General features: G+C 47.5%; 2 protein-coding genes and 1 pseudogene across 2 annotated transcripts; 1 reads left to right on the forward strand and 2 right to left on the reverse strand.

The window, feature by feature from the left end:
• Positions 1 to 11,668: 11,668 nt before the first annotated feature.
• LOC125515743 (basic proline-rich protein-like) lies at positions 11,669 to 17,950 on the forward strand. The gene is made up of 2 exons (XM_048681248.1): positions 11,669 to 12,014; positions 16,196 to 17,950. Exon 2 carries the CDS (start codon positions 17,057 to 17,059, stop codon positions 17,756 to 17,758), a length of 702 nt encoding a protein of 233 aa, XP_048537205.1. The 5' UTR covers positions 11,669 to 12,014; positions 16,196 to 17,056; the 3' UTR covers positions 17,759 to 17,950.
• Positions 12,161 to 105,197, reverse strand: LOC125516606 (receptor-like protein 3). The gene is given in 2 exon segments (XM_048681986.1): positions 12,161 to 14,596; positions 103,744 to 105,197. Coding segments are annotated over 2 exon segments (3,513 nt in total). The 3' UTR covers positions 12,161 to 12,537.
• An 815-nt stretch (positions 105,198 to 106,012) lies between these two features.
• On the reverse strand, positions 106,013 to 107,695 carry LOC125516607 (annotated as a pseudogene).
• Between the last annotated feature and the right edge of the window lie 36,484 nt (positions 107,696 to 144,179).

Consider the following 144,179-nt stretch of genomic DNA (forward strand, 5'->3'; position numbering starts at 1 on the left):
GGATCGACGATCGAGCGTGTTGGTTTGCCAGCTGCACGCGAGGGCGACGCCGCTCTCGCTTGAACGCGATGTAGTTTTACCTCCGTATATATATCGCGGTTTACTTGTGATGTCTTAGTAATTAGTACCACATCGCCAGCTTGCGGTCTCACCCCACAGCATAAAAGGTGGCGGTCGGGAGCCAGTTCCACCGTGCGGCAAGCACGGTATAAAGCAACAGCTTATTCAGCTAAAATACCATTGAGAAAACCTAGACAAGGTAAATACTATCTCTATGATTCTAAAACACTGGCGCACTTGATGAATTATCCAAACTTAACCCATGGAAGCCCGTCGTCCTTGCAGGGGCGGCCTTTTTTATTTGGGTTTGATTTTTTCTCCCACGGCCTTGTCAACAGTCTTTTGGATCAAAGTAAAATGTACACTGGATGGTTTATCATGGTTTTTTATATACATGATCAGAAACATTCAATATTTTTTAATGCATGATCAGCATTTTTTCTATTCACATTCAACATTATTCCGAATGCTTGATTCATATTTTTCAAATACTTGTTCAACTTTTTTTCAAAAAAAGAGTATTTTTATAATATATATAGAATATTTTAAAGTATAAAAATAAAGCAAAAAACTAAAACAGTAAACCGAAAAAGAGGTTGTGGCCAGCCGCGCCCATAGGTCGGCCCATCTTGGTCGACCCTTCAGCGACGCCGAAGGATGACACAGTTTAACCCATGGAAGCCCGTCGTCCTTGCAGGGGCGGCCTTTTTTATTTGGGTTTGATTTTTTCTCCCACGGCCTTGTCAACAGTCTTTTGGATCAAAGTAAAATGTACACTGGATGGTTTATCATGGTTTTTTATATACATGATCAGAAACATTCAATATTTTTTAATGCATGATCAGCATTTTTTCTATTCACATTCAACATTATTCCGAATGCTTGATTCATATTTTTCAAATACTTGTTCAACTTTTTTTCAAAAAAAGAGTATTTTTATAATATATATAGAATATTTTAAAGTATAAAAATAAAGCAAAAAACTAAAACAGTAAACCGAAAAAGAGGTTGTGGCCAGCCGCGCCCATAGGTCGGCCCATCTTGGTCGACCCTTCAGCGAGTCCGAAGATGGACTCGTGAGAGCAACTAAATACTATCTCTATGATTCTAAAACACTGGCGCACTTGATGAATTATCCAAACTTAACCCATGGAAGCCCGTCGTCCTTGCAGGGGCGGCCTTTTTTATTTGGGTTTGATTTTTTCTCCCACGGCCTTGTCAACAGTCTTTTGGATCAAAGTAAAATGTACACTGGATGGTTTATCATGGTTTTTTATATACATGATCAGAAACATTCAATATTTTTTAATGCATGATCAGCATTTTTTCTATTCACATTCAACATTATTCCGAATGCTTGATTCATATTTTTCAAATACTTGTTCAACTTTTTTTCAAAAAAAGAGTATTTTTATAATATATATAGAATATTTTAAAGTATAAAAATAAAGCAAAAAACTAAAACAGTAAACCGAAAAAGAGGTTGTGGCCAGCCGCGCCCATAGGTCGGCCCATCTTGGTCGACCCTTCAGCGAGTCCGAAGATGGACTCGTGAGAGCAACTAAATACTATCTCTATGATTCTAAAACACTGGCGCACTTGATGAATTATCCAAACTTAACCCATGGAAGCCCGTCGTCCTTGCAGGGGCGGCCTTTTTTATTTGGGTTTGATTTTTTCTCCCACGGCCTTGTCAACAGTCTTTTGGATCAAAGTAAAATGTACACTGGATGGTTTATCATGGTTTTTTATATACATGATCAGAAACATTCAATATTTTTTAATGCATGATCAGCATTTTTTCTATTCACATTCAACATTATTCCGAATGCTTGATTCATATTTTTCAAATACTTGTTCAACTTTTTTTCAAAAAAAGAGTATTTTTATAATATATATAGAATATTTTAAAGTATAAAAATAAAGCAAAAAACTAAAACAGTAAACCGAAAAAGAGGTTGTGGCCAGCCGCGCCCATAGGTCGGCCCATCTTGGTCGACCCTTCAGCGAGTCCGAAGATGGACTCGTGAGAGCAACTAAATACTATCTCTATGATTCTAAAACACTGGCGCACTTGATGAATTATCCAAACTTAACCCATGGAAGCCCGTCGTCCTTGCAGGGGCGGCCTTTTTTATTTGGGTTTGATTTTTTCTCCCACGGCCTTGTCAACAGTCTTTTGGATCAAAGTAAAATGTACACTGGATGGTTTATCATGGTTTTTTATATACATGATCAGAAACATTCAATATTTTTTAATGCATGATCAGCATTTTTTCTATTCACATTCAACATTATTCCGAATGCTTGATTCATATTTTTCAAATACTTGTTCAACTTTTTTTCAAAAAAAGAGTATTTTTATAATATATATAGAATATTTTAAAGTATAAAAATAAAGCAAAAAACTAAAACAGTAAACCGAAAAAGAGGTTGTGGCCAGCCGCGCCCATAGGTCGGCCCATCTTGGTCGACCCTTCAGCGAGTCCGAAGATGGACTCGTGAGAGCAACTAAATACTATCTCTATGATTCTAAAACACTGGCGCACTTGATGAATTATCCAAACTTAACCCATGGAAGCCCGTCGTCCTTGCAGGGGCGGCCTTTTTTATTTGGGTTTGATTTTTTCTCCCACGGCCTTGTCAACAGTCTTTTGGATCAAAGTAAAATGTACACTGGATGGTTTATCATGGTTTTTTATATACATGATCAGAAACATTCAATATTTTTTAATGCATGATCAGCATTTTTTCTATTCACATTCAACATTATTCCGAATGCTTGATTCATATTTTTCAAATACTTGTTCAACTTTTTTTCAAAAAAAGAGTATTTTTATAATATATATAGAATATTTTAAAGTATAAAAATAAAGCAAAAAACTAAAACAGTAAACCGAAAAAGAGGTTGTGGCCAGCCGCGCCCATAGGTCGGCCCATCTTGGTCGACCCTTCAGCGAGTCCGAAGATGGACTCGTGAGAGCAACTAAATACTATCTCTATGATTCTAAAAACACTGGCGCACTTGATGAATTATCCAAACTTAACCCATGGAAGCCCGTCGTCCTTGCAGGGGCGGCCTTTTTTATTTGGGTTTGATTTTTTCTCCCACGGCCTTGTCAACAGTCTTTTGGATCAAAGTAAAATGTACACTGGATGGTTTATCATGGTTTTTTATATACATGATCAGAAACATTCAATATTTTTTAATGCATGATCAGCATTTTTTCTATTCACATTCAACATTATTCCGAATGCTTGATTCATATTTTTCAAATACTTGTTCAACTTTTTTTCAAAAAAAGAGTATTTTTATAATATATATAGAATATTTTAAAGTATAAAAATAAAGCAAAAAACTAAAACAGTAAACCGAAAAAGAGGTTGTGGCCAGCCGCGCCCATAGGTCGGCCCATCTTGGTCGACCCTTCAGCGAGTCCGAAGATGGACTCGTGAGAGCAACTAGTTGGTGAGCGCTCTTTCAGGAGCCTTCCAACGATCACTTGGGGGTGGGTTGAGGCGCGCTCTCAGTCGCCGCCATGTGTCGTGCTCTGAGAACTTCCTTCGGATTTATTTTTTTGGCTTTTTAACATGGTTTTCTTGTTTTTTCTGACTTTTTGGTTTTCACCGGTTTTACTTAGCTTTTGGACAAAAAAATTCCCCTGAAAAACACAATTTTTTCGCGTGAGGCGCGATTTTGCTTTTGCGAGAGGCACAGTCATGCCTCTTGGACGAAAAAAAACATGTTTTCTGTTTTTTCCTTTCGCGAGAGGCACGGTTGTGCTTTTTGCGTGAGGCATGGCCGTGCCTCTCGGAAACCGAAAAAAATGCGTTTTCTGTTTTTTCACGAGAGGCATGATTTTGCTTCCGCGAGAGGCACGGTTGTGCTTTCACGAGAGGCACGGCTGTGCCTCTTGGAAATGAAAAAAAAAGTGTGTTTTTGTTTTTTCCTTCCGCAAGAGGCACGTTTTTCCTTCCACGAGAGGCACGGCCGCATAGTTGTGCTTCCGCGAGAGGCACAGCCGCCGTGCCTCTCAAAAACGAAAAAGCAAACGTGTTTTTTATTTTTCTTTCCTTCCGCGAGAGGCATGGTTTTGCTTCCGCAAGAGGCACGGCCGTGCCTCTTTCGGAAAGGAAAAAACATGCTGCCGGTTCGGTTTTTCTGTCCGGTTTTTTACCAGTTTTTGGTGGAAAAAAAGTTCTTCAAGACCTATCAACATGGGATCTAATTTTTAAAATCTCGACGCGAGGTATCCAATGATGAAAATGGTTCAAGATTTCAACGAACCGTTTAATAGATAAAACATTTTGAATAAACAGATGTACGAACAAAGGGAAACTCTCAAGTTGCGACAAGTGACGCGACCCTGTGCAAGCGGGATCTACATGCACCGGGCTACTCTTTTTTTATAAGTTCGAAAAATGTTCAGGGTTTCTAAAAAAGTTTCAAATTCACGAGCTTGAAAAGATGATTTTGGATTTCAAAAGACGTTAATAAAATTGAAAATTGATGTAGGATTTTTAAAATGTTTTGAACTTCAATTTTTTTAAATAATTTCATTTAAAAATTATTCATGAATCTGAAAAATGTTCCTAAATTTCAAACGGTGTTCTCAAATTCGAAAAAAGTAAAAAAATACAATAAATTCAAAAATTGCTCTCTTATTTCAAAAAATTCCCATGTGTTTAAAAAATGTCCACCATTTCAAAGATGTTCATGAATTTAAAAATGTTTTCCCAAATTTCATAAAATGTTCATAAATTTGTAAAACGAATGTTGTTCATTCAAAAATCATGAGTTTGAAAATATTCACAAAAACGAAAATTAGATAGAAAAATAAGAAAATTGAAAGGCGAAAGAAAACCAGAAGAAAAAGAAAGACGGAAAATTGAAAAACTCCGGTTTTGGGAAGGTTCCAATATAGCGTCTCTAGCCGTCCGGGATGTGCGTGTTAGCTGTCTATCCAGCACGCTACTTTTTCTTTAGTCTAAACACACTTTATTTATTCATCATAAGCAAAATATATTAAAATACAAGTCTGAAGGATTGAGGAGCCACATATGACGTTCCAAAGAGAAGCCTAAGGTCAACTCCACCGCGCGACCCTATCCTATCCGACCCCGTCTGTTTGGGGTAAAAGAGACAAAAAAGCGGCCCAGCGCGCGGGAACAAACGGACTTTTGTCCGCTTTGTGTCCGCTTTCGACCCATCCGCGGCCCAAGTTTGCGCCGCTTTTGGAGTGAAACGGACACCACGCGGACGCGCGGGTCGTCTGCGCGTGTCCTCCCCTGGCCCGCCCGTCGGTGGCACAAGACGGGCATTTTTCTATCCGTCCCCCTCCCTCCGGTCGCACCCCCTCCACTCTTCCCCACTCTTTCCCTCGCTGCCGCCGCCACCGCCACTGCCATTGCAGCCGTGCAGTTCGGACGCGAGCTCGCCCAACCCCTTCCCCTCGGCGTCGCCGAGCTACCCAACCACGGTCACCTGGTTTGCGCACCCGCCGGCCGGTTTTGGGGTGGATCCGGTCGATCTTGAGCTCGGCCAGCTGTGGGAGGCCGGGCCGCGCCATGGACTGGCCGGGCACCTCGCCGGAAGGCCCTGGCAGGGCCGCAAGGCCACATGCAGGCAGTGGCTCCTCCTCTAGCCCCTCGGATCTGCACCGTCGGTGGTCCGCCGGCAGATACACGAATGGCGGTCGGCCGGGCTCGGTGCTTGCTCAAAAGCTCGCCGGCGCACCGTTGCCACTCATTAAGTGCGACCACTGCCCAAGGATGGTCGTGCGCTGCGTGTCTACAACGCCGGAACATCCCGGATGGGTGTTCATCAAGTGCTTAAACGATGGGGTATGCGCTTTTTTTAGCTTCGGTTTGTGCTTTAGATTTGACTAGTTGTGCTAACTTCAAATTTTGTTGTGTAGAATGGATGCAAGTTTTGATATTGGGAAGAAGAGTACATCGATATATTGATAGAGCGAAATTTAGTACATGTTCGTGCACTTTTAGCTAGCATAGAGGCTGTAAATTAGACAAGTGCACTTGTTGCTAGATTAGAGGCTAGACACGAGACTAGGTGTGAGGAGGAAGCAACATCGACTTCCGGCTTGAAGAAGAAAGGAGGATGCCAGATCGAGCCTTCTGGCTTGAAGAAGAAAAGAGGATGCCAGATCGAGCCTTCTGGCTTAAAGAAGAAAGGAGGATGCCAGATCGACCCTCTTCCACAGATCAACAACGAGTGCATCAAGAAGGCCATAACCCAACTCAAGGGGCAGTTATAGAAGTTGGTTATCTTCTAAAATGTATTCTTGTTGTTTTTATTTTTTTTGGCCTTGCTTTACTAGTCAAAATGTGATGATGCATTTTTCATGTACCAAAAATGAATGATGAAATAAAGTTAAAGACTTGCAAAGAAATAATACGCGGACAGGATGCGGCCGGAATGTGCCCGCGTGGTGAGCGCACGGCCACCGTATCCCAGGACACGGCTGGACACGACCCCAAATCCTTACTCAAACGGACAGAATCTGGACAAAACAGACGTCCGTTTGGGATCGCACGGTGAAGTTGGCTTAAAACGTGCTTATAGCAAGACAATGAGCCTCTACGTTCATCTCACGTCCTTGAAGAGTTTTTTGTTGTTGAGGCAAACGTCCCTCGAAGATTTTTTTTTTTTTTTGAGACAACGTCCCTCGAAGATGAAGCGTCCAGTCTCGTAATATCAGCAGCCCGGCCCACTTCCAAGTTCCAACACAGTCCATCTACTATCGTTCTTTGCTCAAAAAAAAATCTACTATTGTTCAAGAACCCAAAGAAACTCCACACTGGCGGCGGCCGGTGCGCCGGCGAGGAGGGCAGTGCCGTCCGGCTCCGGCAGCCGGGAGGCCAGCCAGCGGAGAGTAAGCACGTCCGGCACGTGCTCTGCCCTGGCAGAGTGGCAGTTCCCCGCGAAAATAAGAACGCCCGGCACGTGCTCTGCAAACTCGCGGCGACGGGCGCGCTGGCTCGAATTAGGTGAGGTACGACGCGCGCGTGTCCATCGTTTGGCAGCTGCACGCGACGGCGACGCCGCCGGCCGCTCTCGCCGGAATTGAGTGATCGCACGCGATCGCCGTTTTACCGTGACGCTGTGATCGATGTCTGTTGTGTACTAGTACTCCCTCTGTAAACTAATATAAAAACGTTTAGATCACTAGTTTAGTATTCTAAACGTTTTTATATTAGTTTACGGAGGGAGTATATGTTTAGTACCACATCACTAACTTTGACCAGCACCCCGCAGTATAAGAGGTGGCGGTCATGCTAAAAAAAAAAGAGGTGGCGGTCGGGAGCCAGTTCCACCGTGCGGCAAGCACGGTTTAAAGCAATAGCTTATTCAGCTATAAAAATCTATTGAGAAAACCCCGACAAGGTACTTACTCTCTCCATGATTCTAAACACCGGCCCAATTGATGGATTATGGAAACTAACCATGGAAGCCCGTCGTCCTTGCAGGGGCGGCCTTTTTTATTTTTATACATCTCTTTTTTTATATACATCTCTAACAGAAAATTGGTCGTTTTTTGTAATTGCGAGCAATATTCTCCTGCCTTGTCAGCGGGGTGAGAAAGTGGCAGCCGTATGATGCATCCAAGGGCTGCCACGTGTCACGCGCTAGGCACACACACGGGAGCATATATTTTTTTTTCTACGCAAGCGGTTCTCTATGTGTTTTCGAATCTTGCATGAAGTTTTCTAGCTTCTCTTAAAAAATGTTTTTTTCTCTTATAAGCACACCGTGTGAAAATGCACACATTTTTACTTCACGGTGAAACACAATTGTGCTTCCAGTTCTCATGAAAATAAAAAATACAATTGTACTTTGGTGAGGCGCAACTTTCGGAAAAGTAAATGACACAGTTGTGCTATGTATCTCAAAAAGTGAAAAGTACAGTTATACTTCGCGGAGAAGCACATATGTGCTTTTGTAAAAGTGAAAAGGTATAAACTATGCTTTTGGCTTTTTTTTCTCGTCTGTTTGATTCTTTTAATTTCTATTTTTTCTAAAAGAATTCATCTAAACCTATTAAAATGGGATATAGTTTCAAAAAATCTCAGCGAGAAACATAACGGTGAAAACTGTTTGTGATTTAGACGCACATTCAACATTCAAGAGATAAAACATTTAAAACAATGAATCTATGAAAAAAAAACACAAAACCTTCAAGTTGCGACGAGTGTCATGCATGCAGTATATCACTTGTCACCACTAGAAGAGGTGTGACTGAAGTAATTCCAGGCTTCCCTTGGTTCAAGCTTGTTGGAGCATGTAGGAGCCGAATCAAGCAAAACCTGACCCATTGCCATCTACCTACCTTCCTTCTTAAGGAGTTTTGTTTAAAGGCTAAGGACTCCTCGTCGCCTTCATAAGGGCAATAAGACGGAGCATGTAAAAGAAAATTGGGCACCATGTTTTATCAGTCTCGAGTCTCATGGCCGTTTTGCCAATCACTGACATGAACAAAAACGAATTTCATTGCGAGAAATTAGAATTTGATGAGGGGGAAAGGGGGTGGAGAGTTGTACAATGCACTCTAACAAACCGAGCTCTTCTCTCCCTTCATAACTACTACCGATTCAATAGTCACGTACCTGTTACTCTTGTTACAATACCAAAGTAGTCGTACAATAGAATGCCCTTCCCTTCAGTATTTTTCTTTTCTTCATTTGATGAGAGTAGAAAGAAATGGTCTGCTTGATTAGATATGGGGCTTCACGCTCTATCAACTATCAATTACTTCACGCTCAACTTTACTTGACAAAAGCAAACAAGACAGCTCTGGTGCCTGCGGAGAACTCCTTCTAGAAGGCATGCTGACTTGCCCGTGAAAAGCCGGTTACAAAAAAAATAACGACATGTAATGAAAAAGTATGAAAACAACTCAAGCCTACATCGTACTACATCTAGGTTACCCCTTCCTACGAATGTTTGTTCAATAGGTGGGTCAACTATACCAAAGTAGAAGGGCCAATATGTAAGCTACTAGATGCCTTGTTTGAACTATTGATTTTACTGAATCAAGTGAAACTGTGTTGCGTAACATATAGGTCGCCAAGGCCTAGAAGTACAAGTGGTCGCCCTAACGAACACTCTCAAACTCACTACTTGAGTGACAAAAGTCACTTGGAATCTTTAATAGGGATTGCCAAAGAACCCCTATGGTGCCCTGGGAAGAGGAAGAAGGAGATAGAGCAAATGTCTCCTCTTTTTGTCCGCTCTTTTCGGCATGTAGGGAACCGATTGGGCTTATAGTTTAATTAGTTGAAACGTACCGCTCATAATGGTGATATTGTAGGTTTTGAGCCCTACTAAGCCTATCCGACCTTCTTAATCAATGACTCCCGTAGTCATCTGAACCACTCTCGGATAGCCCTAAATTTGTCAGATCTTGGGTAGGGGTCTCGAACTAAGCATCTAGATACAATGGTAATAAAGACACAAAATTTTACCCACGTTGGGCTCTCCGAAGAGATAACACCACATGTCTTTGCTCGTGTTTATTGATTTGTATTGGAGTGCAAAGTTCAAATGATCTACCATGAGATTATTGTGCATCTTTGTACGGGCCCTGACCCTCGGTTTATATAGGTATTGGGGGTCCTGCGGTTACATTATCCTAGTCAGTTACGTATGAGGAAATCGAGTCTACGAAGAATCTGACATCTAGGGGTACACAACAAATTTTCATGAGCCTTCCGTCGATATGCCATGGGCTGTCTAGCGTGGACCACTCCTGAACCGACACGGGGGTCCTCGGCCCGACCCATCAGGTCGGGAGATGACGTGGTGAGAAACCCCCTAGTAGGGACACCATCAGGATGCAAAAGAAGATTCATCGATTTCGACAAGCAAAACCTAACATGCTACCAAAACATCGTCACTATCATTTGACCTACCACATTCTCACATATCTACTCGTACCACATGCTCATAGATCTAAGATCGAACGAGTAAGGAGGAGGGAGTGATTGAACTGTCAACAATCAATGGAGCAACATGGAGGCGCAGAACAAATCAGAGAAGATGAGGAAGAATAATCGATGCAGCCATCTACCGCCAAATGAAAAAGATGCGCCGCTTACCTACACGTCGGTGAAGAATCTGCCCAGGACATAGATCTCGAAGGCGGGGAATGGTGGCGGTGGTTTCATGGTGAGCCGAAGGGGGCTAAATAGGGCGACTATTTGGCAGGAGGTGACTCAATTCCTCCCGCCGTTTTTTCCGGGGCACATGCGAGCTCGCGTCATCTTGTAGCTCGCATGGGCTCGACGACACATCCCCTCCCCTGCATGTTGCGAGCCTGATTGAGAGGAAATGACTGATTTGGCAGTTTCTAGCAGGCCTGTCTAGAAGTTGCTTTAAGGTTTGCGCGGCCAGAATTTTGATGCATCACAGGCAAAAAAATGGACCCAAATTGTATCCAGTGAGGCCTGGCCGAGTCTAAGGCAGGCTACCTACAAAATGGACACATCTATTTATCACCTAAAGCGAGATGGAAAGAACACTCGCCCATGCAACACCTTGTGCATGGGCCAGGCGGGCCACAACGACTTTGTAAATTCCACTGGTCATTTACTTGAAGAACACACATGCGTCGCGCTTGTTGGTGTTGTCACCCTCGACAGCGGTGGTGTGAAATCTAATCCCGGCGGCACGTCAACGCAAGCGCCTTACCCTTTTTAGTTTTTCTGTGTTAATTAATATGGATAGAAGGGAGTATTTTTTTTTCTAGTTCTATGCGAAACTATTAATCGTGTACCAAACAAAATGTTAGTCGTATATTTAAAAAATGTTAAACATATTAAAAAAAATGTTTTGACATATACGAAATATACAATGTGTATAAAAAGAGTAGTCATCAAACACAAATGTTTGATAAAAATGTTAACTATGTATTTAAAAAATGTTTATAAAATATTTATAAATTTTTAAACGTGTATAAAAACGTATCTGATGTATAAGAAAAATGAGAACGTGTATTATTATTTCTAAATCAGAACATAATATGAAAAAAATAACTAATTATGTATTTTCAAAATATTAACATGTATAAAAATGTTTATGATGTATTGAAAAAAATGTAAAATGTGTATGAAAAAATGTAGTCATCAAATACATATACTTGAAAAAAATGTAATCATATTTGAGAAATTTAAGATTGTACAAAAATGTAAAATGTCTATTAGAAAAATTAGACATCGAAATATATATTTGAAAAAAAACTTGCATTTAAAAAAATGTTAAAGGTGCATTACAAAAATGTTTCTGATGCATAAGAAAAATGTGCATCATGTAAAAAAAAGAGTAAACATCTGTTGAAAAAAGTAAAAAAGAAGAACAACCTGAAGAAAACTGATGAAGAACAAAGAAACCAAAAACCAAAAGAAAAAAACAGATGAAAACCTACAAAAGAACACAGAGAGGGAAAAAAAGTACAAAAAAATACCACGCGAAGCTTCTAAAACAGGCCCGAACGGCTGAACCGGTCCCTGAAACCCTTACCTGGCTGGCTGATATGCGATAGCCAGGGGAAAACCTGCAGCGAGACGGAAGCTACTCTCGCGCTGAGCGAGAAATAGCTCTCGCCGTCTCGCGACCTAACACTCTGAAACCCAGGTAGGTACTAGTAGCTTGCTCAAGAAAAAAAGAAGAGGCACCCAAGCAGCTTGGCAATGCGGCGGCCGGCGGGTCGACGGGCTCGGTAAATCCGTGCTGCGGAGCCGGGTGGCCGGAGGCCAGGCATGTAGTAAATCAGCTCGGGACCCAGGGGCACGCCCCGTCGCCTTGCTCTGGCTCCGCAGTTCCCCGCGAGGGCGTGGCAACGGCCCGGACCGGAACCCCGGAATCATGGAGCTCGCAACGCGCACCGTCGGGCGGATGCCGTCGGGAGGACATCAGTCCGGTGACGCGCCGTGCGGAGGTACATCTCCAAGAAAAACACCTGCCACGGACGGTTTCTTTTTTTCGAGATGCGCTGCTTACCAAACCTGTTCGGTGTAGTACTATCGTGCTTGTTCTAAGAAGATTTTGTGATGAGTTTTTGACATGCTGTTCTGTGATAGCAGTGACTCGTCGTATGCACCATACTACAATCAGTTCATCTCGTTTAGTGTGGTAGTATACTGATTTCGCATGAAGCAAAGTAAACTGTGAAAAATTGAAGTTTCAGTACAGAATTCGTTTTCCTGAAAGAAGAAGGAAATACAGGGAACATCAACAATATGGGATGGGTTACTAGTACAGAAAGCTTCAGCCAACAATCTTACATTGTTATATACTTGTGAATCTCCACGAGATGGAATCACGCTTCACACTAGAATACTTTTGTAACTTTAGTTATGACTCGAACCTTCTGGAAGCTTGATCGATGGACATTTTGCTGAACTGGATAGCAGCCTAATCTCAAAGAAGTAGAGATATACTGATATGGAAACTGGATGGTCCTAGCCAAAAAACCTTGATAATACTAGCTGATCATACAACACCCCTACACCAAAGAACGTGCTGAAGGCAATCGCGAAGGCGGCCTTGTAGTCAGTTTGTTTGGTTGCCATAGCGGTGGGTGGACGTGTTGAAGCTGGACCACATTTGTGAGTGAGCATAGAGCCACAGAGCTTTGGATTCCCATCGAAGCTAGAATTTTGGAATGTGTTAAACTGACCTCCGGATGGGATAGGACCTTCTAGGTCATTGTAAGAAATGTTGAATGCTGAAAGGAAGTTCAGTCTGTTCAATGCATCTGGGATTGCACCAATGAGATTGTTGCTAGAGAAGTCTAGTACCTGCAGGTTTGTGAGATTGCATACAGATATTGGGATCTGTCCTGTTAGGGCATTGAAGCTCAAATTGAGGGAAAGAAGGGATTTCAGCTGGCCGATCTCCGAAGGGATCTCACCAGTTAATTTATTGTTGCTTAGATCCAGCACTTTGGCGAAAGCAATGGGTATGCGGTACTGAAGTGATGGACCCCTATAAACTGGTAGTTCGAAGATCCTTGGGTCTAAACGGGCTTTAGTCTTCTCTGACTGCAACATTTGCATATCCATCAGGCTTCTTGGAATTTCTCCAGTGAGGCTGTTGTTTGATATGTCTAGATAGAAGAGGTGCTTTAGGCCTTCGATCCAGGCTGGTGTTGATCCGGTGAGTTGATTTCCTGATAGTATCAACATCTCTAGTTTTGCTAGCTTGGATATCCAAAGAGGTATTTTACCTAGGAACGAGCAATCATTTAAGGAAAGAACCTGGAGATTCTCAAAACCATCAATGAAGCCATCCTCTGGCATTAATTCGCCCCTGAAGCTGCTTCCCATAAGTAGGGTGGTAAGGTTGGTGCACCTCTGAAGAATGTGAAGTGCATTTGTGATGTTTGTGAAAGAGTTCATAGCAAGTGAAAGGAAGGTGAGGTGCTTCAGATCACCTATTCTTGGTGAGAGCTGCCCATGTAAGTTGTTGCCAGATAGCCGCAATGCAGCCAGATTGCTGCAGGTATACAAACTTTCTGGAACTCTGCCATTAAAGTTGTTGTACAGAATATCTAGAGTTTTCAGCCTAGGCAGGGTGGAGAAGTTGACCTTGCTAAGTTCTCCACTGAGGTTGTTGCTCTTGAAGTTAATTGTTATCAGATTTGTGCAGTTACTCAGGGCTGACGGCAGCTCCCCTGACATGTTGTTGTAGTCCAAATGCAACTCTTCTAGGCTCTCGAGCTCACCTATGGAATCCGGAATCTTGCCGCTGAAATTATTCCTTCCAAGGTCTAGCGTAACCAGATTGCTGAGCTTGATTATCTGAGCACCGTCGAGCACTCCATCCAGAACATTGCTAGGAAGTGAGAGGTATTCCAGTAAGGAAGCATCAAAGAGTTCATTTGGGAGAGTCCCGCGGAGGTTGTTGTGTCCAGCCTTGAGCACTCTGAGCATGGAGCAGTTACCAAGTCCAGGAGGGATGACACCTGTAAATTGGTTGTAACAGAGCTCAACTACAGCTAACAATGACGAGCTGCTGCAGAAATTATCCGGTATTTGCCCAGTGAAGCTGTTATTGCTAGCGTTGAGCACAACCAGATCGTCCATCACCTCCCAGGTGGTGGATGATGGAAACCGTCCTGTGAACAAGTTGCTTGAGATGTTCAGTACCTGAAGAGGTCGTGATGGGGTTGAAGATGGCAGCTCTTGCATGTCTCCTCTGAGGCGGTTGAAGCTGACATCAAGGACGATGATGCTACCGGACGACACCAGTTCCAGTGGCAGGCCACCCGACAGCGAATTGTGGGACAGGTTGAGGCGCAGAAGGCCAGCAAGGTTACCGAGGGACGGTGTTATGCGCCCCTCAAGGCCCTTCAAAGCCAATGAGACATCTGTGACTGCCCCATCCTCGCCACAGGTGACCCCTTCCCATTCGCAGCAGTCTGCGCCGTTCTGCTTCCAGGACGCGGTGAGGCCACCGTCCGACGACAGACCACTGAGGAACTGCAGGAGGGACCCCTTCTCTTTCTCTGTGCAAGAACTGATGGGAGAGGCCAAGGAGATCAGCAGCACAAGGGCAAAGAAAGTTAATTTTCTGCTGTACTTCATGTATGGAAAATGGAGTGGCTGCATGGTTTTTGTGCTGAAATAAGCGTGGAAGCCAGATGCTTAAGTTGTGCTGTAGTTGGGTAAGACATGAATGGTGGTCTAATCATAAAAGAGAAATGAGGGGAAAGAAATAAAATTGGGGTCAACGAAATCAGACACCAGCCCACCAGCAGCTTCTTAGTTCACACTGACGTTTCAATGTTTGGCTATTGGCCGCCTGCTATACTCTAATGGCAAGTCAATCGCCCATTTTTCCTGAAAACTGACCGTGCAAAACATATCTTTTCTGGTCATCCTTGACCCAATCCTTATTGAATTTTAACAGCATATCGCAATTAAACCTGAACAGACATGTTCCGTTACCACCTTCACTAAATAAATCTTACTAATACTGATAAATGTTATCACTTCTTAATGCATCCTTTGCTTAACAGGAAAATACGTGAATCCAAGTAAAGGAAGCAGTTTTTTTGGGGGAAAAAAAGTTGAGAAAGAATTCAACAACAGTTGCTGAAGCAGATCTAATCATCAAAGAGCATGAGGGGAAATAACGAAGCAGATCTTGCTCCCATTTGGCCTGTTCCTTGTAGTTTTAGTCGCCACAAAGAAATTTGGATCAATAAAACTGGATTCTACACAACTGCCCCCAGCCCAACAGGTAGCTTCCTAGTTCACACTGATGTCTGTTTCACTATTGGTTGCCTGCTATAATCCACTAGTAACAAGTCGCCCAATCTTCCTGAATACCTTCCTTAGAAAAAATTGATTTGTAGATTGTGTAGTCATCCTTGACTTGGTCCTTGCTGAAGTTTCAAAACATGCCTTAGTTTACTTGACCTGACATCACTTTGCTTATCGGCTCCACTAAACAAATCTAACCACTCCCTGCTAGCACTTGACCACAAAAAATTACTTCTTGATGCAAGGCACATCCTTTACCTTTTGGTGAACAGGAAAATATGTGTTTTAAAAGAGATTCATCGAAGTCTGGTTCATCACTTGTCTCTGATGATGCTTGGGACAGAACCATGTATTAATTATATAGTTTAGTACTCCATCCGTTCCGAATTATAAGATGGTCTAACTTTTTTCTGAATCAGATCGGATGTATATAGACACGTTTTAGTGTGTTTGTTCACCCATTTCAGTTTGTATGTAGTCCATATTGAAATATCCAAAAATGTCTTATAATTCGGAACAGAGGTGATACTTCAGTTCAACAGTTTTAGGCTTTTAGCTTTTCGATGATGATGTGCTGATGCTTGCAGTAGGTGTGGATGAAGTACTACCTTTAAGATGCTACACTCTATTGGATTTCCCCGAAGGGACCACGCTGCATCATTGATCAGTGTACATGTGGTTAATGATTTCCCTCTTCTGATTGAGAAAAATTAAACAACTAATTGCCGGTGCTCTACATAATTAAGGCTTTCAGAAACTACAGAGTTGGCATTGCGTTCTTCTGGTTCTCTTTTTTCTACTTAGTATCTAGTATGTACCACTGACCTCTTTTTTCTGCTGTCTGGTGCAGAATCAGTATCAGTACATGTTATTTACCAGGTACAGTGCCTGAAGTTGTATTTATTTGGGATCAAGCGTGTATTTCAACACGTTGATGCGTTGTGTGTCTTTGGCGTAGTCTCCGCAACATGGGGCCGTCGACAGCCGGCTCACTCATCACCAGGGGAGCCCAAAAGAAGGAAAATCATCTTGTTTTTCTGCATAGTACCAGCTCGCATTTCACACTTGGCCACTTGCAGTACACAAAACGGTGGCTGAGACATGACTATCTTGCCCACAGGTGATCCCTTCCCAGTCTCAGCAACCCGTGCCATCCTGCTATTATGCGGCGAGGCCACTATCATGTGAGAGCCCTGCTAGGGACTGAAGAAGGGCTCCCATGCTCAATAGTCAGTGCAGCAACTGGTCGGAGACGCCAAGGAGATCAGCAACACAACTACACAAGAGCAAAGCCAATGGAAGGTATGTGCAATTTCGTGTTGCATGTCTTGTATGAACATTTGAAGTAACCATGTGGTTTCTGATGAAACTAGCATGGATTGATGGTCTTATGAAGAAAACAAATGAGATGAACAAAGAAGTGCCTCTTGCTTCTGGTTATATGTTTTGCCCCTTAGCAGTTTGCAGTAACAACAAAGAGATTGGGTCAAGGATTTTGTTTGCTATTGTCTTTTATTCTACCGTCTAGGCGTCTCCACATGTGCATTATCACGGACCTTTGACTGGGATTTCTGGTTACTACCGTGGATTCTTTCTGGGAGACTGGGACCTGGTAGTGTGTGACAATGTGAGGAATGGTAGTGCCAGGCTGATTGGCCACTTGATTATTATGCTTATGAGACAGGATTTATACTAAAAGTTTGGGTGGGGGATGGCTCTGGCAACTGGCGACGGCTCGGGCGGTGCCCCTGGCGACGCGGGAGATGCAGCTGCCCCGCCGCCGCCCCCTCCTCCCGTCCCCTCCCTCGAGCTCCGCCCCCCCGCCGGCGTCCGCCGCCCCTGTCCCTCCGCCGACCCCCCCCCCTCTGGCTCTCCACGGGTGGTGTGGGCTGACATAGCCGAGGCCGACGACGTCGCTGCTGGCCGCCCCGTCGTGTGCCAGGACCGTGTCCCCCCAAGGCCCCGTCGCGGCTGCTGCCCGACCACGCCGGTGGCCCTACTCCTAGGGGTGGGAGCTCGGCCGCCCGTGGGTCGGGCCGGCGCCGGCGTCTCCCTCCTGCCGCCTCTCTGGCACGGGGGATGCAAGGTCTGGCCTTGGGTTTCGGGATGCCCTCCCGGCGGCGCCGCGCTGGCAGCTGGGGTGTTGCCGGCCGCGCGGACCGTGGCCCTGCTCGCGCCTCCTGGAAACCCTCGACTCCGGCCATGCCCTCCTCTGCTCCGGCCTGTTCGGCTCCGGCGATCCCGCCCGAGCTCGCTCCGGCCCTCTCCCGACGTGCTCCCTTCCGGCCCTTCTTCCCATCCCGCGGTTCCTCCGGGCCCCTCCCTCCGGGTCGCGTCCCCGCCCCGCCTTCCCCTCGCCGTCCCCGTACGCCCCCGCCGGCGGCCACCGCGGCGGCGCTCGGGGAAACCCTAGCTCCCCGCTTGGCTACCCCGGGGCGCTCTTACCGGGCTGCGGTGCTCTTGGGCCGGCCTATGGGCCTGGCTGCTGGCCCCCACCCCAGGGCGGTCGACGCGGCTGCGGCCCAAGGAACGCGGGCCTCTGCGGCTGGGGTGGGCCGGCTCGACGGGCCGGTTCAGTCCCGCTCGGCCCAGGTTCGTCCCCTGTCGGCCTCGGGCCCAAGCAGGCGGTCGATATGGCCCCCAGTAGGGTTCCCTCGTCCCCCGCTTCCCCCCCCACCCGCGCCGCCAGCCTCCTGTCTCGCCCTGGTTCTAGCGACAGCAGCTCTCCTCCCGGCCGGCCCGGCACTCCCCGTCGCGCGACTCCCGCCGCTCTCCCCCCCGCCCCTCGCGCCACTCGCCAGCCCGCGACGACCGCCGCTCGCGCTCCCCGGCGCGCCACTCCTCTCCTCGGGCGGCGTCGCGGGACCGTGGTCGGTCGCCCGGCCGGTGAGTCAAGGCCGTCCTCGCGGCGGCGGTCCCCCTCGCCTGCCCGTCGCCGGGACCGGTCCCCCTCCCCGCCCCGCCCGCTGCCCGTCGCCAACTCCAACAGCGTCCCGGCCACCCATCGCTACCAGCCTCCCCACTCCCAGGCTGCGTTTCCGCCGTCTAACGGCGGTAATGGCAATCGGGGCCGCCAGGGTCCCAAGAAGAAGAAGAAGGGCCCTCCGCGCCCTCATGCTGCCGCCTCCACCGCCGTCTCGGTTCCCCCTCCGGACACCAACGCCTCTTCCGACGGCCCGCCGTGCTTCAACTGCGGCTTGACTGGCCACTTCCAGGTGGCTTGTCCCAACCCCCCGATGTGCTACCTGTGCAAGGATGCCGGGCACCCCGTGATTCTCTGTCCGGATCGCCCGGTGACGGAGGTGATCATGATGTACGGCCACGGCATCGAGGACATGGCCTTCTTCCACATCGAGGTTCCAGAGATCCCCCCCCTCGCTGCTGGCGATTGTGACGGTCGTGGGTGAGGCCGTCGCCACCCCGGAGCTGATTGAGGCAGAGCTCAACCACTTGTGCAGGTGCGCGTGGGATTGGCAGGTGACCCCCACCGCTTCCAACGCCTTCTCGGTGATCTTCCCCGACGCTATGAGTATGGGATTCTGTACCCGCAGCAACAACATCACCCTGGCCCTCAACGACATTGTGGTAAACATCTCTGAGCCGCGGTGGGATCCAAGGCGGTCGCTGTCCTGGACACTGCTTGGCTCCTCATCGTTGGCCTGCCAGATGTGGCCCGACCTGAGCGAGTCATCCACAGTATGTCCAAGATCCTAGGCAAGGTGGTGGTGGTCGACGAGCTCTCCTTACGCAAGGAGGAGGAGGTTCGGGTCAAGGTGAAGTGCCTGGACTCCTCCAAGCTCCACGTCACGATCCGGGTCTTCTTCAACGACGACGGCTACGACCTCAAGATCTGCCCCGAGCCTCCGAACCACGTCGGCCGCCCTCGCTTCTCTGATGACAGTCTCCTGGGGGGTGGCCCAGCTGATGCCGACGACTCCCACCGCAGACGCTCGCGCCACTCCCGCCTGGTCGACCCAGGAGATGACGAGGACGGCTCGGAGCACTCCCGCTCCCCCTCCTGGGAGCCCTCCAACCTACCAGCGGGTCGAGGTGGTTCCGGGACGGGGTGCACTCGAGTGTCGGCCGCTGACCTCGCGGTGGCCCTCCGCTTGGCCACCCCGCCGGTCATACCCTCCCAGTCTCCGTCGGAGTCGGCCAGTGACATCTCCAGTGTGGGCCTACTCGTCGCCCCGCCATTGTCGCCTCGCTCCCCCTGCGCCGTCTCCACCCTTCGCTCCTCGCCGTTGGGGCCGGACCCCCCATCCCCCGCCGGCTCGGCCTCCCCGGTCTCCACAGGTGGAGGCGGGTGTGAGGTTCCCGTCGCACCTGCCCCGTCTCCCCCACCCGCGGGGGTCGAGGCCGGGGCCACCCTGGAGCTCGCCGGCACGCTCCCCCCGTCGGTGTCCTCCGACGTCTGCCTCTCCTCGTCGACCTCCCCGTCCGCCTCGGTGGCTGTGGACGTCTCCTCGCCGACCTCCGCGCACCCCCCTCCGACGGTGGCGTACGCCAGGCGGCCCTGCTCCACCTCGACGCCGGTGACGTCCTCCCGCCACAGCGCCCGCCTCGATGCGGCCCGGCCGGTCGACTCTCCGGCTCCATCCATCGCTGAGCGCGCGGAGCTCCGCACGGCAGTCTGGAACCTCGAGTCAGGTGCGGACCCCGACCTCCCCAGTTCTTCCTGTTGCTCATTTTTCGCTCTTGAGGCTGCTCCGCTTGGCCACCTCGCCAAGGTGGCCAATGACTCGGCCATTGTTTTCAGGGGGGAGGTCGGTCCCCCCTTAGAACAGATCGCGGCCATTAGGGCCCGGGAGATTCTAGATGGCAAGCTGGCTGAGACCCGCGCCCGCCTGCTTCGGCCTCCCGAGAGGTCGACCACCACCCCCGCGGTCCAGGCCCCTCCGGTGGCCGACGGGATAATCCGTGGTCGCACCCGTTCGCGCACTGCAGCCCTCCGCGCCCAAAGCGCTTCTCGTGTCCTGGGGTCAAGCAGCCCCCTGATGGGGGCTTAGATGCGGGCCCTTTTCTGGAACATCCACGGCTTCGACCATGATGGTCGTCGCTGCCAACTCATTGAGTACATTCGTGATGAACGCATTGACATCATTGCCATCCAAGAAACCTTGCGTACTGAGTTCGCCCTTCAGGAGCTTGAACGCCTTAGTTCCCACCTCTTCGCTTGGCACTGGCTCCCTTCTAGTGGGACCTCAGGCCACTCTGGCGGCATCCTCTTAGGGGTAAAGGATGCCACCTTTGAGGTGGGTGGCATGGACCGGGGCGAATTCTTCGTTAGTATGGAGATCTTCGAGCGCGCCCTGAATTTCAAATGGGAGGTCATTATTGTATATGGACCGCCGGACCACCGCCGCTCCCCGGCCTTCCTAGCAGCGCTGCAACTGAAGATCTCTAACTCCCTCCTCCCAGTTCTCGTGGGCGGAGACTTTAATCTCATCCGATCCCCGGATGAGAAGAATAATGATCGGATTAACTTCCCTCGGATGCAATTATTCAACGATTGGATTGCGGAGCTGGGGCTCCGCGAACTTGATCGGACGGGTGCCAAGTTCACCTGGACGAACCGGAAGATTGTCCCGACATAATCCGTCCTGGATCGTGTCCTAGTTTCCCCTGAATGGGAAGTACGCTGCCCCCTGGCGTTGCTCCGAGCTGTCACCCGGATCGGGTCTGACCATGTCCCCCTCCTCCTCTCCACCACCGACGAGCGGCCCCCCACCCTGCCGCGATTCCGGTTCGAGCCCTTCTGGCTCAATCAGGCTGGCTTCCGGGAGGCTGTCGTCGCTCGCTGGATTTTTGCCCGCTCTGCTCCCCATCGCTCCATGTCCTCTGTCGACTCGTGGCACTTCTGCGCCAAGCTAGCTCGCCAATTCATGAAGGGTTGGGGGGCCAACCTTGGCCGGGACCTTAGAGAGCGCAAAAGGCCCTCCTGTTGGCTATCCAAGCCCTGGACACCCGCGCCGACTCGACCGGGATCTCCCCTGATGAGTGGATGCTGCGGTACGACCTGGAAGACCAACTCTCCACCATTTACACAGATGAGGAGGCCTACTGGCACCTGCGTGGTACCCAGAGGTGGGTACTTCGGGGAGATGCCAACACCGCCTATTTTCAGGCGGTGGCGAACGGCCGGCGCCGTCGCAATTCCATCCATTGCCTATGGGATGGAGACACACCGATCGTTCTCCCCTCGGCCATCCGTACCCACGTAGACGACTTTTATAAAGCTCTATTTACCCCCACCCCACGGGGTGCGGCTAGTCTCGCCCCCGACATTTGGTCGGGTGCGCAATTGGTCTCGGCAGAGGCCAATGCGGCATTAGTTGCCCCTTTTGACGAGGACGAGGTCCTCGCAGCCATTAAGGGGATGAACCCCTCCTCGGCCCCGGGTCCAGATGGCCTGCCCGTGACGTTCTTTAAGACGTTCTGGCCTACCATCAAGACGGAGGTCATGGCTCTGTTCGAAGAATTTTATTCGGGCTCCATGGACCTTGGGCGCCTCAATTATGGGATTGTGACCCTCATCCCCAAGGTCCCGGGCGCCTCGGACATCCGCCAGTTCCGCCCAATCACAGTGATTAATGTGATTTTCCGGATATTGTCCAAAGGGTACGCCAATAGGGTGACCCTCCTCGCTGACACGATTACCCATCCGAACCAATCCGCCTTCATACAAGGTCGATTTATTCTCGATGGAGTGTTAGTATTCCACGAGGTCCTCCACGAGGTCCGTCTAAAACGCCATCGCACGGTCTTCCTAAAGCTAGACTTTCACAAAGCCTATGACATGGTACACTTGCCATTCCTGCGTGAAGTGTTGCTTCGCAAGGGCTTCGACGACCGTTGGGTGACCCGCGTCATGCAGCTTGTCTCTTGTGGCCGGACCGCGGTGAACATCAACGGTGACATTGGCCCCTACTTCCCCACCCTTTGTGGGGTCCTTCAGGGTGAACCCTTCTCACCGTTCTTATTCAACATGGTGGTCGATGCCCTGGCATCCATCTTGGATATGGCCAAGGCTGCTGGTCATATCCGCGGCGTAGTCCCTCACCTAGTCGGAGGGGGAGGGGTCTCCCTCCTTCAATATGCGGATGATACCATTATAATGGTAGAGGGATCCGCTCTAGATATTACTAACTTGAAGTTCCTCCTCCTATGCTTCCAACAAATGTTGGGCCTAACCATCAACTTCGATAAGAGCAAAGTGATGGTCCTTGGGTACCCTTTGGAGGAAGCACAGGCTATTGCTGACCGACTAAACTGTCGGCTGGGTTCTTTCCCCATGACCTATCTGGGGATCCCCATTAGTGACTCGCGCCTCACCGTGGCTGATCTTCGCCCCACGGTGACCCGTATGCAACATCGCGTTGAGCCCCGGAAAGGGCGCTGGCTGTCAAAGGCTGCTCGCGTGATCCTTATCAACTCTTCGCTTGCTAGCCTCCTTTGGTTCCTCATGAGATTTTATAGCCTCCATGAAACCCTGCACCAGGAGATCGCCAAATACGAATCCAGATTCTTCTGGGCTGGGGAGGGGGATAAGCAGAAGTACCACATGGTCAGCTGGCCAGATATATGCAAACCCAAGGACCAGGGCGGTCTTGGGATTTTGTCCTCCCGGCGCATGAACATTGCCCTCCTGACCCGTTGGCTCTGGTGCATTGCCAATGGGGATGGAGGTCTCTGGCTTACTATCATCCAGAACAAGTACCTGCGTGGACAGCCTCTCGCATTCTGTCAGCGCTCAGGCGACTCTCAGTTTTGGCAGGCTGTCGTCCAGCTGCTGCCTGTTTTGCGCATTGGCACATCCATCTCGGTGGGTACTGGGTCCTCGACCCTGTTCTGGCTTGATAGGTGGCTTGGCGACACCCCCCTAGCCGCGCGCTTTCCAGTTCTCTTCGACATCGTTGTTGACCCTCGGGTCTCTGTCGAGACGGCCCTTCTTGAATTAGGGCGCCTCGCTTTCCGCCGCCCCTTTGGCCCCCTTGAGGTTGCAGCTTGGGATGCCCTCCTCCAGGACATCGCCCTCCTTCCTATAGACGTTGCCGACTCTCCGGACGCCATCTCTTGGCGACTGGAACCCTCTGGCTGCTTCTCCACCAAATCCCTCTACGCGGCGATTGCCCCATCGATGGCCCCCGAGCCCTTTAGTTTGATTTGGGACATCCGCCTGCCCTTGAAGATCAGGATCTTCCTGTGGCAATGGATCTGCGGCCGCCTCCCGTCCGGCGTTGAGGTCCTTAAGCGTCATGGACCTGGAGATGGGATGTGCCCCATGTGCGACACGGTAGAGGATGCCAACCACATCTTCTTCTCGTGCTACACGGCACAGTTCCTTTGGTCCTGTTTCCGCGAAACGGTTGGGGGCCAGTGGTGCAACACCAACTTCCCTGACCTGCTTGCGGAAATTCAGGCCTCACCCCCTCGCTATAGGCATATTAGATGGCTTTGCGTGGGGGTCCTTGTCTGGACGCTGTGGACTGTTCGCAATAAGCTTGTCATACAGAAAGTGCCTCTTCGGCGTGCTACTGATGCCATTTTTAAAATGTGTGGTTACTTGCAGCTCTGGCGGCAGCTTAGCCGCCCACAGGACCGGGACGTCATCAGCACCCTCCTCGCCGACCTTCGATCGATGGCCTTCCGCTTGGCGCCCCCGCTCCCTCCGCCACCCCCAGAGCCCGACTAGATGCTGTGTCTCTCCCGGCGCGTGTGCCTTTTTGTTTTTTTAGGGCTTGTTGAGCTGTGCCCTCAGCATTAACCCTTTCACTTCTTATCTGTCTGGACCTTGCGCGCGCGCGCGCGTGTGTGTGTGTTTGTGTGCTTGGACCTTGTTGGATGTGGGCTTGGGCATTTGCTTTATAATATAAAGCGGGGCGAAAGCCTTTTTCGGTATTATGCTTATTTGGACATGGTCTGTCAAACAGAATCCAGTTGCGATTGAGTTCCGTTGAATAGTTTTACATCCAATTTTGGTGCTCTTTAGTACGTACTAATCTGAATTGGTTAGTACAAATATTAAAGTTTGACACGTACTCCATTGGATTAATAATTTAGAGTACATGTTTAACCAATATTTTCACTTCAATACAAATAATCTGAATGCAGTTTGACCCAACTGTATTGTGTTGCTCGAGCCGGGGACGTTGAGCCTGTCGGTGTCAAAACCGGCGGATCTCGGGTAGGGGGTCCCGAACTGTGCGTCTAAGGTCGATGGTAACAGGAGATAGGGGACACAATGTTTACTCAGGTTTGGGCCCTCTCTATGGAGGCAATACCCTACTTCCTGCTTGATTGATCTTGATGAATATGAGTATTACAAGAGTTGATCTACCACGAGATCGTAATGGCCAAACCCTAAAAGTCTAGCCTGTCTGACTATGATTATGATTGTCTCTCTATCCGGACTAAGCCTTCCGGTTTATATAGACACCGGAGGGGACTAGGGTTGTACAAGGTCGGTTACAGAGAAAGGAATCTTCATATTGGATCGCCAAGCTTGCCTTCCACACCAAGGAGAGTCCCATCCTGTCAGGGGTTGGGTGCGACATATGCCAATGGATGGCTTATCATGGTGGGGGCGAGTAGAACATCGCCGGTGCCTGGAAGCGGGATGAGGCGTAGACACGAACGCCAGCGTACTTTACCCAGGTTTGGGGCTCTCCTTGGAGATAACACCCCTAGTCCTGCTCTGCGGGGTCTCCGCATGATCACTAAGGCGAAGTGAGTACAAAGGTGCTCCTCGAGCTGTATCTGTGGGCAGGAGAAGGCAGGGCTAGCTCTCTCCTCTCTCTAAGGTCTGGTCTAGTTCTACTGAATTGGAACCCTTTGCATGGGTGTCCTGGGGGGTTTATATAAGCCTACCCCCCAGGGGTACAATGGTAAACTGTATGGACATAGGGCCCAACTGTCAGTCTCTTCGCCTGTGGGCCCCCAGCCATCTGGTCTGGTACGGAGCCGATAGGCCGCACCGCCGTTGGCGGGTCCTGCCGGCTGCTGATTACTGTAGTCGTGCCTCTAACGACGCAGGCTTGGTCATGGGATCGTGGCTACAGGCCCGTCGCCTGGCAGGCGATTACTGTAGCCACTCCCCGTCTCGTCTGGCTAATGGCGCGTGGGACCCATGGGAGGGGCAGGCCGACTTCCACGGGCCGGCTCCCTACGGGTCCGACTGGGGGCACCCTTGCCGTCTTCCGGACTCTCACTAACTGGCAGGGCCGTCTTCCGTGGATCGTACTGTCAGACTGTCATGGGTACAGGACTCCGCCCACTGTGGCTGACGTCAGGGATGGCATGGCAACAATGCTGCGCCAGACGGAGATCTCTGCTGATACAATGCACTGTGCCCTGGCCATCCCCCGGAAAAGGGGAGGGAGTGGGCTTCACTGTTGCCACTCCTTGTCCCATCCCCCTAATGAGGGCATGGGCTTTGCTGATGTCGTGGGCCGACTCCCGGTGGCCGGCTTCTCTGGAAGCCGCCAGTCGGAGTCGGTCGGTCTTGATCTCTTCTCTAGGACTCGGACGCATATAGGCTATCAGCTGTTGCTCCAGCCACCCTCGTGAAGTCGGCTCTCCGTCTGTGGCCTTGAGGGGCGCAGTCAGCCCCGATGTCTTGAAAGGTTATGGGCCTCGGGTTAGCCTACTCGTGGCCCATTACTCCGACAGTAGTCCCCGAAGCTGATGAGGCGCCGTGGACATCCAGCCGAGGAGCCTCGGTAGCTTCATTCTCCGAGTACTTGAGGTGGGGACTCCACTTGACTCTGCACGGCCGACTGGTAGGAGTCGGAGTCGCCTAACTTTGACTCGTCCAAAAAATATCTTTGAATCCCCTGGCGGGAACTCAGTGGCGTACATGCTAAGCTTCCTGGCCGCCACCCAGTTCGTGCCCGCCATGCGGCAACTAGTGGCCGGGCCAGCCTACGTACCCATCCGCGAGATGGGACATGCCTGCAGGCGGGGGCCCGCCACTACCACGCCTCGGCACGCGAGCGGATCTGCTGCGGCCGTGGGGGACGGTTGAGGTTTTCACGGATTTATCGCACGCAGTAACTTTGCGTGATAGACGTGGGGGCGTGGGGTAGTGGGTGCAGTAAATCCCACAACCGCCCCCTCGGCTTCGCAGCCCCCTGGACTATAAGTAGGGGGAGGAGGGGAAACGACGGAGCACGCGCGTCCCGCCTCCCCACTGCTTCCTCTCCTTCTTCTCTCTCTCAGCACCTCGAGCCTCGTCGAACGTTGCGGCGGTCCGCTCACGATGAGCTCTTTCTCCGCCGTCACGCCCCCGACGGCGCACTCCGGTACCTAGGATGGTTCGGAGGTCCACGAGGATCACATTGACTTCCTCCGCAAGACGCGTCGATTGCCCGGCGAGGACCTCGTGAGGGTCCGCCTCGCGCGGAGGGGAGTGATTTCGCCGGCGCCGCAGGAGGGCGAGTGGGTCGTCTTCCGCTCGCACTGCCTGTGCGGCCTGGGCCTGCCGGCGAGCAACTTCTTCCGCTCCTTCCTCGAGTTCTACGGACTCCAGCCGCACCACCTCACCCCCAACACGGTGGTGCTGCTGTCCGCCTTTGTCACCCTGTGCGAAGGCTTCATCGGCGTTCTCCCCACCATCGAGCTTTGGGGGGAGTTCTTCTTCTCCAAGCTCGGCACTCAAGCCGCGGGCGTGCCGACTCAGTGCGGCGCGTTCATCGCCGTGCGGAGGTCGGGGGCCGACAACCCATTTCCCTCCATCAGGCTAATCAAGTCGGTGAAGATGTGGCAGCGATCGTACTTCTACGTGAAGAACGTCTCCGCGGAGGGTGATTGGGTCAACCTGCCAGCCTACGTAGTCGGCCCGCCGGCTGGGAGACAGCCCAACTAGTCGCACCGGGCCCGGACGCTGACACCTGTAGGAGCCGGCGCTGTTGCGCGGCTTCGAGTGCTGGCGCAGTCGGAGGGCCTGACCATGCCGGACTGGCCTCCTTCCTGGCGCGCCGAGTGCTGCCCCTCCAGAGTCGCCCCCACATGATCTGCCAGATGAGCGGGCACCGAGACCCGACCCGAATGTGCACCAAGGAGATGCCTCACGAGGAGGTAGCCTACATGGTGAACTACCTTGCGAGCTGCGACCTCAACGAAGAGTGGCAGTTCGGCAAGGAGCCGTATTCGTGTGCCGCCCCTCCGCCTCTAGTGAGTTGTTTTCCTTCTCTCTTTTTCTTCGATTCTCCTGACATATTTACTGCCGAGTCCGTCTTGCTCGTTCTGACCAGTCGGCTTTGGTCAGAATCCCCTCCTCCAGCCAGCATCCGGCACCGCGGGGCCGGACCACGAGTTTCTCCCCTACCGGGCGGAGAGCGATGTGGACGACCCCAACTTGGGGGCGGCGGCCCTGGAGGACGACGCCGAGGGAGGAGGCGGCGCGTCAGGTGGTCCGAGACTTGGGGCCAGTCTCGAGGACTGGCCTGATGATGACGAGGAGGTCGCCCCGCGCCATCAGCCAGGAGCCGGCCAGCCACGCGCGGGCTCATTAGCCCCGCCGGACGCTCAAGGCGGCGGCAAGAAGCGCAGGGCCGGGACGAGCCTGTTCGGCAGCCGGCCGAAGAAGCCCAAGGGCTCAACCGCGGCGACCAAGCGGGACGAAGCGGCCGCAAAGGCCAACCGCTTTCGCAAGGTGGTGAAGACGCCGCAGCTGATTTCGGCGTAAGTACTACCTCCCTTCGTACCTTCATGTTTCTTTATTGAGTCTGTCTGAAATCCCTTTACTTTATTTTCTCGGCTTTAGGGCCCCTCTCTCGCTTGAGAAATCGGCCGCCGGCTCCGTCGTAAAGTCGACGGAGACCTCCTCCACCACTCGGCGGATTGATCCCGCCGCCGACCCCCGGGAGGCGACAGAGCAGAACGCGCGGGAGGCGCGTGAGGAGCGGGAAGCCGCCCGCTTGAAGAAGGCGGAAGCCGACAAAGCGGAGGCCGCCGCTCTGAAGAAGCTGGCGGAGGCCGAGGCCGCCGATGCGGAGAAGAAGCGCGCAGAGGAAGCCGCACACCGCCAATCGGCGGTGTTCGTCGTCCCCTTGAACTCCGTGCCGCCGCCACCGGAGTTCACGGCGCAGACTGGGGAAGTCGGTGACGAGAACCCGGTCGTGGAGAGGGACACCGACGTCACCGCTACGCCGGAGGTCATTGTGCCGCCACCGCCACCCTCCGGAGGCGCGCCAGGCGGACAACCGGCGGACCCGTCAGTGCCGCCAACTGGAGGCGCGGCGGCGACGGGCCTGGCCCTCAAGGTCAGTACGCCGACGCGCTGCCGTCTCCGCGAAGGCGGCCTCAGCACCGCGTCCACTGGAGATCGGCGCTGCGAGCTCCTCGATCCCGGACACCGAGGTGTCGAGCGCCGCGCCCACCGGGTGGGTGCGGGGAGGCGAGACGGGCCCGTTGAACCGGGCGCTCTTGGACGTCCAAGCCAAGCTCCGGGCCGAGGGTGATGCCATCATGGAGTGAACCAAGGCATATCTGGCGTCACGAACGGCCATCCGGGTACGCATCCCTTCTTTTTGCTTTGCTTCCTTGTTTTTCTTTGTGGGGGCGCGCCAGCGCACCCACTGGGTGTAGTCCCCGAGTTTCGGGCCGGCTGCTGAGCAGGCGGCTCGGAACTCTAATCGGTGAGTTCCAAGTACCAACATTTTTCCTGAAATTTTGATGCAGGATTACCACAATCTTTGTGTGACCTCCTTCAACGCCAATGTTGAGGAGCTGGCCAAGCGAACCGCCGACTTGTCGGACAGCCGGGGTAAGTCCTCTTCTTTCTTTGCGGGGGCGCGCTGGCGCACCCGCGGGTTGTAGTCACCGAGATTTGGGCCGACTGCTGAACAGTCAGGCCTGATCTCCCTGGCGACCTTTCTTCTTTGTTGACGACCGGCACCCCTCCCCCTCCTTCTTCAGAAGCCAACACCGCCCTTCAGCAGCAGCTGGGCGAAGTCAACACCGTGCTGCGCGTCAAGGAGGAGTGCGGCCGGCTGACGGAGGAGCGTGACCGGCTGGCTACGCAGCTGGCAGAGTAGAAGGAGCTGCTCCAGAGGGCCCAGAAGGAGGCGGAGGACAAGGAGACCGCCCTTCTCGCTGAATTTGCATCCGAGCGCTCCTCCTGGACCGACAAGGAGGCGACGCTGGTCTCCGGCTTCCACGCAATCGAGGATCTTGTCGATGGTGAGCTTCCCCTCGTTTCCTTTTCTAGGCTGCCGACTGCTAGTCGAGTCGGCCTTAAGATTTTTAACCTTGTTTCTTCGTTCTTCCTTAGCAGACTTCTTCCCTGGCCATTCGGACGCCGCCAATCAAGCCATCGAGGCTGATCGTGAAGCGCGGAGGGCGGACGGTGCATAGATCGCCGCCAACGCCCCCGAACTCTTGGCGAGCAGATCCTTAGCATCGAGGCCCGCCTTCGGCCAGCCCACCGGATGCTACGCCGGCTTGAACGTGTCGGCGCCCAGGCGATTGCCGCCCTATGGCCGGATATGCAGGCACCGCGCACCCCCAGTCGGACTGCCGACTGGCTGGAGGTCGCAGCCGGCCGTCTTGAGGCCTGGAAGGGTTCTTTGGCCCGGGCTGGAGCACACCGGGCTTTAGAATTCGCCAAGGCATGGTATCCTGGGCTGAGCTTAGCAGTTAGCCATGTTCCGGCTGGAGGCCCAAGCGGAGCTGGCTGCGGTGGAAGACGATCTTGTCAAGCACGCAGCGTCGATCGCCGAGTACACCGACACCAGCGTCTCCATCCCAGAGCGGGCCGAGAACGGCGAGGAGGCGCCGCCGCAGTGGTTCGGGCTGAACCCGGACGACGGCGAGGACTCGGCGGAGGTGATCGACTCCAGTGGCGAAGAGGAAGGCGAGAAGGAGGAAGAAGACGAGGAGGAGGCTCCAGAAGTCGAGGCAGACGGCCAGCCCCAGCTCGACCGTGCCTCTAGCAACGAGCCGCGCCCATCTGAGCCAGCTGTTGCCAGAGGTGATCAAGCGGAGACCAGCCAGCCGGCCGCTCCGGCAACTGGCACCGCCAACCCCTCCAGTCCTCCGAGTCCGCCCGCGGCTTCCTAGGCTGCCACTTTATCTTTATTTTACCTGCCTAGCATTCTCAATGAACTTGTTATTTTGCACAATTCCACCCACTGGGTGTATCTTGAACCTCTGTTTGATGATTCAGCCAAGGGCCTTTTATGTAAATATTTATCCGCATTCTATCTCTTCTTGCTTATTGCTCTTTGACTTTTTCCTTTGCTGCTTTCCCTTGGTTGTCGTCTTGCCAGTCGGACAGCCGCTCTGCGGACTGCCGCTAGATCAAAAACTTGGCTTCTTTGGGAAAGCAAGTACTTAGCCTTTTAGAGTTTTTAGCAAGTTAATTTAGGAAACGGCAAGCCGGCTGCTAAAGAGTCGGTTGTAAAAGGCTAAAAACCGGCTTTTAACTATGAGCGAGGTTTGAGTCCTTAGCCATTTTTCATATGGGCACCCATTCTACCTTACTCCTGTTCGCCGGTCAGTCGCTCTGCGATCTGCGGCTTCTAACAGGAGACAGCTTAAGTGCCACACATTACTTGTCCGGCTGCAGGAAGTCGTTTCATAGCACAAGTCGGCAAGTCCCCGGGCCGACTAGTCGAACCCGGTGCCAAGTGGCATAACGAAGAATAACATATTCATGGGCATAACTCTTTATCATATAGACAAAAGAAGGCAGTCCCCGAGCTCTTCCCGAGGGGCCCGAGGTCTTCGTACTTTAATACAAAGGGTAGCGTGATACATACTGCATTAACTGTAAAATCTTCGTAGGAGGTTTGCATTCCATGGCCGCTCCGTCTCTTTGCCAAAGTCGTCCCTCTTGCGTGCTCGGGGCTTCTGAGCATCGATCATATAGTAGGAGTCGTTGCCCAACACTTTGCTGATGATGAAAGGGCCTTCCCAAGGTGCTGAGAGCTTGTGCTGGCCGGCTGTTCGCTGAATCAGCCGGAACACAAGGTCTCCTTCTTGGAAAGATCGCAGCCTGACCTTCCGGTTGTAGTATCGGCGTAGGCTCTGCTGGTAGATGCTGGATCGGCTGAGTGCCAACAGCCGGCCCTCTTCCAGCAGATCGACGCCGTCTTGACGTGCCTCTTCTGCCTCCTCTTCGGTGTACATGGTGACTCGAGGGGAGTCGAACTCTATGTCTGTTGGGATGGCGGCTTCAACACTGTAGACGAGGAAGAAGGGTGTGAAACCGGTTGACTTGTTTGGAGTCATGCGCAGGCTCCAGAGGACGGCTGGCAACTCATCAAGCCAGTAGCCTGCCGAGCGCTCCAGAGGCTCGACCAGCCGAGGCTTGATGCCGGACAGGATTAGGCCGTTTGCTCGCTCTACCTGGCCGTTGGACTGCGGATGGGCAACATACGCTAAGTCCAGTCGGATGCCCTGCGTCGCGCAGAAACTGGCCAAGGCACCCTTGGCAAAATTTGTGTCGTTGTCAGTGATGATGCTGTGCGGTATGCCGTACCGAGTTGTGATGTCGGAGATGAAGGTCACAATGGTCGGACCATTTAAACTCTTGATTGGTTTTGCTTCTATCCACTTGGTGAACTTGTCCACTGCGACTAGTAAGTGAGTCAAACCGCCTCGTGCCGTCTTGAATGGTCCGACCATGTCCAGGCCCCAAACGGCAAAGGGCCAGGCAATAGGAATAGTTTTGAGTGCCGGAGTCGGCTGATGAGGCTTAGAGCGGAATTTCTGGCACCCCTTGCATTTTTGGACCAAAGACTTGGCGTCTTCAAGAGCAGTCGGCCAGAAGAAACCATGGCAGAAAGCTTTGGCGACGAGTGCTCTCGAAGCCGCATGGTGGCCACACTCGCCTTGATGGATGTCTTTGAGGATTGCTTGGCCTTGCTCTGGCTCCACACAACGCTGGTGGACACCAGTGACACTACGCCTTACGAGCTCTCTATTGACGATGGTGTACGCTGCCGCCCGACGTTGTACTTGCCGAGCCGAGATCTCATCGGCTGGTAGCTCTTTGTTCATCATGAATTTGAGGATGGGCTGGGCCCATGAAGGTGTTGCGATTTCTGCAACAGCAAAGCTGCGACTTGGACAAGGGCGGCTGGGCCGGGAGGTGGCGGGCTGGAGTCGGCAGCCGCTTGTGGTGTTGACGAAGTCCCCGGGCTGATTGGTGCAGTCCCCGGGCCGGGTGCGACTGCCACGATTCCCGTGCCGCCTGCCGGAATACTCGTGTTGTCTACGGGGGCTCTTGAGTCGGACCCGACTACTTCAGAAGGAGCCGGCACGAAGATGGAGTCTGACTCCAGTGACGGCTTGACGGATGGTTTGAGGAGGCGCTGGAGGGCGACGCCGGATGGTATCGCCTGACGGGTGGAGCCGATTTGCGCCAGGGCGTCTGCTTGGTCGTTGTCGTTTCTTGGTACATGGATAAACTCGCACCCCTCAAAATATCTGCTGAGTTGCTGTATGAGGAAACGGTAGCTTTCCATGTTTGCGTCCTTGGCGTCCCAATCGCCTGACGACCGTTGGACCACCAAGTCGGAGTCACCATAGCACAGGATCCAGCGAATGCCAAGCTCTTTGGCTAGCCGGAGCCCGTGAATGAGTGCCTCGTACTCGTCGACGTTGTTGGAGGCAGCAAAATGGATTTGCAACAAATACTTGAGCTTGTCGCCCTTGGGAGAGGTGAGGACGATGTCGGCTCCCAAGACGATGCGCATCTTGGAACCGTCGAAATGCATTCGCCAATGGGTGGAGTCGGGCGCTAGCGGTAGATACTGGGTTTCGGCCCAGTCGACGAGGAAGTCGGCCGGCGCTTGTGACTTGATGGCAGTGCGAGGTTGGTAGTAGATGGTGTAAGGGACCAAATCTATGGCCCACTTGGCCACTCGACCCAAAGCGTTTCGGCTGCCGATGATCTCGGCTAGAGGAGCCGTGCAGACCACTGTGATTGGATGTTCTTGGAAGTAAGGCTTCAATTTCTTGGCGGCAAAGTGCACACCATAGCACATCTTCTGGTAGTGAGGGTAGTTTTGCTTGGAGGTCGACATTACTTCACTCAAATAATATACCGGTCTCTGGACTAGTAGCGCCCTGCCTTCCTCCTTGCGTTCTACCACAATGACTGTGCTGACCACTCGGTTGGTGGCAGCGATGTAAAGGAGCATGGGCTCCTTAGGAGTCGGAGCCGTCAGGACAGGTGGAGTAGTCAGCATCTTCTTTAGTTGAAAAAATGCTTCGTCCGCCTTGTGGCTCCACTCGAAAAAAGTGGTCTTCTTCATGAGTTGGTACAGGGGAAGAGCCTTCTCGCCCAGCCGACTGATTAATCGGCTGACGAACGCCAAACAACCGGTGAACTTTTGTACGTCCAGCAGTCGGCTGGGTACCTCCATCCTTTCAATTGCCTTGATCTTCACAGGGTTGCATTCTATGCCGCGTTCGGAGACCAGGAAACCAAGGAGCTGGCCGGCTGGTACTCCGAAGACGCACTTCTCCGGGTTGAGTTTGATCTGAAATCAGCGCAAGTTCTCGAAGGTCTCCTTGAGGTCTTCCAGCAGTGTCCCACGCTTCTCCGTTTTTACCACCACATCATCCACGTAAACATGAGCGTTTCTGCCGAGCTGCTTGAGGAGACACTTCTGCATGCATCATTGGAAGGTGGCGCCGACGTTGCTCAAGCCGAACGTCATGGTCAAGTAGCAAAAAGCTCCAAACGACATGATGAAGGCTGTCTTCAGCCTGTCGGCCGGGTTCAACTTGATCTGGTGATACCCTGAATATGCATCCAAGAAACTCAACAGCTCGCATCCGGCTATGGAGTCTATCACTTGGTCGATCCTTGGCAAAGCGAACGGGTCCTTGGGGCATGCTTTGTTGAGGCTAGTGTAGTCAATACACATTTGCCATTGCTTGTTCTTCTTCAGTACCAGGACCGGGTTGGCCAGCCATTCTGGAAGAATACTTCCATGATGAAGCCGGCCGCAAGCAGTGTAACACCCCGGATGTAATTTACCTTATCTGTACTCCAACTCTTGCCGTTTCCGGCCTAAGTTATTTTATTTTTCCTCGGTGTCGGGTTTTTGTCTCCGTGTGTTGTTGCCTTTGTCATGCATCTCATATCATGTCATCATGTGCATTGCATTTGCATACGTGTTCGTCTCATGCATCCGAACATTTTCCCCGTTGTCCGTTTTGCATTCCGGCGCTCTTATCTCCTCCGGTGCCCCTTTCTACCTCTTTTCGTGTGTGGAGGTTAAACATTTCTGGATTGGACCGATACTTGTCAAGCGGCCTTGGTTTACTACCGGTAGACCGCCTGTCAAGTTTCGTACCATTTGGACTTCATTTGATACTCCAACGGTTAACCGAGGGACCGAAAAGGCCTCGTTTGTGTTGCAGCCCAAACCCTTCCAATTTGGCCCAAAACCCATCAAAAACCCTTCCATCATCTAGAGCGTTCGATCACGATCGCGTGGCCACAAACCGTGCTGAATTTGGAGCCTCCTAGCTCCTCCTACCTATAAAAAGGTCTCTCCCTCAAAAATTCCCGGATCCCCTCCTTCCAAAACCCTAAAAATCGCCCCGCCGCCACCGGACACGTCCAGCCGCCGCCGGACGAATCCCGCCGCCGCGCCCGCGCTAATCAGCGCACGACACATGGCAACCATCGCCGCCGCGGCCCGCGGGAGCCCGCAACAGGCCCCCGCGGCCCAGATCCGCTCCACCGCCGCCCACCTTCATCCTCCCCGCGCCCGACGCCGACTCCGCCCGCGCGCCGCCGCCTGCAACCCTCGCCGCCGTTCGCCGCCTCCGGCCAGTCGTCGCGTGCCGCCCCTCGCCGTCCCTCGTCGCGGCCGCGCCGCTCCGGCACCGCCTCGCCTCAGCGTCCGCACCCGGAGGCTGCCCGCGCCTCCCTGTCGCCTCGTCCGGCCTCCGCCTCCCACGCGCCGGTGAGCGCCGCCAAGTCCGGCCGCCGTCGCCCCCATTTCCGGCGACGAACTCCGGCGACTCCCTCCTGCTACAGTACCCACTACAGTGGATCCAGATCTGGTCAACTCCCCTCGGTTGACTTCTTCCCCGAACCCTAATTTTTTTGCAAATTTTGGCATGCTATAACTCCGCATCCGTAGCTCCGATTTGTGCGTGTAGCATATCAAAATGTCCGTCTCGACGGGTACATCATTTTATCTCATTGCATCATATTCATTTGAGCTCATCTTGATACCCGAAATGCTGTTGGAAGAGGGCTATGTGAGGAATTTGTCAGATCTATTTCATCAAATGGCATTTTGTCATTTTTGCCATGTTTAATGTGTGCATGCTATGCTCCTGAGCTCTACATGTGTTTTGTTATATGACATGCCATATTTACAGTGGTGCTTGCCATGTATTTTTGTAATATTTGTAGTGACTAGCACAAGCTTGCAAAATAGCGTAATCGGTAATGCTGATTTCAGGGACTTAGAATTTCACTAAGTTCGTGTCCTGATTTTGTCGTTATGCCATATGTTCATGTTGTTTCCTAGTGATCCGTGCCTCTTTTGAGGATGATCAGTAAGGATGTTTTGTTAAAACTGTGATGCTCTATCCATCCATGTCTTTTTTTGCATTTATGGAGCACCCTAGCTTGAGTCAATCGAGCTCTACTTTTGCTATAAAGTGAATCTTGGCAGATTGTTAACATGTTTAGCGATTTTGCCGAGGATGTTGCTATTGATCCGTGCATACTATGATGTTGTTCTTGCCATGTATAGCTTCTATGCTATGTATTCTTGATAGGTGTATGCTTAGTTTGTCATGCCATGCTCTGTAGTGAGTGCATCAAGCTCATAAACATGCCTACTCGTTAACTGATTTGCATGCTCCAGTTTTTCACTAAGTCTGAAATCTGTTTATATTTTTGCCATGTTCACATGCTTGCAATTGTATTTTCTGACCCCTTTTGGCTCAAGGTCACTAAGGGACTTTTGTTAAGTGCTTTGATTAGCTTCATGCCATGCCTTGCTTTGCCATGTTAAGTTCCTGTAGCTTGTAGTTTTCATGCTCTAAAGTGTGCTTCCTGATGATAAATTCCAGACTCGTGTTAATTTCAGTAAGTCTGAAACCTGTTATCATTTTCTCTTTTGCCATGCTTGTTTGAACCTGTTAATGGATGAATTAGCCGTATCTCAGTGTTCATCTTTTGTCAATCTTCATGAATGGATCCCTGCCATGTATTTTGTTGTCATATTTGAGTGCTGTAGCATATTTATCTTGATGCATTTAGATGGTCACTTGCTGATTATCGCAGACCAGTGTCATATTTGTTTTGCTTGCCATTTTCAAACCGTGCATCTGATTCCGGTGATCTTTATATCGATTTCAACCGAAATCACCTCACCTTTCCAGTGGCACTCTTGGATTTCCATGTTGAGACCAGGTTCAATCATTCCTTGTCAAATCTTGCATATGCATCACATACCGCATCCCGCATATCATATCATGTTTGCATCATGTTGTTTGAGCATTGCACGTGGTTGATTGTGTTCCGTTTGCTTGTTGTTCTTGTTTGGGTAGAGCCGGGAGACGAGTTCGTGAACAAGGAGCCCGTTGAGTTCGCTTACGAGGATCAAGTCAACTCTGACAACTTTGCAGGCAAGATGACCATACCCTCGAAATCACTTCTATCTTTGCTTGCTAGATGTTCGCTCTTTTGCTATGCCTATGCTACGATGCCTACCACTTGCTTATCATGCCTCCCAAATTGCCATGTCAAGCCTATAACCCACCATGTCCTAGAAAACCGTTGATTGGCTATGTTACCGCTTTGCTCAGCCCCTCTTATAGCGTTGCTAGTTGCAGGTGAAGATTTGGAGATCGTTCCTTGTGGGAACATTGTTTATTGTTGGGATATCACCATATTATCTTGTTTATCTTAATGCATCTATATACTTGGTAAAGGGTGGAAGACTCGGCCTTTTTCCTAGTGTTTTGTTCCACTCTTGCCGCCCTAGTTTTCCGTCATATCGGTGTTATGTTCCCGGATTTTGCGTTCCTTACGCGGTTGGGTTATAATGGGAACCCCTTGACAGTTTGCCTTGACTAAAACTCCTCTAGCAATGCCCAACCTTGGTTTTACCATTTGCCACCTAGCCTCTTTTTCCCTTGGGTTTCTGGAGCCCGAGGGTCATCTTTATTTAAACCCCCCCGGGCCGGTGCTCCTTGAGTGTTGGTCCACCTCGTCAGCCGCCGGTGGCCACCAGGGGAAACTCTGGGCTGGCCTACCAGAAGTTTGGACAATCTGAGTGTGCCCTGAGAACGAGATATGTGCAGCTCCTATCGGGATTTGTCGGCACATTCGGGCGGTGTTGCTGGTTTTGTTTTACCATTGTCGAGGATGTCTTGTAACCGGGATGCCGAGTCTGATCGGAATGTCTCGGGAGAAGGAATACCCTTCGTTGACCATGAGAGCTTGCGATGGGCTAAGTTGGGACTCCCCTGCAGGGATTTGAACTTTCGAAAGCCGTGCCCGTGGTTATGGGCAGATGGGAATTTGTTAATGTTCGGTTGTAGATAACATGAAACTTAACTTAATTAAAATGAATCAACCGCGTGTGTAACCGTGATGGTCTCTTCTCGGCGGAGTCCGGAAAGTGAACACGGTGTTGGAGTAATGCTTGACGTAGGTTGTTCTAGGATCACTTCTTGATTATAGTTGTTCGACCGTGCTTTTGCCTTCTCTTCTAGCTCTGTTTTGCGAACAGATTAGCCACCATATATGTTAGTCGCTTGCTGCAGCTCCACATCATACCTTGCCTTACCTAAAAGCTTAAATAGTCTTGATCGCGAGGGTGCGAGATTGCTGAGTCCCCGTGACTCACAGTTTACTTTCAAACCAGATGCAGGGACCGATGATACCGTTCCAGACAATGCGCTTGAGCTCAAGTGGGAGTTCGATGAAGACTCTCGCTGATACTATGTGTCTTTCCCAGATGATTAGTAGTGGTGCCCAGTTGGGGCGATCGGGGACTTTGTCGCATGTGGGGGTTGATCTTTATTTTGGTACCGTAGTCGGACCATGAGTGTATTGGATGATTGTAATGTTATTCATGTATTTGTGTGATGTGGCGAGTGTAAGCCAACTATGTACCTTTTCCCCTTTTATCTATTTACATGGGTTGTTGTGAAGATTACCTTACTTGCGACATTGCTTTCAATGCGGTTATGCCTCTAAGTCGTGCTTCTACACGTAGGAGATATAGCCGCATCGAGGGCGTTACAAGCAGCCGGGTTATTTCTTCTCCAACAACTCTCCTCTTCTCTTCCGACAAGCGGCGCAAAGGCTGCCTGACTGGCTTGGCATCAGATCGGACGTGTAATTTGTGCTCGGCGAATTCCGTCGGGACACCTGGCATGTCTTTGGGGGACCATGCGAATATGTCTCGATTCTCATGAAGGAAATCGACGAGCTCACCTTCCTATTTGCTGTCGCGGTTGGAGCCTACGACAGCGTACCTCTCTGGGTGCTCTGGGTCCAAGGGTATCTTCTTTGTTTCCTTGGCCGGCTTGAACGATCCCTCAGCTTCCGACTCTCTGGGATCAGGCGACATCTCTGGCTGTTTGCTTGCCATCGCCACGACCCGATCTAGCAGTCGCTTCTCAGCTGCGATCACAAGGGACTCGGACAGCCGACTTCTCTCTGATGCGCAGGCGGACGACTTCTTGTAGTCGCCAGTTATGGTCAGGATCCCCTTGGAACTCGGCACCTTCATCTTGAGGTAGGCATAGTGGGGGACGGCCATGAACTTGGCCAGGGCTGGCCGGCCAAGCAGCGCATGGTATGGGCTCTCTAGGTCCACCACCTCAAACCAAATTGACTCTCCGCGGAAATGATCCTTGTCTCCGAAGAGGACTTCGATCAAGATCTTGCCTATTGGAGAACAGGAAAGGCCAGGAACTATGCCATGGAACACCGTCCGGCTGGACTGTAGTTGCCTCTGCCTGATCCCTAACTTCTCCATGGTGTCTTTGTACAGGATGTTGATGCTGCTGCCGCCATCTATCAGGACTCTGGAGAAGCGAGCAGCTCATTTGTCTGTGGCAAAGGTGGCATCCAAAACCAAGGCATAGGAGCCGGGTTTGGGCATTACTTCGGGGTGGTCAGCTCTGCTCCAGCTGATGGGCTTCTCAGACCAGTGCATAAACTCTGGGGTGTCAGACGCTACTGCATTCACCTCCTGCTGCTGGAGCCGCCTGCTGCGTCGATCGTCGGCCACACTAGTGAACACGACATAAGCTCCCTGCTCTTCTGGGTACTCGTCTTGTACCGCGCCAACTGGTCTGACCGCCGGTTGCTGGGGCGGAGGAGGCGGCTGCCCCGCAGGTGGGGGAGGCAAAAGTCCATCTCCCTTGGCTATCCTGGTGAGCCAGTGGCATTTCCGAGTGGTGTGGTTGGACGGTTTTGCACCATTGTGGAACTTGCAGGGTCCTTCCAAGGTCTGCTCTTATGAGAAAACCGGCTGCCACTTGGGCTTGCCGCCCTTCTGGCGTTTAGGCGGGAGCTGCCCTTCCGGCTGCTGGTTCTCAACTGCAGCCACCTGCCAACTGGCGGAAGTCGGTGGTGGGGCATTGCGCTTGTGGTCGCTCTGCTGTTGACGCCGACTGGTGTCTCCGGCCGGAGTTCGAGGACCCTGAGGAGCCACCTTGCCGGTCGCGCTGACTTGAATCTCCGTCTTCATGGAGGAGTCGGCCATGGCGTACTTGTCCTCTATGATCAACAGCTCATCGAGGGTTGCCGGCTCGTCACAGAGAAGCTTGTGCTTGAGGAGGGTTCCCTCTCGGCATCCTGCGGTGAAGTATTCAATGGCCTGCACCTCGTGCACGCCTTTGCAGGAGTTGCGAAGCTCGGCCCAGCGCATGAGGTAGTCGCGGGTTGACTCGCTGGGGCACTGTACACATAAGGAGAGTTGGCGAGGCTTGGGAGGCCACTTGTACGTGCTGGTGAAGTTGCGGACGAAGGCATCAGTGAAGTCGACCCAGCTGTTGATGCTGCGGGGCCTTAAGCTATTTAGCCAAGTCCGGGCCGTTCCTTGGAGCATGAGCGGAACGTACTTCACGACAACACGCTTGTTGTTGTTTGCTATGCTGACGGCCGTGGAGTAGTCGACCAGCCAGTCTTCCGGCTTCACGGAGCCGGTGTATTTGGGTGTATCTCTAGGGAGCATGAACCCTTTGGGGGAGGGCTCGTCTCGGATGCGGGGGCCGAAACACGGCGGACCCAACTCATCTTCTTCTTCAAGCGCCAGGGATCGGTGGAGACGGTCGATCCGGTGGCGGCCGTCATTCTCTCCAACTCCCTCTCGGCGGCCAAGGCGGTCGCCGAGCGTCGGGTGATCAACAGGCGGCGGGGAGACTCGCCTTTCCCTCCGAGGGGGAGGAGGCGGACAGTCGTCCCGTCATTCCACTGTTCTTGGGCGGCCGTCTCGGTCGCGCTCTATGGTGATGCGAGTCCGACTGCGGCTGGCAGCCGGCTCCTTGTCCTTTCTTCCGCGGACGCCGCCAGTTAGTGTCCGAGACTCCGCGCATTGGTCTCGGTGCGGAAGCAGGTCGACATTCTGCCAGCGCGGCGCATTAGTGTGGCAGCCGGCCTCGTTCTGCTCCGCAGCCGCGTCAAGGAGTCGCTGGACACGCTCCGTCATCAAGCGACGTTCTTCGCCCTCGAACTTGTCCAGCTCGTCCGCCGCCGCCTGGGCGGCTCGAATGTTCTCCGCAGGTGTGGCATAGACGGGGCGATTCGCCCCGAACAGATCGGCAATAGCCGCGCCATGCTGCTGGACTGTGCCAAGGCTTTTGACAGGCGTCTCATGTTGGCCAGCTTTTTGGCGCCCACGTCTTTCGGGAATGGGCGCCGCCAGGTCTCGTAGCACCGCGTTGAGCGGGTCATAATCACCCCGACCGGAGTGCTCGTCATGATCAATGACAAGCACTTCCGTGACGGTGCTTCCGCCGCTCTCCGCGCGAGGAAGCGGTTCGTCGTAGACCACCACGTTGGTGGGGAACGTGTCAAGCGACGCGGTGTCGGAGTCGACCAGCATCAGATCGGTGGAGCCTACTGACTCCAAGTCCCCAGCTGGCTCGCTGGCGACGTGGAGTTGATCAAGGAGGCCCGCAAGGAGGCTCTTGGGGCCGCCCGTGCCTGCGTCGGATGCAGGCTCGTCGGAGAGGCGGTCCTCGCCGACAAGATCGGCGAGGCAACTGGCCGCGCAGGCGATTTCAGCGCCATGCAGCGCGTCGGCGCAGACTCCGTCTGGCGAGCCGGGCTGGCTGCGCTCGCCAGGGAGAAAAAGGGTTCCCGTCTAGAACAGGTCTCCGGACGACGGTGCACCAGGCCCCATGGTGGGCGCCAAATGTCGGGGGTTGGGTGCGACATATGCCAATGGATGGCTTATCATGGTGGGGGCGAGTAGAACGTCGCCGGTGCCTGGAAGCGGGATGAGGCGTAGACACGAACGCCGGCGTACTTTACCCAGGTTCGGGGCTCTCCTTGGAGATAACACCCCTAGTCCTGCTCTGCGGGGTCTCCGCATGATCACTAAGGCAAAGTGAGTACAAAGGTGCTCCTCGAGCTATATCTGTGGGCAGGAGAAGGCAGGACTAGCTCTCTCCTCTCTCTAAGGTCTGGTCTAGTTCTAATGAATTGGAACCCTTTGCATGGGTGTCCTGAGGGGTTTATATAAGCCTACCCGCCAGGGGTACAATGGTAAATTGTATGGACATAGGGCCCAGCTGTCAGTCTCTTCGCCTGTGGCCCCCCGAGCCGACTGGTCTGGTACGGAGCCGATAGGCCGCACCCGCCGTTGGCGGGTCCTATTGGCTGCTGATTACTGTAGCCGTGCCTCTAACGACGCAGGCTTGGTCATGGGGTCGTGGCTACAGGCCTGCCGTCTGGCAGGCGATTACTGTAGCCACTCCCCGTCTCGTCTGGTTAATGGCGCGTGGGACCCATGGGAGGGGCAGGCCGACTTCCACGGGCCGGCTCCCTACGGGTCCGACTGGGGGCACCCTTGCCGTCTTCCAGACTCTCACTGACTGGTAGGGCCGTCTTCCGTGGATCATACTGTCAGACCGTCGTGGGTACAGGACTCCGCCCACTATGGCTGACGTCAGGGATGGCATGGCAATAGTGCTGCGCCAGACGGAGATCTCCGCTGGTACAATGCACTGTGCCCTGGCCATCCCCCGGAAAAGGGGAGGGAGTGGGCTTCACTGTTGCCACTCCCTATCCCATCCCGCGTGATGAGGGCATGGGCTTTGCTGATGTCGTGGGCCGACTCCCGGTGGCTGGCTTCTCTGGAAGCCGCCAGTCGGAGTCGGTCGGTCTTGATCTCTTCTCTAGGACTCGAATGCATATAGGCTGCCAGCTGTTCCTCCAGCCGCCCTCCTGAAGTCGGCTCTTCGTCTATGGCCTTGAGGGGTGCAATCAGCCCCGATGTCTTGAAAGGTTATGGGCCTCGGGTTAGCCTACCCGTGGCCCATTACTCCGACACATCCAGACACAGGAGAGAGTCTTCGGTCTTGTTTCTTCACAGCCCATTAGTCCGGCCCATGTCCAACAGGCCGGACGCCCGAGGACCCCTTACTCCAGGACTCCCTCAGTAGCCTCTGAACTAGGCTTCAATGACGAGGTGTCCGACGCACAGATTGTCTTCGACATTGCAAGGCGGGTTCCCCTTTCCGAATACTCCAGGATAGTCTTCGGACGAAACGATAGTGTCCAGACCTGCAACACAAGTACCATAACCATAGAAAGTATAGTATTTCACGAGTCCAATCTACCGATAATTTTTATAACGTGACATCACGCTCGCCCGGTTTTTTATTTCGAACCATTTCCTATCCTGCCGTTCCAACCGTTCTATTGGAAAGATTCCTTAGGAATAGGCAGGAATCTAGGTCCAGGAGGAGGCGTTCAGTACCCGGTGCCTTTATAAAGGAACCAAGGGCCGTCTTTTTACGCCAAACCTCTCTTCAGCCTTTCCAACCTCGAGTTCTAGCACCCAAGGTTCGACTTCATTGCTCCAAGCTTCCCCATCATGTCCGGACCCAGCCCTCAAGGTTGATAGGTGGCTTCCTCCATTACAGAGGAGGATATTGCAAAGCTTCGGTCAGCTAGATACCTGACCGCGGAGATCCCCCATAGGCTTCCTGCTCAAGGACATGTTATTTCGACCCACAGATCTGTCAAGAGGGTCGTATTCATCTCTCACTTCCTCCGAGGGTAGGGTTCGCTCTCCACCCCTTCGTCCGGGGGCTAATGTTTTATTACGGACTAGATTTTCACGTCCTCCGAGGGTAGGGTTCGCTCTCCACCCCTTCGTCTCAGCGTTTATCATCACGTGTGAGGCCTTCCTCCGAATCTCCCCACACTTCGACTTATGGCTCAATACCTTTAGCGTGAAGCTGAAGGTAGTCGACGGGGAACAGGTGGAGTGTGGCGATGCTGTGGTAAGCAAGCTTACCAACACTCTTTGGCCAAAAGGCTCTTTCACCGAAACTTCCAACCAATGGCAGCGAGAGTGGTTTTACATCACAGAACCCCATAGTACCAAGTGGGAAGCTACACCCGCGTTCCGTTCCGGCCCTCCGTTACAACTTGCGTCATGTATTAATAAGGGGCTGGACTGGGGATCAGTTAATGAAGTGCAGACTCTACAGAGCCGTATATGAACCCTCCTTGATAAGGACATCGACCTTATCGATGTGATTCAAGTAATGCTAGTCCACCGAACTCTGCCATGCCAGCGTAGGCCTCTCCGCCTGTGGGAGTTTAATCCGGAAGGACCACAAACCCTCCAACACTTCTTCGGCATTATGCACAAAGGGATGTGGAAGTTGTTTTTCAGGAAACGAAAACATTGGTCGGACACCACTAAGGACGCCGGCCTCGACTGCAACCGTGCAGATACCCCGGTAAGCACTTGACTTCCGAACACTTTGTAGTTAATTATGCCGTAATACGTTACTGAGCAAACTATCTTCTTCCAGGGCTGGATAAATAAAGCGGAACTAATTAGGTGTTCGGCCCTCCTTCCCGAAGGCTCGGCGGATCCCGTATTAACAAGGATGCTGGCCCCGGCACCATACCAGATGCCTGTGAAGGAGAGCAAAGCAGAGAGTGGGAGGACCAAAGATGGCCTCCACCCCGAAGGTATGCCATACATTGTGTCCGTGGGAATCAAGACTCCGTCGTCCTAAGACAAAAATGAAGGGGAAGTAACGTCTCTTCCCCCCATGGAAAGAAAAGGGCCGCCTTCGAAGATTGGGAGGAAAAGGCTCCTAAGCGAGGCAAGATGCCTCTGACGGGTGGCTCGGGCTTGGAGGATGACATCATAGTGCAGTCCCATGACGAGGACAAGCCTCAGGCCAAATCATAAGTGAACAAGGGTGTTTTAAACATGTCCCGTTCCTTTCTTGTAATGTCTAGAATATATGTTTTTTTTGCAGTTCGGCACACAGTCTTCTTCAACAGTCCTTGACGGTGTCCTGGACTAGGGGGTACTCACCACGTCATTTCCTGATCTGTTAGATTGGGCCGAAGACCCCCATGGCCGTATACTCATGGGCCAGTTCGGACAGCTGCCGCATACAAGGAAGATTCCACAAGACTTGGCGATCAAGACAAGGACTCCTCCCCACCGGCGTATTCGGCTAGGACTCTTGTTATCCTAGGCCTCTGGTGCATTATATAAACCGAGGCCAGGCTAGTCGATAGATATATACAACAACCACAACATACAATCATACCATAGGCTAGCTTCTAGGGTTTAGCCTCTCTGATCTCGCGGTAGATTTACTCTTGTACTACCCATATCATCAATATTAATCAAGCAGGATGTAGGGTTTTACCTCCATCAAGAGGGCCCGAACCTGGGTAAAACATTGTGTCCCCTGCCTCCTGTTACCATCCGGCCTAGACACACAATTCGGGACCCCCTACCCGAGATCCGCCGGTTTTGACACCGACATTGTTGCTTTCATTGAGAGTTCCGCTGTGTGTTCGACAAAAGGTTGATGGCTCGCTTGCAGATCAACTGCGACTTCGGCATCTTCGTCACCAGCTCGACTGGCCACCTTGGTTTGACCAAGGACTGCGCCCTACCTCCGATCGTCATGTTCGGATGAGGGCCTTTATAAACATCAACTCCGATCTCTATCAAGATCATGGAGGAATCATCCAGGGAGCCCGGGGGCTCAACGTCAACATTGCCCTTGGGCGACCGTGCTGTTTTTCTGGACAGCAAACTTGTGTCCGCCGCCACCGCCTCCTCAAGTGTCTTTTTAACGATCACTTTGGTGGAATTGTGCGGAATTGAGTCTACAACAACCCTGGAAAATTTCGTCGAGTTCCGATGGAGGAATCTCTGGCAATCCACGATATACCAGAGCTCTGTCAAATCTGGACGGGAATCTGGATGAGTTTAGGGCGTGGTGTCCAGCTTCTAGCTCGGACGTCCTTTGGAAGATCCAACCGTTGATCGGCTACAGAATTCCTATATCTACCACCTCTCAAAATTTTAGCTCGATCCGACCGTCCAAACTCCGGGAACCTTCCTATTAGTGCATCACTTTTCGGATCTGTTTTCTGCGCGAAAATGAATCCGACCCGAGTTCGTCTTTTTTATAAACGGGATTTCGGACATCCCTTTTGAAGGAAGTTTTGTATGGGGTATTGTGTTTTGTTTCCGAACACATCTCACTAACTTTAAGATCTTTTGAACATGATCTTCAACATCATGCTGGTGTCAAACCACTCTGTCAATATTGCTCCACGGCTGCCGGCCTGCGCTAGACACGTCGTCACTTTGTTGAGCCGAGCTCAACTTCTTCGGATCATCATCTCGGCAAGCCGAACAAGAGTCCGGCATCGCGAAGGATAAATCATCACCAACATCGCCGCCCCACGGATTACACGAAGCGGGCATACCGGCATCGCCGCACGGTCGCTTCATCAAGCTGGCATCGACCACGTCACGACCTGCATCGGCAGGGCCGCACTATTGCTTCTTCAAGCTGGTGTCCATCACACCGACCTACTTCGACTCATCGGCTGACATCGAGGCTCCGTCACCTCGGCTAGACCGAGGACTTGGTTATTTCTTCATCAACATACTCCGGTGATCGGCGTCACCAGCCGACCAGCTTCGTCACGCTAGCTGGACCGAGGGCTTCGCCTCGGCAAGCCAACCTTTGCCAGCATCACCGGGCCATTGCTTTATCGTCGGCGTGTGCGGATCGATTCCCGATTTTGGGAGTCACTTTTCTTCGGAATGCTACAACAAATAAACCAGGTGCTATTAATCCTAACAATTTTTGCTTGTTGGGTTTATTTTTCTTAAGTTATTATTACTCTGGTTTGTTCCATCATCTGTACACAGGTCTATCAAATGGCGGCCACATTAAAAACGGTCGCGTGGTGGTCCGGTCAGTTTCCGTACATTGTTCGGCGAACACCGCATCCGGATCCCGGACCGCCCTACAAATTCAGGCTTTGTCACGCCTTCACTGCGTCACGCCGACGCCCTGCATCGACATTGACTTCGGCGCCAGGCCATATTTCTTTTATTACTCACTTTGCATAAATTATTTATTATGCAACATTTTTTTATTATTATCATTACTATTATCTCCGGTTTGCACTATTTCTTGTGCACATGAAAATGATCCGGGTTGGGCAGTATCGTCAACTCGGCGTACTGACATACCACGTCACCTCGGCTGGACAGGGGGCTTCGTCAACACTTCATTACCCCATGCCGGGGACTTCGGCATCACTCTGTCGGCCTGCATTGGCCGTGCTATGTCACCACTTCGGCGTGCCGAGCTCTTTGCTCCGCCACCTCGGGACCGGCTTGGGGATGGAACCTTGTCCAGCATCAAGCTCAGACCACGTCGTCAATACCGAACACATTAAACAGCTAAGTTGCCTTCATGCTCCAAGTTTTAAATTTTTTACTTGTGTTCGGTTCGACCAAGCATTATACTTTTTTGGAAAAAAGTTGCTTGTAAAAAATCTCCTTGTCAAAACTTTGTTTGTGACACACAAATTCAAGGACCCAATTCACTTGGGGGCTTCCTTTATGAAGCTTTTCCTCTTGCATATGATTATACTTGTACGACTTCGTTCCTTGTTCGTGTATTATGCCACAATATGCACCGTATTCACTTAAGAAATTTGCAAGCTGGGTTGCCTCGCTCCTGTGTTTACCCCTACGTTCCCGATTGTTCGGCTAGGGAGTAAAGGGGGCACCTTTGCGATTGTCACGATCAGGTCATCCGAGCCGGACCTCGGACTGGGTGAAGTCGAAAGCTAGCGCTCTTATAGTTTTCAATGATGGTCGGCACACAACGGAACTCATGAGTACAAAAAGTCTATTGCACAAGTCTCATAATAACAATGAGCACCGAAGAAAGGTATCGGTGGGGGTACTATTTTCTTCGAAGATGCTTCTTACACTTCGCAGTAATATAGCATAAGTTCCCTGAGCGCGCTTTGTCTGTTACAGCCTTATGGCCTGATTGCCTGGTTATTGGAAACACCGTCGATATTCTCGACAGATGGAGTACATAACACTTTTCGGTCCTTGACCAAAGAGGGAGAAGCCGACGGTCGGTTAAGACGCGTTTAAAGTTCGGTTGAACATAGATATGATATAAGTACTTCGGTACATGCAATCATTCTTTTACCCAAGTCACTTGGGGGCTCTTAAATTTATTTGAGCTGTTTTATAATAAGTGTTCTTCTTCTTAGTGCGTTGCAAAGTTTTATTATTATTATTACTATTATTATTTATCACTCCTTTTTTCGACACGAGTGTGTGGTCACTAGCCGGGGAGCCTAATTTCTCTCTCAAAGCCGCTAGAGTTTAGTTTGCTAAGCTGGCCTAACGAGAAGTACTCCGCCTTCGGGATAGGAGGTTGAAGCCGTAGGCTGACCCGCTTGAAGTCTTGAGATAGGATGTGTCATGTTAAAGCACGACAGGAGCACTTTTTTTTCTAAGGCCACTTTTCAGATTGGCACCGAACACTTGATCTTGTTCGGACATCAAGTTTTTACTGACGTTTTTTGGTTTTCCAAGCTTGTGGCACTTTTAAACTATTTGTGTGTTTTCAGCACAAGTCTCGCAGTGCAACGCCGGACACCTTTAGAGATTCGGCAAAAACATTCTCGGATATTGCTATATATGCATCGGTTTCGAATTGTGTCTTCGGTCAATAGTTGGGTTGCCCGGCTCCTGCGCTTGCCTCCTACGTTCCGCTTTGTTCGGCTAGGTGTGCAAAGGGAGAACCACTGCGATTGTGCTTCCAGCTCACATGGTTAAGCACCTCAGTGGAGAAAGCCGAAAACTGACTGTCACAATAAGCGTAAACTGGTCAGCGATCCGATGACGGTGTTAAATGACGGGCCATTCCTAACAATGGACGAAGTGTTTACGGCTTGACCTCGACTATGCCGAACACTACCGGGGGCTATTAACTGGCCTCCCAAACTAAATCCTCGATATTTTGCTCTTACATTGGAGCTGAGGTTTCATGATCATACTTAGCATGACAACCCAAAGAAAGAAACCGATAGAGGGACTATTTTCTTTGGAAGACATTTCTTCTGTTAAATAGTAATATAACATATCTCTCTGCGTACTTTTGTTTATAAAACCGTATGGCCAGATTGCCTTATTTGTTGTAAATCTTTGCCCTTATAAAGGCTTTATAAAGTAGGACAAACACTCCTCGGCTATTGACCGAGGAGGTGGAAGCCGATGGTCGGTCACACTACAAGAAATATGTCAACTTGTGACCTTGACTATTGGTCACTGAATGGTCATTATTTTCCATTTGTAACCTTTTTATGACCAAAAACAGATGGTCAAAAGCTGACGGTCGTAAACTGAAATTAACGACCTCCTCTGTGAGAAGGTTGTAGACGTTTACGGCCAAAATATGCCTACTATTTTGTTTTGGTCACTAGCAGCCTCTCCAGGCCACGTAGGCATCCGACGTGGCAATCTGATGTGGCACAAGAATCAGCCCGGTCCAGTTCGGTGTTTTACATGGGCCGAGCCCATTAATTCAGCCTTTTTATATTTTTCTGTCAATTTTTTATCAGCTTCAATGAGCCAAGCCCATTATTGCAGCCTTTTTAATCATTGGGCCGTGGTCTTTTTAATCCATCATCTTTCTAGTTTCGGGGGCCATGGCCTTTTTAATCCATTAATTTTCTAGTTTCAGCCATATATGGAGCTAGGCCCACTAGTCAGACAAGCACCACATATCATAATCTCATACATAATGCTAAAAAATATTCATAATCTCATACATCAGTCCCACACGTCAGATATTTCAACATTGCTCAGATTATTTTGGTAAGTGGATCCCACTAATCAGGTTTCCATTTCACAAATTTTTAAATCACTATTTCAAACAAAACAAAACAAACATAATTTATCAAATCTGTTACAATGTCACAATCTCTACAGCCTATTACAGTCAAACACAAACAAATCACTGGCATCATGGCTTTGCACTTGGCTTCATGGCTTTGCACTTCAAATTTGTCCTGGTGCTCCTGTAAAAGAGTGAACACAAATACTTCCAGCATTAGTGTACTGCTACTGGTCAGAATCAAACAAATGCAATGGCAACATAAATGTAAGCATGAAAGTACTAGAAAGGGCAAATAAAACAACAAACTTGCATAGTGAAATGTTTGCTTTTACAAATCTTATAGAATAATTTGTATAAATTATACATTTAATATAGGCTGCATGAAGATGGGTAGAAAAAGAAGGTACTTCAACCACTTTGCACAACAAGATCACAAGCAAGAAACAATGAGGAGACATTACAAAGTTTGTGGTGGAGAACATGTGTAGCTTCAGCAGCACCATGCATGTCCACAAGCAATATGTTCCTAATAGATATCAGCTCATCTCAATTTAATTTCTTAAGTTTCTAATATTTGACGATAAAAAGAGACCAATAAATCATGTTTTTTCTTGACTAGGCCACAATTAGAACCCACAAGAAATATTTATAATTTCAGGCAATGGTGTTTATGGAGACTTTCACTTGTCACTATATTGTTGAATGGGAATCAAAAGCATCCATTTTAGTAAACACAAGTTTAAGTTGTTGCATGATCATGGACAAGTTTAAGTAAACACAAGTTTAATTTGCTGCATAATCATGGACAAGTCACACAAAATTTCAGTAAACTGTAGATGCTCAAAATTTCAGTGAACTTTGCATAATTTTGCATAAATATTACTACTGCTGGTCAGTGATTGTTTCTTAAAAGTGAAAAAGAAATAGAATTTCATGGCAAACTGCTTGTAGTTTACACTATGCAAAAAAATGGCATTCAACATCCAATTCAAATTCAATGAAGTTTAACTGAATGTGCAGTTTCACCATAGACCAGTTTATACAACCCCAAGGTCAGAAGTTTACCTTAAATACAACCCCAAATGAACCAGTTCCAACAGTGACCTACCAGCATAAGAGTTGACAATAAGATTTCTCATTTCGAAATATGCAAGGAGTACAAATTAAGTTTAATTTGCAAGGAAGCAAATTCAGTTCAGTTTGCTTGCCTGCAACCAAACTGTACAATTTCGGCGTACTACTTCTTGCAAGCAAACATACTGTACATGAGAGCAAGCAAGAATTTAAGTTGCAAGGAGTAGAGCAAAGATTCTGTAAGCAACTAGAACAACAGGAAGGTACTGAGCACATACAACTGGCTCTAGTATACCGCCATGCATGAGCACTTGTTAATATTTATATTCATCACAGCAACATATAACCACCTACTGAAATCCTAGGTCACAAACCCGATATATCGCATTGACACTGCGTGTGCCATGATTTGGCTAAAAAGTGCAAACAACACGAAACACATACTGTAGCACAACTAAGAACAGTACATGCCATCGCAATAATGTAACCAGTCAAGGGCTACTCTAAGCAAGCATAGTTGCACATGCAAATTCAACTGTCTAGTTAAATGCTCTACAAGTCTTCTAAATTGCTCAACAGATAAAAACAACACAAAATACTTCATGAAAGCACGAAATCATTACATTGTACTAGTACTGAAACAGAAACAGGAACAAATCGAGCATCGGCTCACACGTAGATTGGGAATACAGCAATACAGTATCAAAAATAAACTACTAGAATAGATAGAAATTCCTTGCAGATGAGTAATTCCATAATACAGTTTCTTTTTTGAAGAGTTGCATATCACAATAAAAACAGATACTATGTTTAATTTCCCTAGGCCAGAACAGTATAGTAAAGAAAACAGAACATACAAGGCATGGATCTATCTAGCAAACCATTTTAAGAACAAATCACATCAAGACATGGACAATAAAGGCAATCATTTTAGAAGGCTTGGACTGCATATACACGTTGATCATGGAACTAACAGTACAAACTAGTCAGATCTAGATGATATCAAACCGAAGCAAATCAGCCACATCAAAGAAAGGAGAAAGTGATACAGCTAAAGAAAAAGATGGATGGAGGCAAGATAGAGAAGCAGCACCCAACCTCATACTGCTCGGTCCACAGGCTGGTCCCGGTGGCCTGCTGGTAGCGGTCGAAGATCCCCTTGATGCTGCAAGTAGCACATGAAGAAGAAGAACAAAATGAAGCTGCCTTAGAGAGGTAATCAAGCAAGCAAACAGAAGCAACAGTGTAGTACAGAATGTATCACTATAGCAGGGGCATAATTTTTGTACTAGTTAAAATTGAACATGGTTTGTACTTCTAACATAAATCTTTACTCTTGTAAATTCAAAGCTATGTTTGATCCCAGACGACATGAGCTGATGATTATAATGTATGACACCCTACTGAAGCAACAAACAACTCCTGACTTATTACTACAAAGAAAATAGTTCTTCCCAAGCCTCCATTTTAACAATGTATAAATCTGCATAGGCATATACTGTTATGTCACTGCCTCCTAAGTATATAGTGACAGAGCCAATTTATTCAGCATACAAAGTTTAATAGATGCTGGACTGGATATGCCTTGTCACCAAATATTAAAACAGTCTGTATTACTCTAACTTTTCAGTGCAGGAATAGTTATGATGGGTTTTCAGTACTTTGGGTAGCTCCACTGACGGTCACAGGTCTGCGTGGTGCCCTTGCTGCAGAAAGCTCCTCTACTACTAAAGGATAGATGGGGTCGCGGTTACCTTCACGAGCCGATCACTACCTATTTTGCAGTACAAGATTGCATTTGTGTTGCTACAAGTAATAATACTATCAATTTGTCAAAACTGGTGGATGGTAAGAATATAACCTCTGCCGGTTGAAATTTGATCAAGATACTATACTCATGATCGTTGCATGTGTTTCCAATATTTAGTTCCACACGTACTACTCTACATAAGATTGATCTCTTGTGTTTGGAACATTAATTACTTAACTTTGAGTTTAAGACTAAATCGGTAAGAGGAGATGCATACTGAAGCTGTCATTCCTAGAAAAAGAAAGAACGGTACTACTGATGCTTGCATTCGACATGAACACAAGGTAAGATGCAACACGTTAATCAACTTACATTAACTACTGGTAATTCATAGTGAAGTTGTTTCTGAACACCACTAGTGTAATTAGCTAGCTAGGTGTGTGCAGGGAGGGAGGGAAGCTAGCTAGGTAGCTAAGGATTTGAGTGACATTCAGAGAAATCAAGGGATCGATCAGTCTAGTAGTAGTAACTGGGTGGGGATTGCAGCCTTAACAGACATACCAGAATTCGGCCATGTCGCTGGATGGGATCTGCTTGGAGAGTGATTCGTAGAAGATCCTCAGGGGCTCCCTCTGTGAATTCAGGAAAGCAAAATTCATTGCAAAAAGGGTTCCCAAATCAGATGCTTGAACTGGAAGCATACAAGTATGATACTATGATGAAAAGAAGAATTCGAGAGATAGGGAATTAGTAGAGTACCTCCTCTGGGGTTTCAAACTTCTGGCCAGTGAGGGAGAAGACCTTGGCGGCCTTGGCCTTGCCCCGGCCGCTAGCTGTAGTAGCAGCTTTCTTGGCGGTGCTTGTGGCGGTGGCTGTGGCGGCGGCAAGCTTGGCCCTGGAGGCGGCCAGCGATATGGATCTCCCAGCTCCTCCGCCTCCTCCTCCTTTACCCTGCACGCACGGCAAGCCAAGCAAATCAAAAGAGAAGAGAGCGGATGAGATCAGATCAGACAGACATGGCAGGCATTGACGGCGCCGAAGCTGTGCGCGATGATGAGAGGGAGGGAGCTTGGCGTCGCTGGCCTGACCCCGCAGCCAGCGCCGCGTGCTGCTCGATGAGGGCACCAACCTCGCCGCTGCCGTCGCGCGCAAGGGCGCCGACTTCTACGTCCTCGCCGGGATCAAGTGTGGCGCGATGGGGGACGGGGAGGAGATGGCGGCAGCGAGGAGATGGGGACGAGGGAGGAGTGCGACAGTGGTGGGTGGGGGTGGCGGCGGTGCCTCGATCCGTGTGAGAAGCTCCATCAATGGTGGGTGGTGGCGGCGATGTGTGGGTGGGAGGGCGCGGTCGATGTGTGGGACGTGCACGCCGGATCTTGTCCAAGGGGAGGATGGAGCAGAGGGGAGGCCATCGGAGGAGGAGGGATCTGGATCGGGGAGAGGGGCGGCGGGGAAGGGGTCTGGATCAGGGAGAGGGGCGGCGAAGGAGGAAACTGGATCAGGGAGAGGGAGACGGCAGCGCTTGACCTAGGGTTTCTCGGGAAGGAGGGGCTCGAGGGAGGAAGGGAGAGACGCTGGATCAGTAGGAGGCGAACGGCTCAGATCAAATACAGTGGGGTGATCCATGTGCTGCGTCCTGATTGGTTCGAAAATGAGCTATTAAAAATTACTCTTCTTAGTGTTAAAAACAAGGGAGGTTTGTGAGGCAGCTACCAAAAATATTTTGCAAAATGGCATCACTAAAATTTTCACTTAAGTTAGACCACCTTTCATGGATGATCATCAATTTGATTGCATTTCCAATCTTTCTAGGTATTTTGAACTACAGGTATCTTATAGTTTGCTATTTATTTTCTAAAAAAATCATTTTTAGATACAAAAGTAGTTATTTCATCATAGACAAACCAATAGTTTTGCATTATTAATCACCTAACTAAGAAGGGTCATGCAGGCAAATTTGATCACATTTTAAAATCGGCATAGGAAATACACAAAAAATGAAAAACCTTCGCATTGTGTGATTATATGTCTACAAGGGTGCATATTGGAATGGCAAACAATGTTGCCTAAGGAAGTTTTCATTTTCTTTGGACGAAAAAACTATATTCCATTTTTCGAGTGCCCAAAAGGAGGTTTTTTTTTGTGAAGGACCTGCCAAATAATTGTTGCAAAATTGGACCAAATCAATTTTCTAAAATACTAGGACATACTTAATGCACAATTGACAAAATGGTTGGGTGTAAAAAGTTTTGATCCACCTCTCGTGAAAAAGACAAATTTCCGCCGATTCAGCTGGAAGCGGGTCAAATTTGAACTGCAGCTGCCTCATAGTTTGCTATTTATTTTTTACAAAAATCATTTATAGGTACAAAAGTATCTATTTAATTATAGAAAACCAAAAAAAATCCAAAATTCAACCATTAGCTAGGAACGGTCATTCCCGCCGTTTTGACCGCATTTTGAAACGGGCATAAAAAATTCAAAAAAAAACATAAAATTATGAAACCTTCGCATTGTGTCATTATATGTGGCCAAGTTTCCAAGAAAAATAACAAACTTGTAATACGGAAATTATTTTTAAAAAGTGTTCTAAAAAACGAGCTATCATGTGTGGAGATCAGTGGCTTTCAAACTAAATGATCAATCTTATGGCCACATTCATGGCATAGTTTGTTCAAATGATCTCATATTGTGCACAAGGGTGCATATTGGAATGGCAAACAATGTTGCCTAAGGGACTTTTTATTTTCTTTACACGGAAAATTCATTTTCCATTTTCCGAGTGCCCGAATTGAGTTCTTTTTGTGAAGGACCTACCATATATTTGTTGCAAAATTGGACCAAATCAATTTTCTAAAATATTAGGCCATATTTGATTCACAATTGACCAAATGGTTGAGTGTCAAAAGCCTTGATCCACCTCTGGTGAAAAAGACAAATTCCCGCCGATTCAGTAGGAAGCGGGTCAAATTTGAACTGCAGCTGCCTCATAGTTTGCTCTTTATTTTTTCAAAAAATCATTTCTAGATACATAAGTATCTATTTAATCAGAGAAATATCAAAAGTTTTCCAAGATTTAACCACTAGCTAGGAACGGTCAAACCCGCCGTTTTGACCGCATTTTGAAATGGGCATAAAAAAATAAAAAAAATTGGGAAACCTTCGCATTGTGTCATTATATGTGACCAAGTTTCCAGGAAAAATAATAAACTTGTAATACAGTAATTATTTTCAAAAAGTGTTCTCAGAAATGAGCTATCATGCGTGAAGATTCAGGGCTTTCAAGCCAAATGATCAAACTTATGGCCACATTCATGGCATAGTTTGTTCAAATGATCTCATATTGTGCACAAGGGTGCATCTTGGAATTCAAAACAATGTTGGCTAAGGGAGTTTTCATTTGCTTTGCACGGAAAATTCATTTTCCATTTTTTGAATGCCCAAAATGACTTTTTTTGTGAAGGAGCTACCATATATTTGTTGCAAAATTAGACCAAATAATTTTTATAAAATATTAGGCCATATTCAATGCATAATTGACAAAATGGTTTGGTGTCAAAAGTTTTGATCCACCACTTGTGAAAAAGACAAATTTCTGCCGATTCAGCAGGAAGCGGGTCAATTTTGAACTGCATCTACCTTATTGTTTGCTCTTTATTTTTTTCCAAAAATCATTTATAGTTACATAAGTATCTATTTAATCATAAATACATGGTTTGGTGGCGATACGTCGAGGTTTGGATGTGGCCCAGGGCCCCAACTCCAAGGCGTGTAAACTCGCATGACCGCCACGTGGTCACCGCGTGACCTTGGCGTTGACATGTGTTCTGGGAGGCCTAGGCATGTCTAGTGGGTTGTGCACTCCCCAGTAGGTGCTAGGAAGAAAATTACAACAGAAAATCTCACGAGGAGACTGACCTATGCTCAAAGATGAATTAGCAGCCAAGTGTTTGATTAGTGGTACGGGAAATGCACATGGCCAATGGGCGTGAGTTTTGGCTGAGGATGACCATCTACTAAGGAGAATGTCTTCACAAATTTTTAGCTCAAAAGGAGGATCCTAGGTGGTACTTGCTTTGCAAAGTACCACGCTGGACAAAAATATGAATGTTGAAGCTGGGCTCGAAATAATGAATGGATTGAGCTGAAATTTGGTGGAGGATGGTTATTTGGGCATAGGAAAGCATTGTAGAAAATTGATACCATTTGGACATGCCAAAGTAGTACTTCCTTCACAATGCTCTTCTATGGACATAAACTTGGGAAAACTAGTGAGAGAGACTGGATGAATGAAATGAGCTCCAAATTGGTGTAGGTAAGTTACTTAGGTATGGTCATGTGCTGGTAAATTTTCAGATCATTTGGGTAAGCATAGCTAGTACTTACTTCACAAAGCTTCTCTCGAGGTAGAAACTTTGGAAATTTCCTGAGAAAGATTTACTAGGAAAATTGAGCTGAATATTATCATGTGGCAATGGTTTGGGTATGGAAGAGCGCCCAAAAAGTTTGAGGGTAATAGGAGGGGTCTAGATAACACTTGCTTTGCAACGTGCCAATCTGGCCATAAAATATAAATTAAACCTGGGCTCACATAGATGATTTGACTGAGCTGCAATTTGGAGGAGGGTGATAATTTGGGCATATGAAGGAACTGTATAAATTTCATGTCATTTCGATATATAAAAAAGGTACTTCCTCCACAATGCTTCTAGGTGGACAAAAACTTTGGAAATTTGCCGAGGAAGATTTTCTAGGCAAATGGAGCTGAATTTTGTCATGCGGTAATGATTTGGATAGGAAAGAGTGCCCAAAAATTCCGAGGGCAATCAAGAATATATAAATAGCACTTCCTTCATAAAGTGTTGTTGCGAACATAATAGGAAAATGAATATTGTTGAATTAGTTTTGAACTAGGCAAGGAAGGATTTTTACATATTTGATGAAGATATGACCCAAAGAATTTATGAGATTTTTTTGGGAATTTTGGGAATGACAGAAATATAGGTTGCTTCACAACCTAGGGCAAAAATTGGCACATGGACATGACACATAGGCAAAACTAATGAGGTGGCGCCAAGTCATACCAATCCACCACAATTTACAAGGTTATGACCATCTATATTGGTCATGATCAGCTAGAAATAAGGCAGCGGACTAGTGCTGTCTGCTTTATGACCATTTCGTGTAAGGAAATTACGACCTTTCTGGCCAAAATGGTCGCAATGGTTTAGGGTTTGGAGCCCCCCGAATAGCTTTTGACCAATTGGTCTCAAATGGTCATAGATTTATGACCAATTCTTCCAGGGTCACTGACAGAAGGTCACTAGTTGCCATATTTCTTGTAGTGTCAACAAAGTTTTGTAAAATGCAGATCCGAACATTAATGACGTAAAGTACTTGGATACATAGAATCATTACACATAATTTGTGATTTTACTATGGATATCAATCATTAATTCGGCCACCCGTGCCCGCATTAAGGCTCAGGGGCTACTGGACTTTGGGCTTATTTACAAATATTAAAGGGGCACATCGATCCCCTGATCTGGTGTTGCCACCCGACCAGTGTCTCGGGGGCTACTGCATTGCCTGTCCAATGCAAAAAAAATAAGTGTAATACAGTTTCCGAGGAGATTTTGATCCTCAGGTTGGTCGGCCGCACCCAACCTGAGTCTCGAGGACTGAGCATGCTGCTTTTTGTGTCCCGAAGTATTCTGCCGAGCTAGGACTTGATCCTCAGACCGATTTTGCAAATCAAGCTAAGTCTCAGCGGCTACTGGGATCAGCGGTATTATGTCATCCTTCATGTGCATCTCGGGTTTTAGACCGATACCCACCTTGAGGGCTACTGGCTATATATCTCGACAGAGAATAAATTGCACCAATCAAAAATATTGACAAAAATCGGCCCACATTCGGGGTGGTGCACCACCTCGGAAGCAGTCCGGCATAAAGCTCGGACGCTAGTGGCTGGCTCCATAGAGGGCATTTCCGGCATTAAGCTCGGCTAAACTCCTTCAAACATCTTTGAACCAAGGTGATTTACGACACCTCGGATACAGTCCGGCGTTGGAGCTCGGATACAGTCCGGCGTTGGAGCTCGGATACATAGTCCGGCATTGGAGCTCGGATACATTCCGGCGTTAGAGCTGGGAAGCGGCCCGGCGTTGGTGCTCGGCTGCAAAAGATACCTCGAATGCAGTCCGACGTTGGAGCTCGGACGCAAGAGGACACTGCCTCCCGGGAACAACTTCAAACCCGAGGTGTGTCATAAAAATAACAAGGCATTGATAAAGGCCGGAAACTTAAAGGGGCTCCTCGGATACCCGACGTGTAAACCTGTCAAATGCATTTCGGCGATCCTCATGATCGAAGATGAGAAGATTTGTTGAACCAGTTTTCAAGACCGACGACCGAAGATGAAGAACGGTTCGGAAGAATTGAGGAGCGTCCCTAACTTGAAGACCGGTCCAGGGGGCTACTGACGGTGTCCTGGACTAGGGGGTACTCACCACGTCATCTCCCGATCTGTTAGATTGGGCCGAAGACCCCCATGGTCGTATACTCATGGGCCAGTTCGGACAACTGCCGCATACAAGGAAGATTCCACAAGACTTGGCGATCAAGACAAGGACTCCTCCCCACCGGCGTATTCGGCTAGGACTCTTGTTATCCTAGGCCTCTGGTGCATTATATAAACCGAGGCTAGGCTAGTCAATAGATATATACAACAACCACAACATACAATCATACCATAGGCTAGCTTCTAGGGTTTAGCCTCTCTGATCTCGTGGTAGATCTACTCTTGTACTACCCATATCATCAATATTAATCAAGCAGGACGTAGGGTTTTACCTCCATCAAGAGTGCCCGAACCTGGGTAAAACATTATGTCCCCTGCCTCCTGTTACCATCCGGCCTAGACGCACAGTTCGGGACCCCCTACCCGAGATCCGCCGGTTTTGACACCGACAGTCCTCTTCCTTCGGGGACCTTCTCCCGGAGATGATGGAAAGCGAGACGCCTCCACCGGTCTCCTCACCCAATAGGGCGGACGACTTCGAGGTGTCATCGCGGAGGGTCTCCCCCGATCAACAAGTGGTGCAAGGGATGACGAAGACACTACCCGAAGGTGATACTTCGGTGGCCCAGGGTCCGGGGACCAACAATGGAGGTCCCGAGCAGTCCGGTCTACAGCCGGATACGAATACATGGATTCCTTCAAAGGGAGGCCGTACTCCTTCAGCAGCTTCCGGAGACCCAGATGCGCCGGATATATTGACGAACATGCTACGGCAGGCGTCCGTCTCAGAGGAAAATCGTACCTTAATGGGCACAGTAGTTGAGAAGGTCCTGTCTGTGAAAAGCGGATTGAATGAGGCCTTCGCGAGCCTGCTAAGAGGCTTCGAGGTTTGTGCCGTATTATGTTCGATTGTGTTTTATTCACAAAATACACCTGTGTATAGATAGTAGCCCCTGAGACTCTGATTGGCTTCCCGAGGAAGGCGATCAGAGGATCAAAAGAGATGCCTAGGAAATAATCTGATTAATTGGAACATAGGCTGTGACCTCCCCGGTAACTACCCGGACTACAGAAGTTGCAGATTTGCAACATAAGATTGATGAGGCAGATAATGATATCGCGCTTATCAACAGGCGACTTGACGAGGCACAAGGTATGTTTTTGGGGGAGTCATACTATGCACGTGTTTACGATATAAGCATGATGCGAAGAATTGTGTAATAAGATGTATATATCTGCAGATGGTATCCTTCGTGTTGAGCTAGCCCGGGCCAAGGAGCAGGCTCGGATTAGTAATGCAGCTGCCGAAAAGGCATCTGCCGAGTTAAAGGCCGAATAGGCTGCTCGGCACCAATACGAGGAGAAAGTATCCTTGATGACGCTTGAACTAAAGGAGGTTGCTAGCCGCTGTAGATTTCTCGAGAGGGATAATAAAGCCAAAACGGCTAATCTTGACAAGGCCTTACAAGAGGCAAGAGAAGCCCAGTCCGAATCTAGAGTGGCCCGGGAGGAGATGCGGCAAGCTGGGGAGATCACGGCTGGTAAGCCCTTTTTATTACAAACTAAGTTCGGCGATCCGAATTATGCCCCGCTTAATCAAGTGTGGAGTTCTCCAGATGCTTTATTAGATTTGCTAAAGAGTGCTTCCGATGCGGCGCAGTTTTACCAAGTGCGAGAGGGGTATGCAACAGAGAAGCTTTTCTGGTCGGAATTTGGTGCGTCAAAGCGCCCACTGTTGCTAAACGAACAGATGACCCAATGGGCAGAACTGCACCGGATATCCGGTGCTGCCATGAAAGACGTCGTAGTCCGGCTGTGGCTGACCGAGCTAATTCCGGATAGTTATTTTGGTTTGGTGTGGCGGGTTGCTGACACGGTGCTGCGTATCGACGCCGTTAAGCGATCAACGTCCATTGAAGGTGCATGGATGGCCTTTGCCCGTGTGAAAACATACTGGACGAAGATGAAGACCGTCGATGTTGCAGCGAAGAGTCCACCCAAGGGCAAGTACCATCACGCACCAGGGCATTATTTTGAAGATGTCTTAGAGGCTGCCCGGTTGATAGAGGGTCAGTGCTCGAAAGATGTGATATTCGAGTGAGATGTATTGACATTGTATGAAATAATAAAGTTTATTTTGCTTAAAAGCTTTGAATCCTCCTGTGCGACCGTTTTTTACATAATCTGAAAGATTTCCAGTCGTCGGCTTCAGCCCCCTCATAGGAAATACGGGGGTGTTCGGAAAAGCAATTGATTACTCTTAACCCAACGTCTTGATCTAAAAAGGAGGTGTCAATGCGGCGAACAAGGCAATCGGACTATAGGGCGTTAACACTTTCACTTAGCCATAGGATTTTATGGTGGATCTATGATATAAACCCTGTTATGTACGTGGTTATCCCAATGTGGTGCGTTACATGTATGACCCAAAAGAAGTGTTGGGGATCGTAGCAGAAATTCAAAATTTTCTACGCATCACCAAGATCAATCTATGGAGTAATCTAGCAACAAGGGGAAGGAGAGTGCATCTACATACCCTTGTAGATCGCTAAGCGGAAGCGTTGCAAGAACGCGGATGAAGGAGTCGTACTCGCAGCGATTCAGATCGCGGTTGATTCCGATCTAAGCGCCGAACAACGGCGCCTCCGCGTTCAACACATGTGCAGCCCGGTGACGTCTCCCACGCCTTGATCCAGCAAGGGGAGAAGGAGAGGTTGGGGAAGACTCCGTCCAGCAGCAGCACGACGGCGTGGTGGTGGTGGAGGAGCGCGGGACTCCAGCAGGGCTTCGCCAAGCACTATGAGAGACAAGGAGGGAGAGAGGTAGGGCTGCGCCAAGAGAGAGATCAAATCGTATGTTGGGCATCCCCCATACCTCAAGTATATATAGGGGGAGGGGAGGGGGCTGCGCCCCCTCTACGGTTCCCACCCAAGGGGTGCGGCAGCCCCAGATCCCATCTAGGGTGGCGGCCACAAGGGGGAGAGGGGGAGGCACACCTGGGGTGGGCCTTAGGGCCCATCTGCCCTAGGGTTTGCCCCTTCCCCTCTTGGAGGCGGCTTGGGCCTTAGTGGGAGGCGCCCCAGCCCACCTAGGGGCTGGTCCCTTCCCACTATTGGCCCATGTAGGCCTCCGGGGCTGGTGGCCCCTCCCGGTGGACCCCCGGGACCCTCCCGGTGGTCTCGGTACATTACCGATAGCACCCGAAACTTTTCCGGTGACCAAAACAGGACTTCCCATATATAAATCTTTACCTCCGGACCATTCCGGAACTCCTCGTGACGTCCGGGATCTCATCCGGGACTCCGAACAACATTCAGTAACCGCGTACATACTTTCCCTATAACCCTAGCGTCATCAAACCTTAAGTGTGTAGACCCTACGGGCTCGGGAGTCATGCAGACATGGCCGAGAAAACTCTCTGGTCAATAACCAACAGCGGGATCTGGATACCCATGTTGGTTCCCACATGCTCCACGATGATCTCATCGGATGAACCACGATGTCAAGGATTCAATCAATCCCGTATACAATTCCCTTTGTCTATCGGTACGATACTTGCCCGAGATTCGATCGTCGGTATCCCGATACCTTGTTCAATCTCGTTACCGGCAAGTCTCTTTACTCGTTTCGTAACACATCATCCCGTGATCAAATCCTTGGTCACATTGTGCACATTATGATGATGTCCTACCGAGTGGGCCCAGAGATACCTCTCCGTTACACGGAGTGACAAATCCCAGTCTCGATTCGTGCCAACCCAACAGACGTTTTCGGAGATACCCGTAGTGCACCTTTATAGCCACCCAGTTACATTGTAACGTTTGGTACACCCAAAGCACTCCTACGGTATCCGGGAGTTGCACAATCTCATGGTCTAAAGAAATGATACTTGACATTAGAAAAGCTTTAGCATACGAACTACACGATCTTGTGCTAGGCTTAGGATTGGGTCTTGTCCATCACATCATTCTCCTAATGATGTGATCCCATTATCAACAACATCCAATGTCCATGGTCAGGAAACCGTAACCATCTGTTGATCAACGAGCTAGTCAACTAGAGGCTTACTAGGGACATGGTGTTGTCTATGTATCCACACATGTATCTGAGTTTCCTATCAATACAATTCTAGCATGGATAATAAACGATTATCATGAACAATGAAATATATAATAATAACTAATTTATTATTGCCTCTAGGGCATATTTCCAACAGTCTCCCACTTGCACTAGAGTCAATAATCTAGTTCACATCGCCATGTGATTAACACTCACAGGTCACATCGCCATGTGACCAACATCCAAAGAGTTTACTAGACTCAATAATCTAGTTCACATCACTATGTGATTAACACTCAATGAGTTCTGGGTTTGATCATGTTATGCTTGTGAGAGAGGTTGTAGTCAACAGGTCTGCAATATTCAGATCCCTATGTATTTCGCAAAACTTTATGTCATATCATAGAGGCTGCTACCACGTTCCACTTGGAGCTATTCCAAATTGTTGCTCCATTATACGTATCCGGTATCTCTACTTAGAGCTATCCAGATAGGTGTTAAGCTTGCATCGACGTAACTCTTTACGTCGAACTCTTTATCACCTCCATAAGCGAGAAACGTTTCCTTATTCCTCTAAGGATAGTTTTGACCGCTATCTGGTGATCCACTCCTAGATCACCGTTGCACCCTCGTGCCAGACATGTGGCAAGGCACACATCAGGTGCGGTACTCAGCATGGCATACCGTACAGAGCCTATGACAAAAGCATAGTGGACGACCTTCATCCTTCCTCTTTCTTCTGTCGTGGTCAAGCTTTGAGTCTTACTCAACTTCACACCTTACAACTCAGGTAAGAATCCCTTCTTTGACTGATCTATTTTGAACTCCTTAAAAATCATGTCAAGGTGTGCATTCTTTGAAAGTATCATCAGGCGTCTTGATCTATCTCTATAGATCTTGATGCCCAATATGTAAGCAGCTTTATCCAGGTCTTCCTTTGAAAATCACTCTTCAAACAACCGTTTATGCTTTCCAGAAATTCTACATTATTTCGGATCAACAAAATGTCATCCACATATACTTATCAGAAATGTTGTAGTGCTCCCACTCACTTTCTTGTAAATACAAGTTTCTAGCAAACATTGTATAAACCTAAAAGCTTTGATCACTCCATCAAAGCATATATTCCGACTCCGAGATGCTTGCTCTAGTCCATAGAAGGATTGCTCGAGCCAGCATACCTTTTAGCATCCTTAGGATCGACAAAACCTTTTATTGTATCACATACAACCTTTTCTTATGAAAACTAGTAAGAAAACTTGTTTTGACATCCATCTGTCAGATTTTATAATCGAAAAATACAGCTAATGCTAACATGATTCCGACGGACTTAAACATCGCTACGGGTGAGAAAATCTCATCGTAGTCAACTCCTTGAACTTGTGAAAAGACTCTTTGCCACAAGTCGAGCTTCATAGACGGTAACATTACCGTCCACGTCCATCTTCTTCTTAAAGATCCATTTATCTCAATGACTTGCCGATCATTGGGCAAGTCCACCAAAGTCCATACTTTGTTCTAATACATGGATCCTATCTCGGATTTCATGGCTTCTAACCATTTGTCGGAATACGAGCCCACCATCGCTTCTCCATAGCTCGCAGGTTCATTGTTGTCTAACAACATGATATCTAAGACAGGATTACCGTACCACTTAGGAGTAGTACATATCCTTGTCGACCTACGAGGTTCAATAGCAACTTGATCCAAAGCTTCATGATCACTATCATTAACTTCCTCTTCAACAGACGTAGGCGCCACAGAAAACATCTTTGTGTTGCATCACTCTCTGGTTGAAGTAAAGGTTTGACAACCTCATCAAGTTCTATATTCCTCCCACTCAATTCTTTCGAGAGAAACTCCCTTTCTTAGTGAAAAACAATTTGCCCTCGGATCTGAGGTAGAAGGTATACCCAACTGTTACCTTTGGGTATCCTATGAAGATGTATTTGTCCATTTTTGGGTTCGAGCCTTTCCGGCTGAAGCCTTAAGTATCGCAGCCCCAAACATTAAGAAACAACAACTTTGGTTTCTTGCCAAACCAATGTTCATACGACATCGTCTCAACGGACTTATATGGTGTCCTATCTAAAGTGAATGCAGCTGTCTCTAATGCATAACCTCAAAATAATAGCGGTAGATCGGTAAGAGACATCATAGATCGCACCATATCTCATAAGGTTCGATTATGACGTCCGGACACACCATTACGTTGTGGTGTTCCAGGTGGCTTCAACTGCGAAACAATTCCACAATGTCTTAAGTGATTGCCAAACTCCTTTGATCAGATCGTAGGAACATGATCTTCTTGTTATGATGATTCTTAACTTCACTCTGAAATCGCTTGAACTTTTCAAATGTTTCAGACTTGTGCTTCATTAAGTAAATATACCTATATCTACTCAAATCGTCAGTGAAGATGAGAAAATAGCGATATCCACCGCACGCTTCAATTCTCATTGGATCACACGCATCAGCATGTACGATTTCCAACAAGTCACTTACCCGTTTTATTTTACCTGAAAACGGGGTCTTAGTCATCCTGCCCATGAGGCATGGCTCGCATGTGTCAAGCGATTCAAAATCAAGTGACTCCAAACATCCATCGACATGGAGTTTCTTCATGCATCTTACGCCAATATGACCTAAGCAGCAGTGCCACAAGAAAGTGGTACTATCATTATTAACTCTACATCTTTTGGCGTGAACATGTGTATTACCACGACCGAGATTCAATGAACCATTCACATAGGGTGCATGACCATGAAAGGTATTATTCATGTAAACATAATAACCATTATTCTCTATCTTAAATGAATAACCGTATTGCAATGAACATGATCTAATCATATTCATGCTCAACGTAGACACCTGATAACATTTATCTAGGTTCAATACTAATCCCGAAGGCAGATGGAGCGTGCGATGGTGATCTCATCAACTTTGGAAACACTTCCAACACACATCGTCACCTCGCCCTCAGCTAGTCTCCGTTTAGTCCGTAGCTTTTGCTTCAAGTCACCAATAATAGTAACTGAACTGGTATCCAATACCCAGGTGCTACCAGGAGTACTAGTGAGGTACACATTAATAACACGTATATACTTTGTTGAAGTTGCCAGCCTTCTTATCTAGCATGTATTTGGGGTAGTTCTGCTACCAGTGACCGTTCCCCTTACAATAGAAGCACTTAGTCTCAGGTTTGGGTTCAACCTTGGGTTCCTTCACTTGAGCGGCAACTGGTTTGCCATCCATGAAATTTCCCTTCTAGCCCTTGCCCTTCTTGAAACCAGTGGTCTTGTTAAACCATCAACACATGATGCTCCTTCTTGATTTCTACCTTTTGCGGTCTTAAGCACCGCGAACAGCTCCGGGATCAACTCCATCCCTTGCATGTCATAGTTCATCACGAAGATCTAGTAGCTTAGTGATAGTGGCTAGAGAACTCTATCAATCACTATCTTATCTAGAAGTTTAACTCCCACTTGATTTAAGTGATTGTAGCACCCAGACATTCTGAGCACATGCTCACTAGCTGAGCTATTCTCCTCCATCTTGTTGGCAAAAGAACTTGTCAGAGGTCTCATACCTCTCAACACGGGCATGAGCCTGAAATCCCAATTTCAGCTCTTGGAACATCTCATATGTCTTATGGCGTTCAAAACGTCATTGGAATCCCGATTCTAAGCCGTAAAGTATGGTGCACTAAACTATCAAGTAGTCATCAGGATGTGCCTGTCAGGTGTTCACAACATCCACAGACGACGTTGTAGGGGTTTGCACATCGAGCAGTGCATCAAAGACGTAAGCCTTCTGTGTAGCAGTGAGGACACTCCTCGGACTACGGACCCAGTCCGCATCATTGCTTACAATATCTTTCAACTTGGTCTTTCTCTAGGAACGTATTGAAACAGGGAGCTACAACGTGAGCTATTTATCTACAACATATTTGCAAAGACAATTTAGACTATGTTCATGATAATTAAGTTCATCTAATCAAATTATTTAATGAACTCACACTCAGATAGACATCCCTCTAGTCATCTAAGTGAAACATGATCCGAGTCAACTAGGCCGTGTCCGATCATCACGTGAGACAGACTAGTCAACATCAGTGAACATCTTCATGTTGATCGTATCTTCTATACGACTCATGCTCGACCTTTCGGTCTTCCGTGTTCCGAGGCCATGTCTGTACATGCTAGGCTCGTCAAGTCAACCTAAGTGTATTGTGTGTGTAAATCTGGCTTACACCCGTTGTATTAGAACGTTAGAATCTATCACACCCGATCATCACCTGGTGCTTCGAAACAACGAACCTTCACAACGGTGCACAGTTAGGGGGAACACTTTCTTGAAATTATTGTGAGGGATCATCTTATTTAAGCTACCGTCGTTCTAAGCAAATAAGATGTAAAACATGATAAACATCACATGCAATCAAATAGTGACATGATATGGCCAATATCATTTTGCTCCTTATGATCTCCATCTTTGGGGCTCCATGATCATCGTTGTCACCGGCATGACACCATGATCTCCATCATCATGATCGCCATCATCGTGTCTTCTCGAAGTTGTCTTGTCATCTATTACTTCTACTACTATGGCTAACGCTTTAGCAATAAAGTAAAGTAATTACATGACGTTTAAGTTAACACGCAGGTCATAAATAAATTAAGACAACTCCTATGGCTCATGCCGGTTGTCGTAATCATCGACATGCAAGTCGTGATTCCTATTACAAGAACATGATCAATCTCATACATCACATATATCATTCATCACATCCTTTTGGCCATATCACATCACACGGCACATGCTGCAAAAACAAGTTAGACGTCCTCTAATTCTTGTTGCAAGTTTTTACGTGGCTGCTATAGGTTTCTAGCAAGAACGTTTCTTACCTACGCCAAAACCACAACGTGATATGCCAATTTCTATTTACCCTTCATAAGGACCCTTTTCATCGAATCCGATCCGACTAAAGTGGGAGAGACAGACACCCGCTAGCCACCTTATGCAACTAGTGCATGTCAGTCGGTGGAACCAGTCTCACGTAAGCGTACGTGTAAGGTCGGTCCGGGCCGCTTCATCCCACGATGCCGCCGAATCAAGATAAGACTAGTAACGGCAAGTAAATTGAAAAAATGGACGCCCACAACAACTTGTGTTCTACTCGTGCATAGAAACTACGCATAGACCTAGCTCATGATGCCACTGTTGGGGATCGTAGCAGAAATTCAAAATTTTCTACGCATCACCAAGATCAATCTATGGAGTAATCTAGCAACGAGGGGAAGGAGAGTGCATCTACATACCCTTGTAGATCACTAAGCGGAAGCATTGCAAGAACGCGGATGAAGGAGTCGTACTCGCAGCGATTCAGATCGCGGTTGATTCCGATCTAAGCGCCGAACAACGGCGCCTCCGTGTTCAACACACGTGCAGCCCGGTGACGTCTCCCACGCCTTGATCCAGCAAGGGGAGAAGGAAAGGTTGGGGAAGACTCCGTCCAACAGCAGAACGATGGCGTGGTGGTGGTGGAGGAGCGCGGGACTCCAGCAGGGCTTCGCCAAGCACTACGAGAGACGAGGAGGGAGAGAGGTAGGGCTGCGCCAAGAGAGAGATCAAATCGTATGTTGGGCAGCCCCCATACCTCAAGTATATATAGGGGGAGGGGAGGGAAGGGGGCTGTGCCCCCTCTAGGGTTCCCACCCCAAGGGGTGCGGCAGCCCCAGATCCCATCTAGGGTGGCGGCCACAAGGGGGAGAGGGGGAGATGCACCTAGGGTGGGCCTTAGGGCCCATCTGCCCTAGGGTTTGCCCCCTTCCCCTCTTGGAGGCGCCTTGGGCCTTGGTGGGAGGCGCCCCAGCCCACCTAGGGGCTGGTCCCTTCCCACTATTGGCCCATGTAGGCCTCCGGGGCTGGTGGCCCCTCCCGGTGGACCCCCGGGACCCTCCCGGTGGTCTTGGTACGTTACCGATAGCACCCGAAACTTTTCCGGTGACCAAAACGAGACTTACCATATATAAATCTTTACCTTCGGACCATTCCAGAACTCCTCATGACGTCCGAGATCTCATCTGGGACTCTGAACAACATTTGGTAACCGCGTACATACTTTCCCTATAACCCTATAGCGTCATCGAACCTTAAGTGTGTAGACCCTACGGGCTCGGGAGTCATACAGACATGGCCGAGACAACTCTCCGGTCAATAACCAACATCGGGATCTGGATACCCATGTTGGTTCCCACATGCTCCACGATGATCTCATCGGATGAACCACGATGTCAAGGATTCAATCAATCCCGTATACAATTCCCTTTGTCTATCGGTACGATACTTGCCCGAGATTCGACGTCGGTATCCCGATACCTTGTTCAATCTCGTTACCGGCAAGTCTCTTTACTCGTTCCGTAACACATCATCCCATGATCAACTCCTTGGTCACATTGTGCACATCATGATGATGTCCTACCGAGTGGGCCCAGAGATACCTCTCCGTTACACGGAGTGACAAATCCCAGTCTCGATTCGTGCCAACCCAACAGACGCTTTCGGAGATACCCGTAGTGCACCTTTATAGCCACCTAGTTACATTGTGACGTTTGGTACACCCAAAGCACTCCTACGGTATCCGGGAGTTGCACAATCTCATGGTCTAAGGAAATGATACTTGACATTAGAAAAGCTTTAGCATACGAACTACACGATCTCGTGCTAGGCTTAGGATTGGGTCTTGTCCATCACATCATTCTCCTAATGATGTGATCCCGTTATCAACGACATCCAATGTCCATGGTCAGGAAACCGTAACCATCTATTGATCAACGAGCTAGTCAACTAGAGGCTTACTAGGGACATGGTGTTGTCTATGTATCCACACATGTATCTGAGTTTCCTATCAATACAATTCTAGCATGGATAATAAACGATTATCATGAACAATGAAATATAATAATAACTAATTTATTATTTCCTCTAGGGCATATTTCCAACAAGAAGGCCCTTCATGTAATACGAGGGAATCGCAAAAGACCCCGTTAAGTCGTCGAGCAGTTGACCAGCTCTCGCCGCATCATGACAGTCAGCTTTCAGCTTTCTCTACTGAGGTGTTTGACCAGATGAATCGGAAACACAATCGCAGTAGTTCTCCCTTTACTACCCTAGCTGATAGAGCGGAACGTAAGGTAGCAAGCACAGGAGCCGGGCAACTCAACTATTGACCCAAGACATGATTCGGAGCTGATGCATATAGGGCCGAGCTCGCGGCGCCGAAGTATGCTATGAAGCTGTTCGGATTTTGTTGGCAACTCATTTTGTTCCTATGTCAAGCCCCTGGCAAGATATGCCGGGGTGGGTGGGTGAAACAACCAAAAGGAGCAAAATTCGGTTCTTTATAGAAAAGTGAATACCGGATATGGAGTATATTCACTAGAACCTAAGTGACATGCCAATCATCATTTTATAGATAATAACGCCACAACCCCGGCTATTTGACATGCCAGGGGTTGGCGGCTGAGGAAACGGGCGCTTTACAGGCTCGAAAAATAGAGAGTGTGGTCTAAAAAAAGTTATTTTGGATCTCCTGTCGCACATCTGCGCCGCCCTTCCTCGGTGGATGGGCTCCTTAACAGGAGTAGCCTTGGGGTGAATTTATGAACTTGACTCTGATACAGTCCATGAGATGACCAGCCTTTGCCCTACCTGTGGCAAAGGATGATGGAAAAAGAAAGAGTAATTTAGAAAAGGGAAAAAGGAAGTAGTTTAAGGGAGTACTTGTAGACCCGTCCGTGTTGTGCTTCCGCCGATGCCCAGGCTATTTGAAGTGCATAGTTATGTATGCGCGGTACAGATTTCGCAAGTATATGAGGCGGACGGCGGAAGCCGAACTACTAGTCCTGCTCCAAACTTGGTCGATCCTGTTGAATGGAGACCGGTGGCTTAATGGCCAACAAGGTATGCGGTTTAATGAGACCGCTTTGTACTTCGGCTGAGGTCGCCGTAGTGTGATCCTTAGTCCGGAGGGAGTGTTTCTCCTGCTCCCCTGTAGAGTTGTGGGTCACGTATATCATGTTCACTGTTTTCTCTTCGGGGGGAAATTGCTTCTGACCCCCGGTATTGAAGGAAATATGCCCTAGAGGCAATAATAAAGTTATTAGTTATTTCCTACTTTCATGATAAATGTTTATTATTCATGCTAGAATTGTATTAACCGGAAACATAATACATGTGTGAATACATAGACAAACATAGTGTCACTACTATGCATCTACTTGACTAGCTCGTTAATCAAAGATGCTTAAGTTTCCTAACCATAGACATGAGTTATCACTTGATTAACAGGAACACATCATTAGGAGAATGATGTGAATGACTTGACCCATTCCGTTAGCTTAGCACTTAATCGTTTAGTATGTTGCTATTGCTTTCTCCATGACTTATACATGTTCCTATGACTATGAGATTATGCAACTCCCATTTACCGGAGGAACACTTTGTGTGCTACCAAACGTCACAACATAACTGGGTGATTATAAAGGTGCTCTATAGGTGTCTCCGAAGGTACTTGTTGAGTTGGCGTATTTCGAGATTAGGATTTATCACTCCGATCGTCGAAGAGGTATCTCTGGGCCCACTTGGTAATACACATCACTATAAGCCTTGCAAGCATTGTAAATAATGAGTTAGTTGCGGGATGATGTATTACGGAACGAGTAAAGAGACTTACCGGTAACGAGATTGAACTAGGTATTGAGATACCGACGATCGAATCTCGGGCAAAGTAACATACCGATGACAAAGGGAACAATGTATGTTGTTATGCGGTTTGACCGATAAAGATCTTCGTAGAATATATAGGAGCCAATATGAGCATCTAGGTTCTGCTATTGGTTATTGACCGGAGACGTGTCTCGGTCATGTCTACATAGTTCTTGAACCCGTAGGGTCCGCACGCTTAACGTTCGGTGACGATTTGTATTATGAGTTTATGTGTTTTGATGTACCGAAGGTAGCTCGGAGTCCCGGATGAGATCTGGGACATGACGAGGAGTCTCGAAATGGTCGAGACGTAAAGATCGATATATTGGACGACTATATTCGGACATCGGAAAGGTTCCGAGTGATTCAGGTATTTTTCGGAGTACCGGAGAGTTACGGGAATTCGCCGGGGAGTATATGGGCCTTATTGGGCTTTAGGGGAAAGAGAGAGGAGAGGCTGCGCCCCCCCAATGCTTAGTCCGAGTTGGACTAGGGGGAGGGGCAGCGCCCCCTCCTTCCTTCTCTTCTTTTTTCCCTTTCCTTCTCTCCTACTCCTACTACTTGGAAGGGCTCCTAGTTCTACTAGGAAACGGGGAATCCTACTCCCGGTGGGAGTAGGACTCCCCTAGGGCGCGCCATAGAGACGGCCAGCCCTCCCCCTCCTCCACTCATTTATATACGGGGAGGGGGGGACCCCTTGGAGACACAACAATTGATCATTGATCTTTTAGCCGTGTGCGGTGCCCCCCTCCACCATAATCCACCTCGGTGATATCGTAGTGGTGCTTAGGCGAAGCCCTGCGTCGATAGCATCATCATCACCGTCACCACGCCGTCGTGCCGACGAAACTCTCCCTCGAAGTTCTGCTGGATCAGAGTTCGTGGGACATCATCGAGCTGAACGTGTGCTAAACTCGGTGGTGCCGTGCGTTCGGTACTTGGATCGGTCGGATCGTGAAGACGTATGACTACATCAACCGTGTTGTGCTAAACGCTTCCGCATTCGGTCTACGATGGTACGTGGACACACTCTCCCCTCTTGTTGCTATGCATCACCATGATCCTTTGTGTGCGTAGGAATTTATTTGAAATTACTACGTTCCCCAATAGTGGCATCAAAGCCAGGTTTATGCGTAGATGGTATATGCATGAGTAGAACACAAGTGAGTTGTGGGTGATACAAGTCATACTGCTTACCAGCATGTCATACTTTGGTTCGGCGGTATTGTTGGATGTAGCGGCCCGGACCGACATTACGTGTACGCTTACGCGAGACTGGTTCTACCGACGTGCTTTGCACACAGGTGGCTGGCGGGTGTCAGTTTCTCCAACTTTAGTTGAACCGAGTGTGGCTACGCCCGGTCCTTGTGAAGGTTAAAACAGCACTAACTTGATGAACTATCATTGTGGTTTTGATGCGTGGGTAAGAATGGTTCTTGCTCAGCCCGTAGTAGCCACGTAAAACTTGCAACAACAAAGTAGAGGACGTCTAACTTGTTTTTGAAGGACATGTTGTGATGTGATATGGTCAAGACGTGATGAAATATAAATTGTTGTATGAGATGATCATGTTTTGTTAAAGTTATCGCCTACTGGCAGGAGCCTTATGGTTGTCTCTTTATTTGCATAAGATGCAAGTGCTATGTAATTGTTTTACTTTATCGCTATGCGATAGCAATAGTTGCAAAAGCAATAGCTGGTGAGACGACCATGTGACGACACATTGATAAAAGATCAAGATGATGGAGATCATAGTGTCATGCCGGTAACAATGGAGATCATGACAGTATTTTGGAGATGGAGATCAAAAGCACAAGATGATGATGGCCATATCATGTCACTTATATGATTGCATGTGATGTTTATCTTTTATACATCTTATTTTGCTTAGTTCGGTGGTAGCTTTATAAGATGATCCCTTACTAAATTTCAAGGTAAAAGTGTTCTCCCTGAGTATGCACCGTTGCCAAAGTTCGTCGTGCCGAGACACCACATGATGATCGGGTGTGATAAGCTCAACGTTCATCTACAACGGGTGTAAGAAAGTTTTACACACGCAGAATACTCGGGTTAAACTTGATGAGCCTAGCATATGCAGATATGGCCTCGGAACACTGAGACCGAAAGGTCGAGCGTGAATCATATAGTAGATATGATCAACATAGTGATGTTCACCATTGAAAACTACTCCATCTCACGTGATGATCGGACATGGTTTAGTTGATTTGGATCACGTGATCACTTAGATGATTAGAGGGATGTCTATCTAAGTGGGAGTTCTTAAGTAATATGATTAACTGAACTTCAATTTATCATGAACTTAGTCCTGGTAGTATTAGCATATCTATGTTGTAGATCAATAGCTCGCGTTTAGCTCCCCTGTATTATTTTTATATGTTCCTAGAGAAAAATAAGTTGAAAGATGTTAGTAGCAAAGATGCGGACTAGCTCCGTGATCTGAGGATTATCCTCATTGCTGCACAGAAGTATTATGTCCTTCATGCACCGCTAGGTGACAGAACTACTGCAGGAGCAGATGCAGACGTTTTTTACGTTTTGACAAAAGCTTGGTATGATAACTACTTGATAGTTTAGTGCACCATGCTTTACGGCTTAGAACTGGGACTTAAAAAATGTTTTGAACGCCACGGAGCATATAAGATGTTCCAAGAGTTGAAATTGGTATTTCATACTCATACCCGTGTCGAGAGGTATGAGACCTCTGACATTACTTTTCCTACAAGATGGAGGAGAATAGCTCAACCAGTAAGCATGTGCTCAGATTGTCTGAGTACTACAATCACTTGAATCAAGTCGGAGTTAATCTTCCAGATAAGATAGTGATTGACAGAGTTCTCTAGTCACTATCACCAAGTTGCTAGAACTTCGTGATGAACTATAATATGCAAGGGATAACGGAAACGATTCCCAAGCTCTTCGTGATGCTGAAATCGACGAAGGTAGAAATCAAGAAAAGAATCAAGTGTTGATGGTTAACAAGACCACTAGTTTCAAGAAAAGGGCAAAGGGAAGAAGGGGAACTTCAAGAAGAACGGCAAGCAAGTTGCTGCTCAAGTGAAGAAGCCCAAGTCTGGACCTAAGCCTGAGACTAAGTGCTTTTACTGCAAAGAGGACTAGTCACTGGAAGCGGAACTGCCCCAAGTATTTGGTGGATAAGAAGGATGGCAAAGTGAACAAAGGTATATTGGATATACATGCTATTGATGTGTACTTTACTAGTGTTTATAGCAACCCCTCGGTATTTGATACTAGTTGAGTTGCTAAGAGTAGTAACTTGAAGCGGGAGTTGCAGAATTAACAGAGACTAGTTAAGGGTGAAGTAATGATGTGTGTTGGAAGTAGTTCCAAGAATGATATGATCATCATCGCATACTCCCTATACTTTCGGGATTAGTGTTGAACCTAAATAAGTGTTATTTGGTGTTTGCGTTAAGCAGGAATATGATTTGATCATGTTTATTGCAACACAGTTATTCATTTAAGTTAGAGAATAATTGTTATTCTGTTTACATGAATTAAACCTTCTATGGTTATACACCCAATGAAAATGGTTTGTTGAATCTCGATCATAGTGATACACATATTCATAATATTGAAGCCAAAAGATGCAAAGTTAATAATGATAGTGCAACTTATTTGTGGGACTGCCGTTTAGGTCATATTGGTGTAAAACGCATGAAGAAAATCCATGCTGATGGGCTTTTGGAATCACTTGATTATGAATCAGTTGATGCTTGCGAACCATGCCTCATGGGCAAAGATGACTAAGACTCCGTTCTCCAGAACAATGGAGCGAGCAACTGACTTATTGGATATAATACATACTAATGTATGAGGTCCGATGAGTGTTAAGGCTCGCGGCGGGTATCGTTATTTTCTGACCTTCACAGATGGTTTGAGCAGATATGGGTATATCTACTTGAAGAAGCATAAGTCTGAAACATTTGAAAAGTTCAAACAATTTCAGAGTGAAGTGGAACATCATCATAACAAGAAAATAAAGTTTCTATGATTTGATCGCGGAGGCGAATATTTGAGTTACGAGTTTGGTCTTCAATTAAAACAATGTGGAATAGTTTCACAAACTCATGCCACCTGGAACAGCACAGCGTAGTGGTGTGTCCGAACGTCATAACCATACTTTATTTGATATAGTGTAGTCTATGATGTCTCTTACCGATTTACCACTATCGTTTTGGGGTTATGCATTAGAGAGAGCTACATTCACATTAAAAAGGGCACCATCTAAATCCGTTGAGAAGACACCATATGAACTGTGGTTTAGCAGGAAACATAAGCTGTTGTTTCTTGAAGTTTGGGGTTGCGATGCTTATGTGAAAAAGTTTCATCTTGATAAGCTCAAACCCAAGTCGGAGAAGTGCGTCTTCATAGGATACCCAAAAGTAACTGTTGGGTACACCTTCTATCACAGATCTGAAGGCAAGATATTTGTTGCTGAGAATGGATCCTTTCTAGAGAAGGAGTTTCTCTCGAAAGAAGTGAGTGGGAGGAAAGTAGAACTTGATGAGGTAACTGTACCTGATCCCTTGTTGGAAAGTAGTTCATCATAGAAATCTATTTCTGTGACTCCTACACCAATTAGTGAGGAAGCTAATGATGATGATCATGTAACTTCAGATCAAGTTACTACCGAACCTCGTAGGTCAACCAGAGTGAGATCCGCACCAGAGTGGTACGGTAATCCTGTTTTGGAGGTCATGTTAATTGACCATGACGAACCTACGAACTATGAGGAAGCGATGATGAGCCCAGATTCCGCAAAATGGCTTGAGGCCATGAAATCTGAGATGGGATCCATGTATGAGAACAAAGTGTGGACTTTGGTTGACTTGCCCGATGATCGGCAAGCCATAGAAAATAAATGGATCTTCAAGACGAATACAGACGCTGATAGTAGTGTTACTATCTACAAAGCTAGACTTGTCGAAAAAGGTTTTGACAAAGTTCAAGGTGTTGACTACGATGAGATTTTGTCACTCATAGCGATGCTTAAGTCTGTTCAAATCATGTTAGCAAATTGCCACATTTTATGAAATCTGGCAAATGGATGTCAAAACTACATTCCTTAATGTATTTCTTAAAGAAGAGTTGTATATGATGCAACCAGAAGGTTTTGTCGATTCTAAAGGTGCTAACAAAATGTGCAAGCTCCAGCGATCCATCTATGGACTGGTGCAAGCATCTCAGAGTTGGAATATACGCTTTGATGAGTTGATTAAAGCATATAGTTTTATACAGACTTGTGGTGAAGTCTGTATTTACAAGAAAGTGAGTGGGAGCACTACAACATTTCTGATAAACATATGTGAATGACATATTTTTGGTCGAAAATAATGTAGAATTTTCTGGAAAGCATAAAGGAGTATTTGAAAGGAGTTTTTCAAATAAAGACCTCGGTGAAGCTACTTACATATTGAGCATCAAGATCTATAGAGATAGATCAAGACGCTTGATAAGTTTTTTCAATGAGTACATACCTTGACAAGATTTTGAAGTAGTTCAAAATGGAACAGTCAAAGAAAGAGTTCTTACCTGTGTTACAAGGTGTGAAATTGAGTAAGACTCAAAGCCCGACCACGGCAGAAGATAGAAAGAGAATGAAAGTCATTCCCTATGCCTCAGCCATAGTTTCTATAAAGTATGCCATGCTGTGTACCGGATCTATTGTATACCCTACACTGAGTTTAGCAAGGGAGTACAATAGTGATCTAGGAGTAGACCACTAGACAGCGGTCAAAATTATCCTTTGTGGAATAAGGATATGTTTCCTGATTATGGAGGTGACAAAAGGTTCGTCGTAAAGGGTTACGTCGATGCAAATTTTGACACTGATCCAGATGACTCTAAGTCTCAATCTGGATACATTTTGAAAGTGGGAGCAATTAGCTAGAGTAGCTCCGTGCAGAGCATTATTGGCATAGAAATTTGCAAAATACATACGGATTTGAATGTGGCAGACCCGTAGACTAAACTTCTCTCACAAGCAAAACATGATGACACCTTAGTACTCTTTGGGTGTTAATCACATAGCGATGTGAACTAGATTATTGACTCTAGTAATCCCTTTGGGTGTTGGTCACATGACGATGTGAACTATGGGTGTTAATCACATGGTGATGTGAACTATTGGCGTTAAATCACATGGTGATGTGAACTAGATTATTGACTCTAGTGCAAGTGGGAGACTGAAGGAAATATGCCCTAGAGGCAATAATAAAGTTATTGTTTATTTCCTTATTTCATGATAAATGTTTATTATTCATGCTAGAATTGTATTAACCGGAAACATAATACATGTGTGAATACATAGACAAACATAGTGTCACTAGTATGCCTCTACTTGACTAGCTCATTAATCAAAGATGGTTAAGTTTCCTAACCATAGACATGAGTTGTCATTTGATTAACGGGATCACATCATTAGGAGAATGATGTGATTGACTTGACCCATTCCATTAGCTTAGCACTTGATCGTTTAGTATGTTGCTATTGCTTTCTTCATGACTTATACATGTTCCTATGACTATGAGATTATGCAACTCCCGTTTACCGGAGGAACACTTTGTGTGCCACCAAACGTCACAACATAACTGGGTGATTATAAAGGTGCTCTACAGGTGTCTCCGAAGGTACTTGTTGAGTTGGCGTATTTCGAGATTAGGATTTGTCACTCCGATCATCGGAGAGGTATCTCTGGGCCCACTCGGTAATACACATCACTATAAGCCTTGCAAGCATTGTAAATAATGAGTTAGTTGCGGGATGATGTATTACGGAATGAGTAAAGAGACTTGCTGGTAACGAGATTGAACTAGGTATTGAGATACCGATGATCGAATCTCGGGCAAGTAACATACCGATGACAAAGGGAACAACGTATGTTGTTATGCGGTTTGACCGATAAAGATCTTCGTAGAATATGTAGGAGCCAATATGAGCATCCAGGTTCCGCTATTGGTTATTGACTGGAGACGTGTCTCGGTCATGTATACATAGTTCTCGAACCCATAGGGTCCGCATGCTTAATGTTCGGTGACGATTTGTATTATGAGTTTATGTGTTTTGATGTACTGAAGGTAGTTCGGAGTCCTGGATGAGATCGGGGACATGACGAGGAGTCTCGAAATGGTCGAGATGTAAAGATTGATATATTGGACGACTATATTCGGACATCGGAAAGGTTCCGAGTGATTCGGGTATTTTTTGGAGTACCGGAGAGTTACGGGAATTCACCGGGGAGTATATGGCCTTATTGGGCTTTAGGGGAAAGAGAGAGGAGAGGCTGCACGCCCCCCCAATGCTTAGTCCGAATTGGACTAGGGGGAGGGGCGGCGCACCCTCCTTCCTTCTCTCCTACTCCTACTACTTGGAAGGGCTCCTAGTTCTACTAGGAAAGGGGGAATCCTACTCCCGGTGGGAGTAGGACTCCCCTAGGACGCGCCATAGAGAGGGCCGGCCCTCCCCCTCCTCCACTCCTTTATATACGGGGAGGGGGCACCCCTTGGAGACACTACAATTGATCATTGATCTTTTAGGCGTGTGCGGTGCCCCTCTCCACCATAATCCACCTCGGTCATATCGTAGTGGTGCTTAGGCGAAGCCCTGCGTCAGTAGCATCATTATCATCGTCATCACGCCGTCGTGCTGACGAAACTCTCCCTCGAAGCTCTGCTGGATCGGAGTTCATGGGACGTCATCGAGCTAAACATGTGCTGAACTCAGAGGTGCCATGCGTTCGGTACTTGAATCGGTCAGATCGTGAAGATGTACGACTACATCAACCGCGTTGTGTTAAACGCTTCCGCATTCGGTCTACGAGGGTACGTGGACACACTCTCCCCTCCCGTTGCTATGCATCACCATGATCCTGTGTGTGCATAGGATTTTTTTGAAATTACTATGTTCCCCAACATGTATTTGGTTGGTGAGCCTCTTCGTCGTCGCTATCGCCTGGCGGCCTCCTCCCCTTGTGTTCGGCGTTGAGATTGCCGACCTACTTGAAGACCCAACAACTTTTGTTGGTATGATTAGCTGGTTTGTCGGGGTGGCCATGAATCTGGCAGGGCCGGTCCAATATCTTGTTCAAATTGGATGGTCCATCTCTGTTTGCCTTGAATGGCTTCTTCCGTTGACCGGATTTGGGGCCGCTGAATCCGGCGTTGACCGCTATGTTATGCATTCTTTTGTTATCATTGCAACATTTGTATTTACCGCGTCGTGTTTTGCCATTGCTGTCCCGGACTTCGGAAGTGCCCGGATCGCTGGCGCTGTTGCTTCTACGAGCGAGCCAGCTATCTTCTCCTGCGCAAAAACAGGTCATCAGAGCGGTAAGGGCTGGCATGGAATTTGGGTTTTCTTGACTGAGGTGGCGAGCGAGCCACTCATCCCGGACGCTGTGTTTGAAGGCCGCTAGGGCTTTCGCGTCCGGACAGTCGACGATTTGGTTCTTTTTAACTAAGAACCAAGTCCAGAGCTTCCTAGCTGACTCTCCGGTTTGCTGGACAATGTGACTTATTGAAAGGATCGATATGGTTGACTAGAGGGGGTGAATAGGAAACTGACAATTTTTAGCTTTTCCTTAACAATTTAAACTTTGCATCAAAGTAGGTTGTCTAGATATGCAACTAGGTGAGCAACCTATATGATGCAACAAGTATAGGAACACAAGCAAGCAAGTGATATGATACAAATAAGCTTGCACAAGTAAAGGCACGAGATAACCAAGAGTGGAGACGGTGGAGACAAGGATGTGTTGCCGAAGTTCCTTCCCTTTGAGAGGAAGTACATCTCCGTTGGAGCGGTGTGGAGGCACAATGCTCCCCAAGATGCCACTAGGGCCACCGTATTCTCCTCACGCCCTCACAGAATGCGAGATGCCGTGATTCCACTATTGGTGCCCTTGGAGGCGGCGACCGAACCTTTACAAACAAGGTTGGGGCAATCTCCACAACTCAATTGGAGGCTCCCAACGACACCACGAAGCTTCACCACAATGGACTATGGCTCCGCGGTGACCTCAACCGTCTAGGATGCTCAAACACCCAAGAGTAACAAGATCCGCAAGGGATTAGTTGGGTGAATCAAATTTCTCTTGGTGGAAGTGTGGTTCAAGGCCTTCTCAACCACTCCCGAGCAAATCAACAAGTTTGATTGGCTAGGGAGTGAGATCGGGCGAAAATGGAGCTTAGAGCAACAATGGAGCTTAGGGTTGGAAGAGATAAGTCAATGGGGAAGAAGGGGACCCCTTATATAATGAGGGTCAAAGATCCAACCGTTATCCACCTACCAGCCTGCGGCCAGCGGTACTACCGCTCCAGGCCAACGGTACTACCGCAGGGCCGCGCAGTACTACCGCTTGCTGCCAAGCGGTACTACCGCACGGTCATGCGGTACTACCGTACAGGCCTGCGGTACTGCCGCAACCCAGCAACAGCAAGGTCAGATCTGAAACACAGGAGCTGAGGGCGGTACTTCCGCGAGCGCGGTACTACCGCACCACCATGCGGTACTACCACAAGGCAGGACTCCCCTAGCCAGGGGGAAGGAAACATTAGTGCCTACTTCCGCAAAGAAACGGAAGAAGCAAAAACCCGACATAGTAGTACTGCAGAGGGGCGGTACTACTGCTTGACAACGTAGCACAGTACTACCGCGGAGCGAAAGCGGTACTACCGTGGTAGGCGCGGATGTAAAAAATTACATCCGCCCCTAATACCGCGAGGGAGCGGTACTAGCCTGGTGGGCAACGGTAGTGCGGCTCCAGGGGAGCGGTACTATCGTGGGCACCTGCGGTACTACCGCGCTGCAACACAGTACTACCGCTCACTTGGGAGCAGTAATACCGCGAGCCAACGCAGCAGCCAGAAACAAGGCGGCGAGAAAGCGGAGGATGCTCCAAGGGAAAGGAGGGGACAAGAAGGAGACGTGTATGTGATGATTCCACCCAAACTTTTCTGACGCGGACCCCCTCTTAATAGTACGGCTTTCCTACGACTCAAATCCACCAAAAAGAAATGTAGAAAAGACGCCGTCTTCAATAGTCTTCGAGGGGCACCCAACCGTCTTGTGCCTGGCGATGAAATGTCTGGGATACTCAAGGCACACGATTAGTCCGCAAACGCGTTGTCATCAATCACCAAAACACCTTAGGGATAAATATGCCCTTACAATCTCCCCCTTTTGGTGGATTGATGACAATACGGGATTTGCACAAGGGAAGTAATATTAAGCAACCGCAAACCCCTCCTCTCTAGAATATAGACGGGCTCCCCCAAGATGTGTGCCAACTAGATGGGTGCTTTGGACTGCACGACACACATACCGGGATCAAAGCTCCCCCTATATTATAGAGACAAGGCATATCTAGTAATAGGAAGGCTAACACTAGACAGGATAGCAAACATAAGTTAACTAAGGTAGATAGAGTGCATATGTCTTACACCATATATAGGATAGGTCTCGAAGGCACAAACCAAACAAAAGCAAATGAGGCAAACGAGGTTCAAACGACAAAGACAAAGCAAACACACCAAGCACGACACAACGCAAATCCCTACACTCTCTCTCCCTTTGGCATCGAGACGCTAAAAAGGCAGAGAGGACACCTAGACACACAGGGTGGCTCAGGCAGAGAAGTCGTCCCGCTGCTCCTCTTGCTCCTCGTCAGACTCAGCGGCGGGGACGGGCTCCTCGATGTCTTCCTCTGAGCTGGTCCACTTGTACCCCTGCTTCGTCATCCAGGCAGCCTCTGGCGTGATGACGTCCTCAGAACCGCCAGACACATCCTCTCCAAAGAGCCTCATGACCTTCTTGTCACGGCGGCGACTTTCCTTGTCAGCCACGTGAGTCCTGTACTGTCCCTTTGCCTGCATGCAGAAGAGAGTCTTCATCTTGTCCTTTAACTTCTTGGCCCACGACGGCTCAAAGGAAGGAGTGGTAGACCTAGCAGCACGATCCTCAGCAACATGCTCTGCACCAGCCTCCTCCTCACCAACAGCACTCCTAGCAGAAGAAGCCTCAGCACGGGTGGTAGTGTTGGCCCAGTTGGACTTGACGCGGAGGCTGATGGACTCATGCCGAACCCAGTCTGGAGCAAGGAACTCATCACCAGGGTACATCTTCTCCCAAGTTGTGGAGAGCAACAGAAATAGGTACGGTCCATAGATAGGTATCTTGCGAGTGAACACCGCAAACCGAAGCTCACACCACATGATGTGCGAGACATCAAGTGGCTGAGTCTGAGATGAACGTGCCTCTCCACACAGGAGCAACATGTCCACTAGATAAGCATGAACCTTGTCCTTGTCGCCAATGCGTGGGAACAGAGTGTTGCGGAAGATGCGATGCATGATATCCAGAAAGGAGTTCAGCACCCAAGTCGACTTGCCATTGGGGAGCACCTTCTCAACAAGGAATGGCTGAAGCAGGTTCTTGTTGGCAGACTCAGAGTTGGCATGGGGGCGAACACCAACGGGGGTGTGAAGCCCATCATCGGGAATGTGAAGCAGATCCATGAACTCCTTCCATGTAGCAGACAGCTGACGGCCGTTGGTCATCCAGGTCATCCTCCGCTCATCCCCGGGATGAAAGTAAACTGAGGCAAAGAACTGGCAGATAAGCTCAGGGTCATAGTCAAGGTGAAAGGAGATCACCAGCTCAATAGCAAACTGCTCCACCAAGTCTAGAGTCTCTCCAAAATAGTCACGAAACTTGTCCTTCCGCATGTGATTCATGTCTATCCACTTGACATCCACGAAGGTATTCTGCTTGTTCTTGATCACATCCAGATAGATGAGAGCCTGTTGCTTGGTCCAGAACAACTCGGTGCCTCTGAGGACAGCCCGAGGATCCACATAGGGATTGATCTTCCGGCGTTCGGCATACTCAGTGACTGAAATCTCGTCCATGCCCTTAGCAGGTTCCTTTTTCTTGCTGGCAGTGGTCTTGACATTGCGCTTGGGGGCATTGGAGCCATCTGGTGTTTCATCTTGGGGGTTGCGCAGACGCTTGGAGCCAGTGTCACAACTAGGATTGGAACGGCGAGAGCCACCACCTAAGACACAAAAGCGCAAAACACACACGACAAGCAAGAAGGATCAATGCAAAGACCACAACAAAGCAAAAGAAACATGCAGAGAGCACACAAGATAATTGCCATGAGAGAGATTTGACCCCTACGGTAGTACTGCCAAGTGTTGCGGTACTAAGATTGTAGTACCGCTCTTAATCGCGGTAGTACCGTGTAAGGTCACGGTAGTACCGGGTCTAGGAGCGGTAGTAGGAGCTTAGTGCCTCAGCTAGCACGGTAGTACCACGTCTGATGGGAGGTAGTACCGCACGAGCTAGCGCGGTAGTACCGCACCGGATGGGCGGTAGTACCGCACGAGCGGTAGTACCGCTCATGAGACACGGTAGTACCGCACCGCGTCAGATCCGAACACGTTCAAATCTGAGAAAAGCCCGCGAAACCACGGCGGTACTACGGTTGGACAAATCTACCACAAGACAACATATCAAGTATGATTCCTACGCAACACGACTCTCCTACATCCTACTCTTGCACAGATTTGGCCTAAAATCTCAAGAACAACAAGCATCTCCCCAAAAACCTAGAAGCAAGAGAACAACCAAGAAAAAGAGGGATTTGGGGAAAAACCTTGGTCCATGGCAAGAGGAAGTGGTGGGGAACGATCCCACCGGTCGGAATCCGAGGAGAGTGGCCGGAGACAGAGATCCGGTGAAGACCTCCGGCGCCGTTCTTGAGCAAGAGAGAGAGAGACATGGGGAGAGAGACGAGTGAATGGGTATGGGGAGTTGGAACTCCCCTGCCCGAGTCATAACCCCCACGCTCACTCGATGCCGCGGTAGTACCGTGCCTCATCGCGGTAGTACCGCTCGGTGGAAGTACCGCACCTGAGCGGTAGTACCGTGCCCTGGCGCGGTAGTACCGTGTCACTCAAAGCGGTAGTACCGCAGCAAGCCGCGGTAGTACCGTGGGCTCAAGAAGATGCACGTTTCAGGCACATGAAAAAGAGGTCTTTGCACGAACACTCCGAGGCAACATGACACCACAAGACCACGCTACACACAAAGGCATAAAGGCAAACGACAAAATGAAACAACCACGAGACACCACCTCTCCAGAGAGAGGGCGGTGGCCGTAGCCACCTATGTTTGAGTCAATTGGTATGGCACCGTGAAGAATTATCCTTGGGCCCATGACCAAAACTCGTCTTTGAAGCACAAGTACCATCAAACATGGCTAATGTGAAAGACTTGATCAATTTATGCATAATGGGGCTAGGGAGAGTTCATTGAGAGAACAACACTCCCCCTATGTCCATGCCTACATCTAAACAAGACAACACGTTGAGTATGGTGGGGTGTGCAAGGGTTCAAGCAACATTTCTCGAATCAATGATATTTAGCTCATGCCTTAACTCGCGAAATCTTGCTTCATCCAAGGGCTTCGTGAAAATATCTGCAAGGTTATCATGAGTGTTGACATAGTTGAGCTTGATCTCTCCTCGCCTAATGTGATCCTGAATGAAGTGATACCGGATCTCAATATGCTTCGTCTTGAAGTGTTGCACCGGATTGAGAGAGATCTTGATGGCACTTTCATTGTCACACCAAAGAGGCACTTTGTCACAAATGACACTGTAATCCTTTAAAGTTTGCCTCATCCATAAGAGTTGTGCACAACAACTACCGGCCGCCACATACTCCGCTTCGGTGGACGAGAGAGACACACAACTTTGCTTTTTGGAAGACCAACTTACCAAGGAGCAACCAAGAAATTGGCACCCTCCGGAAGTGGACTTCCTATCCACTTTGTCTCCCGCCCAATCAGAATCTGAATACCCTACAAGCTTGAAGTTTGCTCCTCTTGGGTACCATAAGCCAAAGTTTGGGGTATGAGCCAAATATTGAAAGATTCGTTTGACCGCCACAAAGTGACTTTCCTTAGGTGCGCTTGAAACCGTGCACAAATTCCCACACTCAACATGATATCCAGTCTAGATGCACAAAGGTAGAGCAAGGAGCCTATCATGGAGAGATATACCTTTTGATCCACCGCTTTACCATTGGGATCTATGTCAAGTTGGCACTTGGTGGGCATTGGAGTGGAAGCTGGCTTGAAATCACTTAGCTTGAATCTCTTGAGCATGTCTTGAGTATATTTGGCTTTGTTGATGAAGGTTCCTTCTCTTCTTTGCTTCACTTCGAACCCTAGAAAGAACTTCAACTCTCCCATGGAAGACATCTCGAACTTTGAGGTCATGAGAGCGGCAAATTCCTCATTGAAAGCTTTGTTAGGGGAACCAAAGATAATATCATCAACATATAATTGGCACACAAACAACTCCCCTTTGACCTTCTTAGTAAAAAGAGTGGGGTCGATTAGCCCAACTTCAAAACCACGGTCTTGTAACAACTCGGTAAGGTGGTCATACCACGCACGTGGGGCTTGTTTAAGGCCATAGAGTGCCTTATCGAGTTGATACACATGATCGGGAAAGTAGGGATCCTCGAACCCGGGGGTTGCTTGACATAGACCAATTCATTAATGGGACCATTAAGAAAAGCACTCTTCACATCCATTTGTTGTAACTTAAAGTTATGATGAGAAGCATATGCAATCAACATGCGAATGGATTCAAGACGAGCAACGGGAACAAAGGTTTCACCGTAGTCGATACCCTTGACTTGGGAGTAGCCTTGTGCTACCAAATGAGCCTTGTTGCGAATGATAATCCCATGGGCATCTTGCTTGTTCTTAAATATCCACTTGGTTCCAATGACATTGTGGTTCCCCGTCGGTCTTGGCACCAATCTCCACACTTTGTTGCGCTTGAAGTTGTTGAGTTCTTCATGCATGGCGTTGAGCCAATCCGGATCTTCGAGCGCCTCATAGACCTTGTGGGGTTCGACACAAGAGACAAACGCGTGATGCTCACAATAGTTTGCTAATTGTCTACGAGTGCTTGCCCCCTTTCTTAAGCTTCCAAGCACATTCGTCATGAGATGATCCTTGGTGGAGAGCTTGGAAGCAACCTTGGCGGCACGACGCTCCAATTCCTCCTCGGGGGTGAGACGAGGAGTGGTCACTTGATCATATTGAGTGTCGTCTTGAGCGTGTTCTTGTTCTTGAACTTGCTCGGAGGAGAGAACTTGATCTTGGGCATCACTTGATGTGTCAACACCGTCTTGAGCATGATCTTGCCCTTGGTCATGTTCTTGAGGATGAGGGCCTTCATGTTGTTCTTCGGAAGCGTGTGGGCCTTGGGTTGGTGATGGCTCCACTTGAGTGGAGCATTGTCCTTCTCCTTCAGCCACAAGGGGTTCCTCAATGGGTAGGATAAAGCCAACACCCATTCTTCTTATGGCTTGAGGAGGAATTTCATCACCTACATCACAAGTGCCACTTTGCTCCACTTGGGAGCCGTTATTCTCATCAAACTCCACGTTACACGTCTCCTCAATAAGTCCCGTGGATTTATTGAGGACACGGTAAGCATGAGAGTTTGTAGCATAACCAACAAATATGCCCTCATAAGCTCTAGCCTCAAATTTAAACAACCGAACACCTTTCTTGAGAATGAAACACTTACACCCGAACACCCGAAAGTACTTGAGGTTGGGCTTGCTACCGGTGAGTATCTCATATGGAGTCTTGTTCAAGCCCTTGCGGAGGTAGAGCCGATTGGATGCATGACACGCGGTGTTGATGGCTTCGGCCCGAAAGTTGTAAGGAGACTTGAACTCCGCCATCATGGTCCTTGCCGCATCCATCAACGTCTGGTTCTTCCTCTCCGCAACACCATTTTGTTGAGGGGTGTAAGGTGCAGAATATTGATGCTTGATCCCCTCATCACTAAGAAACTCATCCAAGGTGTAGTTCTTGAACTCGGTGCCGTTGTCACTTCTTATTGTCAAGATCTTTGCATTGTGTTGACATTGTGCTTCATTTGCAAAGTCAATGACGGTTTGTTGGGTCCCGCTCTTCCTCTTGAAGAAATACACCCAAGTGTATCTTGAGTAGTCATCCACAATCACCAAGCAATACTTCCTACCCCCAAGACTATCGAAGGATGGAGGCCCAAAGAGGTCCAAGTGAAGGAGCTCCAAAGGCCTCTTTGAGTAAATGATAGTCGTGGGAGGGTGAGCCTTCTCATGTAGCTTTCCTTCGATACAAGCACGATCTTTAGCAAAACTAACATTCGTTAGTCCACGGACATGGTCCCCCTTGAGAAGACTTTGCAAAGATCTCATATTGGCATGGGCTAGACGGTGATGCCAAAGCCATCCCACATCAACTTTAGCCATTAGGCATGTCGCGGTCTTAGAGGGTTGCTCCGAAAAGTTAATCACATATAGACCGTTCTCGACATGCCCAACGAAGGCTACTTTAAGAGTCTTGCTCCACAAGAGGGCCACGGTATCGATATCAAAGAAAGTGGCAAAGCCTATGATTGCAAGTTGACGAACGGAAAGTAAATTGTATGCAAGGGACTCAACAAGCATGACCTTCTCGATCGTGAGATCATGAGAGATGACCACCTTGCCAAGTCCCAATACCTTAGAAGATGAGGCGTCACCCCACTCGACATTGGTGGGCGTAGATGGAATCTTGTGCACGTCCACCACCAAGTCCTTGCTTCCGGTCATATGATTTGTAGCTCCGCTATCGAGCAACCATGATCCCCCATCGGAAGCAAACACCTACAAGAGATCAATGCTTGGTTTTAGGTACCCATTTTGTAATGGGTCCTTTGATGTTAGTAACAAGGGTCTTTGGAACCCAAATAGACCATTCAATGTATTCATGAGGAGAACCAACGAATTTGGCAAAGACATGCCCATCACTAGCACGACATAACATATAAGAAGGATTAAAGTCGCCGGCTTTGATCAGAGGAGTGGTGTTGCCCTTTTTTATAGCGCCACCCTTCGCATTGTTCTTCTTCTCCTTGGAAGCACTCTCTCCCTCCTTCACAAAGGTTTGCATGAGAGGAGGAGGTCGTTTGGTCTTGTCATTCTTCTTCTTGTTCTTGGACTCGGGCACGTACCCAACCCCTTCCTTGGCCACAACTCCCTTTTGGTTGATCAAGAGGTCGTTGAGGTTCTTCTTGCCTTGTATGCAAGTCGCAAGACCTCTCTCAAGTTGCCCCTTTAGCTTAGCATTCTCCTCAACAAGATGCACATGCTCACAACACGGGTTAGTAGCATTTGCATTATCGATTAACATCATACGAGGAAAAGTGGCTTTTTCCTTGGTTAGCTTTACTTGAAGTTGATCATGCGATTATTTGAGGCTAGCATGGGCACCCTTCAAGGCCTTGTGAGCCTTGTCGAGTAGATCAAACTCCTCTTTGAGTCTAGCAAGATCAACCTTAAGTTCGGCTTTCTTGGAGTTTAGCACATGAGAAACAATGAGAACATGATCATAGTCTTTCTTTAACTTAGCATGATCAACGTTGTGTGACTCCTCAAGAGCCAAACGAAGACCACGCTCTTCCTCAAAAGCATTGGAAAGATCCGAAATCTCATCGGCATAGTCACGACTATGCCCTTCCATCTTAGTGATGGTATCTTCGTGAGCCTCGATCATGTCATTGGCTTCACCAAGTTGTTCCAAGAGAGCAACAAAGTGCTTCTTGGATTTACCCTTAAGTTTGCCCATAAAGGCCTCAAACTCATTCGCCTCCCCATTAGTTCCATCATGTTCATCAATGCTATCCGTCGAAGAAGGATGATTAATGATGGTAGTTTTGATGTTGGGGGTTACCTTGTTGGTGGCTTTAGACATGAGGCACTTGGCGGTGATGCTCTCATTGGGTGAGTCGAAGAGAGACACCCGTGGAGTCGTCACAATGGCAACTGAGGCCATGGCAGCCAACTCACCATCTTCATCATCGTCATCATCCTCATTGTACTCTTCTTGTACCACCAATGCCTTGGGAGGAGTCTTCTTGGTGAAGTTGCTCTTGTTGGGGAACGACTTGGCCTTGTCCTTTCGGATGAGCTTGCCACCATTGTCTTCCCTCTTCTCATACGGGCACTCTGCAACAAAATGACTCACATTGCCACAATTGTAGCAAGTCCTTACACATTGCTTTCTCTTCATGCCACTTGAGTTGTTTTTGTTAAAGTTTGGCCTCGAGTTTTTCTTGCTCCAAAATTGCCTTGAAGCGAGTGCCATGTGTTCATGATATGCATACTTTGTATCTTCGGGGTTGCTCTCCTCTTCTTCCTCTTCTTCTTCTTCAACGGTGATCTTGGACTTCAATGCAAGGTTGGGATTCTTTGCCCTTTGAGAACGAAGCACCGCATTGTCGGCGGTCTTGTCCAAAATGTTCACGGCCACAAACTCATCCAACACTTCGCTTGAGGTCAAAGTGTGGAAGTCCGGTCTTTGACGAATGACAGAGGACGGAGGACATGGCCTTGTGGTAGGGCATCATTGCCTTGAGGAATTTGTGCTTGATCCAATTCTCATCTGTGTCCTTGCTCCCGTGATCTCGTAGTGAGACCGCGAGTTTGGTTACTCTCCAATAAAGCTCACGAGGTTCTTCATCTTCTTTCATTGCAAACTCATCGACCTCATCTTGCACCACTTCATAGTTGGAGCATTGAATGCTTGCGCTTCCCCGGTAGAGAGAGACAACACAATGCCATGCGTCTTTGGCCAAGGCGAAGGGCCGAAGATGAGGTAGGTCTTCAGGTGGGATTGCATCTTGAATGATGAAGAGAGCATTCTCATTGAATTGATTATCCGCGGCTTCTTGAGGAGTGAAGTTTCTTGGATCATGCGGATAGAAACCTTCTTCAATGATTCTCCAAATATTAGTGTTCACATGATTTAAATGACGTTTAAGGCGGTATACCCAAGAACCAAAGTCCTCATTTTTCACAATCTTAGGGGGAGGACCGGCATGATTCAAATGAGTGGAAGGAACCGGTCCACCATAAACAAGTGGTGGTTCCACATGAGCAAAGATACTGGTGCCATTCTTACCACTAGAAGAAGGAGCCTTTTCACTACTAGCTTCCCCCTTATTAGAGGTAGCATTCGTCACCTTGTTGGTGGGATTACCCACTTTCAACGGTGCAATGGATAGTTTAAGCCCTTCAAGGAATTTAGTAAACATGCTTTCAACCTCAGTCGTCATGGAGGTTTTCAATGTCTCCAAGGCCACATTGAACTCCTCACGAGAGACGGAGGTTTCCCCATCGCCCGTAGACGAGATCGGATTCACACCGGAGTGTTCTTCCACACCGCCTACGGTATCAACCATACTCTTCGGACGGTAAAGTCCTTAATAAAGAGACGAGGTTCTGATACCAATTGAAAGGATCGATATGGTTGACTAGAGGGGGGTGAATAGGCAACTAACAATTTTTAGCTTTTCCTTAACAATTTAAACTTTGCATCAAAGTAGGTTGTCTAGATATGCAACTAGGTGAGCAAACCTATATGATGCAACAAGTATAGGAACACAAGCGAGCAAGTGATATGATACAAATAAGCTTGCACAAGTAAAGGCACGAGATAATCAAGAGTGGAGACGAGGATGTGTTGCTGAAGTTCCTTCCCTTTGAGAGGAAGTACGTCTCCGTTGGAGCGGTGTGGAGGCACAATGCTCCCCAAGAAGCCACTAGGGACACCGTATTCTCCTCACGCCCTCACACAATGCGAGATGCCATGATTCCACTATTGGTGCCCTTGGAGGCGGCGACCGAACCTTTACAAACAAGGTTGGGGCAATCTCCACAACTCAATTGGAGGCTCCCAACGACACCACGAAGCTTCACCACAATGGAATATGGCTCCGCGGTGACCTCAACCGTCTAGGATGCTCAAACACCCAAGAGTAACAAGATCCGCAAGGGATTAGTGGGGGGAATCAAATTTCTCTTGGTGGAAGTGTGGATCGAGGCCTTCTCAACCACTCCCGAGCAAATCAACAAGTTTGATTGGCTAGGGAGTGAGATCAGGCGAAAATGGAGCTTAGGGTTGGAAGAGATAAGTCAACGGGGAAGAAGGGGACCCCTTATATAGTGAGGGACAAAGATCCAACCGTAATCCACCTACCAGCCTGTGGCCAGCGGTACTACCGCTCCAGGCCAGCGGTACTATCGCAGGGCCGCGCGGTACTACCGCTTGCTGCCAAGCGGTACTACCGCACGGTCATGCGGTACTACCGTACAGGCCCGCGGTACTGCCGCAACCCGAGCAACAGCAAGGTCAGATCTGAAACACAGGAGCTGAGGGCGGTACTTCCGTGAGCGCAGTACTACCGCGCCACCATGCGGTACTACCGCAAGGCAGGACTCCCCTAGCCAGGGGGAAGGAAACATCCGTGCCTACTTCCGCAAAGAAACAAAAGAAGCAAAAACCCGACACAGTAGTACTGCAGAGGGGCAGTACTACTGCCTGACAACATAGCACGGTACTACCGTGGAGCGAAAGCGGTACTACTGTGGTAGGCGCGGATGTAAAAAATTACATCCGCCCCTACTACCGTGAGGGAGCGATACTAGCCTGGTGGGCAACGGTAGTGCAGCTCCAGGGGAGCGGTACTACCGTGGGCACCTGCGGTACTACCGCGCCGCAGCACGGTACTACTGCTGGTGCCTATGGTACTACCGCTCACTTGGGAGCAGTACTACCGCGAGCCAACGCAGCAGCCAAAAACAAGGCGGCGAGAAAGCGGAGGATGCTCCAAGGGAAAGGAGGGGACAAGAAGGAGACGTGTACGTGATGATTCCACCCAAACCTTTCCGACGCGGACCCCCTCTTAATAGTACGGCTTTCCTGCGACTCAAATCCACCAAAAAGAAACGTAGAAAAGACGTTGTCTTCAACAGTCTTCGAGGGGCACCCAACCGTCTTGTGCCTGGCGATGAAATGTCTGGGATACTCAAGGCACACGATTAGTCCGCAAACGCGTTGTCATCAATCACCAAAACACCTTAGGGATAACTATGCCCTTACACTTATGTCATCGGCATCTGGTGGACGGACATATGTACCTTGGAAGTTGTCAAGGAAGGCCTCTTCCAATTCCTCCCAGCTGCCAATAGAATTTTTGGGCAGACTGTTTAGCCAGTGCCGAGCTGGCCCTTTGAGTTTTAAAGGGAGGTATTTGATGGCGTGGAGGTCATCTCCACGAGCCATATGAATGTGGAGAATAAAATTCTCGATCCACACCGCGGGGTCAGTTGTTCCATCGTATGATTCGATATTTATGGGTTTAAACCCTTTTGGGAATTCGTGATCCATTACTTCGTCAGTGAAGCAAAGAGGGTGTGCGGCGCCTCTATATCGGGTCGCGTCGTGACGTAGCTCCGATGGAGTCCGTCTGCGGTGTTTGGCCCGTGCATGACTGGGCTTGTCGCGTCCAAATAGATAGTCGTCGACACTTGTCGAGGTACACCCTTGCGATCCATAGATTGATTCGGTATGCCCTGCTTTGTTGTTCAGGTCCTGCCGGAGGTCATATGTGTGACCACGAGCTATTTTATCTTTGCCTTTATAATGAGGCGGGGCGGGTTGGTGTTCGGCTTTAGTTGCTGCTTTATCCCGACCACGTGGTAGTCGGTCAACCCCATTGCGTGATGATGGTATGGGCTCCAGCGCCTCATCGTCGAACTATGGTAGCAATTTGCGCTTCGGGTAACTTTTGGCTGGGCGCTTAAGACCGTATTCTTCGGCTGCCAGGATATCAGTCCATCTATCATTTAGTAGATCTTGATCAGCTTGAAGTTGCTGCTGCTTCTTTTTCAGGCTTCTTGCAGTGGCTATTAGCTGGCGCTTGAAGCGCTCCTGCTCGAGAGGTTCTTCAGGCACGATGAAATCCTCGTTGCCGAGGCTCACCTCATCCTTGGAGAGCGGAAGATAATTACTGTTCTCCGAGTCTTCGTTTATGGCCTGTTCGTCGGGGCTAACTTGCCCATCTTCCCGTTCTTCTTGTTCGGAAGTTGCTTCAACAGGGTCTTCATTATCGTCGGCACCGTCAGGAGTATTATCTTCTCCCGTGCCGGTATTGCTATCTTGTGCATGACATGACTTAGAGCGGCGCCGCTGACGTCGGCGCTTAGGCTGTGTCCCAGGAGGTTTATCCTCGACTGGATCTTTTTTGTCATCGTCGTTAGATTCTTTATGCGTATCCATGATGTATACGTCGTACGAAGAAGTGGCCATCCAGCGTCCGGTAAACGACGGGTTTTGGCCATCCTCCTCCTCTGCATCGTCGTCCATACCGTCGATGTCTTCGGAGCCGTAATCGAGCATGTTTGTTAAGTCTTCGACAATGGCTATAAAGTGGGTGGCAGGTGGGGAGCGAAATTTCCCGTCGTCAACTTCTAGTTCGAACCGGATATAGTTCGACTGTGAATCCCACGCTAAGGATAGATTTTTAGTTGAGTTCAGCACATCGCCCAAAGGTGAGTGCCGGAAGATGTCCGCGGTGTTGAATTCGGTGGTTGATGACCGATCATGCTCGACATGCGCGGACGCACGTAGTTCGGAACTTATAACCGAAAATGAGTTTGGGGTTTCGGTGACACGGGCATTACTAGAAGTTAGGTCTGTGTGCGGCTCCAACGTCGTGGAGTCTGCAATTTCCGTGGCGGGGTTGAGCTTCCTGTCCTCGGATGGCACGACCTGCTCCAGATCTAAGGCCAGAGCGGTTACAGGTGCAATTTCCTGGGTATGGCCCGATGACAGATCTAAGTCATGTTCATCGAGGTGACGGGGAGCTACTGCCGTGGTCTCGAATCCATCGAAGATCAAGTCTCTGCGGATATCCACGACGTAGTTCAAGCTCCCGAATCTGACCTGATGACCCGGGGCATAGCTATCGATCTGCTCCAGATGGCCAAGCGAATTGGCCCATAGTGCGAAGCCGCCGAACACGAAGATCTGTTCGGGGAGGAAGACTTTCCCTTGGACATCATTGTTGTAGATGATTGAAGGAGCCATCAAACCTTTTGAGGACAACACAGATGAACTCTCAATGAAAGCACCAATGTCGGTGTCAAAATCGGTGGATCTCGGGTAGGGGTCCCAAACTGTGCGTCTAAGGTCGATGGTAACATGAGACAGGGGACACAATGTTTATCAAGGTTCGGACCCTCTCTATGGGGGTAATACCCTACTTCCTTCTTGATTGATCTTGATGAATATGAGTATTACAAGAGTTGATCTACCACGAGATCGTAATGGCCAAACCCTCAAAGTCTAGCATGTATGACTATGATTATGATTGTCTCTCTAATCCGGACTAAGCCCTCCGGTTTATATAGACACCGGAGGGGACTAGGGTTGTACAAGGTCGGTTACAGAGAAAGGAATCTTCATATTGGGTAGCCAAGGAGAGTCCCATCCGGACGCAGGAGAGAGTCTTCGGTCTTATTTCTTCACAGCCCATTAGTCCGGCCCACGTCCAGTAGGCCGGACGCCCGAGGACCCCTTAGTCCAGGACTCCCTTAGAGCCACCAGCCGGTCCATGGCAACACTGACGGCAAGCTGTGATGAGAAGTGGTTGAGGAAAGTGTGTGGCATGGGCCTACCCAGCTCATGCTCGAGCGCCTTGATCACAGCGCGACAAACAGGTCATCACCTGGGCGTGACGGACAAGTTTGTGCAGGATGTGTGATCTGGTGCCATATGCCCTTTGCTACCTGTTCTTGTGAGCTTTGATTGCCTGATTTATACATGTGTGTTTGTTTTCCTTTTCCCAGGTCCTGGCTTCCCCGGTACACCATTCTGGACAGCTCACCAAATAGAATTCTGGAGTTGATACAATCTCAGAGATATGATTTCTCAGTTTGAGAGAGATGGTAGAGGAACAGAGAGAGTATGTGAGGTTTACAGGTAAATGATCATCAATGCCTCTTCCTAACACACACGGCACCCTTTACATGGGCAGTGCCCCAGCAGCTGGACACAGCTAGATGGCGCTCTCACCGGGCTTTGGGCTTGATCCTGGACTTGGGTCACGGATATGGGCCGAGCCCTGGCTATAACATTGCCCTCTGCCTGACCCCAAGCAGGTGCAGCCAGAAACTGTTGTTGAAGATCAGCTTTGTTCTCCCATGTGTTCCAGGAGGAGGGAAGTGTTGTCCACTGGATGCCCACCAACTCCACAGAATTATTGCCTGCAACAACCCTTTTAGAATCTGATCAGATGCACAATGGTTCGATACCTGAGGTGAGTTAAGTGCAAACTTCAGGTAGGTCATGTCGTGGCACTGTCTGAGTCGGCAGAGCTTTCTCTCGAAACAGGCTTTTGCCCCGTTTTATATATAAAACAACAACACCGAACAGTACACGACCAAACGATACAATGTGGAGAGAAGACTCTCTTACAAAGTGGATCAAAAGATACAACAAGAAGTTTAGAGCTAGCCTAATACCTCGCCTAGGACCAGCCGATGACACCAAAACTCCACGGCAACACCCCCAGGAGGGTGACGACACAAAGTGTCGCTGCTGCCGTGTCTGAGAGCAGACAAGGTTTTTCACCCGGAGCCCTAGCACATGAGCGAGACCCATGACTACGCCTTCAAGAAGGAAACGACACCCACAAGCGCCGCCGTCGCCGGTGCCAAGTGCGAAGCTTTCGCTCGGGAACTTGCCAATACCACCAGGAAGCGCCGCTGCCACCCCCATAGCAAGAGTTAGGCCAACCCCGTCAAATCCGGGCACGAACAAAGCATGCCAGAGGCCAGCAGAGCTTTCTCATGCACAACCCAGTGAATCTTGCTTGTAGATGGAAGGTCCAATGATAACTGCTCCCACCCGCTGCAAAATTGTACAAGGGCCAAAATATTTATACCCTTGATTGGATCTTCTGGCCGCAGTGGCTTGCACATACGGTTGCAATTTTAAGAAAACTCGATCACCAACGGAGAAGGTTCTTTCCATCCTGCTCTCGGCTCCGTGGTCCCGCATCTTTGGACTCCTCACTAGTAAGAATTGAATTGAACTTATAAAGGATGAGCGGGTTGGTAGTCACAACCGCGGCATCCACGTCGACTGTGAATAGTCCTACGACTCACGCGGTAGTGAACGAAAAAGCGGCAACGAAAGAAAAAGAAATGACCCCACATCCTCCCACGCCCCCTCCTCCTCCTCTCATGAGTCACGCCCGACCCCCTCCTCCTCCTCCTCTCCTCCTCCTCCCGTCCTTCCTCAAAACCCTAGCGGCCGCCCCCCTCCTCCTCCCACCTCAGTCACCGCCGCTGCCTCCTCCTCCTCCTCCCACCTCAGTCGCCTCCTAGGAGAGCTCGACACGATGGGGTGGCCGTGGAGCGCGCCCCGTCCGGAGAGACAAGGCGGCTCCCGAGCAGGGCATCCGACAGCGTTGGCTTCTCCTCCCCTATGCCATCGCTGCCCACCCCTCCTCATCTCGTGCGGGCACGGAGGTGAGCTTCTCCGACGGCGGCGGCGACCTGCAGTCAAAGGGCGACGGCGACGGCGCTCGATTTGATCTACAGGAGAGAGAGAAGATGAGAGGGAGAGAGAGAAGGAAGGAGAGGAGGTAGAAATAGAGAGGAAAGAGGAGAGGGATGTGCGCCAGCCGACGGGAGAGGGTCACCGGAAGGAACAACTGGTCATCGTTCACACCGCGCTAGGCCAGAGATGGCTCTGTACTGCCCACACGTCTGCAGGTTCCTTCTTCCTTCCTGCTCCTCTCCTCTTTTGATTAGCTGTAACTGCATGTTTGGGTCAGTGCTATGCCTGCTGTCGCTGGGCAGTACTTTCGGCAAGTCAACCTTCCAATTTAGTACACATCTGCACAAGGAGAAGAGCCCCTGTTAGCTTTTCTTTTTGCAGATTAGCCCAATAATCTACATCAGTCGATTTGAGGGTATGCTGAATGTGATATTTAATGAATATGGTCATTCTGTTGTTCAGAGTACACAAGTGGTTGCCCTTGAAGTCTCCTCCTTGCCCCGCTTATTCATTAAGGTAAGATTTTGATTTTCTCAATTTGTCGCTTCAGTTCCACATTAACCATGAATTGTTGTGTGTAAATACTCATATCCCGTTAAGTTCATGTGTATAAATCAAGTGGGTTGAAGTGTACTGTGAATTTCCTGAAAAAGTTTACTTGAGATATTATATGCATGGTGTGGATTGTTGAGTTTGCTTGGTTAATGCCATGCCTGTGCAGATCAACAGGGGGGAGGTCCAGGGTGAGACCTTCAAGAGGGATTTGATGTTGCTATTATTTCAGTTTGCAGATAGAGGATGTGATTCCAGCAAGACACTGACGATGGCGATGACAAGTGAGATTTATGTTAAGGAGTATTAGCATATGCTCATAGGATCACTAGAAGCATATAAAGGTATCCACAATGATGGTTGCTTTCTTATCGACAAAGAATTGAATTATAATTATAGACGGTAAGAGTAGTACCTTTATAATCATAGCTGTATGCAATGATCCATCATGTATTTCTGTTTAAAACCGCAACCCGTAATTGTTTGATGTCGTGAAATGTCTATATAAATATATATATATATATTGTTTACATTCTTAAGTTAGCCTCCAGACTATGTACATTGTCATGGTAACCTTGGTAGGTTATAATATGCAGATCGATAATCCCGATTCAGTTTGAGCTTTCCATGTGTCTTTTTAGCCGAATATTAGGATCACAACTTAACTTAAATTAGCAGTATAGTGTCAATGGGCGTCATCTGAAGCTAATAAGATGTTGTTACTGAAGAACAGCCCCTTGCTACTTACTTGCACAGTACGTGAAAAACACCCTAAATAGATTAAAGAAATCATACTTGACTGTGATTGCATTTGGTTGACGCTTACGTGTATTTCTCATCGGTAGATCAAGGGGGTAATCTTCTACATTTCAGGTCCAAGCTTTCAATGCATTTTTCTATCTTTTTTTCATATCCCAATCATCATCTGCAAGGCCGAAGCATGCATGTCTATATGGTTTTGTGGCACTGATTTCGTTCCATGCCAGTTTATTTCTAGCAGTTGGTCTGCTTCTTCATAGAGATTTTATCAGTATACTAAATTAAATAAGAAACTGAATGTGTACTGCTTTCACCTTCAGTTTGAACATGATTGTCCTATTTGTGACATAGGTGAAAATTAGCAAGCAAGCTACAGTCGGTGCATGGATGACCAAGTTTACTTGTTACTTTATGAAGATGATGATTCCTAAATAGAATTACGAGCTATGTCCTGCATGTTGACCGTGCTTCAAGGTACAGTTGTTCATGCCTTATAAAATTGTAATGCTTTTTATTGGTTGTGCATCCTAGGACCAAAAGCTTGATTCATAGATAGCCGAAGAACTAAGGAATTTTACTCTCTGTCGTTGCAGGGTAGAAGAGAATGGGAGGAGGGGACGCGCGCTCCATATTTTGTTATGCACACCTTCCTAAACTATACTTTTCTTCTTAACATATGTTCATTGTCCAGCAGAAGCTGTAGATTTCAGCGTACAATAATTTCCAAAATGGTAGAAGGTAGGAACCATGTTACATGATCCTTTTGTGTTCTCTTGATTTAAATTAACATGTACCTGTTAAACTTGGTGATGATTTTCGAGGTGTATTTATAAATTATCTGCCAAGGTTATTCCTTCAGGCAATTTTTTTCTGAAGCCTAGGCATATTGGTTGTTTGGTTGGCTCTCTTTACTAGCAGGAAGATAACTACTACGTGTTGCTTAGTTGTGTTGCTTAGTTATTAGCGGATTGACTGTATGAATTATCTTATGTTCACCCAGAGTTATAGGTTTCTAAATACTAGGCTCTTGGGACTTAATTCTAATGGTTAGTTTTTTTGGATTCATGTATTCCGGTGCTAAAGCCTAGGTAAAGCTGCTTCACAATAGTATTTAAAGCTTATATTGATAACTCCATCAGAGTTCAAGCATTAGGCTCTCTGCTATGTGTATTGCAAAGTGTTCTATATAATGCTTTGATGTTCCTTTGTCACTGTTTGATGTTCTACCTTGGGTGGCCTCTGTCTTGGTTTACAGCTCCATATGGCTACTTATGTATACCTATGTAGATTTTGTTCGAACTGTACTCAAATCGTGCAGATGTTTCTATATTCTTGCCTTCCTCTTTTTAACTCATGAGATTGTTAGATAGTTGAATATCATTGGTCTCTGTCGGCATTCTATTTTCGCAGTTTGAAATGAGTATTGGTCCATTGATATTAAACTTCACGATAGGTAGTGGCATCTTCAGGAAAAAGTAGTGGCAAATATGCTGGAGATTTCTTTTCTGCTACAGGAATGACACTATTGCCCAAATCCTCAAACATATTTTTTTAGTAACTGAGAGGATTATTCACCTTTGCTGTTGTAGGCATTCAAGACCTGGCAGGGCTGGGTCAACCGGCCCTTTTTGTTCAAGACCCGGCTCTGATGAGCCTTGACAGTTGTGCTACCGGCTGGGCATCGTCATCCTGAGCCATGTCCGGAACCAGACCAGTAGGGGCACCCTAAGCGAGCACTCAAGGCATGCTGTCAAGTTGGACGAGTGCAACCAGGCCAGCTGTTGTGTGTGTCCACGGTTACATTTTTGTATTGTTGGTTAAAGACAATGTTTTTCTTCTTGAATTATGAAACCTCGAACAACAGTAGGATATAATCGTTTTGTTCATTTTGCAATCAAAGCTTCCATCGAATAATATTTTAGAATTGTGCTCCATCTTATTCATAAACTGTGGCTATTTTGTAGATTCATACATGATACGGCTTTGTGTGCATTGAAATAGCAACAAGTTGGCCTCTCGGTCTCATTTCTGTATACATTTGACTCATACACGCAGCCAGCATGTCCATGTGATCTGGATGAATTTCTCTATCCTGTTTTATGTTGTGATGTCTTTGATTTTTGTCTCTTCCAGATTTACATATAGATGCCTCGGTGAATACTCAAGAATTTTGTGTTCTTTTCTATTGACGGCCTTTAGGTATTTTATTTTTATTTTTATAATGATTCTGAAACGAGGTCACTCCCTACTAATCTTGCTCTCCAGGCCTGGTGGCGGGATGCTTGGTCAAGAATGCAGGGTGAGTAAAACAAAATGCTTTTATCTCTCTGGTCATCTAGAGCATATGGAGGGAGCAAGATAGCGGGCTTTGACAGTGTCTTCACACCGCACCAGAGGGGGTGCCACTGAGGGCTTTCTCATGGAACATGGTGCAATGTGGTTTTATGCACGCCTATGAGCAGGCTACCCTGCATGATGGTCTTCTACTGCTTTCCCAGGCATATTACTTCCCTGTGAGATGCTTCCAAGAGCTCTATTTGGCTCCATTGTATTTTTCTTCTTTTTTGATTGCTTTTCCTTCTCTGTTTCTTTTTTATATGCAAGGCCATAATTTTTTACCATGCATCCTTGCTCACACAGAAAATTACTTCAAAATACACATGCTTCTAAAAATGCACATCCTTTTCAAAACTATGTATATCTTATTATCAAAGATTATAAGGCAGAATGTGTTTGCCCATGACTAAAACAAGTAATACATTGTACTTTTTTCAAAGCACACGTGGAATTAGCGGGCTCCTTCAGGTATTTCAAGGGAAAAACAAAATCTGTTTAACTAATTTTCTATATTGCTTATTTATGCATTTGTGACCATAGCTTTCCACTTTAGCTCATAAACTGGATGGCAAAATAGAGTTTGCCCATTTCATATCTATGTTGTCTTATTAGTCAAAAAGATTTTGTTTAATAGCTGATGCTTAATATGTTTTATCGACTGTTGAATGCTCAACTTTAGCTCATAAACTTGATGGCAAATGCTAATTCTGATGGGGCTTTTCACACTTATTGTTTTATTGTTGTCTAGACAGCTAATGGCATGCTTCTTTCTTGCTAATTGTCAATTCTTTTGTACAGGGTCCCTCAGCTACTTATGCTTTGGTAGACAATGAGAGTATGTAGATAGCATGTATGGTTTTTACATTGTTTTGCGCAGGTTGAGATGCATCACATGATGTTTTCCTTTTACGTTTATGAGTATTACATAGTCCTTTGTTTTTCCACAAGGGGCAGTAGTTGTGCCATTTGATTCGAAGGACAAAGAGTTGATCACAAAGGCGTAGCATTCAGGATATATACACAAAAGAGTATAGAACCAAATTATATGATGTAATTGACCACTTTCTATTAACTTCTCTTGTATACAATGTTCACGAGTTCATGTATTAAGTACATTTTATTGTGTCACTTGTGTTTACTCTTTTTTTAATGCAAGTTTATAGCTACTCAGAGTTCCTAATTGTAGACTCAACTATCTTGACCTATTGATGATCTAATTTGTGGCTACATCAAGGTCCTACGAAGTCTTCGCCTTTAGCTCCACCTTTCACATCTCTGTGTTTCTCTTTGAGCTTCATTTAAAAAACCAGCAGAAAGCCAAACAAGCACAAGCTAGACTAACCTCAATGCTTGTGTGAACCAGAATGATCGCCATCTCAAAAGCTGGGAGTCTAAGACCAGGGAAAACATTACCCCTTGCAAAACAAATCTAGAAAAGAAAACTGGGGCGCGTGATTGATATTCAGTTGTCCTTGTTGTTCTAGCTGCTAGTCTCCTTTTAAGTTTTAACCCTAATAAGATTTTGTGATGGATTTCTACGTGCTGCTCTGCATGCTGCGAGTAATTGTGGCTTGTAGTGCTTGCATCTTACATTCATCTTTTAGTTACTCACCCACCGCAAAATGCCCCATGCCTCAACTACAAAGTGTTTATTGTTGAAATTAAAGCTATTAGAACATCACGGGTACATACTACAATGTGCTGAACTGTGTTATATGGAATGCTGAGATGACACAGTTTTTGACAGAATGTCTTACATAGTTACATACTTTGACATCTCCACGTAATGAAATCACTCTTCACCCTATAATATTTAATTTCTACCTAATTGTGACTCGCACCTAGAGGAGAAGCATATTAGTTGAGCGTTGCTAAACCTGAGTAGCAGCCTAATATGAGCCAAATTTCCATAAGCTACTATGTGAACCCAAATAGGACTAGCTAAAATACCTTGATAAGACTAACTGATCATACAGCACGCCTACACCAAAGAAAGCATTGAAGGCAATCACAAAGGCCACCTTGCAGTCAGTTGGTTTTCTTGACAGAATGATGGCTTGATGTGCTTCTGCTGAATCGCATTTGTGAGTGAGGACAGAGCCACACAGCTTTGGGTTCCCATCAAAACTAGAATTCTGAAACGTATCAAATTGGCCTCCAGATGGAATAGACCCTTCCAGGTTATTGTTTGAAATGTTGAATGCTGAAAGGAAGTGCAGGGTATTCAGTGCAACTGGGATAGCACCTGTGAGGTTGTTACTGGACAAGTCTAGCATCTGCAAGTTTGTGAGGTTGCAACTCGATTGTGGGATGTGTCCTGTCAAGTGGTTGAAGCTTAAGTCGAGTGAAAGGCAGGATTTCAACTGACCGATCTCCATGGGGATCTCACCGGTGAGTTTATTGTTGCTTAGATCAAGAACTTTACGCAAAGCCATGGGAACCCGGTATTGAAGTGATGGAGCTGCATAAATAGGTAGCTCGAAGACCCTTGGGTCCAAATGGGCTTCATTCTTCTCTGACTTCAGCATTGGCATATCCATCAGTGCTGTTGGAATTTCCCCTGTGAGGTTATTGTTCGATATGTCTAGATAGAACAGGTCGCTTAGTGTTTGGATCCAGGCTGGTACTGATCCGCTGAGTTGATTTTCAGATAAGATTAGCACCTCTAGTTTTTGAAGATTTGATATCCAAAGAGGTATTCCTCCAAATGATTTACAACTTCCGATGTCCAAAACGTGAAGATTCTCGAAACCATCAATTGTGTTGTCATCTGGCATGAGCTCTCCCTTGAAGTTACTGCCGATAAGTAGAGTGGTAAGGTTCCTGCAGCTCTAAAGGATGTGAAGTGCATTTGCAATATTTATGAAGGAGTTTGTGGTAAGTGATAGGAAGGTGAGGTACTTCAGATCAATTAATCTTGGTGAAAGTTGCCCTGTTAATTTGTTGGTAGATACCCGCAGTGCAGTCAGATTGCTGCAAGAGTATATGCTTTCTGGAACTGTGCCGGTGAAGCTGTTGAAGTAAACATCTAATGTCTTTAGATTTGGCAGGTTGGAGAAATTGACCTTGGCGAGCTGTCCACTGAAATTGTTTTTCTTGAGATCAATTGCTACGAGATTCGTGTAGTTGCTTAGAGCTGATGGCAACTCCCCTGAGAATTTGTTGTTGTCCAAATGGAACTCCTCCAACTTCTTGAGCTGGCCTATCGAATCTGGAATCTTTCCACCGAATCTGTTCCCTCCAAGATCAAGAGTTACAAGATTTTTGAGGTTGGTTATGCGTGTACTATCAATAGCTCCATGTAAATCATTGTTACGAAAAGACAGGTGCTCTAGTGTGGCAGTATTGAAGAGTTCATCTGGAAGTGTTCCACTGAGATTGTTGTAGCCGGCCCTGAGCTCTCTCAGCTTGGAGCAATTACCAAGTTTCTGCGGGATGTTGCCACTGAATTTTTTGAAACACAGATTTAGCACAGCGAGGGATGGTGAACTGCTACAGAAATGAGTTGGTATCTGCCCTGTAAAGCTGTTATTACTTGCGTTGAGTGCTATCAGATTCTCCATTGCTTTCCATGTGGTGGATGGAAACTGTCCTGCAAATAGGTTGCTTGAGATGTTCAGTACCTGTAGGGGTTGAGCAGGGGTTGAAGATGGCAACTCGTGGAGTGTTCCATTAAGCTGGTTAAAGCTGACATCAAGGACGGTGATGCTGCTGGACGACACCAATTCCAGCGGCAGACCACCAGACAGCGAGTTGTGAGAGAGGTTAAGATACTGCAGCCTGGTGAGGTTTCCAAGGCACTCCAAGATGTGCCCCTCTAGGCCTTTTGAAGCAAGCATGACTTTGGCAACCATCCTATCTTGCCTGCAGGTGATCCCTTCCCACTTGCAGCAATTCGTGTTGTTCCACCATGAGGCGGCAAGACCACCGTTCCATGAGAGCTCGGTGAGGAACTGGAGAAGGGAGGTCTTCTCCTGCTCCGTGTAGGAACTTGCGGGAGAGGCCAAGGAGATCAGCAGCACAAGAGTGAGGCCAAGGGAAGGTATGTACAATTTGTTGTTGTGTGTCTTGTTTGAAAATTGAAGGGGCTGCATGGTTTCTGATGAAACTAGCATAGAAGCCAGATCCTCAAGTTATGCACTGGCTATGTAAGGCATCAATGGTCTTATGGAGAAATAGCACGAGACAAACAAAAAAGCAGCTCTTGCTCCCATTATATGTATTTGCCTCTTGTGGCCGTGGTTGTTACGAAGGAGTTTGGGTTAAGGATTCCGTTGTTGTTGTTTTCGATTAGCTGTCTTGGCGTCTCCGCTGGTTCGTTATTACTGACTACTTACCTTGGACTGGGATTTGTGGTTTCCATGGAACCGATCTGGGTGGGACTCGGTATCGCGTGAGGACCGAGGAATAGTAGTGACAGGCTGATTGGCGATTTGTGTGATGCTTATGTGGACAGTGGACATGGTCTGTCGAACGGTATCCGGTTGTGATTCGTGGATTGAAGGTTTAGTTGAATAGTTTTGTTTCGACGATCTTTACTGTATGTGTAGTGCACTTTCTACTCCTTTGTAGTCTCTCTGCATGGAATACACCACCACCTTGACGAATCTTGTTTACTTGACATGTCACTAAACCTGAATTAAATTCAACTCTGAACAAAATTGCCATAATAAATTGGCAAAGTCGAGTAGGGCTAGCCTACAAACCTTAAAAAACAAACAACAACAAAGCCTTTAGTCCCAAACAAGTTGGGGTAGGCTAGAGGTGAAACCCATAAGATCTTGCAACCAACTCATGGCTCTGGTACATGGATAGCAAGCCTAGCCTACAAACCTTGATAAGATGAAATAGTGAGACCAACGTACTAGCACCCCAGACACATTATTAAAAAGAGATACACTAGTTTGGCCACTGCGCTTCCACTACTGGGCTATCGCCTAGTTCTAAGAAAAAACCTTGATAAAAATATCTGATCATACAACACACCTACACCAAAGAACACACTAAAGGCAATCGCAAAAACTTCTTTTGTAAGAATGGTAGCTTGAGGTACTTTTGCTGAACTACAGTTGCGATGGAGGATAGTACCACAAAGCTTTGTGTTCCCATCGAAGATAGAATTTGGAAATGTGTCGAACTAGCCTCCAGATGGAATAGGACCTTCCAGATTGTTGCTAGAGACTTTGGAAGCTGAAAGGGAGTGCAGTCCGTTCAATGCAGCTGGGATTGCACCTGTGAGATGGTTGCTTAACAAGTCTAGCACCTCGAGGTCTGTTAGACCACATATTGATTCTGGGATCTGCCATGTTAGATCGTTGAAGCTCAGATTGACTGAAAAGACGGCTTTCAACTAACCAATCTCCATGGGGATCTCACCAGTTAACATATTATTGCTTAGATCCAGAGCTTTATATAAATCAATTGGTATGCGGTATTGAAGTGATAGAGTTGCATCAGCTGGTAGTTCGGAGACCTTCATGTCCATTAATGCTGTTGGAATTTTTCCTGTGATGCTGTTGGAAGATATGTCTAGATAGAAGAGATTGCTAAGGGCATTGATCCAGGCTGGTATTGATCCAGTGAGGTTATTGTCAGATAAGATTAACATCACTAAATTTTCTAGCTTCGATAACCAAAGAGGTATTTCTCCAAACAACTGGCAACCTCCGATGCCCAAAACCTGAAGATTCTCAAAACCATCAATTTTTTCATCCTCTGGCATGAGCTCACCCCTGAAGTTGTGCCCAATTAGCAGGGTGTTAAGGTTCCTGCACTGCTTAAGAATGTGAAGTGTGTTTGTGATGTTTGTAATATTGTTGTTGGCAATCGAGAAAAAGGAGAGATACTTCAGATTTCCTATTCTTGACGAGAGCTCTCCATGGAAATGGTTGACTGATAGCTGCAGCGTGATCAAATTGCTGCATGAATAGATGCTCTCTGGAATTGTGCCAGTGAAGTTGTTGATGTGAAGATCTAAAATTCTTAGATTTGACAGGGTGGAGAAGTTGACCTTCATAAGTTCTCCATTGAAGTAGTTGTTCTTGAGGTCAATTGTTATGAGTTTTGTGCAGCTCCCCAGACCTGATGGCAGCTCCCCAGACATTATGTTGTTGTTCAGATGGAGCTTCTCTAGTCTCTTGAGCTGACCAATAGAATCAGGTATTGTGCCACTGAAACTGTTCCCTCCGAAATCAAGGGTTATGAGTTTTGTGCAGCTGCCCAGACCTGATGGAAGCTCCCCAGACATTATGTTGTTGTTCAAATGGAGCTTCTCCAGTCTCTTGAGCTGACCAATAGAATCAGGAATTGTGCCACTGAAACTGTTCCCTCCCAAATCAAGGGTTATGAGGTTTCTGAGCTTCATTATGCGTGAACCATAAAGTACTCCATGTAAGATATTCTTAGGGAAAGATAGATATTCTAACGAAGTAGCATTGAAGAGTTCATCTGGGAATGTCCCACTGAGGCGGTTGTGGCCAGCACTGAGTATTTTGAGCTTCGAACAACTACCAAATTCAACGGGGATGCTGCCAGTGAATCTGTTGTAACATAGTTCAAGCACCACAAAGGATGGTGAGCTGTTACAGAAACTAGCATACCCGCGCGGCGGCATGCCGCGCCTGTTGAAACATAATATGAAAGTTCTTTATGTTGAGATGGAAAAGTTTATGTGCTAATTTTGAATAAAACAATCATGATTTCCAAAAAGATGCTCGGTAATTCAAAATTTGTTCATGAATTTGGCAAAAAATGTTCACAAATTTAAAAAATGTTCATGATTTCAAAAAAAAGTTTGTGAAATTGAAAAATGTTCACAAAATAAGTACATCATGACTACAGAAAAATGCTCTGGAATTCAAAAACTGTTCATGAATTTGTAAAAAATGTTCAAAAAATTTAAAAAATTCAATCAAATGTTCGCTAATTCGAAAAATGTTCATGAATTTGGAAAAAATGTTCACGATTAAAAAAAATGTTCACGAATTTGGAAAAATGCTCATGATTCAAAAAATTGTTCGCTAATTCTAAAAACATTCATGAATTTGAAAAACAATGTTCATGATTTTGAAAAAGTAGTCTTTAATTTTAAAATGTTCATTATTTCAAAAAAAAATGTTCATTATTTGAAAAACATGTTCATGACTTAAGGGAATGTTCACAAATTTCTAAAAAAAACTGTTCATGGTTTAAAAAAATGTTCGTGAGTTTTTAAAAAATGTTCAGAGTTTCAAAAAAATGTTCATGATTTAAGAGTAACGATTTAGTAAATATAAAACCACGACTTTGGAAAAATGTTCATCATTAAAAAAACTATTTTAGAAACAAATCGTGAATTAATAGATTTTTGGAAATTGAAAAACAAGAATAAAAATGAAAACATAAAAGTAAAGAAAAAATGAAAAGAAAACAGAAAAAGGAAAAGAAAAAGGAAAAAGGAAAAAAACCTAAAGAAAAACATAAAAACCCGGTTCAGGGAAGGTTCTAGAACCTTCCCAAAACCGGTTGGGGTTAAATCCCAAAATGGGTTGGCCCATAGAAACAGCAGCGAGTGAGGGGCGATACGCACCACGGTGCTCGCGGGCGCGGTACGCGCCGTATAGGATCCTCGCTACCGCAGCCGCCGTCACCATCGAGAGGGAGAGAGACTATGAGAGGCAGGAGATGACAACGGCGGACAGATTCCTTAACTCTGAACATCGCGCGCACACCCGGGAGGCAGCGTTCGTGTGCCAGGGACAGGAGGAGGAGGGGTGAGTGCGGGTAGAGATGGGGGACATCGACATCATGGAGAAGCTCGACGCTGCGCTCGCCTCCTCCGTGGAGCACAACAAGCCCAATCGTGTTGGTTCTGTCTCCAACCAGGGAATTGGCAACACAGATTCAAGATGAAGTAATCAAGTTTGGTACATCATCGAGAATGGAGTTATTTACTCAAAACCACCACGTTATGGGCTAGGATAATAGATCGGTACCACATTTGAGACAGTTCACAAAAAACCACCAACAATGGGACTAATCTGTAACGCGGAGCACTGATTCTTCGTTTTAGCCCAAAAAACAGCGAATCCGACAGGTGGGTCCCGCCTGTAGGGCTGACGTGGCGCGTGTTGACGGACGCCGTTAGATGGCGAGAGACGGCCGTTTTGGCGCGCCCGTCTACTAGGTCAAGACGTTCCCCCCGTCGATTCAGTCCACCCCTCGATTCAGTCCTTCCCCGCTCCGCTCCGATGGCGACCAGCTCCGGCGTCGACGGCGCACACGGAGTCGACGGAAGCGGCGACGACGCACTCAGCGGCGAGGGCGGTGGTACTACTTCAGGGCAGAAGCGGCTGCGCTCGCAATGCGGAGTCATCGCCCCCCACACCGATGGCGGCTGCGACCTAGATCTAGAGTCGGCCGCGGCGGCGGGCCTGTCGCCGGAGCCTGGTACCGAGGAAGCAGCTTCGCAGATTGGTCCCGAGGATGTGCTCCCGTTTGCCCCATCTTCAGCTAGGTAATCTGAATCTTTCAAAATATGTTCTGTCAATCTGTCCTTACTACTAGATCTATTTTATACATTTAACAAAGATTCTAGTTCTCAATATTGATTTGTTAGTCATTTAGAAGTGATTGTAGTCCTGAATATTTATCGAATATCACATCTTCAGTCAGGGTTCAGTTATGTTAGTAGTACTGTAGGGTTCTGAATTTTTGGAGAAAATCACACTGTAGTGTTCATTTATGTTATTGTCATGTTACTATAATTGACTTGGTAATTTTGCTTACACTGCATTGTAATGGTGAGCTATATTAGGCCTGAATATATTCATTTGTCTATGCTAGTAATGTTAGTACTAATTTGATGGTTCTAAATTTTTTGAATAGTGCATTCTAATGGTCAGTTATGTTGATACAATTGGCTTATTAATATTCATTTGTATGTCCATTTTAGGCCTGAAGATTTATGGTCAATCTATTTCCAGTTTCCTGGGAAGAAGTATGCTCTTGTTAAGATGTCTGAAAGAGAAATCACTTATGGTAGTTTGGTCAATGTAATGGTCACCAATGGATACTGTGAGGATGACAGTCTTTGCTACTTGAAAGAGGAAGATATAGGGCTGCAAGGTGTTTGTGTCATTAAAGGCAACATTGAAGTAGTTCGCATGCTGAGAGAATTTGAGAGCACCCAGACATTGTCACTGACAGTTATAAAGGGAAAGGTAGTTACTGAACCACCAATTGGAGAAGATCAAGATGCACAGCAAATAGATGCAGAGCCACCTGTTGTCTTTGCTGTTGCTGAATCAGGTGTTGTGCACAAATCAGTTCCTCCTAATTGTCAGTTACATCTTGGGACACAGGAAAGTGTAAATTTTTTGCCACTCAAATCAGTTCCTCCTAACTGTCAATTATGCTGATTTTCAGTTTGATTCAGATGAGGAGGACAATGCAGTTAGTGAGGAAGAAATTCCTGTAGGCATGGACACAAATGATGATGAAGGTTCAAGCAGTGATGAAGAATTTGCAGTTGATGTGGATCTCTTAGCTACAGGAGAAGAAGAAGATGACTCAGATTCAGTGCAGTATGTGGAAGAACAGAGTGCAAAGAGGAGGAAAGAGGAACATGAGCTAGATGAAACTATTGCTGACATAAAGAGGAAGAGAGCTGAATACATGGCTAGTACACACTGTGAGGGGGACACAGATCCTGAAGATATATATGACATGGACCAGGAAGAAGATGATGAGGAGGCCCAAGAGATCCAAGTTCCTGAGCCTGTTAAGAAGAAGGCAAAGAGGCCAGGTCCTACAAGTAGGTCCCACTCAAGTGCTGGGCCAACCATTAATCCTAATTGGTTTCCATCTTCAGAAGAGGAATATACAGGCTTTGAAGCAGATGATGATGGCAATGAATCAATGTCCTTTGTTATCAGCTCTGGCAGAAGGAGTAGAGCTAAGAAAAGACCACCTAGGGTCTGGTATGATGAGGACAGGATGCATCTAGAACAACAATTTCAGCTGAAGCTCTGTTTCAAAGATGTTTACCAATTCAGAGAGGCCCTTGTCAATTTGCATGTGAAACAACTTAGAAGATACAAATATCACAGAAACTGCGGTGATAGGACAATAGTTTGCCGTGATGGAGATGGATGTCAGTTCTACATGGTAGCAGCACAGATAAGAAATGACCCCACTTTCTGCATTAAGAAGATGAGGTTGGAGCAAACATGTCCCACCCAGTCTGAGAAAACTAGGATTAGTTCAAGGTGGCTTGGCAACAAAATCCTTGAAACTATCAGATCAGATCCCAACACTACTATACCTGCTATTGTTGATAAGGCAAAGAGGCAATTTGGGCTTGAGATTCCTAGAATGATGGCATGGAGGGCTAAGAAGAAAGCAAAGGAGATTGTGCTTGGTGATCACAGGAAGCAATATAAGAGGCTGAGAGACTATTTGGATGAAGGAAATATGCCCTAGAGGCAATAATAAATGTTATTATTTTATTTCCTTATATCATGATAAATGTTTATTATTCATGCTAGAATTGTATTATCCGGAAACATAATACTTGTGTGAATATATAGACAAACCAAACGTCACTAGTATGCCTCTACTTGACTAGCTCGTTAATCGAAGATGGTTATGTTTCCTAACCATAGACATGTGTTGTCATTTGATTAATGGGATCACATCATTAGGAGAATGATGTGATTGACATGACCCATTCCATTAGCTTAGCACCCGATCGTTTAGTATGTTGCTAATTGCTTTCTTCATGACTTATACATGTTCCTATGACTATGAGATTATGCAACTCCCGTTTGCCGGAGGAACACTTTGTGTGCTACCAAACGTCACAACGTAACTGGGTGATTATAAAGGAGCTCTACAGGTGTCTCCGAAGGTACATGTTGGGTTGGCGTATTTCGAGATTAGGATTTGTCACTCCGATTGTCGGAGAGGGTATCTCTGGGCCTCTCGTAAATGCACATCAACATAAGCCTTGCAAGCATTGCAAACTATGAGTTTTAGTTGCGAGATGATGTATTACCGAAACGAGTAAAGAGACTTGCCCGTACGAGATTGACTAGGTTATTAAGATACCCGACGATCGATCTCGGGCAAGTAACATACCGATGACAAAGGGAACAACGTATGTTGTTATGCGGTCTGACCGATAAAGATCTTCATAGAATATGTGGGAGCCAATATGAGCATCCAGGTTCCGCTATTGGTTATTGACCGGAGACGTGTCTCGGTCATGTCTACATTGTTCTCGAACCCGTAAGGGTCCGCACGCTTAACGTTCGGTGACGATTTGTATTATGAGTTTATGTGTTTTGATGTACCGAAGGTAGCTCGGAGTCCCGGATGAGATCTGGGACATGACGAGGAGTCTCGAAATGGTCGAGACGTAAAGATCGATATATTGGACGACTATATTCGGACATCGGAAAGGTTCCGAGTGATTCAGGTATTTTTCGGAGTACCGGAGAGTTACGGGAATTCGCCGGGGAGTATATGGGCCTTATTGGGCTTTAGGGGAAAGAGAGAGGAGAGGCTGCGCCCCCCCAATGCTTAGTCCGAGTTGGACTAGGGGGAGGGGCAGCGCCCCCTCCTTCCTTCTCTTCTTTTTTCCCCTTCCTTGTCTCCTACTCCTATTACATGGAAGGACTCCTAGTTGGACTAGGAAAGGGGGAATCCTACTCCCGGTGGGAGTAGGACTCCCCTAGGGCGCGCCATAGAGAGGGCCGGCCCTCCCCTCCTCCACTCCTTTATATACGGGGGCAGGGGGCACCCCATAGACACACAAGTTGATCCACGTGATCATATTCTTAGCCGTGTGCGGTGCCCCCTTCCACCATAATCCTCGATAATATTGTAGCGGTGCTTAGGCGAAGCCCTGCGACAGTAGTACATCAAGATCGTCACCACGCCGTCGTGCTGACGGAACTCTTCCCCGACACTTTGCTGGATCGGAGTCCGGGGATCGTCATCGAGCTGAACGTGTGCTAGAACTTGGAGGTGCCGTAGTTTCGGTGCTTGATCGGTCGGGCCGTGAAGATGTACGACTACATCAACCGCGTTGTGCTAACGCTTCCGCTGTCGGTCTACAAGGGTACGTAGATCACACTCTCCCCTCTCGTTGCTATGCATCACCATGATCTTGCGTGTGCGTAGGAAAATTTTTGAAATTACTGCGTTACCCAACAGTGGTATCAGAGCCTAGGTTTTATGTGTTGATGTTATATGCACGAGTAGAACACAAGTGAGTTGTGGGCGATATAAGTCATACTGCTTACCAGCATGTCATACTTTGGTTCGGCGGTATTGTTGGACGAAGCGGCCCGGACTGACATTACGCGTACGCTTACGCGAGACCGGTTCTCCCGACGTGCTTTGCACAAAGGTGGCTGGCGGGTGTCAGTTTCTCCAACTTTAGTTGAACCGAGTGCGGCTACGCCTGGTCCTTGCGAAGGTTAAAACAGCACCAACTTGACAAACTATCGTTGTGGTTTTGATGCGTAGGTAAGATTGGTTCTTGCTTAAGCCCGTAGCAGCCACGTAAAACTTGCAACAACAAAGTAGAGGACGTCTAACTTGTTTTTGCAGGGCATGTTGTGATGTGATATGGTCAAGACATGATGCTAAATTTTATTGTATGAGATGATCATGTTTTGTAACCGAGTTATCGGCAACTGGCAGGAGCCATATAGTTGTCGCTTTATTATATGCAATGCAACTGCGCTGTAATGCTTTACTTTATCACTAATAGGTAGCGATAGTCGTGGAAGCATAAGATTGGCGAGACGACAACGATGCTACGATGGTGATCAAGGTGTCGCGCCGGTGACGATGGTGATCATGACGGTGCTTCGAAGATGGAGATCACAAGCACAAGATGATGATGGCCATATAATATCACTTATATTGATTACATGTGATGTTTATCTTTTATGCATCTTATCTTGCTTTGATTGACGGTAGCATTTTAAGATGATCTCTCACTAATTATCAAGAAGTGTTCTCCCTGAGTATGCACCGTTGCGAAAGTTCTTCGTGCTGAGACACCACGTGATGATCGGGTGTGATAGGCTCTACGTTAAAATACAACGGGTGCAAAACAGTTGCACACGCGGAATACTCAGGTTATACTTGACGAGCCAAGCATATACAGATATGGCCTCGGAACACGAAGACCGAAAGGTCGAGAGTGAATCATATAGTAGATATGATCAACATAGTAATGTTCACCAATGAAACTACTCCATCTCACGTGATGATCGGACATGGTTTAGTTGATTTGGATCATGTGATCACTTAGAGGATTAGAGGGATGTCTATCTAAGTGGGAGTTCTTAAGTAATATGATTAAATTGAACTTAAATTTATCATGAACTTAGTCCTGGTAGTATTTTGCAAATTATGTTGTAGATCAATAGCTCGCGTTGTTGTTTCCTTGTGTTTATTTTGATATGTTCCTAGAGAAAATTGTGTTGAAAGATGTTAGTAGCAATGATGCGGATTGGATCCGTGATCTGAGGTTTATCCTCATTGCTGCACAGAAGAATTATGTCCTTGATGCACCGCTAGGTGACAGACCTATTGCAGGAGCAGATGCAGACGTTATGAACGTTTGGCTAGCTCAATATGATGACTACTTAATAGTTTAGTGCACCATGCTTAACGGCTTAGAATCGGGACTTCAAAAGACGTTTTGAGCGTCATGGACCATATGAGATGTTCCAGGAGTTGAAGTTAATATTTCAAGCAAATACCCGAGTTGAGAGATATGAAGTCTCCAACAAGTTCTATAGCCAAAAGATGGAGGAGAATCGCTCAACTAGTGAGCATGTGCTCAGATTGTCTGGGTACTACAATCGCTTGAATCAAGTGGGAGTTAATCTTCCAGATAAGATAGTGATTGACAGAATTCTCTAGTCACCATCACCAAGTTAGTAGAACTTCGTGATGAACTATAGTATGCAAGGGATGACGAAAACGACTCCCGAGCTTTTCATGATGATGAAATCGATGAAGATAGAAATCAAGAAAGAGCATCAAGTGTTGATGGTAGACAAGACCACTAGTTTCAATAAAAGGGCAAAGGGAAGAAAGGGAACTTCAAGAAGAACGGCAAGCAAGTTGCTGCTCAAGTGAAGAAGCCCAAGTCTGGTCCTGAGCCTGAGACTAAGTGCTTCTACTGCAAAGGAACTGGTCACTGGAAGCGGAACTACCGCAAGTATTTGGCGGATAAGAAGGATGGCAAAGTGAACATAGGTATATTTGATATACATGTTATTGATGTGTACTTTACTAGTGTTTATAGCAACCCCTCAGTATTTGATACTAGTTCAGTTGCTAAGAGTAGTAACTCGAAACGGGAGTTGCAGAATGAATAGAGACTAGTTAAGGGTGAAGTGACGATGTGTGTTGGAAGTGGTTCCAAGATTGATATGATCATCATCACACACTCCCTATACTTTCGGGATTAGTATTGAACCTAAATAAGTGTTATTTGGTGTTTGCGTTGAGCATGAATATGATTTGATCATGTTTATTGCAATACGGTTATTCATTTAAGTAAGAGAATAAATTGTTGTTCTGTTTACATATATGGTTACACACCCAATGAAAATGGTTCATTGGATCTCGATCGTAGTGATACACATATTCATAATATTGAAACCAAAAGATGCAAAGTTAATAATGATAGTGCAACTTATTTGTGGCACTGCCGTTTAGGTCATATTGGTGTGAAGCGCATGAAGAAACTCCATGCTGATGGACTTTTGGAATAACTTGATTATGAATCAGTTGATGCTTACGAACCATGCCTCATGGGCACGATGACTAAAACTCCATTCTCCGGAGCAATGCAGCAAGCAACAGATTTGTTGGAAATCAGGCATACTGATGTATGTGGACCGATGAATATTGAAGCTCGCAGCAGGTATCATTATTTTCTGATCTTCACAGACGATTTGAGCAGATATGAGTATATCTACTTGATGAAACACAAGTCTGAAATATTTGAAAAGTTCAAAGAATTTCAGAGTGAAGTGGAGAATCATCGTAACAAAAATAAAAGTTTCTACGATATGATCACAGAAGTAAAATATTTGATTTATGAGTTTGGCCTTCAGTTAAAACAATGTGAAATAGTTTTCACTACTCACGCCACCTGGAACACCACAGTGTAATGGTGTGTCCGAACATCGTAATCGTACTTTACTTGATATGGTGCGATCTATGATGTCTCTTACAGATTTACTGCTATCGTTTTGGGGTTATGCATTAGAGACAGCTACATTCACGTTAAATAGGGCACCATCTAAATCCGTTGAGACGACACCGTATGAACTATGGTTTGGCAAGAAACCTAAGCTGTCGTTTCTTAAAGTTTGGGACTACGATGCTTATGTGAAAATGTTTCAACATGATAAGCTCGAACCCAAATCGGAGAAGTAAATCTTCATAGGTTACCCAAAAGAAAATGTTGGGTACACCTTCTATCACAGATCTGAAGGCAAGTTATTCATTGCTGAGAATGGATCCTTTCTAGAGAAGGAGTTTCTCACAAAAGAAGTGAGTGGGAGGAAAGTAGAAAACTTGATAAGGTAATTGTACCTTCTCCCTTATTGGAAAGTAGTTCATCACAAAAATCTGTTCTTGTGACTACTACACCAATTAGTGAGGAAGCTAGTGATGATAATCATGTAACTTCAGATCAAGTTACTACCGAATCTCGTAGGTAAACCAGAGTGAGATCCGCACCAGAGTGGTACGGTAATCCTGTTCTGGAAGTCATGTTACTAGACCATGACGAACCTACGAACTATGAGGAAGCGATGATGAGCCCAGATTCCGCGAAATGGTTTGAGGCCATGAAATCTGAGATATGATCCATGTATGAGAACAAAGTATGGACTTTGATGGATTTGCCCCTTGATCGGCAAGCCATAGAAAATAAATGGATCTTCAAGAGGAAGACGGACGCTGATAGTAATGTTACTATCTACAAAGCTAGAATTGTCGAAAAAGGTTTTCGACAAGTTCAAAGTGTTGACTATGATGAGAGTTTCTCACTCGTATCTATGCTTAAGTCTGTCCGAATCATGTTAGCAATTGCCGCATTTGATGAAATCTGGCAAATGGATAAACAAAACTTCATTCCTTAATGGATTTATTAAAGAAGAGTTGTATACGATGCAACTAGAAGGTTTTGTCGATCCTAAAGGTGTTAACTAAATATGCAAGCTCCAGCGATCCATCTATGGACTGGTGCAAGCATCTTGGAGTTGGAATATACGCTTTGATAAGTTGATCAAAGCATATAGTTTTATATAGACTTGCGGTGAAGCCTGTATTTACAAGAAAGTGAGTGGGAGCACTACAACATTTCTGATAAGTATATGTGTATGACATATTGTTGATCGGAAATAATGTAGAATTATTCTGCAAAGCATAAAGGAGTGTTTGAAAGGATTTTTTCAAAGAAAGACCTCGGTGAAGCTGCTTACATATTGAGCATCAAGATCTATAGAGATAGATCAAGACGCTTGATAAGCTTTTTCAATGAGTACATACCTTGACAAGATTTTGAAGTAGTTCAAAATGGAACAGTCAAAGAAAGAGTTCTTGCCTGTGTAACAAGGTGTGAAATTGAGTAAGACTCAAAGCCCGACCATGGCAGAAGATAGAAAGAGAGTGAAAGTCATTCCCTATGCCTCAATCATAGGTTCTATAAAGTATGCCATGCTGTGTACCAGACCTATTGTATACCCTGATGAAGACATGTACCTAGGGTAGGGACACGGACCTGACCGAAGAGTCCTACTCTAGAACACCCTTGGGAGTAATTACCTTTCAATCGACTTGAAGTTATCCCACTCGACAGGTTCAAGACACTCGACCAAGAAGCTACCACTCGACCATGAAGCTATTCACTCGACTGCCAGAAGATCTACAGTCACTCCGTAGGCAAACGGTCAGCTGTTAAGTAGTCTTCATGGTCATTACGGCACTTTATTAGAGGCGTTACCAGTAACGCCCTATCTTAAATGTACTTTAAACCCTGCATTACTGAGGGCAGGAGGGGGGCGGCGAACTCTATATAAGCCACCCCCCTCCTTAGTAGGAAGGGTTCGCACCCCTGTAATCCATACACGCATAAATCCAGTCGACCGCCTCCGGGCTCCGAGACGTAGGGCTATTACTTCCTCCGAGAAGGGCCTGAACTCGTAAACCTCGCGTGTAACAACTTCCCAATAGCTAGGATCTCGCCTCTCCATACTCACCCCCCTACATCACTGTCAGAGTTAGAACCACGACAGTTGGCGCCCACCGTGGGGCTGGAATCTTAGCGCTTAGTTGGAGAAGTTGTGATTTTTCTCGATCCCTTTGATCATGTTTTCTTGCGGAGTTTTGGTGGAGGACCGCGCGATCCATCTCGGCGCGCTCACCTTCATCGTCGACGACTCCGCCTGGCTTCAGGAGGCACCGCTCGACATCAACGCGCTCCCCGCCCGCGGTGCGACACATTTCCGCGCATGCGTTCGTGGCGTCCTCCTGCGGCAACCGTCGACCCAATATTGGTCGGCCCCCGTATCGTCTCCCCGCCCTGTCTCCCACCAGCGCAAGCGCTCCGGTCGGTCAAGACTTCAGAGGTGGGTGAGGCACGCTGTGGCCCGCCAATCGGCAGCCCCGCAAGTCGCGGCCATCGAGCCCATCGAATCCCTCTACGGCCTGTTCAACTGGCTCCGTGGAGACCGCATCCGAGTGCGACAGCAGCGATCTAGCGGCTGAGGTTCTGGCGGTCGATGGAGCACACAGTCCCCCTGGTTTCCCTCGCACTAATGGAGGCGCGGGTGGGTGCGATCCGTCGCATCCCCACGACGAGTATATCCCCGAACCTCTCACGTCATTGCAGCGAGAGGAGCTTCGCCGCCAGAACATGGACGCGCTTCACACTCCCATCGTCGGAAAGACCCCCGAGGCCCGGGCCTTGGAGGACGCGCGTTTGGCCAACTTGGCCGAGCGCACTCGACTGGAGAATCTCCAGCGAGCACTCGACGAACAAGCGCGTCAGCGGGCTCCTGAGTCTAGTCGACGCCAGCTCTTCCCGCCGACGCAGGTATATCGAACCCCAGTTCAGAATCTGGTCGCCGCGGCCCGTATAGCAGAATCGATTCAGCCCTCCCAGTCGGAGGCTGGCAGGGGCTTGTTACAGATCAGAGCATTGCTCCGGGCGGCGGGAGACCAGAATTCCGCTGTCTCCCAGTCGCGGAATAGGATCCACAGTCGGTCCATCGCAACCGATACAGTCGAGTCAGCTCACAGCCCGAGATCGCCCCCGAGGCGTGAAGGACATGGTGGCCAGCATGGTCAGTACAGGAGGAATGAGCAGTATGATCATCGATTCGACCGTGATGATCGACGTCGAGTGCCAACCCCTCCCCCGAGGAGTGGGTCATATGCGCCTCGACGGCAAGATGACAGACGCCCTCATAGTGTTGGGCAGAGGATTCCAGTCGACCCCAGAGACCCAGGCTTTGATGCGAGATCCATCCTCGTTCAAGGTTTGGTCGACAGGAACAGAGCTCATCGGGAAGGCCACAATAGAGATGCACCTGCCAGCAGCAGAGTACGTGCTTCAGGGCCAGAGTGTTTCAGTCGAGCCATCAGAGCCGCAGTGATACCTCCCAATTTCAGGTTGGCGACTGGAATCGGCAAGTTCACCGGTGAATCTAAGCCTGACACCTGGCTCGAAGATTACCGAGTGGCTGTACAGATTGGCGGTGGCAATGACGAGGTGGCCATGAAGCATTTGCCTCTCATGTTAGAGGGCTCGGCCAGAGCATGGCTAAATCAGTTAGCATTTACACTTGGGAGGACCTCTCCCGAGTGTTTATCACAACCTTTGAAGGAACATGCAAGCGACCTGCAGGCCTTACAGAGTTACGGTCTTGTGTGCAGAAGCCGAATGAAACTCTGAGGGAATACATCCAGAGGTGGATCACGCTGCATCACTCGGTTGAGAATGTGCCGGACCATCAAGCAGTTTGTGCCTTCAAGGAAGGTGTTAAATACAGAGAGTTGAATCTGAAGTTCGGTCGAACTGGAGAGATGTCTCTGAATCGGATGATGGAGATTGCCACCAAGTATGCTAACGGAGAAGACGAAGATCGACTTCGGAGTGGCAAGCAGAAAGCAGTCGCCCAGGAAACTGGAGGCAATTCCAGTCGAAAGCAGAAGCGGAAGGCCGAACCAGCCGCTCCTGGGGAGGCCCTGGCCGTAGCCCAGGGAAACTTCAAGGGAAAACCCAAGGGCACCTGGAAGCCCAAAAAAGTCAAGGATCAAGACGGAAATGATGTTTTGGATCTGCCGTGTCACATCCACACCAAGAAGGATGAAGAGGGTAATTTTATTTACCCAAAGCATACCACTCGACAGTGCCGACTCCTGATCCAGCAGTTCCAAGGAAAGCAGTCCAAGGATAAGGAAAAAGAGTCGGACATGGTCGAGGACAAGGAAGACAGCGACAATGGATACCCCCAAGTCAATTCCACCCTGATGATTTTTGCCGATGTCGAGAGCAAAGGTCGACTGAAAGTCATTAACCGAGAAGTGAAGATGGTTGCCCCGGCAACACCCAGTTACCTGAAGTGGTCACAGACTGCCATCACATTCGACCAGTCTGATCACCCGACGCACATTGCCACCCCTGGGAGGCAAGCTTTGGTGGTCGACCCAATTGTTGAAGGCACTCGACTGACTAAAGTCCTGATGGATGGAGGCAGTGGCCTGAACATACTGTATGCTGAAACATTGAAAGGAATGGGCATTCCGATGTCCAGACTCAGCACCAGTAACATGAGTTTCCATGGAGTCATTCCTGGGAAGAAAGCCCAATCACTCGGCCAGATCGCTCTTGATGTGGTTTTCGGTGATTCAAAGAATTACCGCAAGGAAAAGTTGACATTCGAAGTCGTGGACTTCCAAAGTGCTTATCACGCCATTTTGGGCAGGCCAGCTTACGCACGCTTCATGGCCCGGCCATGTTACGTGTACCTCAAACTGAAGATGCCTGGCCCCAAAGGTGTGATCACTGTCACAGGCAATCGGAAGAAGGCGGAAGAGTGCTTTCAGAAGGGCTCAAAGATTGCGGATGCTCAAATGGCAGTGGTCGAGCTGCAAGAGTACCAAAAGACTGCCGATCCGAGTGAATTGCTACGAGCCAAGAAGCCTGCTTCAGAATCAGCTTTTCAGTCGTCCGGTGAAACAAAAACAGTCGACATTCACCCGACCGACCCCGATGCTGCCCCGACTCATATCTCAACGACGCTCGACTCCAAATAGGAGGAAGCGCTCATCCAGCTCCTCCGTGAGAACTGGGACATCTTCGCATGGAAACCCTCCGACATGCCTGGAGTTCCCAGGGGGCTGGCTGAGCACCGTCTACGGGTCGACCCAAAATTCAAGCCTGTGAAGGAACATCTTCGACGGTCCGCCGTCCAGAAGAAGCAAGCCATTGGCGAGGAGGTGGCTCGGCTTTTAGCAGCAGAGTTCATCCGAGAAATTTACCATTCCGAGTGGCTCGCCAATGTCGTCATGGTCCCCAAGAAGGACAAGTCTCTTCGCATGTGCATTGATTTCAAACATATCAATCGGGCCTACCCAAAGGATCATTTTCCTCTCCCTCGCATCAACCAAATAGTCGACTCAACTGCGGGATGCGAGAGGTTGTCTTTTCTAGATGCTTATTCCGGATACCATCAGATCCATCTGTATGGACCCGACGAAATCAAAACAGCTTTCATCACCCCATTCGGATGCTTCTGTTATGTCACTATGTCGTTCGGCCTCAAGAACGCCGGAGCCACGTTCATGAGAATGATTCAGAAGTGTTTACTCACTCAAATCAGTCGGAATGTGGAGGCATACATGGATGATATTGTGGTCAAGTCACGCAAAGGTTCCGACCTGCGAGTTGACCTTGCCGAAACTTTTGCCAACCTCAGGAGGTATGATATCAAGCTCAATCCATCAAAGTGCACATTCGGAGTTCCAGGTGGAAAGTTACTCGGTTTTCTCGTTTCCGAACGAGGGATCGACGCTAATCCTAAGAAAATTGGCACCATACTCCGGATGAAGCGTCCTGTACGCATGCACGATGTCCAAAAGCTTACAGGCTGCTTGGCCGCTTTAAGTCGATTCATTTCTCGTCTCGGTGAAAAGGCATTGCCTCTCTACCGACTGATGAAGAAGTCTGACAAGTTCGAGTGGACTCCAGAAGCTGACGCAGCGTTTGCAGAACTCAAAGCTCTGCTCTCCACCCAGCCGGTGCTTGCCGCCCCAATCAGCAAAGAGCCTCTGCTGCTGTACATTGCGGCCACGGGACAAGTTGTCAGTACAGTACTCACGGTCGAGCGGGAAGAAGAAGGAAAGGCCTTCAGAGTTCAGCGCCTAGTCTATTATCTGTCTGAAGTTTTGACCCCTTCAAAACAAAGATACCCTCACTACCAGAAGCTTGTATATGGGATTTACATGACCACGAAGAAGGTTGCACACTACTTCTCTGACCATTCCATTACAGTCGTCAGCGACGCCCCACTGTCAGAGATTCTGCATAACAGAGATGCAACTGGTCGAGTGGCCAAGTGGGCGATTGAACTCCTTCCCTTAGATATCAAGTTTGAAGCAAAGAAGGCTATCAAGTCCCAAGCAATCGCAGATTTCATCGCCGAGTGGATTGAACAGCAACTTCCGACTCAAGTTCACTCGGAGAACTGGACCATGTTTTTCGACGGATCTAAGATGCTGAATGGTTCCGGTGCTGGGGTAGTTCTAGTCTCCCCCCGAGGAGATAAGCTCAGATATGTTCTCCAGATTCACTTCGATTCCTCCAACAATGAAGCAGAGTATGAAGCACTTTTGTATGGGTTGCGCATGGCCATTTCACTCGGCGTCCATCGCCTCATGGTCTATGGCGACTCAGATTTGGTGGTTAATCAGGTGATGAAGGAGTGGGACGTCAGAAGTCCAACTATGACTGGTTATTGCAATGCAGTGAGAAAGCTAGAAAAGAAATTCGAGGGGTTAGAACTTCATCACATCCCCCGACTGAAAAATCAAGCAGCCGATGATCTAGCAAAGATAGGCTCCAAGAGAGAAGCCATTCCCAGCAATGTGTTTTTGGAGCACATCCGTTCGCCGTCAGTCCAGGAGGATCCTTTCACAGTAGAAGCCCCACAACCAAAAAGTGCCACAGATCCGACTGAAGTCGAAGTTCCCGCTGTGGTCGACCTGATCATGGAAGTCTTGGCCATCACTCCCGATTGGACGATACCATACATCGCGTATATCCTAAGGAAAGAGCTCCCAGAGGACGAGGAAGAGGCTCGACAGATCGTCCGCCGATCCAAGGCCTTCACAGTCATAAAGGGGCAGTTGTACAGAGAAAGCGCGACTGGAATCGGTCAGAAGTGCATAACTCCGGAAGAAGGTCAGATGATCCTTGATGAGATCCATTCAGGGACCTGCGGTCACCATGCGTCCTCCTGAACCATTGTGGCCAAAGCATACCGGGCGGGATTTTACTGGCCAAGAGCAAATGAGATGGCAAAGGAGATAGTTGACAAGTGTGAGGGGTGTCAGTTCTACTCCAACATGTCCCACAAGCCCGCATCAGCTCTGAAGACCATTTCACTCGTCTGGCCCTTCGCTGTCTGGGGGCTGGACATGGTCGGTCCTCTGAGAACAGGCAGGAGCGGTTTCATCCATGTGCTTGTGGCAGTCGACAAGTTTACCAAGTGGATTGAAGCTAAACCCATCAAGAACCTCGATGCTGGCACTGCTATTAGTTTTGTCAGAGGACTAACATTCAGATATGGAGTTCCTCACAGCATCATCACTGACAATGGGTCAAACTTCGATTCAGACCAGTTCAGAGCCTTTTGCGCCTCTCAAGGCACTCGTGTCGACTATGCGTCAGTCGCCCATCCCCAGTCGAATGGACAAGCTGAAAGAGCAAATGGTCTGATCCTCAAAGGACTAAAGCCTCGGCTAATGCGTGATCTCAAACACGCAGCAGGAGCCTGGGTCGACGAACTTCCGTCAGTGCTGTGGGTATTAAGGACCACCCCTAACCGGTCGACTGGAAGAACCCCATTCTTTCTTGTTTATGGAGCCGAAGCCGTTCTGCCAAGTGATCTCCTTCACAACGCTCCCCGAGTCGAGCTTTACACCAAAGATGAAGCAGAACAGGCTCGGCAAGATGCAGTAGACCTCCTGGAAGAAGAAAGAGAGATGGCCATGATCAGATCGACCATTTATCAGCAAGACTTGCGTCGATTCCATGCCCGGCATGTGAAGAGTCGAGCCTTCCAAGAAGGGGATTTGGTCCTCCGAGTGGATCAACAGAAACCACACAAGCTTGCTCCTACTTGGGAAGGCCCCTTCATCATCACCAGAGTCCTCCACAATGGAGCGTATCACCTCTTCAATATTGATCGCCAGGTCGACGAGCCTCGAGCTTGGAATGCGGAACTACTCTGCCCCTTTTACACTTGAGCTCAATCTTGGACGAGATGTAATAAGAAAAATTCCCGCAGTTCGTTTTTATCAAAGGCAAGAGTGTTCCATTAATTGTTGTCACTTTTGTTTTCATACGAAATCCCCCAGTGGGTGACTTAGCTGCGAATCCGTCTCGCCTAAGTTTCAAAAAATCCTACCGAGTGGAGAGCAAACCTCCCACTCGGAGGCTTAGCTGCAGTCCAGCACTCGCCTAAGTTCTCCTACGAAGAGACTTAGCTGCAGTCAGCACTCGCCTAAGTTTGAAAAATCCTACCGAGTGGAGAGCAAACCTCCCACTCGGGGGCTTAGCTGCAGTCCAGCACTCGCCTAAGTTCTCCTCCGAAGAGACTTAGCTGTAGTCAGCACTCGCCTAAGTTTGAAAAATCCTACCGAGTGGAGAGCAAACCTCCCACTCGGGGGCTTAGCTGCAGTCCAGCACTCGCCTAAGTTCTCCTACGAAGAGACTTAGCTGCAGTCAGCACTCGCCTAAGTTTGAAAAATCCTACCGAGTGGAGAGCAAACCTCCCACTCGGGGGCTTAGCTGCAGTCCAGCACTCGCCTAAGTTCTCCTCCGAAGAGACTTAGCTGTAGTCAGCACTCGCCTAAGTTTGAAAAATCCTACCGAGTGGAGAGCAAACCTCCCACTCGGGGGCTTAGCTGCAGTCCAGCACTCGCCTAAGTTCTCCTACGAGAGAGCAAACCTCCCACTCGGGGGCTTAGCTGCAGTCCAGCACTCGCCTAAGTTCTCCTACGAAGAGACTTAGCTGCAGTCAGCACTCGCCTAAGTTTGAAAAATCCTACCGAGTGGAGAGCGATCCTCCCACTCGGGGGCTTAGCTGCAGTCCAGCACTCGCCTAAGGCCTCCTACGAAGGGACTTAGCTGCAGTCAGCACTCGCCTAAGTTTGAAAAATCCTACCGAGTGGAGAGCGATCCTCCCACTCGGGGGCTTAGCTGCAGTCCAGCACTCGCCTAAGTTCTCCTACGAAGAGACTTAGCTGCAGTCAGCACTCGCCTAAGTTTAAAACCCTACCGAGCGAGAGCAAACCTCCCGCTCGGAGACTTAGTTGCAGCCCAGCGCTCGCCTAAGTGTGAAAACATTTCTCGTGTCCCAAGGACGACGAGGGGCAGGTCGACTGCCACCTTCTCCTTCGGAGCTGCACCACAGACACAAAGTTACTTCGAATGAAGATCAAATCCCGGCTCGGCAGAGTTTAACTGTTACACTTCCACTCGGCATTCCGAGGCGAATTTAAGGCAGAGTTTAACGGTTTACAAAATACGCTCGGCATTCCGAGGCAAGTTTTTTCATTCCTCAGGAGGAGGAGGATTGGCAGGGGCCACGAACTCATCCAAGTCGATCCCATCTGCGATGCGGGTAGCAGCAGCAATAAATGTCTCCATGAAGTCCTGGAAGTTGTGCTTCCTCGTGTTGGCGACTTGGATGGCGGCCAGCTTCTCCTCCCGCACCTCCTTACAATGGACGCGGATCAGGGACAGAGCCACGTCAGCGCCACACCGAGCTGAAGACTTCTTCCACTCCTGCACTCGGTCAGAGATTCCATTGAGTCGAGTCATCAGAGACTCGAGATCGTTCTGGAGCATAGACTCCGGCCAAAGTGTCGAGTCGATCCGTGTCATGGCAACCTTCAGTCGAGCTAAGTAATCCATGACGCCGTCAACACGAGACTCCAGACGGAGCACGTTCATTGCGGCCTCGTCCTTCACAAGAGAGTTAACAGGGTCCAAGCTCGGCTCCACTCGACTGGTCTCCTCTTCAAAATTCTGGCAAAGCTCTGCATACAAGATTCAAGGATAAGACAATTTTCACAGAATGAGTCGACTCAAAAACCAGTCGGAACTGAATGCGCACCTTCAAGCTTAAGGTACAACTTCTTGGCGAGGCTCCCCAAGTAGCTCTCCAGGTCGTTTCTCCCGCGAGCGAGGCCTTCCAGCTTCTCGCTCAGGGTGAGGTGCTCCTTCTTCCAACGCGAACACTCCCTGTTGGCTTCCTTCAGAGCGGTCTTCAACTTGGTGTTCTCCCCTTCTAATTGGTCGACCGAAGCCAGCTTCTGCGCGGCCAGAGCGGTCTTATCATCAGCCTCCTTACGGGCAGCAGCCAAGTCCTGATCCTTCTTCGCCAGAGCTTCTTTCAGTTTTTCTGCAAAAAATGACGATTGAGTCGGAGCAAGCGAAAAGATACTCAAGCCTAAAAACCAACCAGTCGACAAAAGTGTCTTACCTGCGGCGCCGTCTCTGACATTCTGCAGCTCTGTCCTGGCCAGCTCCAGATCAAGGTTCATTTGAATTTGCTGCTTCTCCAAGTCAGCCAAACGGGTTCCAAGATCACAAGATTTCTGAAGTCAAAGAGGAGGAGTTACAGTTTCAGTAAAAAGGAAAAAGCAACAAAGGCAGTAAATACTAAGACTATGGTCGACTGCCAGCAGTCCACCATAGTCTCGGGGACTACACCCAGTGGGTGCACTTAGCGTGCCCCCACCGGTTCCTATCCCACTCGACCGTTCCGTGAAAGTCGAGTACAAGACAAGCTGCTTCCGAGCAGTTAAGAGACAATAACAGAGTTTCTAAGACTACAGCCGAAGCAAAACATTCGACAGTAGCCTCGGGGGCTACACCCAGTGGGTGCACTCAGCATGCCCCCACAGTAAAAAAAGAAGAGAAAAGACGTCGACTGCCCACAGTCGACGAGGTTCCATTCGGCACGACCCGATCAGACAGAGCGAAGAAACTCAACTACGACTCAATTTAAAAAGACTCCAGTCGACTGCCAACAGTCGACCGTAGTCTCGGGGACTACACCCAGTGGGTGCACTTAGCGTGCCCCCACTCATCCAAGAATTGGCAAAACACCCAGTGGGTGTACAAACTTAAAGACCTTCGGAAAAGAAATTCTTCAAAGAACATACCAAAACAGACCAAGTGTTGAAGTCGACTGACCTGGACATTGCTCTGAAGAGCCGAGCTTGCGTCATAAGCCGCCTGGCAAGCCTCCCGAGCCACCTTTACCTGCTCCATCATGACTCCAGCCTGGCGTACAACCTCCTTCGCAGCAGCCGCTTGGTCCTCAGGGACGGGGTACGCAGCAAAAAGCGAAGACGGATCTGCAGCCGACGCTGAAGGCTGCACACTCGTCAAAGGAACAGCGAAAGTCACGGAAGCCCGAGTGGGTTCGCCATCATCCCGAACCGCAGCCTCAGGCGCGGGAGTGGATTGCGGAGCCTTGCCAGCCAACACCTTCTTCTTCCTCTTCACCCTCAGTGGTGTGTTGTCGTCGTCATCCGGGAGATCGATAACATGAGGAGGAGCTGCAAGGAAAACATTCAATCGACCAACACCTTCTTCAGTCGACTCGTAAGCAGGTCGGCAGTGATCGTACCAGGGTTGGAGGTGACAGCGTCCTCCATCTCTTGGTCGTCGTTCCTGGCGGAGACCTCAGAAGTTGCACCACTGCAAATCTCGAAAGTTAGTCAGTTGACCCAGTGAATCGACCAAGGATCCGTCCACAGTCGACAAAGGAAAGCAAGTATTGTTGTTACCCCGAAATGGTGGGAACAGCTATCTTCATTTTGGGCAAGGCCTTGGGCGGCTTAGATGGCACCGTTCATGGGTGCTTGGGAGCCTTCCCGGTCGGCGGAGGAGAAGAAGTCCGAGGGCGTTTCGACGACTGCCCAACAGGAGCGGCCGCCTTGCCACGTTCCTGCGCTGGATCGTGGGCGAGCTTGGACCGTCCCTCCGGGCGGGAGGGTTCAGCCTCCTCCTCCTCCTCACTGGAGAAGATGTCGTCGCCCTCCTCTCCCTCGCCGTCGGACTCCCACTCGACCTGGTCGTCCCCGCTCTCGCCTCCGCTCCCCTCACCTTCCTCGGTCGACCCTTGTGCCCCGCTGGGCGTCGAGTACATCTCAGTGGTGGCCTGGAGGACAACGGACAGGACGAAAGTCAGTCGACTTATACAAAGAAGACTAACACAGAAGGCCAGATATCCGACACAAAGACATACCCGATCCACTTCATATGAGTTATCGAGTGGAATCACCCTTCTGGCTCCTCGGGGGTTGTCTTTGTTCCCCGTGATACTTGACAGCCACCCCGCCAGCATCTCATCGGTGACCTCCTCCGGGTGGATCCGAGTGGTGTCGTCAAGGCTAGAATACAGCCACATCGGGTGGTCTTGCGCCTGGAGCGGTTGAATGCGCCTCTGGAGGAAGACCTCTAACAGGTCCATCCCAGTCACCCCCTCACGGACAAGCTCAACCACTCGACCCGCCAACACCTTGACCTGGGCCCTTTCCTCCGGCGTGACTTTCAGAGAGACAGGCTTCTCGGCTCGGTCGAGGGAAAAAGGAGGAAGACCAGTCGACTGTCCGGGGGTCGCCTGGTCCTGGCAGTAGAACCAGGTCGACTGCCAGCCGCGAACCGACTCCGGGAAGGTGATAGAGGGAAAACAGCTCTTCCCCCTCGTCTGGATCGCCAGGCCCCCGCACAGCTGGATCACTTGCGTCTTTTCATCACTCGACTTGGCCTTTTTAACCGACTGAGAGCGGCAAGTGAAGATATGCTTGAAAAGCCCCCAGTGCGGACGGCAACCCAGGAAGGCCTCGCACATGGAAATGAACGCGGCAAGATAGACTATGGAGTTGGGGGTAAAGTGATGGAGCTGCGCTCCGAAGAAATTCAAGAAACTCCGGAAGAAAGGATGGGGCGGCAGAGAAAACCCTCGGTCGATGTGGGTGGCTAGGAGCACACACTCACCGTCACGGGGTTGAGGTTCAATCTCTCCCTCCGGAAGACGCGCAGCTTTGTGGGGAATGGCTCCCCCCTCGACCATGTTGTCAAGATCGTCTTGCCGGAGCATCGAGGGCATCCAGTCGCCCTGGATCCAGCCTTTGGGCAGAGCGGTCCTGGAGGAGGATCCGCCCCGAGCAGATCTCTTCCCTTTCCCCGCCGCCGCCGCCTTCTTCGCGCGCTCCAAAGCGGTGGTCTTGCCCTTCACCATCGTCGCCGGAGAAATCTCGCACGGGCTCGCGGCGCTAGGGTGAGAGCGGAGGTAGCAGAGAGACTGGCAGAGGGAGAGAGGAAGAAGGAAGGAGAAGAGAGCGCACGGCCTGGAAACCCCGAGCCAGCAACTTATAAGGGGCCGCTCCCGAGTGGCTGACCGGTAGGCCCAGGCCATCCAGTCAAATCCCGCAATAGATGCGCGCGCAGTACGTGGCGAAAAAGGCGACGCGGAGATCGAGGAACTTCCGCTTTATCGCTTCCGATTACTGCGGCTGCTCCCGTCCCGCGCGCTTCCCAAAATCCAAATCCCGCGACATCCGCGGGCCGCAGAACAACTTGCCAAAAAATAGAAGACCCCGATCGCGCCGGCACTCAGTATGGCACAAACAAAGAAATTCACTCGACGGAAGGCCTGGAATGGATCAAGGCGACTGAAAAAAGTTGGCAACACCATCCGTGACGATTGTCCCGAAACGAGGCGCTCACATAGCCCGAAGAACCAGTCGGAAAGATCTCCAACTCTTTCCCCACTCTAACCTCGATCCATTCGGGGGCTAATGATGAAGACATGTACCTAGGGTAGGGACACGGACCTGACCGAAGAGTCCTACTCTAGAACACCCTTGGGAGTAATTACCTTTCAATCGACTTGAAGGCATCCCACTCGACAGGTTCAAGACACTCGACCAAGAAGCTACCACTCGACCATGAAGCTATTCACTCGACTGCCAGAAGATCTACAGTCACTCCGTAGGCAAACGGTCAGCTGTTAAGTAGTCTTCATGGTCATTACGGCACTTTATTAGAGGCGTTACCAGTAACGCCCTATCTTAAATGTACTTTAAACCCTGCATTACTAAGGGCAGGAGGGGGTCGGCGAACTCTATATAAGCCACCCCCTCCTCAGTAGGAAGGGTTCGCACCCCTGTAATCCATACACACGTAAATCCAGTCGACCGCCTCCGGGCTCCGAGACGTAGGGCTATTACTTCCTCCGAGAAGGGCCTGAACTCGTAAACCTCGCGTGTAACAACTTCCCAATAGCTAGGATCTCGCCTCTCCATACTCACCCCCCTACATCACTGTCAGAGTTAGAACCACGACATACCCTGCCCTGAGTTTGGCAAGGGAGTACAATAGTGATCTAGGAGTAGATCACTGGACATTGGTCAAAATTATCCTTAGTGGAATAAGGATATGTTTCTCGATTATGGACATGAAAAAAAAGGTTTGTCGTAAAGGGTTACGTCGATGCAAGTTTTGACACTGATCCAGATGACTCTAAGTCTTAATCTGGATACATATTGAAAGTGGGAGCAATTAGCCAGAGTAGCTCCGTGCAGAGCATTGTTGACATAGAAATTTGCAAAATACATACGTATCTGAATGTGGCAGACCCGTTGACTAAACTTCTCTCACAAGCAAAACATGATCACACCTTAGTACTCTTTGGGTGTTAATCACATAACGATGTGAACTAGATTATTGACTCTAGTAAGCCCTTTTGAGTGTTAGTCACATGATGATGTGAACTATTGGTGTTAAATCACATAGCAATGTGAACTAGATTATTGACTCTAGTGCAAGTGGGAGACTGAAGGAAATATGCCCTAGAGGCAATAATAAATGTTATTATTCTATTTCCTTATATCATGATAAATGTTTATTATTCATGCTAGAATTGTATTATCCGGAAACATAATACTTGTGTGAATATATAGACAAACCAAACGTCACTAGTATGCCTCTACTTGACTAGCTCGTTAATCGAAGATGGTTATGTTTCCTAACCATAGACATGTGTTGTCATTTGATTAATGGGATCACATCATTAGGAGAATGATGTGATTGACATGACCCATTCCATTAGCTTAGCACCTGATCGTTTAGTATGTTGCTATTGCTTTCTTCATGACTTATACATGTTCCTATGACTATGAGATTATGCAACTCCCGTTTGCCGGAGGAACACTTTGTGTGCTACCAAACGTCACAACGTAACTGGGTGATTATAAAGGAGCTCTACAGGTGTCTCCAAAGGTACATGTTGGGTTGGCGTATTTTGAGATTAGGATTTGTCACTCCGATTGTCGGAGAGGTATCTCTGGGCCCTCTCAGTAATGCACATCACATAAGCCTTGCAAGCATTGCAACTAATGAGTTAGTTGCGAGATGATGTATTACGAAACGAGTAAAGAGACTTGCCGGTAACGAGATTGAACTAGGTATTGAGATACCGACGATCGAATCTCAGGCAAGTAACATACCGATGACAAAGGGAACAAAGTATGTTGTTATGCGGTCTGACCGATAAAAATCTTCGAAGAATATGTGGGAGCCAATATGAGCATCCAGGTTCTGCTATTGGTTATTGACCGGAGACATGTTTCGATCATGTCTACATTGTTCTCGAACCCGTAGGGTCCGCACGCTTAACGTTACGATGATAGTTTCATTATGAGTTTATATATCTTGATACCGAAGGAGCTCGGAGTCCCGGATGAGATCGGGGACATGACGAGGAGTCTCGAAATGGTCGAGACGTAAAGATCGATATATTGGACGACTATATCGGACATCGGAAAGGTTCCGAGTGATTCAGGTATTTTTCGGAGTACCGGAGAGTTACGGGAATACGCAGAAGAATATATGGGCCTTATTGGGCTTTAGGGGAAAGAGAGAGGAAGGCCGCGCCCCCCAAGGCCTAGTCCAAATTGGAATAGGGGGAGGGGCAGCGCCCCCTCCTTCCTTCTCTTCCCTCCTCCCCTTCCTTCTCTCCTACTCCTACTACATGGAAGGACTCCTAGTTCGACTAGGAAACGGGGAATCCTACTCCCGGTGGGAGTAGGACTCCCCTAGGGCGCGCCATAGAGACGGCCAGCCCTCCCCTCCTCCACTCATTTATATACGGGGAAGGGGGCACCCCATAGACACACAATTGATCACTGATCTTTTAGCCGTGTGCGGTGCCCCCCTCCACCATAATCCTCGATAATATCGTAGCGGTGCTTAGGCGAAGCCCTGCGACAATAGCACATCAACACCGTCACCACGCCGTCGTGCCGACGAAACTCTCCCTCGAAGTTCTGCTGGATCAGAGTTCGTGGGACATCATCGAGCTGAACGTGTGCTAAACTCGGTGGTGCCGTGCGTTCGGTACTTGGATCGGTCGGATCGTGAAGACGTATGACTACATCAACCGTGTTGTGCTAAACGCTTCCGCATTCGGTCTACGATGGTACGTGGACACACTCTCCCCTCTTGTTGCTATGCATCACCATGATCCTTTGTGTGCGTAGGAATTTATTTGAAATTACTACGTTCCCCAATAGTGGCATCAAAGCCAGGTTTATGCGTAGATGGTATATGCATGAGTAGAACACAAGTGAGTTGTGGGTGATACAAGTCATACTGCTTACCAGCATGTCATACTTTGGTTCGGCGGTATTGTTGGATGTAGCGGCCCGGACCGACATTACGTGTACGCTTACGCGAGACTGGTTCTACCGACGTGCTTTGCACACAGGTGGCTGGCGGGTGTCAGTTTCTCCAACTTTAGTTGAACCGAGTGTGGCTACGCCCGGTCCTTGTGAAGGTTAAAACAGCACTAACTTGATGAACTATCATTGTGGTTTTGATGCGTGGGTAAGAATGGTTCTTGCTCAGCCCGTAGTAGCCACGTAAAACTTGCAACAACAAAGTAGAGGACGTCTAACTTGTTTTTGAAGGACATGTTGTGATGTGATATGGTCAAGACGTGATGAAATATAAATTGTTGTATGAGATGATCATGTTTTGTTAAAGTTATCGCCTACTGGCAGGAGCCTTATGGTTGTCTCTTTATTTGCATAAGATGCAAGTGCTATGTAATTGTTTTACTTTATCGCTATGCGATAGCAATAGTTGCAAAAGCAATAGCTGGTGAGACGACCATGTGACGACACATTGATAAAAGATCAAGATGATGGAGATCATAGTGTCATGCCGGTAACAATGGAGATCATGACAGTATTTTGGAGATGGAGATCAAAAGCACAAGATGATGATGGCCATATCATGTCACATATTATGATTGCATGTGATGTTTATCTTTTATACATCTTATTTTGCTTAGTTCGGTGGTAGCTTTATAAGATGATCCCTTACTAAATTTCAAGGTAAAAGTGTTCTCCCTGAGTATGCACCGTTGCCAAAGTTCGTCGTGCCGAGACACCACATGATGATCGGGTGTGATAAGCTCAACGTTCATCTACAACGGGTGTAAGAAAGTTTTACACACGCAGAATACTCGGGTTAAACTTGATGAGCCTAGCATATGCAGATATGGCCTCGGAACACTGAGACCGAAAGGTCGAGCGTGAATCATATAGTAGATATGATCAACATAGTGATGTTCACCATTGAAAACTACTCCATCTCACGTGATGATCGGACATGGTTTAGTTGATTTGGATCACGTGATCACTTAGATGATTAGAGGGATGTCTATCTAAGTGGGAGTTCTTAAGTAATATGATTAACTGAACTTCAATTTATCATGAACTTAGTCCTGGTAGTATTAGCATATCTATGTTGTAGATCAATAGCTCGCGTTTAGCTCCCCTGTATTATTTTTATATGTTCCTAGAGAAAAATAAGTTGAAAGATGTTAGTAGCAAAGATGCGGACTAGCTCCGTGATCTGAGGATTATCCTCATTGCTGCACAGAAGTATTATGTCCTTCATGCACCGCTAGGTGACAGAACTACTGCAGGAGCAGATGCAGACGTTTTTTACGTTTTGACAAAAGCTTGGTATGATAACTACTTGATAGTTTAGTGCACCATGCTTTACGGCTTAGAACTGGGACTTAAAAAATGTTTTGAACGCCACGGAGCATATAAGATGTTCCAAGAGTTGAAATTGGTATTTCATACTCATACCCGTGTCGAGAGGTATGAGACCTCTGACATTACTTTTCCTACAAGATGGAGGAGAATAGCTCAACCAGTAAGCATGTGCTCAGATTGTCTGAGTACTACAATCACTTGAATCAAGTCGGAGTTAATCTTCCAGATAAGATAGTGATTGACAGAGTTCTCTAGTCACTATCACCAAGTTGCTAGAACTTCGTGATGAACTATAATATGCAAGGGATAACGGAAACGATTCCCAAGCTCTTCGTGATGCTGAAATCGACGAAGGTAGAAATCAAGAAAAGAATCAAGTGTTGATGGTTAACAAGACCACTAGTTTCAAGAAAAGGGCAAAGGGAAGAAGGGGAACTTCAAGAAGAACGGCAAGCAAGTTGCTGCTCAAGTGAAGAAGCCCAAGTCTGGACCTAAGCCTGAGACTAAGTGCTTTTACTGCAAAGAGGACTAGTCACTGGAAGCGGAACTGCCCCAAGTATTTGGTGGATAAGAAGGATGGCAAAGTGAACAAAGGTATATTGGATATACATGCTATTGATGTGTACTTTACTAGTGTTTATAGCAACCCCTCGGTATTTGATACTAGTTGAGTTGCTAAGAGTAGTAACTTGAAGCGGGAGTTGCAGAATTAACAGAGACTAGTTAAGGGTGAAGTAATGATGTGTGTTGGAAGTAGTTCCAAGAATGATATGATCATCATCGCATACTCCCTATACTTTCGGGATTAGTGTTGAACCTAAATAAGTGTTATTTGGTGTTTGCGTTAAGCAGGAATATGATTTGATCATGTTTATTGCAACACAGTTATTCATTTAAGTTAGAGAATAATTGTTATTCTGTTTACATGAATTAAACCTTCTATGGTTATACACCCAATGAAAATGGTTTGTTGAATCTCGATCATAGTGATACACATATTCATAATATTGAAGCCAAAAGATGCAAAGTTAATAATGATAGTGCAACTTATTTGTGGGACTGCCGTTTAGGTCATATTGGTGTAAAACGCATGAAGAAAATCCATGCTGATGGGCTTTTGGAATCACTTGATTATGAATCAGTTGATGCTTGCGAACCATGCCTCATGGGCAAAGATGACTAAGACTCCGTTCTCCAGAACAATGGAGCGAGCAACTGACTTATTGGATATAATACATACTAATGTATGAGGTCCGATGAGTGTTAAGGCTCGCGGCGGGTATCGTTATTTTCTGACCTTCACAGATGGTTTGAGCAGATATGGGTATATCTACTTGAAGAAGCATAAGTCTGAAACATTTGAAAAGTTCAAACAATTTCAGAGTGAAGTGGAACATCATCATAACAAGAAAATAAAGTTTCTATGATTTGATCGCGGAGGCGAATATTTGAGTTACGAGTTTGGTCTTCAATTAAAACAATGTGGAATAGTTTCACAAACTCATGCCACCTGGAACAGCACAGCGTAGTGGTGTGTCCGAACGTCATAACCATACTTTATTTGATATAGTGTAGTCTATGATGTCTCTTACCGATTTACCACTATCGTTTTGGGGTTATGCATTAGAGAGAGCTACATTCACATTAAAAAGGGCACCATCTAAATCCGTTGAGAAGACACCATATGAACTGTGGTTTAGCAGGAAACATAAGCTGTTGTTTCTTGAAGTTTGGGGTTGCGATGCTTATGTGAAAAAGTTTCATCTTGATAAGCTCAAACCCAAGTCGGAGAAGTGCGTCTTCATAGGATACCCAAAAGTAACTGTTGGGTACACCTTCTATCACAGATCTGAAGGCAAGATATTTGTTGCTGAGAATGGATCCTTTCTAGAGAAGGAGTTTCTCTCGAAAGAAGTGAGTGGGAGGAAAGTAGAACTTGATGAGGTAACTGTACCTGATCCCTTGTTGGAAAGTAGTTCATCATAGAAATCTATTTCTGTGACTCCTACACCAATTAGTGAGGAAGCTAATGATGATGATCATGTAACTTCAGATCAAGTTACTACCGAACCTCGTAGGTCAACCAGAGTGAGATCCGCACCAGAGTGGTACGGTAATCCTGTTCTGGAGGTCATGTTAATTGACCATGACGAACCTACGAACTATGAGGAAGCGATGATGAGCCCAGATTCCGCAAAATGGCTTGAGGCCATGAAATCTGAGATGGGATCCATGTATGAGAACAAAGTGTGGACTTTGGTTGACTTGCCCGATGATCGGCAAGCCATAGAAAATAAATGGATCTTCAAGACGAATACAGACGCTGATAGTAGTGTTACTATCTACAAAGCTAGACTTGTCGAAAAAGGTTTTGACAAAGTTCAAGGTGTTGACTACGATGAGATTTTGTCACTCATAGCGATGCTTAAGTCTGTTCAAATCATGTTAGCAAATTGCCACATTTTATGAAATCTGGCAAATGGATGTCAAAACTACATTCCTTAATGTATTTCTTAAAGAAGAGTTGTATATGATGCAACCAGAAGGTTTTGTCGATTCTAAAGGTGCTAACAAAATGTGCAAGCTCCAGCGATCCATCTATGGACTGGTGCAAGCATCTCAGAGTTGGAATATACGCTTTGATGAGTTGATTAAAGCATATAGTTTTATACAGACTTGTGGTGAAGTCTGTATTTACAAGAAAGTGAGTGGGAGCACTACAACATTTCTGATAAACATATGTGAATGACATATTTTTGGTCGAAAATAATGTAGAATTTTCTGGAAAGCATAAAGGAGTATTTGAAAGGAGTTTTTCAAATAAAGACCTCGGTGAAGCTACTTACATATTGAGCATCAAGATCTATAGAGATAGATCAAGACGCTTGATAAGTTTTTTCAATGAGTACATACCTTGACAAGATTTTGAAGTAGTTCAAAATGGAACAGTCAAAGAAAGAGTTCTTACCTGTGTTACAAGGTGTGAAATTGAGTAAGACTCAAAGCCCGACCACGGCAGAAGATAGAAAGAGAATGAAAGTCATTCCCTATGCCTCAGCCATAGTTTCTATAAAGTATGCCATGCTGTGTACCAGATCTATTGTATACCCTACACTGAGTTTAGCAAGGGAGTACAATAGTGATCTAGGAGTAGATCACTGGACAGCGGTCAAAATTATCCTTAGTGGAATAAGGATATGTTTCTCGATTATGGAGGTGACAAAAGGTTCGTCGTAAAGGGTTACGTCGATGCAAATTTTGACACTGATCCAGATGACTCTAAGTCTCAATCTGGATACATTTTGAAAGTGGGAGCAATTAGCTAGAGTAGCTCCGTGCAGAGCATTGTTGACATAGAAATTTGCAAAATACATACGGATCTGAATGTGGCAGACCCGTTAGACTAAACTTCTCTCACAAGCAAAACATGATCACACCTTAGTACTCTTTGGGTGTTAATCACATAGCGATGTGAACTAGATTATTGACTCTAGTAAACCCTTTGGGTGTTGGTCACATGACGATGTGAACTATGGGTGTTAATCACATGGTGATGTGAACTATTGGGTTAAATCACATGGTGATGTGAACTAGATTATTGACTCTAGTGCAAGTGGGAGACTGAAGGAAATATGCCCTAGAGGCAATAATAAAGTTATTATTTATTTCCTTATTTCATGATAAATGTTTATTATTCATGCTAGAATTGTATTAACCGGAAACATAATACATGTGTGAATACATAGACAAACAGAGTGTCACTAGTATGCCTCTACTTGACTAGCTCGTTAATCAAAGATGGTTAAGTTTCCTAACCATAGACATGAGGTTGTCATTTGATTAATGGGATCACATCATTAGGAGAATGATGTGATTGACATGACCCATTCCATTAGCTTAGCACCCGATCGTTTAGTATGTTGCTATTGCTTTCTTCATGACTTATACATGTTCCTATGACTATGAGATTATGCAACTCCCGTTTGCCGGAGGAACACTTTGTGTGCTACCAAACGTCACAACGTAATTGGGTGATTATAAAGGAGCTCTACAGGTGTCTCCAAAGGTACATGTTGGGTTGGCGTATTTTGAGATTAGGATTTGTCACTCCGATTGTCGGAGAGGTATCTCTGGGCCCTCTCAGTAATGCACATCACATAAGCCTTGCAAGCATTGCAACTAATGAGTTAGTTGCGAGATGATGTATTACGAAACGAGTAAAGAGACTTGCCGGTAACGAGATTGAACTAGGTATTAAGATACCGACGATCGAATCTCGAGCAAGTAACATACCAATGACAAAGGGAACAACGTATGTTGTTATGCGGTCTGACCGATAAAGATCTTCATAGAATATGTGGGAGCCAATATGAGCATCCAGGTTCCGCTATTGGTTATTGACCGGAGACATGTCTCGGTCATGTCTACATTGTTCTCGAACCCATAGGGTCCGCACGCTTAAGGTTTCGATGACAGTTATATTATGAGTTTTGATGTACTGAAGGAGTTCGGAGTCTCGTATGAGATCAGGGACATGACGAGGAGTCTCGAAATGGTCGAGATGTAAAGATCGATATATTGGACGACTATATTCGGACATCGGAAAGGTTCTGAGTGGTTCGGGTATTTTTCGGAGTACCGGGGAGTTACGGGAATACGGGAGAAGAAGTATATGGGCCTTATTGGGCTTTAGGGGAGAGGGAGAGGCAGGCCGCGCGCCCCCCCAAGGCCTAGTCCGAATTGGACTAGGGGGAGGGGTTGCGCCCCCTCCTTCCTTCTCTTCCCTCTTCCCCTTCCTTGTCTCCTACTCCTATTACATGGAAGGACTCCTAGTTGGACTAGGAAAGGGGGAATCCTACTCCCGGTGGGAGTAGGACTCCCCTAGGGCGCGCCATAGAGAGGGCCGGCCCTCCCCTCCTCCACTCCTTTATATACGGGGGCAGGGGGCACCCCATAGACACACAAGTTGATCCACGTGATCATATTCTTAGCCTGTGCGGTGCCCCCTTCCACCATAATCCTCGATAATATTGTAGCGGTGCTTAGGCGAAGCCCTGCGACAGTAGTACATCAAGATCGTCACCACGCCGTCGTGCTGACGGAACTCTTCCCCGACACTTTGCTGGATCGAAGTCCGGGGATCGTCATCGAGCTGAACGTGTGCTAGAACTCGGAGGTGCCGTAGTTTCGGTGCTTGATCGGTCAGGCCGTGAAGACGTATGACTACATCAACCGCGTTGTGCTAATGCTTCCGCTGTCGGTCTACAAGGGTACGTAGATCACACTCTCCCCTCTCGTTGCTATGCATCACCATGATCTTGCGTGTGCGTAGGAAATTTTTTGAAATTACTACGTTACCCAACATTGGAGACTGTGAATCTTACAAATCCTGGATCTAGGTGCATTGTCACTACTGTTAGTGGCAAAACCAGAGAAAATCCTACTGCTGGACCAAGGTTCCATGGTCTATTTTTCAGTTTGAATGCATGTTGTGAGGGCTTCTTGAATGGATATAGGCCATTCATAGGTCTAGATGGCTGCTTCATCAAATTGACAAGTGGTGCACAGATACTAGCAGCTACTAGAAGGGATGCAAACAACAATATGTACCCCATTGCATTTGGAGTGGTTGGAGTTGAAGATACAGTGAACTGGCCTGGTTCTTGACACAACTCAAGTATGCTCTAGGAGGAAGTGAAGAGGGAAAATTTGGAAAGTACACATTCATGTCTGATAGACAGAAGGTTAGTTCATTTAGTTCATTTGCTTGTTTATTTAGTTGTTCATTTAGTTCATTTAGTTGTTCATTTAGTTGTTCATTTAGTTCATTTACTTGTTCATTTAGTTCATTAGCTTGTTTATTTAGTTGATGCCATCATCAAAGTGATGCCATCAAGACTAGTTGGTAGGTGTCGAGTCGTAACGCTTCTTATCGACACTTAGGTCTAGATGGCCTAGGGTGACCCATGTAGAATCAAGAAACATAGGCATCATCAAAGTGATGCCATCAAGACTAGTTGGTAGGTGTCGAGTCGTAACGCTTCTTGTCGACACTTAGGTCTAGATAGCCTAGGGTGACCCATGTAGGATCAAGAAACATAGGCATCATCAAAGTGATGCCATCAAGACTAGTTGGTAGGTGTCGAGTCGTAACGCTTCTTGTCAACACTTAGGTCTAGATGGCCTAGGGTGACCCATGTAGGATCAAGAAACATAGGCATCATCAAAGTGATGCCATCAAGACTAGTTGGTATGTGTCGAGTCGTAACGCTTCTTGTCGACACTTAGGTCTAGATGGCCTAGGGTGACCCATGTAGGATCAAGAAACATAGGCATCATCAAAGTGATGCCATCAAGACTAGTTGGTAGATGTCGAGTCGTAACGCTTCTTGTCGACACTTAGGTCTAGATAGCTTAGGGTGACCCATGTAGGATCAAGAAACATAGGCATCATCAAAGTGATGCCATCAAGACTAGTTGGTAGGTGTCGAGTCGTAATGCTTCTTGTCAACACTTAGGTCTAGATGGCCTAGGGTGACCCATGTAGGATCAAGAAACATAGGCATCATCAAAGTGATGCCATCAAGACTAGTTGGTAGGTGTCGAGTCGTAACGCTTCTTGTCGACACTTAGGTCTAGATAGCCTAGGGTCACCCATGATGGCCTAGGGTGACCAATCAAGACTAGTTGATCATCAAAGTGAAACCATCATGTTTAGTCATTTAAAATCATATTAAATCATTTACAATCATTTACAATCATATTAAATCAATTAAAATCATTTAAAATCATATTAAATCATGTAAAATCATTTAAAATAATTTCAATTCACTTTCATGCAGGGTCTACTCAATGCAGTGACAACAATATTCCCAAACTGCCATCATAGGTACTGTCTGAGGCACATCTATGCAAACTTCCAGAGAGCAGGATTTGGAGGAGAGGATTTGAAGAGATGCATGGATGCAGCTGCCTATGCTTACACTGAACATGACTTTAATTTGGCTATGGAAAGCATGAAGGCTGAGTGCACTGCTGCTTGGGAGTGGATGTCAAGAATTCCTCGTAAAGCTTGGTCTAGGCATGCAATGGACACTAATTGCAAAACTGATTTGGTGGTGAATAACTTAAGTGAAGTTTTTAATAAGTACATTCTAGATGTAAGGAACAAGCTTGTCACAATGATCAATGGGATCAAGGACAAGTTTCTAGTGAGGTTCCACTAGAAGAGAGAGGGTGGAAAATGTGCTAGATGGGAGATTGCACCAACCTATGCAGAGAGGTTGGAGATGAACAAGAAGTATGCAAGGGATTGCAAAGCACTGATAGCTGGCCAAGGACTTTTCCAAGTCACTAGTGGAGACAAGACCTATGGTGTTGACACAAACCTACAGACATGTGGGTGCAAGAAATGGGACATCACTGGAGTTCCTTGCAACCATGCTTGTTCTGCCATCTATAGGTCTAAACAACTGCCAGAGGATCATATCAATGTGTTTTTCAAGAAATCTATGTACTTGGAGGCATATAAGCCGGTAATTTACCCTGTTCCTGGTCCAGATAGCTGGGTGAAAACTCCAACACCTGACATTGAACCACCAGAATTCAAAGATGACAAGAAGGGGCCAGCAGAAGAGAAAAGAAAAAAAAGGAAAGTTTGAGCCACCTCAAGTAAAGCAGACATCTAGGATGGCTACTATAACATGTGGGAACTGCAAGCTGCAAGGACACAAGTACACAAGTTGTCCAAAGCCATTGAGGCCTGATCTGCAAATCAGGAGGAACAAGCACATGGTATTTTCATTTTGAAATTAGTTGAGTGTTCATTTCTATTGACTAATCATTATAAAGTTGTTTAATTTTTTAATTACAGGAAAACAGGACTGTACCTGAATGGCACCATGGTGCGGCTTCATCAGCTACTGGAAGTGCTAGGGGTGCACCATCATCATCTACTACAAACTCCTCTCCTGCTGCTGCAAGAGGTGCAAAGACTACTAGTGCTGCTGGAAGGGGCGCAGCCTCATCTCATGCTGCTGGAAGGGGTGCTAGTTCATCTGTTGCTACTGGAAGAGGAGCAAAGTCTGCTACTACTCCTGGAAGGGGTGCTAGTTCTTCTCCTACTGCTGGGAGAGGTGCAAGATCTTCCACTGCTGCTGGAAGGGGTGCAAAAAGGTTCAAGCCTCCAAGAAGTTCTGCAAAAGCTTCTACTAGCCAGCCTGCAGGCAGTAGGCCAAAGAGGACAAAGTACATGAGCAAGAGGATGGAGGGGTACTTTTATGCCAGTGGGAACTATTAAATGCTCAAATTTGAAGTCTGTATGCAAGTGCATGTGTGCTAAATCAGGCATTACATCACTTTATTTATGACATTATGAACCTTTGTATGGCACTTAGAACCTACGTTTGTTAAACCTATGTATGGCACTTTGAAGTTATCTATGTTTATCTCCTGCTGTTAAAATTCTGTGCAAACATTTAGAATATATGTTCTGTGCAAATATTATGGCAAAACAACCACAAACATTTAGAATATATGTTCTGTGCAAATATTATGGCAAAACAACCACAAACATTTAGAATATATGTTCTGTGCAAATATTATGGCAAAACAACCACAAACATTTAGAATATATGTTCTGTGCAAATATTATGGCAAAACAACCACAAACATTTAGAATATATGTTCTGTGCAAATATTATGGCAAAACAACCACAAACATTTAGAATATATGTTCTGTGCAAATATTATGGCAAAACAACCACAAACATTTAGAATATATGTTCTGTGCAAATATTATGGCAAAACAACCACAAACATTTAGAATATATATTCTGTGCAAATATTATGGCAAAACAACCACAAACATTTAAAATATATGTTTTGTGCAAATATTATGGCAAAATAACTACAAACATTTCATTTGATACAAACAAAATACATTAATAAGTAGGACATTGATCCAAAGATGCAATGATAATAAGTTAGACATTAGTTCTTGGGAGTACACAACACAAGTCTTCAGAGTACACAACACAAGTCTTGGACATAAAGATACATAAAGCATTACAGCTTTGGAAGTGCATAAGAGCACATTCATATCAACTGCAGTGTTACCCTAAACCACACCACGATACATACTTAAAAATCATCACATATGTCCTTCAACTTCTTGATCTTGTCCTTGTACCCATGTTTCTGTTTGAGCAGATCTGCAATCATGTACTCCATTTTTTTCTTCTCTTCTTCCAGTTGGTCCCTCTCTATCACAACTTGGTCTCTCTCTCTACCACTAGCTGGTCCCTCTCTTTCTCTGCCTTTGCCCTAAGTACCTGATGAAGATTGGTACAACCATGGTCTGCCAGCTTCTTCTTCTCCATCTCCTCTTTGAGATCACTTAGAGCCAACCTAGCATTGCCCAACTCTGTGATAGCATCCTCCTTGTCAGCAACCATTTTAGCAAAGTCCAGTTTGAAAAACCTCAGATCTTCCTCCATCTTCCTCTTTTCTCCAACTAGTTTGAAATTTCTTTCACCAAGCTCAACATTTTCTTTCAGCCTGTCATCGATATCTTTGTCATACATGCTCCACAATTCAGTGAGGGTGAACTGCATAGCCACTGACCACTCTGGGTCTATCCACTCGAGATAGTTGCACTTTAGTTCTGCCTACAATTAAATAAATATGTTCTC

The sequence above is a fragment of the Triticum urartu genome, chromosome 6, assembly GCF_003073215.2.
Source record: "Triticum urartu cultivar G1812 chromosome 6, Tu2.1, whole genome shotgun sequence".
Taxonomy (NCBI): domain Eukaryota; kingdom Viridiplantae; phylum Streptophyta; class Magnoliopsida; order Poales; family Poaceae; genus Triticum; species Triticum urartu.

Excerpts from the sequence above, each read along its gene's own strand:
- LOC125515743 (XM_048681248.1), top strand. The coding sequence starts at position 17,057 with ATGGCTCTGGCAACTGGCGACGGCTCGGGCGGTGCCCCTGGCGACGCG.